We start from the raw sequence: 113,513 nt of genomic DNA on the forward strand, positions 1-113,513 counted from the left end.
AATGGTTAAAATGGTAAAATTTATGTTGCATCTATTTTACTAAATTTTTAAAAAGTCAAGGGACAGAGCTATCAGAGGCCTGGAGCCCCTGTCTGGTTGGAGAGATTGTTAACAAGCGTATGCAGTTCCCTCTGCTCAGAGCACCTCACCCCTGCATCTCCATCTCTAGAATTTCTACCTACCTTATCTCAGGTTGATGTGATGATAACAATGCTTACCCCACAGGGCTGTTGGGGGATAAGCTGAGCTGGTGTGGCGTGAAAGTGCTATGGATTGTGCTATGGAAGTGCTATTCGTACTATACTTGTGCAGATAGTAATACTGCTGCAATTTCCACAAACCCCTGCCTTCTGTTTCCAACAAATCACATTCCTCCCTCCTCAAAATATTGCTGAAGAGACTGCAGGCCTCTGAAAGCTTCACTAGCTACTCCGCCAATCTCTACTACCTCCAAACACACCAACCGTCTCCCACAGCTTTGTTCTGGGCTGAGACTTGCTCTGTTATCACTGCGTTCGCCCCACCTTGATTACACAGCATGAACAGTTCAAGGGCAGGCGCCAGTTCTCACTTTCTTTGGGTTTACAGGCGTGAGCCACTGCACCCGTCCTGTAGCTGTTTCTTAAAGTTTATCATCCCAAAAGGAGATTTGCCTGCTCAACATTTCCAAGTGTGTTGAACTTTGACAAATTTCCTACCCTCCCTCCGTGCCCAAGGGTGCTGCATGCTGGCAGCTAAGGCTGGGACATGGTACTGGGAACAGAGACTACCCAGCACAATGGGCCAGGGTGCGATCAGATTCTAGGGTGGCAGGTCACAGGAACACAGATTTGGAGCAGAGGCCCTGGGTGAGCGGCCCCTCCATTGCCCAGCCAAGGCCCTCCGTGTCTGATTGTGAGCTGCGGCCTCCTCAGTGAGCAGGTGGAGGTGGGCCACACGGTCCCTCTCACAGGAGTCCCCAGTGCAGAGTGGCTGACCCTGTGGCAGCCCCTGTCCAAGTTGCACCTTCCCCCTCAGTGGTATCCCTATGATTCCAGCCATGCCTGCCCCCCAGTCCATGGGCCTCTCTGTTTCCTTGTTTGAATTCTAGGCCAAGAATGGACAACACTCAGCCTCTGCTCCTCTGTTACTCTAAGAACAACTCAGGCCGGGCGCAGTGGCTCACGCCTGTAATCCCAACACTTTGGAAGGCTGAGGTGGGTGGATCACCTGAGATCAGGAGTTCGAGACCAGCCTGGCCAACATGGTGAAACCCCGTCTCTACTGAAAACACAAAAATTAGCTGAGTGTGATGGGTGCCTGTAATCCCAGCTACTCGGGAGGCTGAGGCAGGAGAATCGCTTGAACCTGGTAGGCGGAGGTTGCAGTAAGCCGAGATCACGCCACTGCACTCCAGCCTGGGTGACAGAATGAGACTTCGTCTCAAAACAAAACAAAAACAATTCAACTAAGATGACAGATGACGCAGCTGCGCCCCTTCCCTGTATGAGGTATTTCCACACCAAATTTCTAAATCTATCCCCTCCACAACAGTGAAGGCTGTTATGTGAAGCCTTCATCCCCTCGCAGATGAAGGCAAGGCTCAGCAGGTGGAGTGATTTGCTCAAGGAAGTGGGACGGTGGCCACAATTCTACCCAGGCCTTCAGTCTCCAAGTTCAGTGCTCTCTTTCCACAGCTGCCTCCCAGCTGCAACAGGCTGGCATTCTCACGAGGAAGGTTCCTATAGGCTAAGAGAACACAAGCACGAGGAACCAGAACTAGTCACACTTCCAGAGGTTCCGGCCTGGCCTCAGAGGCCTCCATGTGGCTCAGGCTGCCCCCAGGCCTGGCGTGTGCTTCCCGCCTGAGGCTGCCCCCAGGGCCTCAGAGCTGGTGTACTCTTTCTTCTCCTCCCTTGTCTGTCTGCAGACTCCATCCAGGGGAGAGCCCCTTCCATGGCCCTTGGAGAAACAGTGGCTAAGGAATGCTGGATTGACAGCTTTAGCCACGGGCCTGTGCCCAGGCAGGGGCCGTTTCCCATAGCAGACTGACCCTCACTGTAGATCCCGCAACACCCCCTCCTGTGGATACATCTCAGAACAAAAGGACACCCCTTTCCCCTTCTAGAGCGACCCGAACCCAGTACCCACTCCACGCTCAGTGCCTGGAAGTTGCTCCACCCCACACCGCCACTCCAGCAAGGTAGGCCCAACCCCCTACTTCTCCCTGACTAGGAAAGGGAGGAGATAAAAATAAGGAGCTACAGAGACCACTAGAGATGGAAGGAATGAGAACGAGGCAGAAGAGACCCCCACAGTTACCTCCATACACCTGAACACAGAAGGAGAATTCCATTTCTTGCGGTTGTGTTTAACTTGTCCAATGTGCCCCAGTGCCCATGGGAGTGAATGGGAACAAATACAGGGGGCCTGCCTGCCTCTAGACATTATGTGAAGTCCCCAAAGGACAGAAGCTATTTCTGGGGAGGGCTGGGAGACCCAGGAATCCTGTAACTGAAGGAGGGGCAGACTCAGGGACCACATCCAGGCAAGCCAGGGCATGGGCCAGTGCTAGAGGACATAGCCCTGCTTTGCGTATTTTATTATCAATAGTTCCTTCTTTCACTCTTGATGTGACTCTATGACCAGTGGTTCTGCACATCCCCAGGTTTCGTAGATGAAGAAAGGATGACGTGATGCCTGACAGCTTGCAATGAACTCAGCATCTAGAATTTTGCAGAGTGTTGCAGTGGAGTTCCCATGGGGAGCTGCTTTCCTTCAAGCCCAGCTTTGAGTAAGGGGAGCAGGGCAGTGGGACTCGCCACTGCCGTGCTGTGCTCCGGCCAGGATGATCTCAGGGCACAGGGAGAGGCTTCGTGTCCGAAGAGTGTGACAAAGGGCAGTCAACATCCTCCCCGTCCCTGCCCCCAACACACACACACCCACATCTGCACCCCATCAAGGGCAGTAGAATTAGCTATCCAACCAGAATGATGTCTTTATTGTTCCCAGGATATTAATCTTATCCGAGAATGATTCATGGCAGCTATTATTTAAAATATTAAAAATATTCAAGGCTGGGCACGGTGACTCATGCCTGTAATCCCAGCACTTTGGGAGGCTGAGGCAGGTGGATCACCTGAGGTCAGGAGTTCGAGATCAGCCTGGCCAACATGGCGAAATCCCATCTCTACTGAAAATACAGAAATTAGCCAGGCGTGGTGGCACACGCCTGTAATCCCAGCTACAAGGGAGGCTGAGGCAGAATTGCTTGAACCCAGGAGGCGGAGTTTGCAGTGAGCTGAGATCGTGCCACTGCACTCCAGCCTGGGTGACAGAGTGAGACTCCATTTCAATAAATAAATAAATAAGCAATATTCAAGACGGTCAAAAGGAAAGATCAAAATGTTATGAAGGATGAGGGAAACAAGCTGAGATAAACACACAGGGCCCTGAGCTTCCTGTTAGCTAAAATAAGAAGGAGGAAACAATGTGTTCCAGAATCCTCACCGAGAAGCAGAGAATTTTCCTGAGATCAGATTCTGGAAGGGATTTCTTGTGTGGACACAACTGCCAACAGAGAGTTGTTTTTTTTTTTTTTTTTTTTTTTTTTTTTTGAGACAGAGTTTCATTCTTGTTGCCCAGGCTGGAGTCAGTGGCGCAATCGGCTCACTGCAACCTCTATTTTCTGGTTTCAAGTGATTCTCCTGCCTCAGCCTCCCGAGTAGCTGGGATTACAGGCGCCTGCGACCACGCCTGGCTAATTTTTGTATTTTTAGTAGAGACAGGGTTTCACCATGTTGGCCAGGCTGGTCTCGAACTCCTGACCTCATGATCTGCCCGCCTTGGCTTCCCAAAGTGCTGGGTTACAGGTGTGAGCCACCGCGCCCGGCCTGCCAACAGAGATTTTATGGAAGATGAAGTAGCAGCTTTCTTCATGTGCCCATTTCCGAGAGTGACTCCAGGACTCGCCAAGGGTACTGAAGCTGAAGGAGTGGTAGGTAGTCTTTCTCCAGGTACAACATGGCTCGGCTGGGGATTGAAGGGTAGAACCTGATGATACATAGGCATGGCGGGATGGCATGTATGTTCCCAAGGTGTCACTTCTCTTAGTCAAACATTGTTTTGCTTATTATCTAAGTACGAATGCCAGCGATGACATCAAATGTTAGGTGGCTGGGATCCAGCCCCTGTATTTTTGATCAGCTGACAGGATCCCAGAGAAAATATACACAGAGGCTGCTCTAGCAAAACCCTTCTGTTGATGACTTCACGCCTTTGGTGCTGCGAGGCAGCGTGGTGGGCTAGTCCGGAGAGTCTGGTGCCTGAGGACTCCTGTGGCTGGAGGACTTGCCCAGGGCCCAGAAACCACCAGCCCCCGGCCCACATCCTTATTACAGTGGACCTTTAGATCTTACCACATCCTAGGTAAAGAAGGGAGATCGGAGGTAGGGACTACCAAGGACAAGAGAGAAAGGGTGTCTGAATGACCCAGGGCAGGACTGGCCAGGTGCCATCCCTGGACTCCTAGGTCACGACCGAGAAACTCAGAGGAGGAGAAAGGGTGAGAAAAAGTGAGCAAGTTACTTAAAGTTTCTCTTCTCCTTTGGACGATAATCTCCCTGTGTCTGTTTCTGGTCTCCTGTGCCCAGCAGAAGGTATGGGACCTAGTGAATGTTCAATAAATAGTTTTTGGGAAAAGAGCCCGAGGGAGCTGGAGTTCAGGTATTGGGAGGCTGAAGGAAGAGGCGGTTGGATCAGTAAGTCTGGAAGGAGAAGTGGGGAGCTAAAGTTCCCGGAGGGCAGGCCACTCTCAGAGGCCCATGGGAATGACATGAGGGGGAGACTCCTAGAGTGGGCCTCATGGCACCTTTTTTCTCCCAGTGGTCAGAATGGCCCCAGGACTGCAGCCCACCAGATTCTTTGTCAACGACACAAAAAAATGAGTCAGAGAAGTCTCCCTCAGCCCCTAGCCCGGTGAACCAACCATTCCAGGCAACGTCAGTGTCTCTGCCCCAACAGGTGTGTGCCCACGGTCCTAACTGCCTGGCGCTGGCCCGTCCTAGCTGGGTATGGAGCTCCCTTTTGGGAACAGGGCTGTGCCAGGTCTGCGGGAGACCAAGTGCTAGCTCTGATGGTTCTCACTTGGACAGCAGCCAGCTTAGTCCTCCTAAGCTGAGTCCACCTGAGCGGGTAGAAGGGAGCTTGCCTGAGCCAAGGAAGAATGCTGAATTCAGGCCACAGGCAGAAAGAAACAGGACACAGAAAAGATTCCAGGAAAAGAGGAAATCCGCTCCCAGTACACACCACCTCCCTAGTGGAAGCAAAGAGGAAGAGGCAGAGTTCTAGAGCCGTGTCCCAAATGAGGTGAGCGGGATCCAGGTTTTCCAGGTCCTAGTTACAGACTCACACTAGTCATGGAGTTAGAGCTGGAAGAAATCTTAGAGGCCATCTGATCTAGCACATGCATTTGATGAAATTGAATTTGCTGATGAAATTGAAGCTCAGGTCATGAGATGAGGAACAGCCTGAACTCTGGGAGCAGGCTGTCTGGGTTTGAATTTTGTGTGATTCACTTCATACTGGATATTGGCTTGAGACAAGTTAAATCTTCATGAGATTTCCTCATCAGCAAAATGTGCTTAATTATAGCTACCTTGTAAAGTGGTTGAGAAAATCAAGTAAGGCCATGCTAAAAGTACCTAGTACAGTGCTTAGCCTACAGGTGCCCCTGAGTTCTAGCCAAGAAAATGAGTACAGAAGAAATGTCTCCTGTTTTCAGGCCTGGTTCATAACACTTTCTGCTCAACATGGATCCAGCGGAGAAGCTCAAATCTAGAGGTTTGCAGGGTGACCAGGAGGGAGGGAGCCTGGGTTCCTGAACGCACGGGCAGAACCTTCCTTCCACCCCTCCACAGACCACACTGCTTTGCTACAGGAGTTTGGTTACTGTGGTAAACTGCTGAAAGTCTGGGCTTGTTTCTTATAGCTGTTAACCTACTCTACTTGGCAACAGAGAATTATGAGCTGGGAAAGCACAAAATGGCAATATGGAAATTGCTTTTAAAAATCCAATTTAGGCTGGGCACAGTGGCTCACGCCTGTAATCCCAGCAGTTTGAAGGGTCTCATTCTGCTGACTTTGTTACCTTCTTGGAAGATAAATCTAGTGCCTCAGTAAAAGTGGTTACCGTTTAGATTGGAGCTGCCCAACAGAACTTCCTGCAATGATAGACACGTCCTATATCTGCACTGTACATTACTACGTTGTACATTACTATGTTGTACAGGCCGCATACAGCTACTGAGCGCTTGAAATGTGACCCCCTAGGAACTAAATTTTTAACTTTAGAGTCAAGCCCCTGGGTTCTCATGACAGCACAGGTACTTTAGAAAAATTAGTATAATTTCTACTGATGGCCAGCGAACTAATACCAGTTTAAAAGCTTTCTTGGCTGCATTCAACACAATAGAGTCAGCAACTTTAGAATGAGTACCCTTTGCTCTTTTTTTTTTTTTTTTGAGACGGAGTCTCACTCTGTCACCCAGGCAGGTGTGCAATGGCGCGATCTCAGCTCACTGCAACCTCCACCTCCGAGTTCAAGTGATTCTCCTGCCTCAGCCTCCTGAGTAGCTGGGACTGTAGGTGCCCGCCACCACGCCAGGCTAATTTTTGTATTTTTAGTAGAGACGGGGTTACTAATTTTCAATGGGTGAATCTGAATGAATTGGCTGAAAGGGTAATTATATTGTTTGAATTGCTAAGAATCCTCGATAAACTATTCATTTTAAATACATCTCACCACGACCACCCACCTCACCACAACCACTCACCTTTCCACTCCCCACCCTCTTATGGGCAGCCAAGGAGCTTTATTTGGGGACCATGCCCAGGAACACAGGCAGCGGGACTGAGGCCCACAGAGATGATTCCAGGCGTTCAGGGCCCCATGGCCCTTGCAACCAACCAGCTTTGCTACCAGTCCTTCCCAGATGCAACTCCATTGCTGGAAATGCAGGTCCCAAAGCCATTCAAGAATATCTCACTCCCTTCCCAGAGAATTGTTTGATACACGAAGAGTTTTACAAAATCCAAAATAATTTTATTCACATTTTCAGATTTTTGCTTCCACAAGGTGTTCAGCAAACATGCTAAGGCGACAGAATGTCTAGTTGGTCACGACATGCAACGCTGACCATTCAACTGATGACAGCAGTGACCACGCCCACCTGAGCTACCAGCCCCACAGCACAAAGGGGGTTTGCGGGAACACACCAAACCACACAGCAACCAGCAACCTGAGGTAGGTCTCTTTACAGTACAAAAACTTCTACGCCAGTGTGAGACACTGATTAGCAAGAGCTGCTTAAAGTTGCAGACTTTGGGGGGAGAGAGAGAGAGAGAGAGAGAGACTGTGCGACAACTGCGGTGAGAAAGGAAAACAGACCCACGAAATCCTGAGCCCTGCCACTGAACTGTGGAGGTGTGGGAATAGGCAAATGAAAAAGTGCCACCTCAAAAAGCAGCAGTTGGCTCCAGGGCTTGGAACCAACAGGTCTTGGAGCTGGAGAGCTCTGTGCAGTGGCCAGCCATAGGAACCTGAGGCAGTGGGACTCTCTGTGGATAGACTGATTCTTGTTTAGAAACAACAGCAAAAAGAAGAAGGCAGGAAAGAAACTCCCCGGCTCGGAGGAATGTCTCTGTGATTCCCATTCCTGATGGAGGGAGTGAAAAGGGGCCTGGGCTTCGCCCCGCTGCTCTCCTGACAGAAACAGTAAGTGACACCAGGACAGAAGGCAGGAGCCCTGAGAACTCACGGCGCTCTGCATGGTCTCCAGCCGCCCACCCGTCTCCACCCACCCCTGGAGTGGCCGTGGGGAGGCAGCAGAGGGGGCTGTCGGAGGGCCCACTATTGCCACACGTCTTCCTTCGGACACCCAGAAAACCTGGCACCGTGAAACCACCAGCTAGAGAAGAATGAAATGCTACCCTTCCTACAGTCTAATAGCAAAACCAGATCTCTAGTACAGCAAACTGTACAAAAATGATAGAAAGGAATATGCACTGTTATTAGCACAGTGCTTATTTTAATATAAAATAAACAGCTTACATTTTCACTGTAAATATAGGCTATGTACAGAATTATATATAGATATAGCTACACGTATAAAGCTTCATTATAGGCCTCTGATACAATTATAATAACGGTTCCCTGAACCTTTTAGAGTGCAATTAAGAACAAAAACTAAATTTTGTTTACATGAATATGGAATAAATACAATAATCAAAATATGACTCTCCCTAAAAGTGAAACACACAAGCCAATCCAGAACTGCTGTGCGAAAGATAAAATCGAGAAAGGCAAGGTTTCGGTAGGAGGACGCGATGAGGGGCCCGCCCCAGGCAGGGAATGGCAATGCTCTAAAGAAAAGAGACTTCCTCAACAGGGAGGAGTCAGCCCTTGACAGCGACCTTGTTCTCTGCAGCAGCAAACATGGCATAGAATCGGGAACTGTCGTTGGACAGAAGGACCGATGGGGTGTCAAACTCCACCACCTGCAAAAGAAGGAGATGCCGTCAGGACGCAGCTCTGGGTCATGCAGGGTGATTCAGAGGATCCACTGCTCAGTAAGTGCCAGTGCCCCCTGAGGGTAGAACCTGGGGACAATTCAACTAGCCCTGCGTGCACCTCCCCCCTTATTTTTTTATTTTCAACTATCCAGGAAGTAAGGGAAAGGACAGAGAACATGACTTCCAGCATTTTTGTAGTATGCAGTTTTGCCTAATGAAGTATTCTCATAGCAAAAAAAAAAAAAAAACAAACAAAAAGCGACTTCCAGACCTCCTTCACATAAATCCAAATCCCTTCAGCCTTGGGAGTGAAGGAACCAACCAACCAGGTCTATAAACTGCAGGAGGATGGTGGCTCACGCCTGTAATCTCAACACTTTGGGAGGCTGAGGCGGGCAGACTGCCTGAGGTCAGGAGTTCAAGACTAGCCTGGCCAACATGGGTGAAACCCTGTCTCTACTAAATATACAAAAATTAGCTGGGCATGGTTGGCGAGTGCCTACTATCCCAGTGACTTGGGAGGCTGAGGCAGAAGAATCGCTCGAACCCAGGAGGTGGAGGTTGCAGTGAGCCAAGATTGCACCACTGCATGCCAGGCTGGGCGACAGAGCAAGACTCTGCCTCAAAATAAATAAATAAATAAATAAATAAATAAATAAATAAATAAATAAAAAACAACAGGCTGGGTGCGGTGGCTCATGCCTGTAATCCCAGCACTTTGGGAGGCCGAGGCAGGCGGATCACCTGAGGTCAGGAGTTCGAGACCAGCCTGACCAACATGGTGAAACCCTGTCTCTAGTAAAAATACAAAAATTAGCTGGGTGTGGTGGTGCATGCCTGTAATCCCAGCTACTGGGGAGTCTGAGGCAGGAGAATTGCTTGAACCTGGGAGGCAGAGGTTGCGGTGAGCAGAGATTGTGCCATTGCACTCCAGCCTGGGCAACAAGAGCGAAACTCAGTCTCAAAAAAATAAATAAATAAACAAAATAAAATAAATAAACTGCAGGGGAGAGAAGTTGCAGCTCAAGTCAAGGGCACACCAGACAAATGCCATTTTGTTATGCAAGCTGATCTAACCTTATAGAGGGAAATGGAAGAGCTCAGAATGTCTAGTTGTCAGGGAAAAAAAAGGAAGTCAGGGAGTGACTTAGTCAAGTGGCCATTCCTATGATGGACTTCTATGTAGCCACGGAAAATCATGTGGCAGCAGAACCCGGAATGATATGCTGGCAGAACCCACCTCCTGTGGCAGAGGCTCTTTCCTAAAATTACAAGGAAATTTTTTTTTTTTTTTTTTTGAGACGGAGTCTCGCTCTGTCGCCCAGGCTGGAGTGCAGTGGTGCAGTCTCGGCTCACTGCAAGCTCTGCCTCCCGGGTTCACGCCATTCTCCTGCCTCAGCCTCCTGAGTAGCTGGGACTACAGGCGCCCGCCACCGCGCCCGGCTAATTTTTTTTTTGTATTTTTAGTAGAGACGGGGTTTCACCGTGGTCTCGATCTCCTGACCTCGTGATCCGCCCGCCTCGGCCTCCCAAAGTGCTGGGATTACAGGCTTGAGCCACCGCGCCCGGCCGAATTACAAGGAAATTTTAATTAGCAAGAAAAAAATTAAGGGAAGAGAAGGATAGAGTCCCTCATAAAGAGTGAATGGGCTCCCCAATCCAAAACATCAAGCCACCCATCGAAAGAAAGGGGTCTCAATTTGTGTCCTTAAGAAAGAATTTCCAGCTGGGCACAGTAGCTTGTGCCTGTAATCCCAGCACTTTGGGAGGCTGAGGTGGGCGGATCATCTGAGGTCAGAAGTTCAAGACCAGCCTGGCCAACATGGTGAAACCCTGTCTCTACTAAAAACACAAAAATTAGCCAGGCGTGGTGGCACATGCCTGTACTCCCAGCTGCTCAGGAGACTGAGGCAGGAGAATCGCTTGAACCCCAGAGGGCAAGGTTGCAGTGAGCCAAGATTGTACTACTGTACTCTAGCCTGGGTGACAGAGCGAGACTCTGGCTCAAAAAAAGAAAAAAAGAATTTCCCAGAAGATGTTCTTGGTCCCATCTATTATACCTTACTAGGCTCTATTTTAACACCTACTTACAAAGTAGTAGCTCAACGTATCTTATGTATGACAGAATCTCAGTAAACACTTAGTTTAAGGCAAACAAAGATAGTCACAAAAAACACTAGCGTGAAAATAATTTCAAGATGAGGAGAAAAATCCTTAGCCCCCAAGTTCTCTCAATTCAGCTTTGAAGCCCAGGCTGAACCTGCCCTATTTAACACTTTTCTCAATATTTCTCCACAATTTAGACAGTGTGCTGGCAGTGGGGTTGCTGGCCTGAGTCCTGTCCCATCTCCTCCACTTCCTTTTTTTTTTTTTTAAATCCCACCAATTTTTATTGCTTTTTTTTTTTTTTTTGAGATGAGGTGTCACTCTGTCACCCAGGCTGGAGTGCAGTGGCATTATCTCGGCTCATGGCAACCTCCGCTGCCTCCCAGGGTTAAACGATCCTTCCACCTCAAATTCCTTAGTAGCTGGGATTACAGGTGTGTGCCACCACGCCTGGCTAATTTTTTGTATTTTTGGTAGAGACAGGGTTTCGCCATGTTGCCCAGGCTGCTCTCGAACGCCTGAGCTCAGGCAATCTGCCCGCCTCGGCCTCCCAAACTGCTGGGATTACAGGCATGAGCCACCGCGCCCGGCCTACTCCACTTCCTATGGACTTTGCCTGAGACTTTGTCTCCTCATCTGTAAAGCAGAATTCAGGCTATGTCTCTCTCTAGGTTGTTGTGATGACTGATTGTATGTTGAGCGATTATATGTAAAGCACTAAGCACAGTGCCTGACACATAGTAAACATTCAATAGAAGTAGCTATTATAGTAGCTGTTACTGTGGTAGCTTCTACAATAGAAGACATGTTACCCATTATAAATGGCTTGCTATTTCTTCCAAATTATTAATTTACTTGTATCCTAGGGGCATGCAAAGGAGGTATTTGTCTAACATAAATGTACTTAACATCACCTGTGCAAAGAACTGTAGTACTAAGCACTGCTGGGGCCCTAAAGATGAATGAGCAGTGACTCTGCCCTCAGAGAGTGTTCAGGGAGTTCTCTAGGGAGACAGGGCATTGCACAATTCCTATCAGCTCAGGCAGAACAGCTACAAGAGAGGTACAGATACAGTCTAGGGCGGCTGAGGCAGCCAGGGGGTTTCATGGAGGCTTTGGCATCTGGGCCATGTCATTCTTCAGGGACAGGCAGGTTGTGAGCAGGTGGATATCGGCGAGAGAAGGGCAAAGGGCCTTTTAGGTAGATGGAACTGTCTGAGTAAAGACAGATAAAAAGCTTGGAGAATGCAAGATGTCTATAGCCAACGGCACCTGCAAGGGAAGAGTGGAAATGAAGAAGGCAAAGCTAGGGCCAGGCTGTGGGAACGCCTGAAACAACAGGGTAAGAAGTTTGGTGCCGCTTCGTGATTGCAAAAAAAGCAAACATGTGCTGGCTGGTCTCAATAGGCCTCCGGGGGGGTGATCATTGTGTATGTGAATGAATCACTAAGTACATGTACCAGGGATGATAATTGTGTATGTGAATGAATCACTAAGTATCTATACTCTCTGGCCTAAGTATGCCGGGAGTGATCGTTGTGTATGTGAATGAATCACTAAGTACATGTACCAGAGATGATAATTGTGTATGTGAATGAATCACTAAGTACATGTACCAGAGATGATAGATAATTGTGTATGTGAATGAATCACTAAGTATCTATACTCTCTGGCCTAAGTATGCCGGGAGTGATCGTTGTGTATGTGAATGAATCACTAAGTACATCTACTCTCTGACTTAAGTCAGTGTCGCTACTCACAAGCAACAGAAGGACAAATTAGTAAAGTAAAAGGAGAACCCCATCAGAGTGTGCCTGAGTAATCTTGTGATTAGGAGGCTGTATCCCTCCCAATGGCAACTAAATAGCGTTGCTGCAAGTGCTTATCTGAATGTCCAGAACCCTACAAAGACGGCAATCAGTCCATCCCTGCCAGGGGCCAGTTTCCTTCCAGACATGCCAAGCCAAAGTCCCTGAAGGACTCAGTACCTGTCCCTGGGCCAGCACCATAATCCTATCGGAGCCTAGAACCGTGTGCAGGCGATGGGCAATGGTCAGCATGGTACAGTCTGCAAATGCTTCTCGGATGGTCTCTTGAATCAATAAGTCTGTCTCTGTGTCCATGGCAGCTGTGGCTTCATCTAAAATCAGAATCTGCCAGAGAAGCAGAGGAGAAAGAAACTCGATTAAATTCCTTTAGCACTCTGGTTAATCCAGATTTTACTAAAATGTATTTCATTATTTAAGTTTTACACCATATATTGTTTTTTTTCTTTTTTTTTTTTTTGAGATGGGGTCTTGCTCTGTTGCCCAGGCTGGAGTGCAGTGGTGCGATCTCGGCTCACTGCAAGCTCCGCCTCCTGGGTTCACGCCATTCTCCTGCCTCAGCCTCTTGAGTAGCTGGGACTACAGGCGCCCGCCACCACGCCCGGCTAATTTTTTGTATTTTTAGTAGAGACGGAGTTTCACCATGTTAGCCAGGATGGTCTCGATCTCCTGACCTTGTGATCCGCCTGCCTCGGCCTCCCAAAGTGCTGGGATTACAGGCTTGAGCCACCGCGCCTGACCTATTGTTTTTTTTTTCTAAGAAAGCACACATATATGTAAAAATATCCTTTTGCTTAGAAGTGATACAATTTCAAAACCATGTTTGCCTTGATTTCCATAACAGCATATTTGTAAAATACTGATCTAGGCTGGGCGCAGTGGCTCACGCCTGTAATCCCAGCACTTGAGAGGCTGAGGCAGGCAGATCACGAGGTCAAGAGATCGAGATCATCCTGGCCAATATGGTGAAACCCTGTCTCTACTAAAAATACAAAAATTAGCCAGGCGTGGTGCCGCGCACCTGTAGTCCCAGCTACTCGGGAGGCTGAGGCAGGAGAATCGCTCGAATCCAGGAGGTGGAGGTTGCAGTGAGCCGAGATCACACCACTGCACTCCAGCCTGGGTGACAGAGTGAGACTCTGTCTCAAAAACCAAACCAAACCAAACCAAACCACGGATCTAATCAAATACTTGCCCCTACATGCTCTGTGACAGTGAGCATCTACAATTAATTCTTTTTTTCTCTTGAATCCAATATGGCTGGTAACATTAATCTTTCTGGACATTCCTTTTCCTGTTCGTAAAATGAAGGGGCTGGATTGGATGACCTTAAAGGCTCTTGCAGTTTTAAAATCTATGTCGGCCAGGCACAGTGGCTCACGCCTGTAATCCCAGCACTTTGGGAGGCCAAGGCGGGCGGATCACGAGGTCAAGAGATCGAGACTATCCTGGCCAACATGGTAAAACCCTGTCTCTACTAAAAATACAAAAATTAGCTGGGCATGGTGGTGCACACCTGTAATCCCAGCTACTCGGGAGGCTGAGGCAGGAGAATCGCTTGAACTCGTGAGGTGGAGGTTGCAGTTAGGTGAGATTCGGCCACTGCACTCCAGCCTAGAGACAGAGCAAGGCTCCGTCTCAAAAAAAAAAAAAAAAAAAAAATCTTCTATGTCTATGGTTTGTAGTCGTACAACTACTCAATGGCCAGAAACAAAAGTCGGTCTTGGATGAAGGTAAAAACAAAGCAACCTCGTTCTCCCTCCCCAAAACCAATATACCCAAATTGTGTCAGGGTTAGAGTTATCTCTGGTCATGCTCTTAGAAAGTGCCAACAGGGATCAGAGCCAGGAATACCTTTGGACCCCAGTGTGTCAGGGAAAGGCTGCACTAAAACATTCCCATTCTCTGCTGCTGCCAACCCCGAACTGCCTTACCTTACAGTGGCGGAGCAGGGCTCTTGCTATGCACAAGAGCTGCCGTTCCCCCACTGAGAAGTTATCCCCATTCTCCATCACTTCAGATTCAAGTTTCAGAGGTAGCTGAGCAATCTAGGGAAAAGGAAACTAGAGATCAGAGGGGTAAGAAACGAAGCTGAATTTCCTGAAAATCCAAGGACAAAGAGAAATGATTCCGAAACTGATGAAAGAACTATTAGCCAAGCACCTGTCTCATCTGGAACAAAGGTGCAGGTGTACTGATCATGCATGCTAGGACCCACTTCCAAGGCAGCCCATGATTCCAATAGACTATTCTGTTAGCTTTATACCATTAAAACATCCCAGAAATTCCAATGCTTTCATGTCCCCAAAATCCAGTCACATAGTAGGCCTTAAGTTTTGGTTCTGAAAATATGGTCTTGCAATAGGAAATAGAGTGAGGAAAAGTACTCTCCTTCTGAAGTCCAAAGCCGTAGGCCCATCCTGTGAAACATTTTTTGTAAGCTGCAGAACTTATTCTTCAAATGAGAAGAATCCCGATAGAGCAGAGGAAAAAACAGAGCTCATCTATTAATAGTTGAATTCGGGCAGGGGATCCTGGATCCTGTCTCAACCCAGGCATAACAGAGACCTCACCCTAGGCCAGTGGTATCAATCTATAGACTGCAGCTGCTTGTGAGGGCCTACTGAGTTATCCCAAAACGTCTGTGGTCCATGGTCCATATGCACACTGTGTGCTTTCTGCAGACTCAATACATGATGTATCTTTTTTTTTTTTTTTTTTGAGACAGAGTTTCGCTCTTGTTGCCCAAGCTGGTGTGCAGTGGTGTGATCTCAGCTCACTGCAATCTCTGCCTCCTGGGTTCAAGCAATTCTCCTGTCTCAGCCTCCCGAGTAGCTGGGATTACAGGTGCCTGCCACCACACCCGGCTAATTTTTGTATTTTTAGTAGAAACGGAGTTTCATCATATTGGTCAGGCTGGTCTCGAATTCCTGACCTCAGGTGATCCACCCGCCTCGGCCTCCTGAAGTGCTGGGATTACAGGCGTGAGCCACTGCACCCAGCCATGTTATATATCTTTTGCATATATGTGGATGCTTCAAAGTATGTTACACTGTTATGACTAATAAAACAAATTAAAAGCATCACTTAATTCTAAGTAGGTGTCATTACTATCTTCAATCAATGGATAGTGCAAGGCCAATATGACCGTGGGCAGTGTGGGAGGTGGGGTTGAGAGAGATCAGCTTTTCCCAGGTATCTGAAAGACGTGGAGAGCTCTGCCTCGAAGCCTTCGTCCACAGGCATCCTGGAGGCGCAGCCAGAGCAGACAGGGCGTGGCAATGGCACTGCCGTGCTTCCACCCTCACCATCCCAGCACGGCTTCCCCTAAGCTCTTCACTTACACATTCTTTCATGTGTGTCCTCTCCAGGGCATCCCAAATCTGGTCTTCAGTGTACTGGTTGAAGGGGTCCAAATTTGATCTAGGGAGAAACACAGGAATTTCTCAGTGGTCCTGCCCTGAAGTGACCCATTGGCAAAGGCTGTCTGTGGAAGATGTTTAACACACACGCACAGGGAGAGAAGACTCCAAACCCTGATGGTCACAGATGGCTCATTCCCCAAACAGCCAGATGGGAGTTCTGACAGCACACTGGGCCACCTCATCTCCATAAAACTTGATTTATTTTTTTATTATTTTTACTATGTAAATAATACTAGTTATAGAACAATTTATAAATGCAAATATTGGCAAATATCCTTCTAGATTTTTTCCTGTGCGTGTATTTGTTAAAATACATCTTTCGGCTGGGTGCGATGGCTCATGCCTGTAATCCCAGCACTTTGGGAGGCTGAGGCAGGTGGATTACTTGAGGTCAGGAGTTTAAGACCAGCCTGGCCAACGTGGTGAATCCCCGTCTCTACTAAAAACACAAAAATTAGCCAGGTGTGGTGGTGGGCACCTGTAATCCCAGCTACTTAGGAGGCTGAGGCAGGAGAATTGCTTGAACCTGGGAGGCAGTGGTTGCAATGAGCTGAGATCACAACACTGCACTCTAGCCTGGGCGACAGAGTGAGACTCCATCTCAATTAAAATATACAATACAATACAATACAATACAATACAATACAATACAATACAATACAATACAATACAATACAATACAATACAATACAATACAATACAATACAATAAAATCTCTCCATACATACAAACTTAGAAATGCACCCTCTTTCTCTTGGTCTACCTGGTTCACAACCCTGTCATTGAGTATGGGGCTCCAGGACAGCTGGCCTGACCAGGGAAAGAAACTGATCCAGTAGAAGGGAAGAGGAAGAAGGAGAGAAAGAATAAAGGACAAGTCAAGAAAAAGGAATTTTCCTGGCACAGAAGACCAGTTTGGGGGCCGTTTTTGCTTACTGTGCCAACAGTATCTACCTCAAGGAAATCAGAGGTGATACCAAAAAACGAGACTAGAAATTAATTTTTACAGGCGCATGCCACGTAATTTTTGTGTTTTTTGTAGAGATGGGGTTTTGCCATGTTGCCCAGGCTGGTCTCAAATTCCAGTGCTCAAGCTCAAGTGATGAGCCTACCTTGGCCTCCCAAAATGCTGGGATTACAGGCATGAGCCACTGTGCCCGGCCAGGACTAGAAATGTTTAGCACAGGAGAAAATTATCTTTGCCACTGAGGATGAGGGTGGAGAATTGGTGGTGGAACAGGTATTTGGTGGAAAACTGGGACGTTACAGTAATTTTGGATGGCTTGTTTTGATCTACACATAACATTTGCAGGTCTAGTAATCTCAAAGGTATATTTGCTTTGCTCATGAAATTACGCCTGGCATGTGGGAAACACGAAAATCTCTGGGAGAAACACGGACTTTTGCTCTATGCCACACACCTGTCTCCATATCTGGGGTTACTAATTACAGGCATGCAAATACAATCATGTCATTATCATAGAACTCTAGTAAGAGGACAGCAGGCCAGCGCCGCCTCATTCCTGCTATTTGAGCATCTCTCAGTCTCCTGGGAGATTCTGACCCGCCCCGCTCTCCAGTGCCTCTTGCCCTTTGCACGGCATTTTTCCCGCTTGGAACATGCTCGCTTCTCACTACCCTTGACCCAGGAAGTGTTGTTTAATACTGTACAGTTTAATGGGTTGACCTGTGCCTCCCCAAAAGACACATAAGTACCTAAGAATGTGACCTTATTTGGAAATAGGGTAATTTGCAGATGTAATTAGTTAAGATGAGGTCATACCAGAGTAATAGTGAAGGGTGGGCCCTTAATCCCATATGACTGGTCCTTATGAGAGATGGCCATGTGAAGGCAGAGAAACACTGGGAGGGCATCATGTGACAACGGAGGCAGAGGCTAGAGGGATGCATCCACAAGCCAAGGAATGCCAAAGATGGCCACAACGACCAGAAGCTGGAAGAGGCAAGGAAGGGTCCTTCCCTATAGATTTCAGTGGCAGCACGGCCCAACTGACACTTTGATTTTAGACTTCCAGCTCCCAGAACTGTGAGACAGTACATTTCTGTTGTTTGAAGCCATCCAGTTTGTGGCTTAAACTGTTTATGACAGTCCCAGGAAACAAATACAGCAAGTAAGTCCATCAGATGCCTCTGGATCAAAGAGCAGGCATGGAGCCCCTCTTCATCCACAAGGATATACTCCAGGGAGCCCCGGTGGATGCCTCGAACCACAAATAGTACTGAACCCTATAAATGCTATGTTTTTTTTCCCTATATATACATACCTATGATAAAGTTTAATTTATAAATTAGGCACAGTAAGAGATTAACAATAATGAAATCAAACAATTATAACAATATGCTGTAATGAACATTATTTGACTGTGGTCTGTCTCTCGCAAAATATAGTATGTAATATTTTTGGACCCTGGTTGATGATGGGTAACTGAAACTGCAGAAAGTGAAACCATAGAGAAGCGAGAACTGCTGTACACAAAAGCGCAGTCTCCTGCCCACTGAGTAGCCAGCCCTATCAGATTTTCTATGAGTAAATACAACAACAGGCTTAACTTTTTTTTTTTTTTTTTTTTTGAGACAGAATCTTGCTCTGTCACCCAGGCTGGAGTGCAGTGGCATGATCTCAGGTCACTGCAACCCCTGCCCCGCCCGCCAGGTTCATGCAATTCTCATGCCTCAGCCTCCCAAGTAGCTAGGACTATAGGTGTGCTCTACCACACCTGGCTAACTTTTGTATTTTTTGATAGAGACAGGGTTTCGCCATGTTGGCCAGGCTGGTCTTGAACTCCAGGTCTCAGGTGATCCATCCGCCTTGGCTTCCCAAAGTGTTGGGATTACAGGCATGAGCCACTGTGCCCAGCCCAGGCTTAACATTCAATTCACCCAGGTCCATCACACCAGCTGAAGGAGCCTCAGACCACTAAACAATGGGTTCCAGATAGAAAAGGAATATTTGCATACACTCGTAGGTGGTACACAGTAAGGCAGACCAGACCAACCTCAACAGGGAGCTCAGTCAGGAATGGAAAAATATCTCCCCTCATTAGAGAAGCCAGACGGTCCTGGGTCTGACCCACAGACAGAAATGAAAGCAAAGTTATGCATCCACTTAATCAAAAGGATTCGGTTAAGTGATTGGATAGAAAAGTGTCTGAACATGAGGGCAGTTATTTTTAACAATCAGAACCCCTGGAGCCCTGATCTTGCCAAAAGTACATTTTCATCTTCGGTTCTTCATATTTTATTTTTAGCAATAGTCAACATTGACCACTGTAAATGAAGCCAAGAATATCTCCCAAAGTGTGAGACAACACAGCAATTCACCCTCGGTATAGTAAAAAACACTGCAGTAAACCATGCTGCCCTGTCATCTGTGCTGGGTGCTTCATAGCAGCCTCGGTCTTCAGAGCAGGAGATTTTGGGACTCACATACCTTCTTCTATCAGGAAGCTAAAGGAAATCTTATTTTGAGGTATGCAGAAATACGGACTGATTTTGGCTTTTAGTTGTTAAGAGTCAGATTAGGTGAAAAAAGTTAAGAGGAAAAAGTAGAGCAAATGAAAAAAGACTAGAGAGAACGGCATAGATTGTGTGACTTTCTTTCTTCGTTTTTGAGACGAGGAAGACAGATGAGACTTTGAAGATGCTGGGAAAAGAAATGTAACTAAAGGTCAAGATCCACAAAGAGGCACGTCTAACTGTTTTTTTGGAGAGATGGAATATCAAGGTCGTGGTTAACAGTGGGGTCGTGACACACGCTTCAGGAGGAAACGCAGTGAGTGTAGTGAGTAGAGCCAGCCGGCCAGCCTGGGTTCAAATCCTAGCTCTGCCACTTTTAGCTGTGTGTCTTTGGGCAAATTACTCTCACTCTCTGGATTTCAGTTTCATCATCTATATAAAACAGGCATAATGGCCAAGGGTGGTGTCTCACGCCTATAATTCCAGCACTTTGGGAGGCAGAGGTGGGAGAATCTCTTGAGCTCAGGAGTTTAAGACTAGCCTGGGCAACATAGTGAAACCTCACTATTTGGTAAAATAAAATGTGCATAACAATGGTGTCTGTCTCATGAAGTTTTGAGCATTTGTTAAATACAATTAAGATGGTTATGACAGGCGGGGCACGGTGGCTCATAGCTGTAATCCCAGCAATTTGAGAGGCCAAGGTGGGTAGATCACCTGAGGTCAGGAGTTCGCGACCAGCCTGGCCAACTATGTGAAACCCCATCTCTTTAAAAATACAGAAATTAGCCGGGCATGGTGGTGGATGCCTGTAATCCCAGCTACTGGGGAAGCTGAGGCAGGAGAACTGCTTGAACCTAGGAGGTGGAGGCTGCAGTGAACAGAGATCATGTCACTGCACTCCAACCTGGGTGACAAAGCGAGACTCTGTCTCAAAAAAAAAAAAAAGATTTAATGAGCAGATCAAAAGGAGAGGGCACCTGAAGAAGAAGAAATTAGAACACTGTTTCTTGCTAATGAATGGGCACCAGGCAGAAGTGCTCTGGGTAGACAAGGTACCCATCACTTATAGGGGACCAAGACTCAAGAGACAGACCAGAGTGACAGCTGGGGACAGCTCACCGTCAGCTTAGGCAGGCTCCAGACAGTCCTCAGGATGAAAAACACTCCAGCTGCGGGGGATAGGACAGAGGCCAGGGCTGGCCTTCCTGGGTCCAGGAAGCACAGGGAGCTCTGGGAGAAGGTGGGGAAAGCTAGGGCCATGAGCCAGAGGCCAGCAAAAGTGTTTTAAGGCTTGGATGAAAAGGGGCCTCTCTTCTTGGAGCCAATCATGAGGGCAAAACAATAGAGAGCTGCAAAAACACAGGCTGGAGAGCTCAAGCCCACACAGGCAGATAAGGGAGGGTGGAGATGTAGGTACTAGAATGCATCGACATTCTGGCTAATTTAGGAAGGGGTGTGGTCCCAAATTATCTGGCCTATGATTTAGATTATATTTGTACGCAGAACAACTCAGAAATTTATATCTTGTGACTTTCTGAGTTTTGGTGGTTTGATTTTGGTTTTACCTTGCTTTTCCTCTAAGAGTTCCTTTCAAGTTTTGTTTGCAGGTATCTCAGGAAGAGGTACCCACCCTCAATACTGGCTAATGGTGGTGGAGGCGCGGTTTCCAGATTCAGAGTCTCTAGAAGGCAGCTGAGGAAACAGCTCATCTATCCTGCCTTTGCCTTGGGAAACTCATCATAGGCTTTCTATCTTCTAAGAAAAGCAAAAGAATACCGGCTAGGCATGGTAGCTCACGCCTGTAATCCCAGCATTTTGGGAGGCCGAGGCGGGCGGATCACCTGAGGTCAGGAGTTCGAGACCAGCCTGGCCAACATGGTGAAACCCCGTCTCTACTAAAAATACAAAAATTAGCTGGGCATGGTGGCCCGCGCCTCTGTTCCCAGCGACTCATGAGGCTGAGGCACGCAAATCACTTGAACCCAGGAGGCAGAGGTTGCAGTCAGCTGAAACTCCAGCCTGGACGACAGAGGGAGACTCTGTCTTAAAAACAAAAGAACACCAAGAGCTGAACATTCTCTGGGATCCGTAAGAAACCTGAGAGGATAAAAGGAAACCTTAGGGGATAAAGGACAAGTCTGGCATTTAATTTTTCCTCAGTGTCTACTACAGACTAAAAAGCCAAAATTAGAGCTGGCAGAAAATTTAACTGAAATGATTTTCTCACTTTGCACAGCTGACTTCCTGAGCTGCACTCTAAGCTCAGCAGCTACAAACTCAGAACAGCAGTGCACCAACTACTGAGCTAGCCACAAAGCAGCCAACATTTCTTTCCCTGGAGACAAATGGTTCCAATTCCACTAAAGCTACAGGTCCATGATGTTCTACCCATACCAGCTGCACGCGCCCATGGTCAATTCTTTTTCTTTTAACATTTTACATAATTTAAAAAAGCAGAGAAGAGGTCTCACTATGTTGCCCAGGGTGGTCTTGAACTCCTGAGCTCAAGTGATCCTCCCGCCTCGGCCTCCCAAAGTACTGGGATTATAGGCATGAGCCACCACGCCTGGCCTCATGGTCAACTGTTAACCACTAACTCTAGAAGCCTCCAGTTCACAAACTCAAATGAAATGCTGTAAAATTATTAAATTAAAACTGAGGCTTCTTGGTGGCAGCAGTTTCAAAAGAAATCTCAAGTTTAACATGCTTTATTTCTTAATTCTCTTCCAAATGATGATTAAAAAAAATAGTTTTATGGCCAAAGCCAAATATTGTAAGGCCAATTTTTTTTTCAAGGTGTTCCTGTGGCATCTAAAAATAGGGAGATTTATGGGAAGAGCCAATTTGGCAACATTTTCCTTATTTATTTATTTATTTAGAGATGGAGTTTCACTCTTGTTACCCAGGCTAGAGGGCAATGGCACGATCTTGGCTTACCACAACCTCCGCCTCCTGGGTTCAAGTGATTCTCCTGTCTCAGCCTCCCAAGTAGCTGGGATTACAGGCATGCAACACCATGCCTGGCTAATTTTGTATTTTTAGTAGAGAGGGGGTTCTTCATGTTGGTCAGGCTGGTCTCAAACTCCTGACCTCAGGTGATCCTCCCTCCTCGGCCTCCCAAAGTGCTGGGATTACAGGCATGAGCCACCACGCCTGGCCAAGCAATGGCTTCTTTTTTTGAGATGGAGTCTCGCTCTGTTGTCCAGGCTGGAGTGCAGTGGCATGATCTTGGCTCACTGTAACCTCCGCCTCCCAGGTTCCAGCGATTCTCCTGCCTCAGCCTCCCGTGTAGCTGGGACTACAGGTGTGTGCCACCACGACTGGCTAATTTTTGTATTTTTAGTAGAGACGGGGTTTCAGCATATTGGCCAGGCTGGTCTGGTGCTCCTGACCTCGTGATCCACCCGCCTCAGCATCCCAAAGTGCTGGGATTACAGGTGTGAGCTACCGCACTCGGCCTATTTTTAGGCTTTCATCTTCAATAAATTCTAATTTTCTTTTGAGACAGAGTCTCGCTCTGTCACCTGGGCTGGAGTGCAGTGGGACGATCTCAGCTTACTGCCACCTCCGCCTCCCAGGTTCAAGTGATTCTCTTGCCTCAGCCTCTGGATTAGCTGGGACCACAGGCATGGGCCACCACACCTGGCTAATTTAGTAGAGACAGGGTTTCGCCATGTTGGCCAGGCTGGTCTTGAACTCCTTACCTCAGGTGATCTGCCCACCTAGCCCTCCCAAAGTGCTGGCTTTACAGGCATGAGCCACCACGCCCGGCCAATTCTAATTTTCTTCTGATATTGCTTGTCTGACCATATTACCTCAATACCCAAAGAGAATGGTTTATTATCAACCACAGATACAGTGCATGCTGTCCAGATTCAATTACAGAAATACCAAAATAAACATACTCTAGGGTGTTGACTCTACACAAACACAGGTGAGAATTCTGCTGATTTACTGGTATGGACTACAGGTTTGTGTGCCCCTAGAATTAAACTGCTGAAACACTGACCCCAGTGTGATGGTATTTGGAGGTGGGGCCGTAAGGAGGGGATTAGGTTTAGATGAGATCATGAGGTTGGGGCCTCAAGAAGAGGAGACACAAGAGCTCTCCTTTCCGCGGGCACACACCACAGGCACGCACCACAGGCACCCACTGAGGAAAGGCCACGTGAGGACAGAACAAAACAGCCATCTGCAAACCAGGAAGAGGGCCCTCAGCAGACACCCATCCCGGCCTTCTCAGCCTCCAGAACTGAGAGAAATACATTTCTGTTATTTAAGCCACCCAGTCTATGGTATGTTGTTATATACAGCAGACTGAGCAGACTAAGATATCTACCAAAGTTCCTTGAGTTCAAATGCCATTTCCAAAGGTGGAGGGGATAGTTTTAAAACAAGTCTCAACACTGCCTATGATTATTTGAAATTAGGTTGGTACCAATTTTTCTGAAAACTGCTAAAAATTACTTTTAGAATGATTTTTTTTTTTTTTTTTTTTTTTGAGATAGCGTCTCGCTCTGTCACCCTGGCTAGAGTGCAGTGGCGCAATCTCGGCTCACTGCAAGCTCTGCCTTCCGGGTTCACGCCATTCTCCTGCCTCAGCCTCCCAAGTAGCTGGGACTACAGGTGCCCGCCACCACGCCCAGCTAATTTTTTGTATTTTTTAGTACAGATGGGGTTTCACCATGTTAGCCAGGATGGTCTCGATCTCCTGACCTCGTGATCTGCCCGCCCTGGCCTCCCAAAGTGCTGGGATTACAGGCGTGAGCCACCGCGCCGGGCCAGAATGATTTTTTAATAGACAGGGACACAAATGATGGAAATCCACTGTTTTCAGGAGGCCGAAGCTTAAGGCTAAAGGTAGGATCAGGTAAGCTTAGGAAAGATAACGTGATGCTTTCTCCTTGGTCTGTTTTAATAGGTCAAGAAGAAGGATTTTATCTCTGGCATCCCGGCAGATTTCAAAAAGCAACATAATTCCAGAGTATCAAAGGTAGGGGAAGATACTAGAAAATGAAATAACATGAGTAGTAATAATGCCTGATAGCCACCATTGGAACTGGAAATTTTGGCCAGGTGCAGTGGCTCGCGCCTGTAATCCCAGCACCTTGGGAGGCCAAGGCGGGTGGATCACTTGAGGTCAGGCATTCAAGACCAGCCTGGCCAACATGGTGAAACCTCATCTCTACTAAAAATACAAAAATTAGCTGGGCCTGGGGGAGGGCACCTGTAATGCCCGCTATTCGGGAGGCTGTGGCAGGAGAATCACTTGAACCCAGGAGGCAGAGGTTGCCGTGAGCCAAGATCGTGCCACTGCACTTCAGCCTGGGTGACAGAGTGAGACTCCGTGTCAAACAAACAAAACAAAAAACTGCAACTTTCAGCGCACCTAGGAGAGATGACAGAATGGAGTGGGGGGCAGATGAGGATGATGTCGATGAGGCTGATGACAGCAGCCACCATTTGCCAAACGCTTCCCATTTGCCAGGCCCTGTGCTTATATAATTTACGTGAACTTATTCAACCTTCACAGCAACAGGTCTTTAAAGCATCCCCATCTTATGGGTGAGGAAACAGGCACAGGAGTGGTTAAATAACTTGTCCGAAGTCACAGAGCAGAGCTCTGGGCCCAGACCTCTCTGGCCTCTTCAGCGCTGTGCTGCAGGCCTCCCTGCACCCTTCAGTCAACCAAGTGGCGTTGTGAGTGGTGCTGCCTCTCCCTTCTGTACCAGCAAGCACATGGTGCAGTGGGAAAAGCACCAGACTAGAGATGGCGAGCTCATGGTCCCAGGGGGCGGTGCTAGCATCGTGTGGTCCCACATGCCCATCTGGCCTCTAAGTGAGGCATGAGGCATGCAGGTGCTCACCTGACAGTGCCACTGAACAGCACCGGCTCTTGAGGAATGATAGAGAGTTTGCTTCGGAGGTCGGCAAGGCCAATATCACTGATTCTCACTCCATCAATCTTGATGCAGCCTCCAGATAACTCCACCAGACGGAAGAGGGCCATCCCCAGGGAGGACTTCCCTGATGAGTCAGAAGACATGCGAGAGAGGAGCTGTTAGCAAAGTCTGTGAGGCCAATGCTGGTTTAGCCTCAGGGCAATGCCAACTATTTTTCTATTTCTATTCAGTTGTTATTTCAACTGATTAACTGAGATAATGTATAAAATGATAGAAAATGCAATTAACTTTCCTGAGATACCAGGCAGACACCTTCAAATTACACAGCTTCAGCCTGAGAAGGAAGGGAAGGGACCATTCCATTTTCATTTTTTTTGAAACGGAGTCTCACTCTGTTGCTTAGGCTGGAGTGCAGTGGTGTGATCTTGGCTCACTGCAACCTTCACCTCCCGGGTTCAAGTGATTCTTCTGCCTCAGCCTCTCAAGTAGCTGGGACTACAGGCGTGCGCCACCACGCCCAGATAATTTTTGTATTTTTAGTAGAGAGGGGGTTTCACCATATCAGCCAGGTTGGTCTCAAACTCCTGACCTCGTGATCTGCCTGCCTTGGCCTCCCAAAGTGCTGGGATTACAGGCATGAGCCACCGCGCCTGGCCGACCATTCCATTTTCATGAGAGTAAAATGGAAAAATGCCTCCTGGTCACCTAAGGAACAGGTGCACAGAGCCGAATGCTTCTTAGGCAAAGTTAGGAGAACAGAGATCTTATAGCAAGCAGTTGAGGGGCAAACCAGAGGACAAGATGTCTTTTTTCTCCCTACCCCCTTATTAGGGCTGAGAGAGAGACTAAGACAAGGCCTCCTGTTGCCATGGCAGCAGCTGGGGAATGGAAGAAGTTCCAGGGATAAATAAACACATATGGGAAGGAGGTTTTGCCTCAACTCAATAAGTAGTTGTCAATGTTCCTACTGTGATAGGAAACTATGGCAGAGAAGCAGGTTTGGGGGATCAGTATTATTACAGCAATCAGCAGGTTAACCAAATCTTCATTTGACAAGTTTACATAAGTAATACGAGTAACATCATCAATCTCCCATAATCTCACTTCTATCATTTTGGGCACACTTCCTTTCAGTCTTTCCTCAGAGTTGAGATCATATCAGAAATGCAATATTGTAATTGCTTTTTTCACTTAACACTGCATTGGCCAGGCACGGTGGTTCACGCCTGTGATCCCAGCACTTTGGGAGGCTGAGGCGGGCAGATCACCTGAGGTCAGGAGTTCGAGACCAACCTGGCCAACATGGTGAAACCCCATCTCTACTATAAATACAAAAATTAGCCGGGCAAGGTGGCACGTGCCTGTAATCCCAGGTACTCGGGAAGCTAAGGCAGAAGAATCACTTGAACCTGGGAGGCGGAGGTTGCAGTGAGCCAAGATCGCATCATTGCACTCCAGCCTGGGCGACAGAACGAGACTCTGTTTCAAACAAAACAAAACAAAAGCATTGTATAACAGTCAATCATCTTTTAAAAAAATTTTCAAGATAAAATTTTAGTGGTTGCATTCCATCATGTGCACGTATTCTTGTTCAGCCAGCCCTCTAAGGTCAACATTTAGTTTATGTAAAACTTATAATAACGTTATGTCCTATTATCTTAGTGCTGAAACTTTACTGCCACCTCAGACGATTTCCTTGGGAAAGAATCTTAGAACTGAAATTACTGTGTCAAAGGATATAAACATTTAAAAGGTCCTCTCTCTACAGAGCCAAAAAGAAAAGAAGTTTGCCATAGTCCTGTCTACCTTTCTGCAACTTGGTCCCATGGTTTAGATTTAGAACTACAGTGTTTTAGCTGTTGAATCACTTTTCCTTGGCTGAACGCCTGGTTCTTGACCCTCCTACCTTTCTCTTGCCACCATGTCATGAAACACCTCTTGTGAGGGCCTCATCAAGATCACCATGATGCTGTCTCTTTAGCACTCATGGAGGGCGCAAACAGCCTGCCTTGCCCCAGCGTCTACAGTCACAACCCCACTGTCAGGATCTACCCCCTGGGCATACCTCTGTCTACACAGCCTAATGGGAACCTGAAAAACACCCATAAAACTTGGAAGAAGTAACGCCCAGGAAACTTGGAAAAAGCTGTGTTAGGAGAGTGTATTAGGACCCATCTTCCTAATGCAACAATCCTCACATCCTTCGACCAGAAACGAGTTAGGAAACCTGGTCCATCTAGCAGGATAGTTCTCCTCCTAGAAATGAGTGACTCCAGGCTGGTGGGCGCAGCGGTTCACACCTGTAATCCTAGCACTTTGGGAGGCCAAGGTGGGTGGATTACTCGAGGCCAGGAGTTTGAGACCAGCCTGGCAAACATGGCAAAACCCTGTCTCTACTAAAAAATACAAAAAAAAAATTAGCTGGGCATGGTGGCATGCGCCTGTAATCCCAGCTACTCCAGAGCCGAGATCGCACCACTGTACTCTAGCCTGGGTGACAGAGCGAGACTCTGCCTCAAAAAAAAAAAAAAGAAATGAATGACTCTGTTCAGGGTTGGGGGACTCAGTTACTGGCCCCTTTCGCAGATAGGAGGGGAGGAGACATTCCCTCTGGGCTGGGGCAGGGCTTTAAGATCTAAGCTAAGGAAGGAATGGTGCCTGAAACAAGGGGTCAAGTTGTTCCACTTTAACAAAAGGTGCCTAGGTTTGGACCACCTGGACTGGAAGACTTTAGAGTCCTCTGAATCTGACTACCTTTGCACTGATGGAATGTGCTGGTAAGAAAGGCAGTGAAGTCCTCAAGATGGTGTCCTTGACTGACATGACCACAGGAGAGTTTCCAAGTTACCCGTGAAACTTGGAAGAAGCTCTATTAGAACCAGAGTGTAAATCAGGTTATTATTATTATTATTTTTGAGACAGAGTTTCGCTCTTGTTGCTCAGGCTGGAAGGCAATGGCGCAATCTCAGCTCACTGCAACCTCCGCCTCCCGGGTTCAAGAGATTCTCCTGCTTCAGCCTCCCGAGTAGCTGGAATTACAGGCATCCACCACCACGCCCGGCTAACTTTTTTATTTTTAGTAGAGATGGGGTTTCACCATGTTGGCCAGGCTGGTCTTGAACTCCTGACCTCAGGTGATCCACCCACTTCAGCCTCCCAGAGTGCTGGGATTACAGGCGTGAGCCACTGCGCCCACTATGTTCTTTTTCTTGTTTCTCTTCTGTCACTAACTATTGTTTAGTGAAGTTGTGGTGCCTGTTTTGGCCTATCTTACCTGTGTTAAAGGGAAATCATAACAAGGGACATCAGTCAGCTTTCAGAGGAGCCGTGTACCCCTGGGGACCAATGCAGCAGAGGGGCTCAAGGGAGAGAACAGTAAAAAGGCTTGAGGACAGTCACCCTGCTTGGCTAAAGATTCCCTTCCAGCATGAAAGACCTGGAGCAATGTCTTGTTTTGACATGAAGTAATTCCCTCAAACAGAAAGCAGGAAATGGCTTTTTCTTTTTCTTCCTTAGAAAGTTATTTAAAATAAATTGGCCAGAAAAGATAAAAGTTGTTTTTTTTTTTTATGGCAAGGAAAAAAGCTAGAAGAGTTTTGATGCCAAAGAAGCATGGAGCCTAGAAAGCTAATGAAAACTGAATCAAAGATACCTCTTATACAAGGATAAAAAGGACAGTAAAAGAAGACAAGCTCAGCCCTTGGAATGCTATTTAGGAACGAAAGTGAGAAAAAAGAGACCGGGTGCGATGGCTCACACCTGTAATCCCAGCACTTTCGGAGGCTGAGGCGGGTGGATCATGAGGTCAGGACATCGAGACCATCCTGGTCAACATGGTGAAACCCTGTCTCTACTAAAAATACAAAAAAATTAGCTGGCACCCCTGTAGTCCCAGCTACGTGAGAGGCTGAGGCAGGAGAATCGCCTGAACCTGGGAGGTGGAGGTTACAGTGAGCTGAGATCGCGCCACTGCACTACAGCCTGACGACAGAGCGAGACTTTGTCTCAAAAAAAAAGAAGTAAATTACTCAAGTCCTGACCTTTGAAATCTAAAGGATCTATAGTTACACATTTCTTTTCTTTTTTTTGAGACAGAGTCTTGCTCTGTCACCCAGGTTGGAGTGTAGTGGCGTGATCTCGGCTCACTGCAACCTCCGCCTCCCGGGTTCACGCCATTCTCCTGCCTCAGCCTCCCAAGTAGCTGGGATTACAGGCATGCGCCACCACACCTGGCTAATTTTGGACTTTTAGTAGAGATGGGGTTTCACCATGTTGTTCTGGCTGGTGTTGAACTCCTCAGGTGATCCACCCGCCTCGCCCTCCCAAAGTGCTGGGATTACAGGCATGAGCCACTGCGCCTAGCCTACTGATAGTTTTAAAAGAAGGCCATGAAACAGCATGTGTCAATGACCTCGTTTTTGTAAACCTACATATTACTAGAGGAAGCCTAACAAGATAGCTACCAAAACGTTAGCAGTGCTTCTCTCTGGGTAGCAGAGTTGTGGGTGCTGCTCCTCTTTCGTACTTGGCTGTGTGCCCCAGTATTCTGCATTGAGAATGTGCACATTTATGACTGGGAAAAGCACTCAATATCATCAAAGCAGGGTCAACAATAAACCTAGAAAATTGGTTTCAGTAGGGGGCTGAGACACTAATTGCTTATCAAACAAACAAGGATCTGGTTTAAAGGGATGAAAGTGATATTTCATAAACTGCTACGTTCCAATGGATTCAAAGAAGGCTTTGCACATCCTTACCTGATCCTGTCCGCCCCACAATGCCAATCTTCTCTTTGGGTTTGATCGTGAAGGATACTTTCTTTAGGACGAGAGGGAGGTTTTCTCGGTACCTCATCTCTGCATTCTCGAAGGTCACCTCTCCCTCCTGGGGCCAGTCAGGGGAGGGAGCCTTGTTCTTAATTCTGGCAGGTGCTTCCAAGGAGAGAGTCTGGGGAGACAAGGGTGGCCAGTTCAGACTGACCACAGATTCTTGGGGAGCTGCAGGCTTTGTCACGGAGAAATAAAACCAGGACAACCATAGTAGCCACACAGAGGTAGCTGCCACCCTGTCACCTTGCTAGGAAGCAAATGCTACCTGGAAGCAAATGCTTCCCTGCTACCTTGGAAGTAAATGCTTATCATCACTAAACTAGACAGAGACAGAGCACAATGGCTACTAAGTGTCATGGCTACTAGCAGCAGCCTGGGGAGGGAAGTGGTGTTCAGACTACCTTTTGTCTCAAGGAACTATTACACAAAGCTGCCTTGGGGGCCAAAGGAAAACCAACACGGGCAGACATGAGGCCTTCCACCCATCCACCACAGCAGTTTTTACTGAAATTCTTTGAGATAGGATTCTACCATTTGATAACCATTGGCTTAAATCCAAAGGAAGAAAACTAATATTTACTGAATATCTAATTAGATCCTGGCATTCTGGCATGTCTTGGTCAATCCAGGAGACACAGACTCTAATTTTGCCACTGTGTGACCTGGACAGATCACCACTTCTTCTGCATCTTAGTTTCTTATCTGCAAATTGTGCAGACTGGATTAGATGATCTTGAGAATCTGCTCCAGCTCAAAATGCTGTGATATAACTGCTTGGGTAATTTTTGTCATCAACAATCATATCTCGTGATCTTTTAAAAACTCTCTGGCAATTGGCCATGGAGTATATAGCCTTATGGGGGAAGTTAGGGCCAAAGACTGTAGCACTCTCGGGGGTTAAGCCTAAAGTCTAAAACTCCAAGCTGGAAGGACTCTGTGTTGGGACAGTGAGTGGGAGGGCAGGCCCTTGAAATGTGACCAGTTTCAGCAGGGTCCACTTTGTACCACCATTGACTGTAATCCTAACCTCTCCAGCATAAGGCTCTCACCAACCATAACATTAACTCAAACACTGCACATATGTACACACACGGGTCATCTACATACCAGGACAGTGTGCAAAGCGGCTAACTTCTAAACATTAAAGAAGAGCTATTATTAGATACACTGGGCAGCCATCTGCCATCCTTTCTGAGAATAAGAAAGTTATTCATTTGTAAGCTTAAGAAATATTCTACCACTAATGAGGCTCACTGTCAAAACAAATCAGTGAAGCACATCTCTATTAGAAAATCCAGTTTACATACACTCAGTTCCCAACTGAAAGAGTAATTTTTCAGGCCGGACACTATGGCTCCTGTCTATAATCCCAGCATTTTGGGAGGTGGAGGCAGAGGCAGATCGCTTGAGCCCAGGAGTTTGAGACCAGCCTGGGCAACATGGCGAAGCCCATCTCTACAAAAAATACAAAAATGAGCTGGGCCTAGTGGCGCATGCCTGTAGTCCCAGTTACTTGGGGGGCTGAGGTGGGAGGATCACTTGAGCCTGGGAGGTCGAGGCCAGACTGAGCCATATTCACGCCACTGCACTCAAGCCCGGGTGACAATAAGACCCTCTCTCTCAAAAATAAAAATAAAAAATAAAAAATATAGGAAAAAAAGAAAAAAGTTAACTTTTCAAAACTATGTTTCAAAGTCAAGTGTGGGGAACTCAGAATATACTCTTCACATACAAACAATGACACAGATGCTTGTAAAGTCTCACAGCAGTTCAATAAAATAGAGAATTCTTAAGAATTGAGTTCAATTTGAGAATCTAACTACTCACGATGCTGCTTCTTTATAAGCAAATTTGTCCAATCTGCGGCCCTTGGGCCACATGCAGCCCAGGACAGCTTTGAATGTGGCCCAACACAAATTCGTAAACTTTCTTAACACATTATGAGACTTTTTTTTGCAATCTTTTTTTTTTTTAAGCTCATCAGCTATCGTTGGCATTATTTTATGTGTGGCCCGAGACAATTCTTCTTCCAATGTGGCCCTGGGAAGCCAAATGATTGGACAACCCCTGATATGGTTTAGCTCTGTGTTCCCACCCAAATCTCATCTCAAATTGTATAATAATCCCCATGTGTCAGGGGAGAGGCCTGGTGGCAGATGACTGAATCAGGGGGGTGGACTTCCCCCTTGCTGTTCCTGTGACAGTGAGTTCTCAGGAGATCTGGTTGTTTGAAAGTGTGTGGCACTTCCCCCTTCTCTCTCTCTCCTGCTCTATCATGGGAAGATGTGCTTGCTTCCCCTTCACCTTTCGCTATGATTGTAAGTTTCCTGAGGCCTTCCAGCCATGCTTCCTGTTAAGCCTGCGGAACTGTGAGTGACTTAAACCTCTTTTCTTCATAAATTACCCAGTCTCAGGTAGTTCTTTACAGCAGTGTGAAATGGATTAAGACATCCCTGTAGGAAATTGCTTTAAGAGTTCCAGTTAGGACAGCAGCAAGATGCCTGCCACCCACGGCGAGATGGAAGGGGTTCCTGGGGAAAGGTGGGTAGAGCTGGATACTCTCAGTATCAATTAAATTTACTTGTTTGTAAGCTGGGAGAGCAGTTTAGAATTAGCTATGGAGCTTTTCAAACTATAGAAGCCTGGGTCCCACCCCAATCCACTGCAACAGAATCCAGAGATGAGGCCACGTTTGTCCTGCCAAAAGCTCAGTAGGGGGTCCTGATGGCCATCCCTGATTAAGAACAACTAGACTATAGTAAGAATTAAAACAATACATGGTTTTAAACAGTGTAAGGAAAATGCTCCATTAGTCAGTTAGGCTGAACTGACAAGATTCTGAACATTCTGGAAATTAGCCAATGAAGTTCTCAACTCGACATAATTTACAAATATACTTAGAAACTCTTAAGGTAATCTCTTTCCCATTCCAAGCATGGTGGAGAGATTGCTGGAGATTCTGTGGGATTAGATAGGCAGAGAACACAAGCCTCCTCCTTGTACACCCAGCTGAGGCAGCAAAGGGTAAACTGACTCCAAGAGGAGTCAGATCACGGTAAAAGGCCTACAGCAGTCTGACCTTAATGTAGTGATTGATCCTCTCCACTGAGGTGAATCGAGCTTCTGTCTCAGATGCCAGTCTGACCGTAAACTGGAACAGCCCCGTTAACTGATAATGGAAAACAGCAATCAAAGAGATAATTCATTATCAACACATGCCAGGCCAATGCTGGAGAACTTCCTTCATCTAGCGGACCACTAAGAACTGAGCACACGCAGCAGCTGGTCTTAGGGACCTAGTCATTCTCTTAGCTTTTAAGACATACCTGTTACCGCATCAACTGCAATGCTCAGTGAATGCGGGCAGTATTATGGCACTGCTGGAACCACTTTCTTGTACCCAAAGCCTTTCTATTCATCTTTACATTTCCAATAACACATATCTGCAACTGATTCACTTCTGGACTTCCTACTTGTATCTGAGCCTGTTTGTGGGAGTCACAACAAATGGAGATATCAACCTATGAGCAACTAGTAAGAATGCTTCCAGGAAAGTCAAATCAGATATATAATGCTGGGAAATGAGTGAGTCTGGAGCCCCTGTGCTCCACAGACTGGGGAGTCTAAAAACAGTCTGTATAATGCATTGTCTTCCCCAACCAATTGTCAACTAAATTGCAAAATGTGGCTGGACATCTTGGGGTATCTGTGAAGACATATATCTCTGGGGTTCCTTTTACTACTTATTTATTTTTATCTTTTCGATACAGAAAAATGTCAAACACACAAGAGTAGAAAGAGTAGTATAATGAACTCCCAGGTACCAAAACTCTACTGTAAAAATGATCAACTTACAGTCAATATTGTTTCATTTGTATTTCCTTCCATTCCTACCCCCACCCCCCATACTATTTGGAAGCAAATCACAGAGAGCTTATCTCATCCAAATTATTTCAGCTTGTACCTCTCTAAAATACAGCCTCCTTAAAAACATAATTCCAATACCATTATTTTAGAGGGTAATAATAATCACTCAACATCTTAAAATATCTAGTCAGTGCTCAAGTTCTCAACTATTCTCTGAGCTATTTGAAGACCCTCAATCATCCCTAGGGGCCAGAAGGGTTTATGTATATAACGGTATTGGGAAAATCAGGGCTCTGAAAAGAAAATGCACGTAAGAAGCATATTGAGTCTATAACATTTCTTAGAAGACTAAAAACAGGCCAGAGATGAAATGGTAGTGAACACAGAAACCCACAATTAAGAAACTATTTTCAAGATCATATTTCTTTTTGAAGAAAATAGCATCTACTTATTACACACATGCAACAGAGTTCAATTCCTTTATTCCTGGATTCCACACTTACCTCTCTCTTATCCCTACCTGCCCCAGTCAAATCCAGATTGTTACGGTCAAATCAGACCATGAGCAACTCTAGGGGTCCAGAAATAATGGCTCGGGGTGGAGCCCCCCACAATCATCCCTCTTTTACGTCCGCACAGGAAGGACTCAAACAAGCAAAGATGACGCTCCTATCCCAGAGACTGACCTGGACAGCATAAGAGATGGCGAGACCCGCATAGGCTGGGGGAATCTGCCCGTGCATGAGAACGATCATCAGCCCCGTGGTGGTGATGAGGGCGATGCTGATGAGGTCCAGCCGCACAGCCAGCCACCGCATCGCACACGTAAACAAGAAAAAAGGAGCTTGGTTGTCATCCAGCAGCTCCTGGTACCTGTGAGAAAGACAACACCTAATGGGCAAAGAAAGTACCACACAACCCTGCGCATGGTCAAAGCTTCAGTGAATCACATGATGGAGGGCACGTGTTTAAATACTTCCTGTTTCTAACTGAGAGAATGCCCTGGAAACTCCAGGAGGGTATTCTAGGAATTCTGGAGGTATTCTAGGCCGCATGCATAGGAGGACATTAAGTTTTTCTAATCTTAGTTACTCTTTAAAAACAAAAAAAAATCCTATTAAAGAAGTTAGGGAAAACATCTACCTCAGCACAGAGTAAGCATGGGAAAAGAGACTGAATAAAGAGGCTTGTGTTAAACTTCAGAAAAATATCTTAGCTCAGAGGGCATTTTCTGAAAAAAAGAAAGGTTACAAACGCCAACAGCAGAAATGGTTCAAGGCGAGGGAAAAGAAACTCAGAGTGAATATGGGAACACCGTAAGTGTGTGCACACACCGCCACCATGCAGAATGGCACTTGTTCCCCAGCTATGGAGCCAAGCACCAGGAGAAGCGAGCTAAACCACAGCAAAAGGGACTCAGGCAATGTTTACTGCTACTGAAGGAGCATGGCACGGCCATCAGTAGGGGTCCCAGGGAGCAGATCAGATCCCTCTGAAGGCTCAGTGCACCATGTACAACTAGAACTCCAGAGCAGGAAGTTTTGCTGCACAGATGTGCTTTGCTTTGAAAAATCACTTTTCCTCTTTCCAATAAAATATGTAATCTTTAGAGAAAATTTAGAAAATGCAATAAAAATAGGAAAATGTAAAATTCCAGTAATCTCATCACCCTGTTAAAACCAGAGTTGATATTCCGCTGCATTTCCTCCCAACAGTTTTTTTCAATGCACTGACATTTACTGTGTGTAGGTATATACACATGTACGTATTTAGTACATTTCACTCTCCTTTCCGCTTAAAGTTTAGGAATTATTTTTCTGAGTCATTTAACATTTTGAAAATAATTTTTTCTAAACTTTCTATTCTAAATTTTCTCTCTAAAAATAATTACCCAACTTTTGCAATAGGCAACATATATACAGAATAGAAAATTTAAAAGTTACAAAAGGTTTACCATGAAAGGTCAAGTCTGTCTCCTTCCCATCTTCCAGCTACCCAGTTCTCCCTTCCAGTGGCAACTAACAGGTTTTTTTTTTAATCCTTTCAGAGATATTTTAAATTTTTATTTTTATTTTTTTTTGAGAAGGAGTCTCGCTCTTGTCGCCCAGGTTGGAGTGCAACAGCGTGGTCTGGCCTCACTGAAACCTTTGTCTCCTGGGTTCAAGTGATTCTCCTGCCTCAGCCTCCCGAGTAGCTGGATTACAGGCGCCTGCCACCACGTCTGGTTAATTTTTTTGTATTTTTAGTAGAGACAAGGTTCCACCATGTTGGCCAGGCTGGTCTCGAACTCCCGACCTCAGGCGATCCGCCCACCTCGGCCTCCCAAAGTGCTGGGATTACAGGCGGGAGCCACTGTACCCAGCCTGATATTCTAAATGTTATACATAAAAACACATACTCAAAGGTAGCATACAATATATTAATATACACATCTGTACCCTGCTCTTTCACTGATATATGCTGGAGATCATTCCCTATCAGTACCTATAGAGCTACCTCATTCTTTTTAAGGGCCACATAGTACTACTCTATGGATATACCATAGCTTATTCAACCTGTCGTATATTGAAGAACATTTAAGTTAGTTCCAATCTCTTATTAATACAAAGCTCCACAATGATAATGTACATAAGTTTCACAAATAAACAATACTCGATGCTTAAATAAAATCTACTCAAATGTCATGACTACCTTTTACTACTTAAAGGAAAAAGCAAAACTCTATGAAATATAGCTTTTCAGGACCAAGGCCAATAGACTCCTAATCTGTGGTGTTTGTTCCTTGTATTTGGTTTTAAGATGGGGTCCACTATATCGCCCAGGCTGGACTTGAACACCTGGGCTCAAGCCATCCTCCAGCCTCAGCCTCCTGAGTAGCTGTGACTATAGGCACGTGACGCCGCATGTGGCCCAAATCTGTATTTTTGTTTTCTCACTTGCTCAGAAAGGAGTCCCGCCAAGCAATTGGATTTTAATCAGAGATTATTCCATTAAATCATGAATACCCTTGGTAATGAGCTTTATAATCCCCATCTCTGGCCTTGAAGAGCCTCCCAGAGAAGTATCAAATGCTGGGATGCTGACTCCCCTTTGAGGCCTCTAGCCCCCATCAGGACAAACCTGTGCAGGAACTCCTGCCCTTTATTGTAGGCGTGGATGGTGGCAAGGCCCTGTATGCTGGACGTGATGTGGGAGAGGAAAGGTGACTGCGTGATATTGTCCAGACGCTTCAGCTCCCGAATCAGGACCCTGGAGAGAGAATGAGCTCCGTGTCACAGCAGCTGCCTAGCAACTCAGGCTTCTCCACGGCCCCAGCAGACATGAACGCTTCCTATTTACCTGGAGACAATGTGCAGGACTGAAAAGAGGATGACGAGGGGCCCCACTGCCACAAGGAACCACGGGAAGACTCCTGCGATCATTCCCACGCAGAAGAACACCAGGATAACGTTCTGGATGAACATCTCGGCCTGGAACGGCAGCCGCACATCAACTGCGGAAACCAGTAAAGGAGCAAGTGTCAGACAGTTTGGAAAAATGGAACTGAAAATTGAAAAAAACAAAAAGAGGTTCCATAAAATCTCTATCTGAAGTTTGTGATGTTGTCTTTAAACAGTCTGATCAAAGAAAAATTTAGAAACCTGGAAGCTCTGATTTTTTTTTTTTGTCTCAAGAAAATCCTCTTACTCTACTCCCTTTTCTTGGTTCCCTTCCTGCCCCACTGCTTTAAACATTTTCCCCCTTTATAAAGTAACATATGCTTATTTTAAAATATTTGGAAAATAAATATGTGAAGAAGAAAACAAAAACTATATTCTTACCAATACCAACAAACTGCTGTTAACATTTAAGACATTTTTTGTCTTGCAAAATTTTTATACACAAAAGTTAAAGGAAGAGCACAGACCCTTCAACAGTTACCAACTTTCATCTCTTTTTGGCTGTCTCTCCACCCCACCCCCTTTTTTCTTTTGGCTAAAGTAGTTTCATGCAAAACCCAGACATGTTGCTACTATTTACTTTTTTTCTTTTTTCCATTCATGTGTGAGCACATGCGTGTGTGTTTAGCAGAAATGGGAACATGTCATGCGTCAGTTCGAGTATCAGGGATAGTTCTGATTTCTTGTTACCTCTGGCCATGGGTTTACAATGGCCTATCAATGCCTGAAACAAACTCCTTCTATGAAGGCAGCTACAGTGCAGCAATTAAAAACATTAGCTTTGGGGTCAAAAAGATCTGGATTCAATTTCCAGCTTGGTTACTCAGTAGCTGTAGATCTTGGGCCAGTTCCTTGACCTTTCCAGATAGCAGCTTTCTCATTATTCAAGGAGTGAAACAACACCCGCCTGACAGGGCCGCTGCGGGGATTCAGGTAACATGCATAAAACACTGAGCATGCTGCTTGCTACACAGGAAGCCCCCTGTCAATGTCAGGGGCTTTACTGTTACTCTGAACTGTGGGGGTACAGTATTTCAGTTCTGGTGCAGGCACAGCCCATACAACAGCCAGAAAACCTGCCAGGTTGTAGGCATCCAGAAACCAATGCATTGCTTTAAAATCTGTGTGTGTTTCAGAATCTCAGAGGCCTCTGTTCAAAGCCTTTCTGCTAACTCAATTCATTGAATTTGTTTCCAGGTCAAACAAGACAGAAAATGCAGTTGCAATGCTCCTGGTGAAAACACCAGCAGCCACTGTGCTCTCAGGATCTACAGACAGACAGATCTGCACATTTGGAGAATCATCTAGAAGGTTGGAAGCATAGTGAACTCCGGAGTATTAAAAAAAGGCTCAGTGAGAAATACCTTCATCCATGTCTTTGGAAAACCTGTTGAGAATCCTCCCTGTGGGGGTCGTGTCAAAAAACTTCATAGGGCTTCGAAGGATCCTTCGGAAAAGCTCGTCATGCAGCCGGGAGGAAGCTCGCAGTGTGCCCTGAGGAGCAGAGCACAGAGTGGTCAGGGCCCAGGGACAGCCCCGTTCCTACTTGTCCAGAGAACTGCTCCGCAGCACATCCACTCCCAAAGTGGGGAGGTGTGAGGGGTCAGGAGGGACGGGTGGCAAGTGAGAAAAGGTGGAGGCTAACGGAATATGAGTCATCTCAGCCAGGGCCATTCTGCTTAAGGGAGCTCCCCTACTCAGCATGAACTGAGAGACGCCACACCAAAGCCTGACCACAGGTCACCAGGGAGGAGGGCAGAGACCACCCACCACTGCATACCTTGACAAAGACAACTCCTCGAATGGCTTTCAGGATCAGCATGACTGCCATGGAGAGGGCGTAGATGCTGGCGTAGTACTGCATATGAGGATTGTCCTTCATGCTGTCACTCACCGAGGTCTCGTTCCCTCGAGTCACAGTGGTGTTCTGTTTGGAGCCAAAGTTCTATGAGGCAAGACTCCTAAAGACTGCCAAGAGCCCCTGCTCAGCGCCATTCTCAGCTCAAGGGCAGGGCAGGGTACAGGATAATGACCCTGGGACCTGATCATGGCTTTGTCCACCTCTTTTTTTTTTTGAGACAGTGTCTCACTCTGTCACCCAGGCTGGAGTGCAGTGGCGCAATCATGGCTCACTGCACCCTCTGCCTCCTGAGTTCAAGCAATTCTCATGCCTCAGCCTCCCAAGAACCTGGGATTACAGGTGTGCACCACCATGCCCAGCTAATTTTTGTATTTTTAGTACAGACGGGGTTTTGGCCATGCTGGTCTCGAACTCCTAGCCCCAAGTGATCCGCCTGCCTCAGCCTCCCAAAGTGCTGGGATTACAGGCATGAGCCACCACACCTAGCCCTCTTTTTCTCTGTTCTAATGTGATATGGTTTGGCTTTGTGCCCCCACCCAAAGCTCATCTTGAATTGTAATTCCCAGGTGGTGAGGAAGGGACCCGGTGGGAGGTGACTAGATCGTGGGGTGGATTCTCCCATGCTTTTCTCGTCGTGACAGTGAGTTCTCATGAGATCTGACGGTTTTAGAAGTGTTTGACATGTCTTCCCACACACGCTCTCTTCTCTCTCTTCTGCCACCTTGTGAAGAAGGTGCCTCCTTCTCCTTTGCCTTCCACCATGATTATAAGTTCCCTGGGGCCTCCCCAGTTATGTGGAACTGTGAGTCAATTAACCCTCTTTCCTTTATCAAGTACCCAGTCTTGGGTATTCCTTTATAGCAGTGCAAAAATGGACTAATATATAATGCATGAGAGCAGATAGCCTGCAGGTGTCCTACTGACATGCCCTATTGCCCTGAGGGTTGGTCAGGGTTTTTTTCTCTCTGGTGAGGCTACATTAGGGACTTATCTTTTCATCCTGGAAAAATCTCTCTTCACGGCTTCTTTTAAGAGAAAACTAGAACAGTTTCCCTAAGAAGAGCCAGGGAATAGGGAGAAACAGCCACATTCTTAGATACAGAACTTTCCCATTTATGAGTAACCTTACCCCGCTTCCTTGCTTGATCCAGTAACTCAACCACCAGGTGCTGAAGGCGGTGCTGCCTACATTCAGCATGAAAAGGGCCATAATAACCAGGAATGCCAAGGGGCCCCCAGCAGCCTGGATGTAGACACCATATACTGACCAGGGCACTGAACCCTGCCCTTTCTCTTCCAGCTGCACGAGCTGCCCTAGGTAAGGAAAAAAGAAACATGGACTCAGAAGGGAAGAACTATTTCCACAAAACTAAGTCACCTGCAGAGCAGCAGAATCGGAGAGCCTGCAGCTTCACAGGGCTCTAGATTAGATTTCCTCTTTGTCAGAAGCATTCATTCATCTATTTAACATTTACTGAGCACCTACCACGAACCAGGCCCAGGATGAAGCCCAGGAGCGGCAAAGAGGATGAAGACCAGGTCCCCACCCCTAGGGACCTGGCTGAGGAGCCTACCACAGACTGGTAGGACAGGCAGATCAATAATCACATAATTACAGTAAAATGTGCTCAATGTGATGATAGAGCTATACACAGGGCAGCATGGGAACCCCTGGGAGGTATACTTGACCTATTTGGCTTAGGTGTGTGGTGGTTGGCAGGCATGTTTCAGGTAAGACTTTCTGTATTGCTTCTCAAAAGGTAAGCCACAGATGACCGGGTAGGGAAAGGAGAGATAGCAGGCAGAGAAAACAACATAAGCACAGGCACAGGGGTAGCAAAACACACCACCACAGTGATTCGGCACAGCTGGAACAGATGTGCACTTAAAGAGTGGCAGGAGATGAGGCCGACTAAGCAGGCTGTGGTCACAGAAGGAAGGCTTTGAATTCTGGCCCCACAAAGAACTTCTCAACAGAAAGGGTGACAGGCGTGTCTGACTTCCACTGGGCTAGGACGGACCTGGGATGGCTGATATTGCCACACCAGCTCCCTCTAGGAGCGAGCAGCCTCTTTCATGCCTCCTGTGTTCCACACAAATAGCCTTTTCTATATGTGCCCTATCAGGAAAAAGATTTGAAAATGGAAGGTTACTGAAAGACTCCATGCAGGAAAGTTAGTTGTTCTCATGTTTTGTGTGTTTTTTTTTTTTTTTTGAGATACCCGAGTCTCACTCTGTCACCTAGGCTGGAGTGCAGTGACGTGACCTCGGCTCACTGCAACCTCTGCCTTCCCGGGTTCAAGCAATTCTCCTGCCTCAGCCGCCCAAGTAGCTGGAATTACAGGTGCCCGCCACCATGCCTGGTTAATTTTTGTATTTTTAGTAGAGATGAGATTTCACCATGTTGGCCAGGCTGGTCTCGAACTCCTGACCTCAGGTGATCCACCCGCCTCAGCCTCCCAAAGTGCTGGGATTACAGGCATGAGCCACCGCACCCAGCTGGTCTCATGTTTTTAACTAGATCTCGCAGCTGACCGTGTGGAAGACAGGTTTAAAACGAGGCAGCTGTAACACTGTAGGTAAGACATGATAAAGGCCTGAACTGAGGTTGTGATGGTGAGATGGAGTTTTTCGGGAGGTAAATTCAGTAGGACATAGTAACTGGCTGGCTGCTGGAGGAGAGAAAAGGTTCAAATATATTCCTGAGGATCTCCCTGGCGCACTCAGATTCTTGACACTAATATGAGAACACAGAATGTAAACCAGAAAGTACCTTGAGATGGGTCTCAATCAATTTAGGAGTTTATTTTGCCAAGGTTAAGGATCATGACCAGTGACACAGCCTCAGGAGGTCCTGAGAACAGGCCCAAGGCAGTTGGATTACAGCTTGGTTTTATGTTGTAGGGAGACATGAGACATCAATCAATATAAGTGGGGTAATCATTGGTTTGATCCGGAAAGGTGGGGCAACGTGGGGCAGCGAGGTGCAGCTTACAGGTCAAAGGTAAATTCAAAGATTTTCTGATTGGCAATTGGTTGAAAGGGTTAAGCTCTGCCTGAAGAGTTGAAATTAGCTTGAGTGGTGGGGGAGTGGTGGGGGACAGGGTGTGGACGCCAAGGTTCTTGCCATGTAGATGAAGCCTCCCAGTAGCAGACTTCAGAGAGAACAGATGTGAATGTCTCCTATCAAAGGTGTCGGACCCTCTGGAGAGACCTAGTAAAGGAAGGAGATTCTCTACGTAATGCAGAAATTCCCCTTCAACAGACGGCTTTGCAGAGACATTTCAAAATATGCATTTCTTCCAGAGCCCTGCTATCTGTCCCATGATGCTCTATTATTTTAATAGAGTGAGGTTGGAATTAGGTATCTTATAGCTACAAAGAGACTGTTCTGTCAGTCTTAGGATCTCTATATAAATGTTAATGCTGGTCAGTTGTGTGCCTGAACTCTAAAGGCAGGGGAGTATGATAAGGCGCATCCAACACTGTCTTCCCTTCATGGTCTGAATAGATTTTCAGGTTCCATTGGGTACCCTTGGCCTAGAGGAGAGTTTATTCAGTTAGTTGCAGGGCACAGAATTTAATTTTTCATTTGCAAGAGAAACAGCTATACAGGAAGCTTTTCCCTGTTTCGTTTTTGAACTTTTATTTTAGATTCAGGGAGTACATCTGCAGATCTGTTACATGCAGATCCATGTGTAAATCACATCGGTTACATGCAGATCTCTGTGTAAATCACATCAGTTACATGCAGATCCGTGTATATATCAAATCAGTTACATGCAGATCCGTGTGTAAATCACATGGGTTACATGCAGATCCGTGTATATATCACATCGGTTACATGCAGATCCGTGTGTAAATCTCATCGCTTACATGCAGATCCGTGTGTATATTACATCTGTTACATTCAGATCCATGTGTATATGACATCAGTTACATGCAGCTGTGTGTATATCACATCTGTTACATGCTTATCCGTGTGTATATTACATCTGTTACATGCAGATCTGTGTATATTACATCTGTTACATGTAGATCCATGGGTATATCACACCTGTTACATGCAGATCCGTGTGTATATTACATCTGTTACATGCAGATCCATGTGTATATCACGTCTGTTACATGCAGATCCGTGTGTATATCACATCAGTTACGTGCAGATCCGTGTATATATCACATCGGTTACATGCAGATCCGTGTGTAAATCACATCGGTTACATGCAGATCCGTGTGTATATCACATCTGTTACATGCAGACCCGTGTGTATATCACATCTGTTGCATGCAGACCCGTGTCATGCAGACCCGTGTGTATATCACATCTGTTGCATGCAGACCCGTGTGTATATCACATCGGTTACATGCAGATCCGCGTATCACATCAGTTACATGCAGATCCATGTGTAAATCACATCGGTTACATGCAGATCTGTGTGTATATCACACTGGTTACATGCAGATCCATGTGTATATCACATCTGTTACATGCAGATCCATGTATATATCACATCGGTTACATGCAGATCCGTGTGTACATCACATCTGTTACATGCTTATCTGTGTGTACATCACATCTATTACATGCTTATCTGTGTGTACATCACATCTGTTACATGCAGATCCGTGTGTATATTACATCTGTTACATGCAGATCTGTGTGTATATTACATCTGTTACATACAGATCCATGTGTATATTGCATGACGCTGAGGTCTGGGTTACTAATGATCCTCTCACCCAGGTACTAAGCATAGCATCTAGCTTTTCCCTCTTTACACAAATAATGTTTACAAATCTCAGAATAAGCCTCCCTCATGCCTTGAGCACTTTAAAAGTTGTGAGTAGCCAGGTTAGTGACTACTAACCTGGTAGAGAAGAACATGTGTTTGCTAATGATATTCTGATTTTTTACTGCCTGTGGTAAGAACTAACAAATGTCTCAGCCTTCTGTGCTGTTTGTTTTTTGGGGTGTGTCAATAAGGTATCATAAACCACACCTGAATTCAAAATCCTGTACCTTTTAAAAAAAGAAATAAAAGAGGCAGTAAGTCAGGATGATGAACTCCCAATATCAAATATCTCCTGCAGTTTATTTCTTTTTTCTTTTGTCAGGATCTCACTCGGTACCCCAGGCTGGAGGGCAGTGGCTCACCTCGGCCTCCCGAATAGCTGGGACTACAGGCGCCCACCACCACGCCGGGCTAATTTTTATATTTTTTTGGAGAGAAGCGGGGCTTGCCATGTTGCCCAGGCTGGTCCTGAACTCCTGGGCCCGAGCGATCTTCCCACCTCAGCCTCCCAATGTACTGGGACTACAGGTGTAAGCCACCTGTGCCTGACCTCCTGCAGTTTTAAGGATAAGGAAGTAGCACCAGGCTCCGTCTCCAAAGCAATGGCAAACCCAAGAAAGTCCCTGGATTCAAAAGGGTGACGTAAGGAGGTGAAGCAACAAAGAGATTAAAACAAGACCACACATGTCTACATCTATACAGCACACACACACACACACACACACACAGTGTTTGTGTGTATTTAAATTGACATGCAACTTAAAATTCAAAGGTGAAAATGCCCACATTATTGCAAATATCTTCCCTTAACTCTCAAGATTTGTTACTGTTGATAACATAAAGGGCTTAAGAAACAGGATCAAGGGCTCTGGACAGGAAAAGCCAAGTAGGAAAAACCCCTCTCTGTCACTCTTACTCATAGTCCTGGTGCTATATTGTCAGGACAAGGTGACGAGTCTACTGTTCTAACACGGGTGCTTCTGAGGACACAGGTATTCTTAGAGCCAGAACACCTCTGATGTGGTTGGGACTTTTCATGAGCAGAGGCGAATCACTGGATGGAAGGGTACACCTGTACCCACCATTCGATTTTTCCTTACTCAGGATGATTCAGTCCTAATTACCTAAACCTGACCCCACCCTGCACAGGAGAAGGCATGGGTCTGAAGGTGACTCTTACTGCCCTAGTCTGTTTAAGCAAACAGAAGGTGCCGCGTGGTCTCCCAGTATTATATAAGAACTTTGTTTTCCAGAAATGTAAGACCAAGTATTTATATTGTACACACACTGCTATCAAACATCATGAATTACTTGCTACACAAGTAATTTCTGATAAACTTTGATGACAAATCTAAAAATTTCAAAAAAGGCCATTACCTTCCTCTGGCTTTACTGCTTTCTCCTTCTTTACTGATCCTGTTTTAGGACCCTTGTCTTGTGACTTCTTCTGTGAACCACTAGTTTCCTTTTTTGAATTGATCTAATAATATTAAAAAAAAAAAAAAGTCTCCAGTCATGTTAGCCATCCAGATGAATGTCCACAGGATACACATTAGGGAATCATCAATCAAACTATTACTGAAAAAAGATACATCCAACTTCTTAAAAGGGTCATCTATACTCATTTCTTGTACTTCCTCATCTTCTTAAATTTTTAAGATTTAAAATTTAGTCCACTGACATTTGCTCTCCCCAGTCACTAAACTCCAAACACAGTAACCTTTATTCTGCTCTTGTCCATTCCAAGTTGTCCAAAGTATTAGGTGTGGGGTCATTTCCATTCTTCCTCTCTCTGAGCCCACCACATCACTAAATCAAACCCACTGCTACCACAGGATAAACATAAGCTTTTCCACCTGGTTCTGTGGAACCTCCATATTCTAGCTCTACCCTAATCCTGCAAGCTCCTCTCCCATCTCACTGGTGTCCACGGCCCCTACTCTCAAGCCACACTGGACTTCACACCATTCCTTACACCACACTGCAATTTTCCATTTCTCTACTTTTGTCCACACTCATTCCTCCACTTGGAATGCCCCTCCCCTTGTCCCAATCGCAGTCACAGTTGTCCCCATTCAGATAGATTCAAGTTTTCCATTCTTCATCAGGCAACATACACTCCCTGGAAAGCTCACCCTCCCATTCGCCCTTAGGACTCCATTAGTGCTATACATGTGATGTGGTGTTGTAAGCCACATTTGTAAGTGCTTGTAAGAGCATAAAAGCATCGGTCTTCCCTAGAACACTGTGAGTCCCTCAAGAACAGAGATGATGTCTCTCACATGGTTACAACCTGCACAGGCCCTACCCCTGAGAACTGCCTATAACAGGGCACACAGGGACTCAATAAGCAGCCATCAGGGTTCTACCTGAGACAACAGAAACTACTTAATGCTCTCCTTTCCAAGTTTCTCTTACGTCTTTTTTTTTTTTTTTCTTGAGATGGAATCACGCTCTGTCACCCAGGCTGGAGTGCAATGGTGCAATCTTAGCTCACTGCAACCTCTGCCTCCTGGGTTCAAGTGATTCTCCTGCCTCACCCTCCCAAGTAGCTGGGATTACAGGCGCCTGCCACCACACCCAGCTAATTTTTGTATTTTTTTGTAAAGACAGGGTTTCTCTCTATGTTGCCCAAGCTGGTGTCGAATTCCTGGGCGCAAGCAATCTGTCCACCTCAGCCTCCAAAAATGCTGGGATTACAGGCAAGAGCCACAGCACCCAACCTGAGTGCTTTCAAATGTACGCAATATTTAATTTCCCTACCTTGGCACTTTATTCACTTGTTTATTAAAAAAAGAGCTTCATAATGCTTCAATCAGGTGGATGGAGCTTAGGAAACTAAGCTGTGAATGAACAGCAGCACACAACTTCTCTGCCCTCACTGAGCCCATATCCTTTTCCCTGCCATTGTCATAGTAGTAAGTTCTCAGTGACAGAAGACCTCAGCTCACCAGCCCCACAATCCTGCTCTCCTAGAGCAGAATCAGTATGTGAACTAAGGCACAGCAGTCTGTTCACCAGAAAACAGGGCCCCTGCCAATAAGACACACACACTGGATTCAGCTGAGATCTCTCCATCACTCACTCCTGGCTGTGTTTCCCTTGCAGAGACAGAAGGGGACACACGCAAACACCATCAGATCTTACCTCAACTGGCGGTGTCTCTCCCAGCAACAGGTTATTAAAAATGGTAGCATAGTCACCATTTAAATTCATCAGTTCCTCATGGGTGCCTCTTTCCGTAATACAGCCCTCTTTCATGAAGATCACTTCATCACAGTCAACCAGGTACTGAAGGCAAAGGCAGAGACAACACAATATGCTATTTGTGCAAATACATTCAAACACCCATACATTAGTTCCATAGTTCTCTACAGGAGGCGAGTTAACCTCCCAGAAGACATTTGGCAGTATCTGGAGACATTTTTTTTTTTTTGAGGCAGAGTCTTGCTCCGTTGCTCAGGCTAGAGCGTGGTGGCGCAATCTCAGTTCACTGCAATCTCTGCCTCCTGGGTTCAAGCGATTCTCCTGCCTGTCTCCTAAATAGCTGGGACTATAGGCACGCACCACCGTGCCCGGCTAATTTTTTTGTATTTTTAGTAGAGACGGGGTTTTGCTGTGCAGGTAATCCGCCCATCTCGGCCTCCCAAAGTGCTGGGATTACAGGCCTCAGCCACCGCGCCCAGCTGGAGACATTTTTGGTTGTCACAACTCGGGGGAGAGGTACACAGATGCTCCTCAATTTACTATGGGCTTACATCCTGACAAACCCAACGTAAATTGAAAATATCAAAGCTTAGCCTAGCCTACCTTAAACATGCTCAGAACCCTTACATTACCCTACAGTTGGGCAAAATCATCTAACACAAAGCCTATTTTATAATTAAGTGTTCAATATCTCATGCAATTTTTTTCAATACTATGCTGAAAGTGAAAAACAGAATGGTTGTATGGGAACCATCATAAAGTCAAAAAACTGTAAGTTGAGTAAGCCAGCGACTGTCTATACTGGTATCTAGTGGCTAGAGGCCAGGGGTGCACAAAGCAGCCCCGCACAACAGTGGACTATCTGGCCCAAAACGTCAGTGGTGCCAACACTGAGAACCCCACTTTAGTGTACCGTGCCTCGTGACGTAATACAAGGAGCAGTTCCTCCAGTTTTTCTTTTCTTTTCTTTTTTTTTGTGACGGAGTCTTGCTCTTGTTGCCCAGGCCAGAGTGCAATGGTGCAATCTTGGCTCACGGTAACCTCCACCTCCTGGGTTCAAGGAATTATCCTGCCTCGGCCTCCTGAGTAGCTGGGATTGCAGGCACGTGCCACCACGCCCGGATAATTTTTGTATTTTTAGTAGAGATGGGGTTTCACCAGTTGGTCTCGAACTCCTGACCTCAGGTGATCCGCCAGCCTCGGCCTCCCAAAGTGCAGGGATTACAGGCATAAGCCACCGCGCCTGGCCGAGTTCCTCCAGTTTTTCACATGAATCTGCTGATGGAGCCACATGAGCCCTGCACTAAATTTACACCCTTTCATCGCACTCACAAATACACATAATTATGACTTTCTTTGGCAGAATGGAGGGTTTGCCCCCCAAACATGACAACATATGTGAGCCAGATGGCAACATCCTTGAGCTGCTCTCCAAAGTGGCTGCTTATGATGATGGAATGGCAGAGGGAGAAAAGCTTGTTTTCCCAAAACAGTTCCCACTTGCATAGAGATGTTAACACAATGCTTTCCAAACTATCTTATACCCAAACTCCATTTTTGGCCCGCTCCTCTCAGCCCTTTTACTTGCTGATCTATATGCAGAAGCTGATATGCTCCAAGGATCTCTGATTTAGATGGCCATCTGTTACACTGGTACAGTGAGCTTTATTGGTACAGGGGGCTAATTTGCTAAGAAAATGAAACCTTGATTCCAGGAATTTCTAGTTATAACACAAGGATACCTGGAGCAAACCTACCTCCCTGTTTCTGATTTCCCAAACTCAGGTAGGCAGCCAAGGGAAGAAAGAACCATACCTGTAACTGGTGGGTAACAAACAGAACCGTCTTGGACTTGAGATGTTTCCGGATAGCACTATTGAAGATGTGGTTGCCCACATGGGCATCTAAGGCACTGAGGGGGTCGTCCAGGATGTAGATGCTCCTGTCACTATACAAGGCCCGGGCAAGGCTGATCCTCTGGCGCTGCCCACCGCTCAGGTTGGCTCCTCGCTCTCCAATCTACAAGAGCCCAGAAGCATGGTGAAGCCTCCAGCGCAAGTCCAGAACAGCCCATAGGGGTCACCCAGTCACTTCTCTTCTTGCCCACCCAGACCAGCTCCTTCTGTCAATTCCCCGCAGATGAACTGCCATGTTGATCCTTCCACAAAGTGGGGGAGTTGGCCCAAATGCCTCTTCCTCTACCACTGCCATCTGGGTACTGATCAATCCTACATCTGGTCTTGCCAGTCCACCCGGATGCTCCCCCTCTAATCCATTCTCCACATGGCAGGAAGATCTTTCCAGAACACAAAGCTGACCATCTCCCACCCTTGCTTAAAATTCTTCAAGAGCCCCAAAGGATAAACCCTGGATATCCAAACATGGCATACAAACCAGACCCTTTGCTACCCAGTTCCCCAGCAGTTCTCAGCCTCCAGTGCACAATCCCCCTTCCACATCCTGGGACCTAAGCCATTTGAAATTATGTGTATATTACGAACATGACAATGTCATGTGCTTGCCTCTACTTTGTCTGCTCGGTTCTGGCATCATCTCCTCTGAAATCTCCCCCAACCTCTTTCCCGCTAGTACCCCAAAGAGATGGGGCTCTTTTCATCAGATTACTTTGTGCCTATTTGTTTGGGTATCTCATCCTCTTAACTGTACACTTCTTTACATGCAGATTATTGTCTTATTCCTTTATATTCTTAGTGCCAAACAGTGTCTGCACATGTCACTAGCACATAATAAGCACCTAATAAATGTTACTAAATGATCAAATGAACAAATCAGTTGTCAAATATTCAATTAATTCAGAAGTTTTCAAACTGAAAATTGCATCAGAATTACCTGCAGGGTTTGTTAAAACAGACCTTTGCGCCCCACCCCTAGAGTTTCTGATTCAGTAGGTCTGGAGAACAGCCTAAGAATTTGTGTTTCTAACAAGCTCCCAGATGCTGCTGATGCTGCTGATCTGGGGACATGGATTTAAGGACCTCTAAAGTAATGAAACCATTCACCAAATCTGGTTTGAGGGATTTAACTGAAATCAGCTAAATAAAGGTGCCAATCCCAGAGACCTTCAGGGCAATTCATGGGAGACAAGTTTTAACACTGAAGAGCAAAAATTAGTTCCAAAGACAAGCCTCTGGAAACTGCTGCAGGGCAGAGACCCAAAGAAATGCGGATTTGTTCTAAGGGCTCTTTCTAATAGAAAAGGGCTCTCTACAGACTGAGTTAAGGAGGTTGGCAAAATCAAGTTCAAGGAAGAAGCTCAACATGCACACGCTTACTTGTAGTTTTAAAAATATCTGGATAGAGTAAAAAACATCAACTCTGAGTCAACAGTGGGATTTTGTTTACAATCCCCAAGACACAGAAAATACTTACAACCTTAAAACAAGCAGTGTTAACATCCCTGCCCTAACCGACACATGCTTTCCTAACACAAAGGCCTACTGACAGCCTAACTCCCTGTGAGGCTCTTCTCCCAAGCATTTCAGATGCACTCCCAGGAGCAGCTCTGGCCCAGCTCCGCCACTCTGCTAAACGCCTGGTCAGGGACGGAAGCCCTGTACCTCTGTCAGGTCACTGCTGGGAAGAATGGCCAGGTCAGGCCTCAGGCAGCAGCTGTTCAGCACAGAGTTGTATCTGGAGGACACAAAGAGACAGCGTCAGGGCCATGGCAGGAGCAGAGCCTGCTGACTAGGGCTGCCTTGCATCTCACATGGCCAAGATGGAAAGCATGATAGAAGCCAAACATTCCTTGCCTTTCTTCATCATATTCCTTCCCAAACAGGATGTTGTCTCTCAGAGTAGCATTGAGGATCCAGGCCTGCTGGGCCACATAAGCGAAGGTTCCACTGATTGCAATGCTGCCCTCTAGAAGTGTCATCTAGGGAGACAGACACCATCCAATGGCATCATAACTCAAAACCATCACCCTATGCCAACAGAACCCCCACCTTTCACAATGGAATCTAGCTCTGGTAATTTCCCTGGATGCTTTCTGGACCCAAATCCAGATTCCACCTTTATTCCAAAGAGAGCTAAGCAGCAAAGAAAATCAAAATTCTCCTTGCTTATGTGTGACGGGAGCTCAGCATAACCCTTAACTTGAAGGAGCAAACACTTCCCTCTGCAGACCATTTGCTGTGTGCAAACTGTTTAAATTAGGAGAAGCACAAGCAAGAGGTTCTTGCAGAATTCTCCTGGTGAGTATGCTGTGGGGGTTTCCAGCTAATCCCTGCCTCAACATGGGGGCAGGCCAGCTCATCCACGGCAATTACCTAGGATTCTGGCTAGACCAGTTGCTTCTATGAAATGAGGACCAAGGGAAAAAAAAAAGTCCAGGTCAGACATCACCTAGTATTTATAATATTTACATAGTGTCCATTTACCAATGATGGACCTTCCCCGCCCACAAGCAGTGATGAACCATGTGCTTTGAAGTTTGTGTTCAGTTGCAATGGTTGATATGAATTGACTTCTCCATTTTACGCTCTTCCATGATTTCCTTTGTTTGGGACTGATAGTAGACATTTGTCTTGGTTTAGGGATGCTACAGCTTTGAAGCAAAGCTTCACTAACCAGCCTGTGCAGTACTTGTTCATATAAACTGGTCTTCTCAAACACCCTCACACAGCGTGTACACACACAGGTGTACCTATGTACACCACAAACTGGTAGCACTCTGATGTGCACTTCAAAGGGTTCAGAAGCCCCCAGGGAGTCTACTGTGGGAAGTCGGCACTTCTGGCTGCTGCACAAACACCCCGCACTGCAGCGCTATCAACAGAGGTAAACTACAGTTAAAGCAGGGCTGACCAGCCCAACCCGTTTCCCTGCCAGAGACAGGGCTGCCAGGATTTGTCCGGAAGCAAAGCCTGACTTGGTTTTCAACCTAACCACTGCCCTGGCTAGTCAACCCTGGAAAAAGGAGCACACTGCTAGATGGCAGAGCAGCACTTACGAATTGACCTTTTCTTTCCTTCTCCCCCTCCCTCCATCTCTGTCTCTCCTCACTGGCCCTCCAAATCTGGTTGGTCATCAGAAATCACCTAGGAAGTTTGGTGCTTTTTGCAAGACTAATGGCTGGGCCCAACCACTGGAGAGTGTCATAAAGCAGAAGGTGGGGCTGCTGCCTGCCATGATCCGAACTCAGACAGCCCCAGGCACCACCACCCTCAAGGAGGACCACAACTCACCAACTGTGACAGCTGATGCCAAACAAGACAAGAAAGTATTCCATAATCTGGGGGCTACAAAATCACCCCTGCTCCCCATCTGTTTCATTTCAATTCAGTGGACCTTATCCATCAGGATGTAGAGATAATCCTAAGTTTATGCTCATCTCAACCATCTAAGTCAAGTTAATTTAATTCTAATTTAAAAGCATGTGGGCACGTTTTTTTTTTTTTTTTTTCCTGGATTATTTGGTTCTAAAACACAGCAATGATAGTGTGTCTCAGTGGGATGACTCCGGTCCCATCCTGTCCCTCACTCGCAGCAATGATTGTGTGTCTCAGTGGGATGACTCCGGTCCCATCCTGTCCCTCACTCGCAGCACTGGCCACCGCGTGCTGGGCCCCGAGCACTGTTCACTCCCTGCCTGGAGATGTGCTTGCTGTGTTCTCAAGGCCTTGCTCCCCACTGACCATGAACTCCCCAAGGGCATGACTCTTTCAGGGATTAGGCAGAAAACAGAGGGGCTTTGCTTCTAGATCAAACCCTGACAGTCCTGTCTGACAGAGAGGCTGGGAGTGAAGGCCGCCCTGCTTCTTTACAGGTTAACTGTTGGCAGCGCTGCAGTGTAGGGTGTCTGTTCATCTCTTATCTCTGCCATTTTCAATACACGGGCATACCTGTGGCACTCAATAGACACATGCTGAATGAAAGAAGGCATGAGACCAAATGGCTCCAGCTGGGGCAACCATCAGTCATCCATCAGGCGTCCACCAGGCCTCCTTCCAGGCAGAAGGCTATGAAGGGGTAGAACTGGGGGGAACTGGGGGCATACAATGCAGGCTGAGGGTTCATTTATTTCCACCTTTCCTGACTCTCTCCAGGAAATTTGTTCTTGCGAACCAGAGAAATCTTACCTGGCCTAAAATGGCTGAAATGAGAGAGGTTTTTCCACTTCCCACACTGCCGCAGATTCCAACCAGTTTACCCTGGACAAGGCACACAGAGAGGAGGGTCATTTAGAGACTACTAACCACTCATCGCTAAGGACTTGAGGAAAAACACATTAACTGTAGTCTGCCCATACAGAACTGTCACCCTGATGACTCAGCAGGCCGCTTACCTGTTTTCTCACTCATTAGCTGCCTATCTCATGGGTTTCTGTGGAGACACCTGAGATAACAGGAATGGAAGCCCTTTGGGGAAAGTAAACATGCCGCACACATTCCAGTATCCCACCATCATTCTTAGGCCCAGCCCCTTTCCTATTCTGCTGCTAACCCATGTTCTTCATTTACTTGTTTTTGTTGTTTTTTAGAAGAGAGGGCAGGGCTTTTAAAAATCATTTTATTATTATTATGAGATGGAGTCTTGCTCTGTCACCCAGGCTGGAGTGCAGTGGTGCGATCTTGGCTCACTGCAACTTCTGCTTCCGAGTTCAAGCAATTCTCCTGCCTCAGCCTCCCGAGTAGTTGGGATTACAGGCATGCACCACTATACCCAGCTAATTTTTATATTTTTAGTAGAGACAGGGTTTCGCCATGTTGGTCAGGCTGGTCTCAAACTCCTGGCCTCAAGTGATCCACCCGCCTCGGCCTCCCAAAGTGCTGGGATTACAGGCATGAGCCACCGTGCCTGGCCACCCATATTCTTTATTTACTTGTTTTTGTTGTTTTCCAGAAGAGAGGGTAGGTCTCTTAAAAATCATTTTATTATGATTTTTCTCTAGGATGTATACATCATTTATTTTCAATAAAAACCATGGACACTGTTGCATGCAAAACATTTCCAAAAATCTGAAGAATATTTGTACCATCAATCCCACAAAAAAGTAGAAAACCAAGTCTATGATTAACTGAGTATCCTTAGGCAAGATAAAGAGTTCTCAAAGTGGTGTTGAAGTATTCAAGGGACAGACAGGTGACTGCAAAAGGGTCACTTGTTTACAACCCCGTGCTTGTTCAAGTGTCCCCAGGAAGGAAGGGGGAGTGGTAGTGTGGACAGAGCATGGATTCTAGAGGCAGATGGCTCTTTATCTAAATCCCAACTTCACTAGCACTTGCTAACTGTGTGATCCAGGCCCCATGACTTAACCTAATACTGTGTCTGTCTCCTTCTTTGGACTCTGAGCACCTTGAGGAAAGGCAGTATCCTTGTAAAATTAAGTACAGTGTCTGATAGTTGAACAAATAGTTTTTGACATGGTCCAGGAGTAGTGAATGGTTTACTGCCTCGTGGCAACAAGGAGGTCAAGTCACAGGTTCAACCTCTGCTCAGGCCAGTTAGGTTTACATGAGAGAAATGCTATTCTGATGATTAAATGATGACTAAATGAGACATCAAAAATGAGAAAAATGCCTGGTGCACAGAAGACACTTGGCAAGCATCACCTCCCTTTCTCTTCCCTAAAGAGAAGGCCCAGGGAGAATTAAGGCATCTCTTCAAATGGCTAAAGGTCTCCCATGTGTCTGTGGGCTCTGAAGGGCAGAATGAGGGTCAACATACAAAGCAAAAGAATACATTTTAGCTGCACGTATGGAATCATTTTCTAACAGAGCTGATTAGCAATGTATTAGAGCTGCCTCAATAATCAAGCTAATAGTTACTAAATAAAAAGCCTGTTAGGCGTTAACTGAAGTAAGGCCAGATGCAGTGGCTCACGCCTATAATCCCCGCACTTTGAAAGGCCAGGCGGACCACCTGAGGTGAGGAGTTCGAGACCAGCCTGGCCAACATGGTGAAACCCCGTCTCTACTAAAAATACAAAAATTAGCCAGGCACAGTGGCACGTGCCTATAATCCCAGCTACTCGGGAGGCTGAGGCAGGAGAATCACTTGAACCTGGCAGGTGGAGGTGGCAGTGAGCCGAGATCGTGCTACTGCACTCTAGCCTGGGCGACAGAGCCAGACTCCGTCTCGAAAAAAAAAAAAAAAAAAAAAAAGAGTTAGCTGAACTAAAAAAACTGACTTGCATGCCCTTCAGTGCCTCTGGTCAGTTGCTGATTTTGATATACACTGCATTCAAACCTCCTCCTCCCCACTTCCAGTTACATGGACAAACATTTCTTACTACCTCCCACCAGCAACCTTGATCTAAGACATCCTCATCTTTCTCCCGGTTACTGTGGTAACAGAGCCTTGACTGTTCTCCTTGCTTCCTTGTCTCCCCCTGCAGCAACCAGAATGATCCTCTTCATACATAAGTCCAATCATGTCATTCTGCTGTGAATCCTCCAAAGTCTCCTCTTCCCACTTGGAGTAAAGCCAAAGTCTCACCAGAGGCTCTGGCAGGCACCACCTCTGCCCTTGGCATCCACTACTCTCTCCCACGCTCATTCCACTCCAATAACAGGCACACTCACCACTTGCGGCCTCTGTGTTTCTGTTCCTTTGGCCCGGAATGTTCTTCCCCACCCACCCCATACCTAGGTAGCTCTCTCCCTCATCTCCTTTGATCTTTGCCCAAATACTACTTTTTAAATGAGGCCTTCCCTCAGGCAGCCTATTCAAGTTGTAACCACATCTGCTCCCTGCCCCAGCACACTCTCTCCCCGCCCACCTTTTTTTTTTTTTTTTTTTGAGACTCACTCTGAGTCTCACAGAGTCTCTCACTCTGCCACCCAGGCTGGAGTGCAGTGGTGTGATCTCACCTCACTGTAACCTACACCTCCTGGGCTCAAGCAATTCTCCTGCCTCAGCCTCCCAAGTAGCCGGGACTACAGGTATACAGCCGGCTAATTTTTCTAGTTTTTGTAGAGACAGGGTTTCAACATGTTGGCCAGGCTGGTCTTGAACTCCTGGGCTCAAGCGATCTGCCCACCTTGGCCTCCCAAAGTGCTGGGATTACAGGCATGAGCCACCATGCCCAGCCTCTGTCCCCTTCTGTCATGGCCCTTATCACCACCTGATATGCAATATATTGTATTTGCTCATGACCTGTCTGTGCCTGCTAGAATGTAAACCCCAAGGAGGACGGGATTTTTGTCTGTTTGGGTTTTTGTGGCTCTATGCCCAGCCCTATCACAGCATCTGGCATGGAGTTTGATACTCATAAAATGGCTGTTGGATGAATGAGTATATACACATCTGGGGCCCTCTAATGACAGAGACCTGTGAACATGGTGCTAGTTCCGAAATACGTAGTCTGTATTTTAAAAGCCTTGAACCTGGCATCTCTGTTCCACCATTCCCTATAGGAGGCCTTCTGAGACTAATCTTATGCTACCTGGGCTGTGGCATCATCTACCATAATGATCCTTAACTTATATTAAGAATAAATAATTACAACACAACTGTTGTCACAGTAGCACTGAGAATACCTATTATGTGCCAGGTATGATGCATAGCCTAGTGCACAAGGGCCCTCACACAGTTGTAACAATCAGAAATAATTGTCACAGCTCACATACAACTAAAATAGAATCCTCTTTAGGGGAAAATGCTGGAAAATCCTCTTGAATGTTTCATTTCCTTGCTTATAAAACGATCACCTCATAAGATCAGTTGTTATTCATTTCTGTTGCTAAATGCTTAGTTGGTTTTTTTTTAGAGTTAGAGCTGGTCTAATTTGCTCTTTAGTTCAAAAATCACTCCTAGCCACAAAGCACTTTGTGAAAAGGAACAGCAGCCGCCTATTGGTGACAGATCAGCATGGGGTGGTGGGGTGCGGGCGGGGAGGCAGGAGGCGGACCGCTTACCTCTTGGATCTCCAGGTCGATGCTGTGCAGCGTCCTCTGTAAGCGCAGGTGGCCCAGGTGGATGTGCTTGCCTTCTTCCTCTTCGGGACTGGGCCGCTCGTCACTGTCCAGGAGGAGGTGGCCTTTCTGCTCTGCCAGCACCGCCTGATGCTCAGTGCGCTGCAGCTGCCTCACCTTCTCTTTCTTGCCCCTGGAAGCCCTCTTGTCTTTTTTCATTTTGGGGGTCAGCTTGGGCGAGTTCTGGATACTGGAGTGGGAGGAGTCCCATGCCAAGGTGGCATTTTTCATCTCTATCTTGATGTGAGGACTGGCTGGTTTGTTCTTTATCATGTGAACCTCTTCCATTAGAAACAAACTCTGATAGGAGTTGTGAGAGAGGTGCAAAGATGAGACACTGCATCAAGACCAGGGAGACAAGCCTAGGGCGTACACTCACGTAGCAAAACACATCAGGCTATACAGTGGAAGGAAGCTGAAGGGCAAAAGGTAGCTCATTAGTGCAGCCCAGTCTCAGGCCCATCAAGGGTCACGGGAGTGTGGGGCAACCTCAAGAGGTCCAGGGGCCTTGTCAATGACCCAATATTCCACATGACAAATTACATGCTAAACTGCCTTTCCCCCTCAGCCAGCCTAAAGTGGACCTAATGACATTTAACTGACTGGCATGTAGCCCCTTGTTCTAAGGAGTAGTAAAAAGCAGGTAGGAAAAGCAAAGGGCATGCTGACCTCCAGTACAGATGCTCACTACGTGTTTTCCTTCCAGACCCTTCCTGCAGAATGCCAAAGCCCGCCCACTTCCCACACTCACAGCGCCGCACGTATCTAGGAGTAGAGACTGTCACAGGCTTACATTGCTACCGTCAGAGAAGAGTATCTAAAGTTTCATCTACCGCAGAGAACATCTTCTTGCCAAGAAACTCTCATGTCTTCAAAGCCTTGCCTTGGAACTTGAGAGTTCAAACAACCAAAGGAACAGGCTTGCATGGAAGTGAAGGGTATCTCCCTGAGAAACATCCCTTGGGAAGAGAACAAGACACTTTCCTCCCACTCATTCCCAGAGACCCCTGAGTTATGTTAAAAGAAAAATAATTTTTTTTTTGAGATGGAGTCTCGCTCTGTTGCCCAGACAGGAGTGCAGTGGCATGATCTCAACTCACTACAACCTCCACGTCCCAGGTTCAAGAGATTCTGATGCCTCAGCCTCCCAAGTAGCTGAAATTACAGGCACATGCCACCACGCCTGGCTAATTTTTGTATTTTTTTTGTAGAGATGGAGTTTCGCCATGTTGGCCAGGCTGGTCTTGAGCTCCTGGGCTCAAATGATCTGGCTGCCTCAGCCTCCCAAAGTGCTGGGATTACAGGCGTGAGCCACTGCACCCAGCTGAAGAATGAATTCTTGAAGAGGGAAATGTTTCTGAAATTAAGATGTAAAACACTGATCATAAGAAATCACAGCCCAGGATTTTCCCGTTAAGACTTTGAATCCACTTTTTTTTAGCGAGACGGAGTCTCGCTCTGTCACCCAGGCTGGAGTGCAGTGGCACAATCTCGGCTCACTGCAAGCTCCACCTCCTGGGTTCACGCCATTCTCCTGCCTCAGCCTCCCGAGCAGCTGGCACTACAGGTGCCCGCCACCACACCCGGCTAATTTTTTGTATTTTTAGTAGAGACAGCGTTTCACCATGTTAGCCAGGATGGTCTAGATCTCCTGACCTTGTGATCCGCCTGCCTCAGCCTCCCAAAGTGCTGGGATTACAGGCGTGAGCCACCTTCTAACAATCCTCTTAAGCCAGTGATCTTCTCTACAGAATGCTATACCAGTTGGATTCACAGTATGATTTAAAATATATTTATCTTAACTTTAAAAAATTTTAAACATCACAAAATCTTTAGAGAAAAGATAGCTTTTAGGGTCAGGACCCTCCTTAGTTACTGAGAACCCCCCAGCTATCTTAAAGTTTGCAGGTGCTATTAAATATCATACATAATCTCTCTCCCCAAGAATAAACCCTTTCTCTCTTGGATTCTAAACTTCTAAGCTCTCCCTTAAGCCCCCGTCTCCCATTCATCCCTGATCCTATCTTCCCCGCAGTGTCATGATTCTAAACTTCTGAGATAACCTTCACTCTCGAGTAACCTTAGGTGTGGCCCCCGCTTGCTGAAATGGCTGCTGGTTTCATTTGTTCAAAGCCTTCCTGAGAGACTGAGCTAAGAGTAACATGCCAAACATTTTGATCACCTTCACAGAGTAAAACCACATGCCGACAGAATTTCCATCATTTCTCTCCCCTAAAAATTTATTCAAAGGATGAAGGTCTTTTAGGCCTCAATGAACTATTAAGAAACATGCCAGTACCTACTGGTTTTCACAGCTCCAGCCCCATGTTTCCTTCCTACTCCCCGCAGCCTTACCCTCCCTTCTACCAGGAGAGTTTCGGCTTCAGATCACTCTGCCCTGACGTGCTAAGAGGCAGACAAGGGCCTCCCCATACTTGAACTTGTATCTACTTGAATTTGCACCTGTCAGAACAGAATCTTGATATAACATAAACCTATAGCCATATAAACCTAGAAACCATAAGCCTCAACTTTATCACAGGACACTGACCATGAAAACACTACTCAATCACTAGAAGAATCAAACCAGAATGAACCTGTTGAGAGCAGAAGAAGGGACTACTCACAGGGTTGCCAGATAAATATAAGATGCCCAGTTAAATTAATTAATTAATTAATTTGTTTTTTGAGACACGGTCTCACTCTGTCACCCAGGGTGGAGTACAGTGGCGCAATCTCGGCTCACTGCAACCTCTGCCTCCCAGGTTCATGCCATTCTCCTGTCTCAGCCCTCCCGAGTAGCTGGGATTACAGGTGCCCACCACCACGCCCAGCTAATTTTTGTATTTTTAGTAGAGACGGGGTTTCATCATGTTGGCCAGGCTGGTCTCGAACTCCTGGCCTCAAGAGATCCACCTGCTCAGCCTCCCAAAGTGCTTAGGATTACAGGCGTGAGCCACCATGCCCGGCCCCAGTTAAATTTAGATTCCAGAAAAACAATAATAATTTTTCAGTATAAGTATATTCCATGCAGTATTTCACTGGGTGTCTTGTGTCTGTATCCACTGGTGACAATCAGTGCAGCTTCACACTGCCTTTCTACAGGTTATCAAATCAATAAATTACAGGTTACATAAATAAATTTTATATCTCTTTTCCTATTCTTTATGCATACTACCCAACAGGAAGCAACAAGTTCTCCTGCAAGATGCACTTGCAGGGTACGTGAAATAGAGAAAAGACTATGCTTGCAAATCTGTCAGATCTCCAACTCCAATTTAAAAAGGAAAGAAAGAAAATGACGTAAAACAAGACACAGGGTGAAAAGCAGGGCTCTGCAACATCGTCAATGAGTTTCAAGGTCTGTAAAATGAATCAAAGAAGCAAGTCCCATCCTTGTTATTCTATATTCCATCTTCTAAAAATGATGGGAGGGCAGATGCTTTTGGGGAGATACAATCCCAGGAACAGTTCTGTTGTTTTCAAAAGGCTGCCTTAGATGGTCCCCCAAGACTGAGCCAAACTTCCTTTAATGTACTCAGAAACATAATAAACAGTTGCCTTACACCTAAAAAACAGCCCCCCAGCCCTCATAAAGTCAATGTAATTCTAATTCATAGACATCTGAAGATAAGAAGAAAGAACCGGCTTAGAGTTGAGGAGGAATTAAGTAATAAATACTTGTTATCTTTTTTTTTCTGAGACAGAGTCTCGCTGTGTTGCCCAGGCTGGAGTGCAGTGGCACGATCTCGGCTCATGGAAACCCCTACCTCCCAGGTTCAAGTGATTCTCCTGCCTCAGCCTCCCGAGTAGCTGGGACTACAGGCGCACACCACCACACCCGGCTAATTTTTTGGATTTTTAGTAGAGACGGGGTTTTACCATGTTGGCCAGCCTGGCCTTGAACTCCTGACCTCAAGTGATCCAACCACCTCAGCCTCCCAAAGTGTTGGGATTACAGGCGTGAGCCACCAAGGCTGGCCATAAATACTTGTTATCTTGTGCCAAGCATCTAATTAAAAAAAGAATAACAAGGAAAAAAAGAGACCGAGACCACCAAGAGGAGTAAGATAGAAGGGGTCTAAAGTCTCATGGGGCATCAAATAGAGCTGTGGGTGGTGCTGCTTCTACTATTAACTCAGAGGCTCCCTGGAGACAGGAGGGACCTATGATGTGAAAGCCACCTGCTAATCCAAGTCCTCACTAATAAGCAGGAGATGAGAGCCCTCGAAAAACAAAGGGAGGACCAACCTACACTACATGCCCTTACTTTATCCAAAATGCTACCAAATCCATTCACTAGCAAGAATATAGAAATGAACAGCAGGGAGAACTATGGTCAAACATTTGCTTTCATCCACAACTGGTTATTGCGGATTCAGCAAAATAAAGCTCTGAGTCCCATTAGGCCATTTTTTTTCATATGACTCTGGCTCTTGGTTTTCTAAGAAGTGGCCACTTTGGGGTGGGGGAGGGGCACTTTCGGAGACCAGCTTTCTTCCTTTCTCTCTTCTCTCCTTCCTTCCTTCCTTCTCTCTTCCCTCCCTCCCTTCCTTTTTCTTTCTTCTCTTTTTGCAACAGCAACAACAACAACAAAAACCAGATAAGAGTCTCACTCTGTTGCCCAGGCTGGAGTGCAGTGCCATGATCATAACTCACTGCAGGCTCAACCTCCTGGGCTCAAGCCATCTTCCCACCTCAGCCTCCCGGGTAGCTAGGACTATGGGTGCACACCACTGCACCTGGCTATCTTTTTATTTTTTTGTAGAGACGGGGTCTTGCTGTGCTGCCCAGGCTGGTCTTGAACTCCTGGGCTCAAGTGAGCCACCTGCCTCAGCCTCCCAAAGAGCTGGGACTACAGGCGTGAGCCACCACACCCAGCCAGGACTAGCTTTCTTGACCAAATAAAAGTCACCTGGTCAACTGTAAACAAGTAGAATACAAACAAATCCCAGGAACCGAGTTTCCATGTTTCTTAAGAAGAAAATCCAATTTGTTTTCTCCTGAACCTCCAAGATGATTATATTCATCCCTCAAACATGTGAGCTTCAAGCCTTCACATCACCAAAATTGCTTTCATATTCCTCTCACTGGCCAATAAAGACAAGCAGGGACATAGGAGCTAATCTATGTGGTGGCAACGTCAAGGAATTCCAGACCACATGGCATCCCTTTTTTTTTGTTAAGTATTAACCACTATCAAATATCTATTTCTCTCCACCCTCCCAAATATACTCCCTTTTGTATCATGTATGTGTATTATCCTGAAGGAACAAAGAACACAGCCAAGGTATGATCAACTAACCACCTGCAAGAAAAGAAGCTGATACTTACTTAACTGCACTTCTCAACATGATCTAGTTTTATGACTATTTCCATGTAACTGCTTTCCCTGCATCGTGAGTAGCAACCACAGGGCAGGAAAAAGAAAGTATCAAAAAGGATTCAGCATGTCAACCAATCAAAGTGACAGTAGCAAAGATCAAGGGGAAGATGCCCCACAGTGCTGGTCTTCTAGGTTTAAGCCACTTCAAGGCCCAATGAGTTGCGACACATCCATGTCAGGCCCAGGTGGAAAGGGCTAGCTCTAAAGGGGAACTCTGCAATCCTGGGAGCCCAGATCATGGCCGTCCACAAAAGGTAAAAATTCACATTAATTTAAAAAGGTGACAAGTCTCGTCCCTCAATTCGGTCTCCTCTACTGCCCCCTTTTTCTTACCAACTTGCCAAAATGCCAAAGCCAAGCTTAAGCCCAGTGAGGCCAGCCTGTGTGGCCCCTTGAACAGAGCCAGCAGTTAGTTGTGCAGGGAGGGCTCCTGACACGGGGGCAGGGGAAGGAGCCACTTACCTTAAATCTGTCAACAGCCACCGAGGCTTCTGAGAGGGACTTTACTGAAAACGGTGTTACTTTCAAAGCAAAAGTCATGGAATTGAAGACTGTCACCACTGTGAAAGCCTGAAAATAGGAGAAGAGAAGAAACTGTGCCTAATGATGCTATGCAACTAAAGTGACCTGACACCATCCATTTCCTCTCAGGTGCTAGGAACGCTGCAACTTGACTGTCAGCTGTTATTACAATTACTTTTTTTTTTTTTTTTTTTGAGACGGAGTCTCACTCTGTCACCCAGGCTGGAGTGCAGTGACACGATCTCGGCTCACTGCGACTTCCACCTCCCAGATTCAAGCTATTCTCCTGCCTCAGCCTCCCGAGTAGCTGGGATTACAGGCATGCACCACTATGCCCCGCTAATTTTTGTATTTTTAGTAGAGACAGGGTTTCACCATGTTGGCCAGGCTGGTCTCAAACTCCTGACCTCAAGTGATCCGCCCGCCTCGGCCTCCAAAAGTGCTGGGATTACAGGCGTGAGCCACCATGCCTGGCCACATTTTTTTTTAAGTAGAGTTTTTGAGACCTTCAATTAAAATTGTCAGTAAATATGAACCACAGGATGATCTGTATTTTCAGAATTAAACTCAAACTTATGTTGACTAAAAACAGTTCATACACTATTTGTGCATAAAGCCTGGCTCCCCACTCTTCTGCTTCTCAGCTTAATCCCATGAATGAAAAAATACCTGCTAATTCTTGGGGGAACCTCCAGGTCCAGTAAGGAGAAGACCAGAGCATCATCTCCATGTGTGGTTTTTTTTTTTTTTTTTGAGATGGAGTCTTGCTCTGTTACCCAGGCTGGAGTGCAGTAGTGCGATCTCGGCTCACTGTAACCACCGCCTCCTGGGTTCAAGTGATTCTCCTGCCTCAGCCTCCAGCAAATGTGGTATTTCTAAAATGTTCCCCATCCCTGAGGGTTCCCTGACCTGTGCTGCTGTCAGATCGAAGCCCAGGGTCATATGAACAGAGAAGGTCACCACGCTGGCGATCACCACCACAATGGGAGCCACACCCACAGTGATGCTCTGGAAGTACCCGGCTTTTTCCAATATCCGACGCTCCTCCTCACGGATTTCTATGAATAAAAAGCAAGCCAATTTCAAAGCAAGTTAAAAAAAGCCTAGGGATGTTGTTCCTCCACCTCCAAACAAGACTCTGTAGGTCTCCAGCCACCCTTTGACACCTGTGACTATCAACTCTACCACTAAAGCTGGTATAAAAGGCTGAGGTTTGAAATGGATCAAGTGACAGGAATGAATCTAACAGAAAGCAGTCACTATATATGAACTCAATGATCATCTTCTATGATACCTTTTTCTGATTCTTCTTGTACGTTTCTTAGGTTGAGAAGGAATGAACACATTAATTGTATCTATAATTGGCAGTTGCGTTTGCTTACCCGGTTGTTGTTTACTTTTTGCCTAAGGAATTAACAGGAAAGACAATACAATGGCACTGGAGAATTAAAAAGGGAGGGACTAAAAGGCCAGGCGCCATGGCTCACGCCTATAATCCCAGCACTTTGGGAGGCCAAAGCAGGGGGAATCACCTGAGATCAGGAGTTCGAGACCAGCCTGGCCAACATGGCGAAACCCCGTCCCTGCTAAAAATACAAAAATTAGCCGGGTGTGGTAGTACACGCCTATGATCCCAGCTACTTGGGAGGCTGAGGCTGGAGAATCGCCTGAACCTGGGAGGTGGAGGTTGCAGTGTACCGAGATTGCACCACTGTATTCCAGTCTGGGTGACAAAGCCAGACCTTGTCTCAAAAAAAAAAAAAAAAAGGGCGGTGGGGAGGGAACTAACATTTCCTAGAGTGCCTGCTGTATGTTGGCAGTGGGATAGAAGCTTCCATACAAAAATGCAGTAACGACAACTGGAAGAAGATAGGTGAAATACAATTTCTATAGGCAGAATGATTTTTCTTAAATATTTGCAAAATCAATCCCTGTATTAGCAAAGCAACCATAGAGTACTGAAGACCATGGAGCAGGAAGCAGAACAGTAAGACACTTTTTTTTTCAGATGAGGTCTCACTCTGTTGCTCAGGCTGGAGTGCAGTGGCACAATCACGGCTCACTGCAGCCTCAACCTCCATGGCTCAAGTGATCCTCCCATCTTAGCCTCCCAAGTAGCTGGGACCACAGATGTGCACTACCATGCCAAGTTTTATTTTTTGTAGAGATGAGGTCTCAATACGTTACCCAGGCTGGTCTTGAACTCCTGGGCTCTAGTGATCCTGTCTCTCCTTCCAAAGCGTGGAGACTAAAGGCATGAGCCACCTGACCTGGCCAATACTTTTTTTTTTAAGACGGAGTCTCACTCTGTTGCCAAGGCTGGAGTGCAGTGGTGTGATCTCAGCTCACTGCAACCTCTGCCTCCCGAGTTCAAGTGATCCTTCTGCCTCGGCCTCTTGAGTAGCTGGGATTACAGGCTATGCCACCACGCCTGGCTAATTTTTGTATTTTTAGTAGAGATGGGGTTTTGCCATTTTGGCCAGGCTGCTCTTGAACTCCTGACCTCAGGTGATCCACTCGCCTCAGCCTCCCAAAGTGCTGGGATTACAGGCATGTACCACCGCACCTGGCAAATACTTAATTCTTCTAAGAGGCTATGCACTGACCTTAAAGGTATTACCACTGCCTAAGGCATTGGGAACTATCTTCACAGCTAGTTTCTAAGTCACATAAAAACACTGAACTCCTTACTTTAACATGTATTATACACCTTGGCCATGTCTATAGTGAGTAAGAACACTCTTTTCAAATTAATACATACAGGTAAAGATACCAGTCAGGGGCTGATGGATGAGGGAAATTTCAGAAAAAAGATCATAAAACTATAGAATCAGAGAGCCAGAAAGGACCAGTGGCAGCCATCCTGCCGTCAACCTGCTGGCAGATGTCCATTCAGAATCCATTTATTCCACTCTAGTAGAAACAAACTCACTGCTTAACAAGGCAGCCCCGTCCACTGCTGGGCACCTCTTGAGTAGTCATCTCCTCTGGATGCTTCTTAGCTTAACAGCCTTCATAAATCAAATGTAGATTCCAGAATTGGATATCATGTTCCTGAAGGTTACTCAGTGAAAGGAAAACAACAGCTGCCTTGCTCTGAACACTGTTTTTTTTTTCTTTTTTGAGACAGAGTCTCACTGCGACACCCAGACTGGAGTGCAATGGCGTGATCTCAGCTCACTGCAATCTCCGCCTCCTGGGTTCAAGCGATTCTCCTGTCTCTGCCTCCCGGGTAGCTGGGATTACAGGCATGCATCACCACACCCAGCTAATTTTTGTATTTTTAGTACAGACGGGGTTTCACTATATTGGCCAGGCTGGTCTTGAACTCCTGAACTCAGGTGATCCACCTCCCTCAGCCTCTCAAAGTGCTGGGATTACAGGCGTGAGCCACTGGTGCCCGGCCTGAACACTGTATTTCTACTCCACCTATAATGCACTGACTGTTTTACAGCACTGGACTCAGCTCCCGATGAGGTTATGGTCTACCAACAGCCCCATCTCTTTTATTTAAATTAAGTATCTATCTGTTTGTTTTTAAGTATCTCCTGCTTAAATTTCACCTGTTTTAAGGCACACTGGTTCAACTTGTGTTGATATCTTTCTGAATGCCCCATCTGTGCTATTTCTCCTAGCTTTGTTGGCACTTACATATTTGACAGAGCTAGGACCAGCATCCAGCCATCCTGACTCCCAGCTTACCTCAAGGACCACAAACTATTTCTTGTGAAATCACAGAGTAGAGTGGGCAAAGGTGGAGCTCTCAGTAGTAATTTGATATTGTCTTCTGTGAAAGCCTCATGACCAGGCTGGAAAATCATGGGCAGGATGAGAATATACACAGGGGGCTTTGAAACTGAATTATTCCTAACTAGCTGTGTTTTGACTGGGAAAAATCACCATTTTCCCAGGTCTCAATTTCCTCATCAGTGAGATGAGGTTATGGGTTCAAATCTCTAAGATCCCTTTTGAACACAAAGATTCTATATTATGTCCTATGATACTAGACACTAGTCCTAGTATGTAATGTGTTCAGAAAGCAAAGTGTGTGAATGATAAGACCCAAAGAATCCAAAGTCCTTCTACTACATGCACATATGAAATCTTTAAACTCACTTTGAACACTTTGAGAAAATGCTTTGACCCAAGCATACATTTTAATAAATTTAATGTAGGTAAGAACTTCATTCATCTTCTGGACACGTTCATCCGTGGCGGCCACGCATTTTCTCCTGAAATATGCTGTGAGCCGTGATGCAAACATCTGAAAGGAAAAGCGATGCCACGCCAAATTAAAGCTCATTCAAACCTGAGAACTACCTAATCTGCTTAAGGTCATTCTCAATAAAATGAGCATATAATCCTGTTTGCTAGGATGGGCCAAATGTTATGTAGTTGTACTGTCTTTAATAAAAGTGACCTATTGAATTGTAATAAAACATTACTGAATTCTTATCTCTTTGTAAGGCAATGAAGACAAGTAAGTATTTATTCTCAATAGCGACCACAGATACTGAGTGCTTCCAAAGGGGAGGCAGGAGGGCCCTATCACTTAGCACCAACTCCAGTGCAGTGACTCAAACACTCCTATGTCAAGTGGGACAGGGCTCACCAGCTGGCCTTCTCATTCAGACTCTTTTTCATGCAAGTGACACGTTACCTCCTCTCAAGTCAAAATTCTGTCCCTATGGAGCAAGCACTATCTAGCTCTAGATTGAACTTGCTTTGAGGAAATTTCCAATCAGAGCTGCGAGACTTCAGCAATGCCTATTATAACCCAATGGAAGTAACTCGTCTCCTAAGGAGAAGCTGCCAAGATTCAGCTGGGAGGCTTACTCACCATTGCTGGGTAAAAGAGGATAAAAACAGCTGATCCCAGGAAGCCTGTTGGTCCCAGAATAATTACATTATAAATCATGCCTAAGATGGCAACAACGGGTCCTCCAGCCAGCAGGCTGCCAACGGCTGCTGCCTCAAACATCCTCTGCCCGTCGTTGGAGCAAATGTTGATGAGCTATAAGATACAAAGAGTAGTGAGGGCACCCTGCAAGGACACGGTTCATTTGTCTCAGGAGGAAGATAAAGGACAAGGCAGGGCCCTAGAGGAACGAACCTCAAGCTAGGAAGTTGCTCTCTGCTGTGAAGCAAACACCCCTCACTCACCTCACCCAGGGATTTCTCTTTAATGTTCTTTAACTTAAGGATCTTCTTAAATGCCATGGTTAGGATGGCCCCCCGCAAGCGGACACCGGTTCGGTAATTCAATGCCCAAGTCAGTGCAAGCGACCAAGACCGCACGATTTCCGTCAGAAGGAGGCCCAGGACTAACAACAAGCTGTACTGCAGGTTAGACTCTGTTGCCTGGGTATACTCCAAGAGGTGTTTCACCATGAAGGCCTACAGGGAGAAACACACACCACTGTCAACATCTCCACGGCACTCACACACAATGTCATAGTTTTATGTTAAGTTAGAAAGAGTAGGCAGCTCCACTCAGGGACCAGTGTGCAAGCAAAGCAAAACTTTAGAGGACCCAATTATTACAAGCTGCCTGCAGTAATTTACTCAGGGCACTCTGCAGGAGCCAGGTCTAATTGCAAACTTTCTTCCTTACAGGACACCATCAAAACCACTACTCTTTCTAATGTAACATAAACCTATGAATGAGCTGAAATTAACTCTAAACACATGGTCATTCAAAAGTATAGCTTTGACCTTATTCCAGTATCTCCACACATGGATACATTTCTTTACATGAAATTAAGACCTTTTTTTTGGATCGTTTCAAACGTGCTTATTTGATAAAAAGGAACAGTGTACCTACAGTTGTACTGGGGAAGAGTGAGAAGTGCATTTGCAAAACATTCCTGAAAATAAACATCGGCAGTTTAATAGTACAGAAGAGAGCAAATAAAGCAGGCTATCAAAAATCCAGAGACCCTCCCATGGGCCCGCCCCACTCCCGACTCCCTCCCAAAAATGAAAACATGTTACCTCAGGTAGCATATGTCTAACACCACCTGCAGAGGGAAGGCGGCCAGCCCCCAAGAACCACCGAGGGCCACCTCCAGCTGAGGTCCTGCAACGCCGGAGCACACACTCACACAAGGCACATTCAGCAACAGTATTAAATACCAGGAAGTGGGAAGGAATGTACTTTTATTGAAAATGAAAAAATATAAAAGTACCATCTTCAAAGAGCATCTCACAAACACTGTACAGCAGGTGAAGCATTGCAGTAACATACATTGAAACATACAGAGTCGAGTTATACAGGACTAGCCATCTAACAGGTCATCTGGCCTCCGACGGTTGTTTAACGACACACAGTAGAAATAGAGAATAGAACCCATATCTGTTTCCAGAGTCCAAAGTAGTAGATCAGGCTGACAGCACTCAATCAGTGAGGGCTCCTGAGGTTGCAATGATTCTGCAATGGAGTAGATTCTCTAGGAAAAAAGACCTTGCTGCTAAGGAAAGAGAATTAAAAACAAAACAAAACGAAAAGCTCCCCAAAGAGGTACTCTGCTCAAAATGGCTGGTGCTACTGGTGCACTAAGCTGTGAGGAATTACCTCTGCTTGGGACAGAATAAAAAATCCTAGGCCTCAAGGAAAAACTGGTGGCATCCTTCTGGGTCTTTTCAAGTCCTTGCATCTAAAAATCAATCTTGACAAAAATAAAACAAAAAACCACAACAAAAGAAAGCCAAACCAATCCCCCACCCTAAAGGAAGAAAAAAATTAATGTGAAGCCCATCCACCCTTCTACCCAGGTGCCTTATAGCAAAGGTGACTGCAGCTGTAAGTCAGAGCTGAATGACAGACAAAAATGGAGGCCAGACACCAAGGTCTGGAGGTAGCTATGCTGAATTCCAGAACCCAGACTCTCTCTGGGTTAATTTCTTGTTTTTCCTGAGATTAAATTAATACCAGATGTCCACTAGGTCCTAGGAGATCCCCACCAATCAGATTTTTGCCAAGTCCCAGGAAATAACCTGATCAAATAGGAGACTTCACGTTCCAAGAACTACTGTATTCCACCTCTCCCCTCCCTCAGATTTTTAGGTTTATATCCATTGCTTGGGTCAGCACTGTATACAGCCGGGTTGCTGGTTTACTAGCAAGAAGATTGGCTTCTTTTCCAGTATGCAATCCAAAATGTGGAACTGAGTCACAGGGCCAAAGCCCCCTTTTCCTCACGTGAAGCAACTCAGTAAGATGGCGGTGCAGTGAAGCCTGTTCCCACACACCTCGGCACTGATGGAGCAGTCTCCAAAGGAAGGCTGAAAGGACAGCAGGTGGTTGCCTTGGGCTCCTTCCTTCCCATACCTTTAGAGTGCCATTTTTCAGCACTGGGTAATAGCATCAGCGCCTCCCAGAGGGGAGGAGCAGGGAAGGTAAAAGACATAGTGAATGCTTATACTATGCGAAACTTTCAAAGGGGGGGGAAAAAGAGGAAACAGCAGATTAAAGAAGTTCCAACACATCGGGTTTTTAAATAACAATGACATTTCAAACCATTTTTTAGGGGATAAAGAAAAAAGAGGTTTTCATGAAAAATCCAACCAAAATTTAGTTTTTAAAAAGTTACAAATGTATCATTTAAATCTAAACAAACTGGAAGAAAACTTGAGACTGTTAGCATAGCTGTCTGGCTGTGGAAAGCATTCCCAGTGAATAAACATTACCTTACCTGAACTCTTGGCGAGAGATTCTGCCCAGCTTGACTCTCTCATTCTGACCGCAGAATACAGCCATCCTGAAAATTCTAAAGAACAGCTTCTGTCACTGGTTCCACTACAGAGAGACTCCCCCCAAATCCAGATCCTGACAGCACCAAGCAAGCTGCAGGTGGAGAGAGGTTGGAAGGGTGGGAAACTTACCTCTCTAAGGGTTTTACACTGTCCTTTCCCCAAAAGGCCCTCGAGCAGAGTTAGCATTCACCAAGAGAGAGCACTGCAGGAGGCGGCCTTCTCTTGCAGATCTACGGTGCGATGCTAATTCTTTATACACAGATCATAGGTGAGGCCTGGTCTTTTAGAACTGTCTTAATCCAAAAAGGCCCCAAAGCATCTCGGTAAGTGTAGCAATGTGGCTACACAGGACCACACGGTTAGAGATTCTGGTATTCCATTAACATTATTATGACTCCCGGGCACCCTGCACATATAGCGGTAGTCCACTGGTGTCACCAAAACCTTGGATCATCTTGGTGTATAAATGTCAGCATCAGCTGGCTGGCAGGTAAAAACAAACAGAACACAACAACTTGATTGTGTTTCATTTGTTCTGTGTATGGCTACCAAGGTTCGGTGAAACCCGAGCGGGGACAAGAAATAAAAATGCCGTTTTATTTGGGGAGCCCGTATGTGGGCAGTCTGTCCTTACACAGGTTTCTGTAAGAACAGACTAAGCTAGTTTGAAAGTCGTGCCAGATTAGAAAACTTGTAAAAATCTAAAACGAATGTTCCTCAAAAGGATTTAAGTCCACAGACAGGAGGTTTACTCACTGCTAGTACTAATCTCAAAACCAGACTGGTTTTTCAATTTCCAGTGAAAAAGAAACATATTAGAATTAGAGTTCCAAAAAAGGAAATGTGTATTGTTTATACTTTTAAATCTACACAAGAGACTATGGATGAGTCCATTGCTTTCTCAGCTCTAGGACAGAATCCCATGAAATAACACTGGCCTTAAGGTGCTCTTCTCTGAAAGGGCAGAGAGAAGAAAAAGCATGCTGCTGCTTTCCTATTAAAGGAGGGCTCTTAGCTTTCCCTGGCAGCTAGAACAGTTTCCTAGAGGTTAGTATCCCAGTGTTCTGCACCATAAATGAGAGATTAAGGAATACAGGGATGTTCAGGGGAGGGACTGTGAAGCCACCAAGCTGAATATGGATAGGTAGCTTTTTATTCAAAAAATAAAAAATAAAAATCCCAACAATCCACGGAATTTTTTTAGAGGGGAGCCAATGAAGTTCTTGCATTGGCCAACGGAATCAAGAAAGCCCATGATCACTTTATTCGCAAAGCCTGCATATGGTGCTACCCAGAGGAAAGAATTCTATGAGATCAGAGCAGCCACCAGCCCTGTAGTGAAACAATGACAGAAGCTCTTCTTGGGGGAAGCTGGCTCTATGAAAATGTTTGCCATTTTGGTAAATTACATAACACAACATTTCAGTTACATGGTCCTTCTTACTTAAAACTTTTATATAAAGTATGTTAGTTGGTCAATTATTAATAATATAGAAACCCAATACCAGAAAAGTAGTGTTCTCTGCTTCAGAAAAGAGATCAAAACTTTAACAAGAGGCATCAAACGTTAAAAAAATAAAAACAAAAACAAAACTGCAAATTAGTTTTACCTAATCGCCATGCATCTTAGGCACATACTTACCAAAACCATGAACCTCCAGCTTACCCACACACGGAAAACGCACAGTACAAGCAGTACTACTGCTCCGATGCCTCAAGGCAAATGTGTAGAGAATAGATTTAATCAAGGTCTCAAGTGTAAGGCAGCACAGCAGGTGTAAGAAACAGGTGCCCAGGAAACAGAGTGAACGTCAAAGGCTCTCTTGTCTACTCTGCATCAGTACAGACTGGGGAAAACCACGGCTGCCACCCCAACGCTTGCCACACAGTCACACTATAAGCCAAACTTAAACGGACTCCAGGTCACACTCTAAAATCCTCGACAGTCCTCTAGTTTTCTCAGGGCTTATTTGCCACGGACCTGCCAAACGTGATAACTCTGCCTCCAGGCACTCAGTATGTCCCTGGCGCTGGCTCACCAGCCCGGGCCACACAACGTGCTCTCACCCACTCATAGCACTGCAAGACACATCTGCCTGCACCGACTGTCATTTCATGTCAACATATAACCGAGAGGCACAGTCCTGTGCAGAACTGGAGTCAGTTCCATTTCACCCCCGCCCAGAAGTCAAGCCAGTTCCATTTCTTCTCTGGCAACACTGCCCTTTCATCCTTCCAGCTGTTGCCAAAATCCATCGGCCCCTTTCAACAGACATCTCTAAGGCATCTCTAAGACTGCTACCTAGCCCAAAGCTGAGCACAACCCCTGCAACAGAATAAGAGTGTTAGAGCTGGCCGTGGCCGGGCCCCTGGAGACTGTCGGAAAGGATGGTTAGAACTTACTGGTCCACTGAAGCCAGCCAGCTGCGTGATCATCAGGCACACGATGGACAGGATGAGCCTGGTGCGGCAGAAGATCCACACAACCCTTCGCAGGGAAGCAGCGTCTGGCCCAACTTCATTCAGCTCTTCTTGCCACAGTCTCTCTAGTCTTAACAAGGGCACACGTCCTCGTTACACGTCTCCCCGGGGGAAAGGCACACCTAGCTCCCCGCCTGCCACCACTTTTTGTCTCCAGGTTTTGCCACCACTCATACAAGTCTCTCCTTTAAAATTATGTACATAGTCTTCACCTTCTGGGAAAAAATACCCTTCCTGGGGAACGACGCATTTACCCTGTATAGGGAGCCTCCCAGGATACAGAAAATGATGAGAGCAAAAGCCTTTCTTTCCACCCAGAAAATGATCCCTGAATGCAATTTGTGAATAAGAACTTCCTTTTTCAGGGGCCCCCAACCCTTTCTGAAGGTTCCTGTGGTAAAATGTAAAGTTGTAAACTAGATTTTAATCATGACAATCAGCTACCACAAAAATGTATTCTGTCACAAGGCAGCAACATAATCTCCCTGCAGACTCAGGAAGAGAAGCGGGGCTGAGAGAGAGAGAGAAAGCCCGTGGTTAAAACAGGATCAAAGGTGAAATAGGAGATAAAGCAAAAGAGCAAAGAGAAAGTCATCCCCAGGCCACCCGCCCTCCACTGGACAGCTCGGCTCTTTAAAGACACAGAGCTGTGGACTTCACACTCCTAGCTCAGGCCCTGCCCACCCGGCACGGGGGAGATGAGGGTGGACCAGAGGCGCCTACCTTCTGCAGTTCACGTCAGAAGACTCGTGCTTGGACAGAGACCACACGTCTTCCATTGACAGCTCCCCCTTCTTGTGGGCCACACGGGCCAGAGAAGAAAGCCACGAAAAAGTCATACAGGAAAAAAGCCCAGCATTGTCCACTGGGTGCTGGTGTCTAAGGAGAGAAAACCGAAATCACAAAACTATCAACACGCGCGGAGAGGGCAGCCCATGTTTAAAAGACACTGTTTAGTGAACACAGCTCTTGACTAAAGACCGGTCTCCCCAGCTGATCTAATCTTGGCCTGAATGTTCTAAAATAGCTTTGATGGGCTGGGTGCAGTGGCTCACGCCTGTAATCCCAGCACTTTGGGAGGCCGAGGTGGGCAGATCATAAGGTCAGGAGATTGAGACCATCCTGGCCAATATGGTGAAACCCCGTCTCTACTAAAAATACAAAAAAATTAGCTGGGCTTGGTGGTGGTGCACGCCTGTAGTCCCAGCTACTCAGGAGGCTGAGGCAAGAGAATCGCTTGAACCCAGGAGGTGGAGGTTGCAGTGAGCCGAGATCGTGCCACTGGCGACAGAGCAAGACTCCATCTCAAAAGAAAAAAAAGAAAAAAGGCCTTTGATGCTTCACTGTCATCACCCAGCAGGGCGTCTTACTTGGAAGTAGTCCGGATGGGCTTCAGAGCACTCAAGCCATGATGGTACTTTCCCTTGGGATGCTCCTCATCCAGGATTCTGAGCTGAGAATGCATGGAGACATCCAGAGAGAGGCCCTCGGCTCGGGCTGCTGTTTCCAAGGCATCTTGGCATTCCAACTGTTCCAGCAGATAGGGAGAAAGGCAAGAGCACAGTTAATACACAGGCGAAAGGCAAATGGAACTGATGAAACAGCTCAAACTGCAACCTGGACTCATCTTAACTGAGAAATTCCAAGCAAGGATCAGGAGGTTAAACACTAACTTTGTATGATTTGAACCCATTGGGGAACATTAAGCTAGATATTTAAAATTTTTAAACGGTTTTCTTTTTTTTAGCATCTTTAGGTTTTACAGAAAAACTGATCAGATAGTACAGAGTGTTCCCATATACCTCTGTACCTCCCCTGTCCTCCTCATCTGTTTTTCCTATTATTAACATCTTCCATTAGTGTGGTACCTTTGTTACAATTGATGAGCCAATACAGATTCATTATTAACTGAAGTCCATAGGTTACATTAGGGTCCGCTCTTTGTTTTTTTGGGTTTTTTTGAGATAGAGTCTCGCTCTGTCACCCAGGCTGGAGTGCAGTGGCACAATCTCGGCTCACTGCAACCTCCATCTCCCGGGTTCAAGTGATTCTCCTGCCTCAGCCTCCGGAGTAGCTGGGATTACAGGGATGTGCCACCATGCCTGGCTAATTTTTGTATTTTTAGTAGAGGTGGGGTTTCACCATGTTGGTCAGGCTGGTTTCGAACTCCTGACCTCATGATCCACCTGCCTCGGCCTCCCAAAGTGCTGGGATTACAGGCATGAGCCACCGTGCCCGGCCCTGATTTTATTTTATTTTATTTTTGAGATGGAGTCTTGCTCTGTTGCCCAGGCCGGAGTGCAGTGGCATGATCTTGGGTCACTGCAATCTCAGCCTCCCCGGTTCAAGCAATTCTTGTGTCTCAGCCTCCGAGTAGGGGGGTTACAGGCGTGCACCACCATGCCCAGCTAATTTTTATATCTTTAGTAGAGATGGGGTTTCACCATGTTGGCCAGGATGGTCTTGATCTCTTCACCTCGTGATCCGCCCACCTCAGCCTCCCAAAGTGTTGGGATTATAGGTGTGAGCCGCTGCACCCGGCTTATGGACCACTCTTTGTGTTCTATGTTCTAAAATTTACATTTTTATTACCAAATGTTTTATCTTCTGTTTCCCAATATGGATTGAGAGTCAATTATTTCACTACTAACTGCAAATCTGATTGCCCATTTTCTATGACAAAAATTTCCATCAGCCCCAATTAAACAGCCCTGCCATGCAGAAAGAGCCCGGATGTACACGTGCCTTCCCTGTCGCATCAGCAGCAGGGAGAACAGAACGTGAGTTCTCATCCTGGCTGCACAGCTGAAGAGCTCTACACTTCCCTGCAGCATGCGACAAAGGATCTCATGAGCTGAAATATAAAGTTACATGTATTTACTAACTAGAAAGCGTATAAATGTTCGTTAATTAGATTAACAAAACTGCATGCAAAAGTGCATTCTAAGTCTCACTGTAGCAGAAGAGCGTGGGTCAAGAATCTAGACACACTTATCCCCCGTTTACTCTAAAAGCAACTCAAACGTTTATGCTTTCCTTTTGTAGAAGCAGAAGCTTCATTTTCCTCAATTTCCTTATCTTCCTTTTCTCTCTTAGCAGTGAAAGTCACCTTATTACAAATATTTCCAGCAATTATTGTGAAATAGTAAAAAACAGATCTCAGCTGGGCATGGTGGCTCACACCTGTAATCCTGACACTTTGCAAGGATCAGTTGAGCTCAGGAGTTCAAGACCACCCTGGGCAACACAGCAACACACCATCTCTACAAAAAGTAAAAAAATCAGCCAGGCATGGTGATGCATGCCTGCAGTACCAGCTACTTGGGAGGTGGAGGCAGGAGGATCACTTCAGCCCAGGAGTTGGAGGCTACAATGAGCTATGATCGCACCACTGCACTCCAGCCTGGGTGACAGAGCAAGACTCTGTCTCTAAAAGAAGGAAAAAACAACAACAACAACAACAACAACAAAAAACAAGGAGAATACATCCCCAAATCAAGAAAAAGTTAAGTGGTTTAGCACCTAACACACCAAGCCTTATACGAAGCAGTTGATTTTTATACATCACCTCTTTTCCCACCAAAGAACAGAGGGAGCTTAAACTAACAGAACTGAACAGGTAGAATTTTGTATACAGGGGTCAGCTGGATGCCTGGGCAGATCAAACACAATAGCTTTAGTTCACAGCACAGTTAAGTATCTTTAGATAACTTCCTGGTATTAGGAAAGCACATAGCCCTGCAAAGCACACTCCTTTCCTTTTGTCAAAGGCAAGTCAGACCAGTTTCAAGAGAATAATGGTACAACATGACAGGAGTCAACAAGAAACAAACTCGCTCTTATCTGAAGTCCTTATGTATAAGGTCAACACTTAATTTAGTGGTTAGGGACTACGGCACTTGATAATGAACTGAGGACTGCTGAGATTTAAGTATATTACAAAGGTTTTTCTTACCTATAAGCTGCATATAACCACAAGGGGAAGGAAAAAAACTCCTGGATTGAGAAAGGAGAAAGATACACTAAAAATACAAGCACACCTACTTTAAGTGAGTAGAAACTGGGAATCTGTACAGAGTAGGTACAGAATGTTACAGGGACCAACCTTATTTGGATATCCAAAGCTTCAGAAGATGACAAAAGATCTGAAAAATGTCACTTCAAATACATTGCCAAAATGGACTATACATTGGGCTATAAAGCAAACCTCAACAAATCTCAAGATTGACATCATGTATACATGCACTCTGACCACTTTAGGATTTAATTAGAGCTCAGTAACAAAGATTTTTAAAATATCTGAATGTTCAGAAATTATGCAATATACTTCTAAGTAATGTAAGTGAAAGAAGACATCAAACAGGCGTGACAATTTGTACCTCTATAATCGCAACTTCTCAGGAGGCTGAGGTGGGAGGATTGCTTGACCTCAGGAGTTTGAGGCTGCAGTGAACTATGATCTCGCCACTACACTCCAGACTGGGCAACAGAACAAGACTCTATCTCTTTAAATTAATAAATAAAAAGAAGGCATTAAATGGAAACCAGAACATATTCTGTGCTAAACAGTATGAAACTGCAATACATCAACATCTCTGGGATGCAGCTAAAACAGAGAATAAGGAGAGATTTTCATCGCTTTCAAAGCATATACGCCTGTAATCCCAGCACTTTGGGAGGCCGAGGCAGGTGGATCATGAGGTCAGGAGATCGAGACCATCCTGGCTAACATGGTGAAACCCCATCTCTACTAAAAAAAAAATACAAAAAATTAGCCAGGCGCCATGGCAGGCGCCTATAGTCCCAGCTACTCGGGAGGCTGAGGCAGGAGAACAGCATGAACCCGGGAGGCGGAGCTTGCAGTGAGCCAAGATAGCGCCACTGCACTCCAGCCTGGGTGAAAGAGCAAGACTCTGTCTCAAAAAAAAAAAAAAAAAAAAGAAGAAGAAAAAGAGAAAAATCAATGCTTTAAGCTAGGGATTGACAAACATTTTCTGTAAAAGGCCAGAGGTAAATATTTTAAGTTTTGTGGGCTAAGAGGCAAAATCAAAGATATTAAGTAGGTACTCCTACTACAAGAGAAAACAAATCTCCACAAAATGTTGACACAATTCAGATTATAATAATTGAGTACAATTTTTTGTAATACAGGTCTCCTGATGAGAAGAATGAAATTCTTTTATGGGGGAATAACATTTCACTTAACTGGGGTTTAAAATAGTTTTCCCTTTCATCAAAATTGATTGCAAATCTTCATCTATGAATGCTGATTTGCAATGAGATTCTACAATTCCACTTTTGCAAATGTCTTCACGAAGGTACTGCCGGACTGGGTGCAGTGGCTCACACCTGTAAGCCCAGCACTTTGGGAGGCCAAGGCAGGCACACTCCTTAGGTCAGGAGTCTGAGACCAGCCTGGTCAACATGGTGAATCCCCATCTCTACTAAAAATACAAAAATTGGCAGGGTGTGGTGGCACACACCTGTAGTCCCAGATACTTGGGAGGCTGAGGTAGGGGGATCTCTTGAACCAGGGAGGCAGAGATTGCAGTGAGTTAAGATTGTGCCACTGCACTCCAGCCTGGGAGACAGAGCAAGACCCTGTCTCAAAAAAAAAAAACCAAAAAACAAACAAACAAAAAATCAAAGACAGGAACTTCCAAATACTGAGCTAAATCCAGGAATATACACTTTTAATTGAGCCTTTTATCTCATGGAAGACATTATAGAATTCTATTAGATTCCTCTCTTGACATTTACCTTTATCATGTCATTACACTGCAGATTAATCACTTTCAATGGAAAGTTATGTGGAAGCGACTAAATGCCACAGTTAAATGGATTATTTCTATGTGGCAAAATATATATAACATAAAATTTGCCATTTTAAGTGTATAGAATTCAGAGGCATTAATTATATTCACAACACTATACAACCATTGCCACTATTTCCAAAATACATGGATCTTGAAATATGGAAATTTGCTTCATACATCATCGAGGTCTAAAAAAGGCTGCTAGAACTGTAATTTCGGTTTGAAAAATATATCCACTACAAATTTGTACTGGAATGGAGATCTCACTTTTTTTTTTTTTTTTTTTTTTGAGACAGCATCTCGCTCTGTCACCCAGGCTGGAGTGCAGTGGCGCAATCTTGGCTCACTGCCATCTCCGCTTCCCGGGTTCCAGCAATTCTCTTGCCTCAGCCTCCCAAGTAGCTAGGATTACAAATGCCCACCACCACACCCGTCTAATTTTTGTATTTTTAGTAGAGATGCCATTTTGCCCAGGCTAGTCTCAAACTCCTGACTTCAAGTGGAGATCTCACTTCTTGTTTAACTTTTGACAGCACAACAAGTATATAAAGCAGCTTGACATTATTTATGATTCAAATATTAGTTGTCATTGAAATTACTTGACCACAGTACCATTTTACATTCCCACTAGCAATGGATGAGAAATCTAGTTTCCCCACATCCTCACCAGTGCTTGGTATTGGCATTTTCCCCCCACAAGACAGAGTCTTGCTCTGTCGCCCAGACTGGCGTGCAGTGGTGCAATCTCGGGTCACTGCAACCTCCGCCTCCCAGGTTCAAGCAATTCTCCTGCCTCAGCCTCCTGAGTTGCTGGGATTACAGATGCCCGCCACCATGCCTGGCTAATTTTTCTATTTTTAGTAGAGACGGGGTTTCACCATGTTGGTCAGGCTGGTCTCGAACTCCTGACCTAGTGATCCGCCTGCCTTGGCCTCCCAAAGTGCTGGGATTACAGGCATGAGCCACCGCGTCTGGCCAGTATTGGCATTATATTTTATTTTAGCCATTCTAATAGGTGTGGTATGGTATCTTATTGTGGTTTTAATTTGTACTACCCTACTGGTGAACGAATAATGTTTAACATCTGTACTTATATGTCACCCCTACATTCTTTTTGCTGAAGTGTCTGTTCAAGTCTTTTGCCCATTTTCTATGTTTTTTTTTTTTTTTTAAGACAAGGTCTTGCTCTGTTGCCCAGGCTGGGAGTGCAACGGCGTGATCATGGCTCATTGCAGCCTTGAACTCCCAGGCTCAAGTGATCCTCCCACCTCCCAAGTAGCTGGGACTACAGGCACGTGCCACCACACCCAGCTAATTATTTTTATTTTGTGGAGACAGCACTATGTTGCCCAGGCCGGTCTTGAACTCCTGGGCTCAAGCGATCCTCCCACCTTGACCTCCCAAAGTGCTGAAATTACAGCTTATTTTCTAAGTGAAATTTTTTTATTATTATTGAGTTTAGCAAGTTCCTTATATATTCTGGATTAAAGTTCTTTGTCATATGATTTGCAAATATTTTCTCCCATTTTATGGCCATGTTTCATCCTCCTAATTAGGGCCATTTATGAAGCAAAAGTTTGTAATTTTGAAGTCTAATTTACCAATTTTTTCTTTTACAATTGTGCTTTTAGTGCCATGCCTAAGAACTCTTCTTTCAACCCCCAAGTCATGAAGATTTTCTCCTATGTGCTCTCTTAAAAGTTTTATAGTTTTACATTTTATATTTAAATCTATGGTTCATTTTCAGTTAATTTTTGTATAAAGTGTAAGGTTTCCATAAAGGTTCACTTTTTTGCCTACAGGTGTCCAATTGTTCTAATACCATGTGTTGAAAAGATTACCATTTCTCCAGCAAGGTGCTCTGCACTTACGTCGAAAAGTTGGCCATGCCCGTGTGAGTCTATTTCTAGACTCTATTTCATTGATCTATTTGTCTGTCCCTACACTGATACTACTGACTTGATTACTGTAGCTATAAACTAAGTCTTAAAATTGGATAGTGTGATGCCTTCAACTTTATCCTTCCTTTTCAAAATTGTTTGAGCTATTCTAGTACTTTTGCTTTTCCAGGTGAACCAAGTTCAAGAGTTAGAAGGGTTTTATAAACATCTTTTGATGTCTGAGAAGCATCAGAAGAGGAAAACTTGGCATGCAATCCATCAGTATGTTTACATGAGCATGGCATATTAGCATTAATAGGAAACCAGAATCTTCACAGATTTCAGCCATTCTTTCCACAAATAACTTACCAAGTGCCTCCTATCTGTAAGACTATTCCAGATGGGGGGAACCAAAAAAATGCCAATTCCTATGTGTATAACACACTAATTTCATTTTCTTCATTTCTAAAATGCCTAGTGACAGTTTTCACTAAAACCTATTCATAGAAAAGTAAATGGACTTAATAATATTTTTAAAATCCTCTGATTGCAAGGTTTTTGTTCCTTTTACTATATATAACTATGTCATGTTACACCACCTCCTAGGTAGTAAGTTACTTTCTGTATTGGAAAACATCAAATTCAAAGGCTCTTTTTAAAAAGATTCAAATGAAAGCTGCCAGGCAAGCCTTCATTCCCCAGGTTTCTCATGAGTACTGCAGTGGCACTACTGATGGCAGAGACTTGGGGCTCTCCTGCTGCCTTTGGTTTTAGAAAAAGGCACTCGGTGCAATTTTATCCTGACAAACCCCCATAAAAGTGGTTGAAATAGCACTAATCTCAGAATTCTCAGGTAACAAAGCATGGAGTAGAAATTCTCACAGTAAGAGGATGGAAAAGTCTATACTGTTGATCGAAAAGAATCAAACCTTGCTACTCTAAGCAATGAACTTTCCAAGTCACATCCTGTCCCTGCTATTCTTTCCTAAACGTTTTCCCAAATTGTCAATCTTGTTGTCATATCTTTACACATTGCCCAAGTCAGGAAAATGAAATATCTGACAGAAATACAGGATATGATATAGGATCTTCTCTTTTGAAGAACCACTGTCCCACTCCATATCTGCACCTACCTCCTTCAGAGACAGGTCTCTCAAAACAATAAGCAACAGATATTCAGCTGTTGGCAAGAACTCTCAAATGTTAACATGAAAAATAAATAAAAAATAAAAACAAGAGAAAATAATTCTCTTACTCCAACAAAACTATTTTTTCTTATGGCCTTAAAGTATGAAGATCTCCATAGGCAGAATTTTCCCACAGCTGGAAGCCATAGCAAATACAGTGATTTCAAACATGAATTTTAGAAGACAGATACAGATTTAAGCTTCAGTTGACTCATTTTTACAACGGTACATGCACCTATCACATAGGGATGAGAGGAATTAATGGGATAATTAAAAGTGCTTAGCAAAATATTGGGTATATAATAAACATTCAATACATGTTAGCTATATTATCCCAATTTACCTAGCCAATAAATTTAGGGTCTGTCTCAACTATTTCTTCTTTCCTTTAGTTTTCCCTGGCTCTTTCAAGGTCGGGGAACTTATTTCCTTCCTCCTATGTCTTCCCTGTACCTACACCACCACAGCAGGATGCTTCTGGTAAGAGCTCCTAGAGGGCAAGCTGTCTTCCTCTTGTTTGTATCCCTGGCCTCTGGCATAGTGGAGAGTTTGGCACCCAGTATTCAAATGTCAACGAAAACACCTGCAAAATACCTTTACCTTACATTCTACATATCATCAATTAATGCTACATGATGTACCACTGAGGTGATCTTACCCATTCCACTTCTGTTTAGATTCTCTAGCTGTTTTGCTTATTATTATTTTTGTCTGGGACAGGATTTTGCTCTGTCACCCAGGCTGGAATGCAGTGGCACAATCATAGCTCACTGCGGCTTTGACCTCCCTGGCTCAAGCAATCTCCCACCTCAGCCTCCATAGTAGCTGGGACTGCAGGCATGCACTACCACCATGTCTGGCTAATTTTTTTATTTTTTTGTAGAGATGGGTTCTATGTTGCCAAGGCTGGTCTTGAGCTGGGCTCAAGCAATCAATCCTCCATTCTTGGCCTCCGAAAGTGCTGGGATTACAGGTGTGAGTCACCACACCCAGCTTTCGCTTATTATTAATAGTATAATATACAATTATAGTTTTATTTTTCTCCTTCTGGATTACTTAGGATAAATTCTATCACTGGGGTTACAGGATTAAAAAAATGTAGCTTCTAGCAATTAGACTTCTACCCAGTTTGCCCTAATTAACTTTATTACAGGATGTGCTCCAGTATTATTGCAAAAGAGAATTGCTATTAACTTTGGTACTTTCACTTCTATTTTGTGGACCTCAGGTTGTCTTGACATTAGCAAGAAATAAAGTAAGCTATAGCAATCTTCCTTGTGTACAGCCAAATCTCACGACTAGTATGCATTTATAAAGGCAAGCTTTTCACTTAAAGGTAATTAAGAAAATTTATACAAATTTATAACAAACCAACATAGCATGTACTATGTGCCAGACACTGTTTTAAATGGTTTACAGATATTAACTAATTTAATCCTCATAACAACCCTCTGAGGTAGGTATTAGTATCCCCGTTTTACAGCTAAGGAAACTGAGGCACACTGATGTTAGGTCACAGCAGGGATTTCAATCCAGCCTTGAGCTAAGGCTTTTAATCACTATGCTATGGGCCTGTCAAAAAAAACAAAAAAACAAAACCAAGCAAATAAACCGTAACTGTACAAAATGATCCCAGGTATACCTCACAAACGGCTCTTCTTTCTTCCCCAGGGTGAATACCAGATTAAGATAAACAATGACTCAGGGCCAGGCGTAGTGGCTCACGCCTGTAATCCCAGCATTTTGGAAGGCTGAGGTGGGCGGATCACCTGAGGTCAGGAGTTTGAGACCAGCCTGGCCAATATGGTGAAACCTCATCTCTACTAAAAATACAAAAATTAGCCGGGCATGGTGGCACATGCCTGTAGTCCCAGCTACTCGGGAGGGTGAGACAGAAGAATTGCTTGAACCTGGGAGGTGCAGGTTGCAGTGAGCAGAGATCACGCCACTGAACCCCAGCCTGGGTGACAGAGGGAGACTCTGTCTCAAAAAAAAAAAAAAAAAAAAAAGAAACATAAAATAACAGCATCTTTATACTAACCTGCCAGTAACTGCACAGATGTCTCCCACTTGTAACTAACTATATGCTTGGATGGCTAACTTCTCTTCCTCTCTAGGCTTCCTAAAAAAGCTCACATGGCCGAGCATGCCAGGAAAAAAAAGTATGTCTATTTAAAGGTAAAAATAAATATTTTCTACCACAGTTAACATTCCATAAAGTGAGTTATCAACATTCTAAGGTTGAATGGATTAAAAATGGCAATGAACCAAGAGAAAAGACTTAATATATTCAAGCTATAAGGGCTTACTATACAAAAGCATAAATAATATAACAAGGTAGGGAATCATGAATCAGTGAATATTGTTGGGACAAATAAATACCAGATTGGGCCAGGTGCAGTGGCTCACACCTGTAATCTCAGCACTGGGAGGCCAAAGTGGGAGGATCGCTTGAGCCCAGGAGTTCGAGACCAGCCTGGGCAACAAAGTGAGAACCCATCTATATACAACATTTTTTAAAACTAGCTGGGCACGGTGGTGCACACCTGTGGTCCAGCTACATGAGAGGCTAAGGCGGGAGGATCCCTTGATCCTGGTAGGTCGAGGGTACAGTGAGCCATGATTGCACCTCTGCACCCCAGCCTGGGTGACAGAGACAGTCACCCACATCTTACGTACTACCTACCTTCCTACCAACTAACCAGATTGGAGATGAATTAATTGAGATTCAGGTTTCACATCATACATTAATCTATCTGGAATTAACCTCCCAAAAATTACATTAAAAATGATGACATAAATTATACAGCATACTTAGTCCAGCTATGATGGGGGACAGCCTCCATTTACCCCCAACAAGCAGAAATGTATCAAAGGGAAGAGAGGTTCAAACATGAAAAGGAAACTTTTTTGCGTAAGGAAATTAGCATTAAGAGAAGGGAAGATAAAGCTAAAGAAGTGACCAAGTGGCTGGGCGCGGTGGCTCACACCTACAATCCTAGCACTTTAGGAGGCTCACACCTATAATCCCAGCACTTTGGGAGGCTGAGGCGGGCAGATCGCTTGAGCCCAGGAGCTTGAGACCAGCCTGGGCAACATGATGAAACCCCGCCTGTACAAAAAAATACCAAAAAGGTACACCGTTAGCCCCAGCTACTAAGGAAGCTGAGGTGGGAGGATCGCTTGAGCCAGGACCATCGGGCTGCAGTGAGCCAAGATCATGCCACTGCACTCCAGCCTGGGTGACAGACTGAGACCCTGTCTCTAAATAAATAAATAAATAAATAAATAAATAAAAATAAGTAACCAAGTAACTAACATAATAATATATTTCAAGTAGTGGACTTATACTGAAAAAGTAAAATACAGTATTTTTTTCATCCATTCATTCAACTAGTCCTTACTGAGGGCCTACTATGTGCCAGGCACTGTTCTAGATACAGGAGAGAACACACAGACCCAACATCACCAATCGAGAAATACAAATTAAAGATACAACCATATATGCCTTAAAAGAGATAAAATCTAATATGGAAAAGAAAATGCAATATGGAAAGGAGGGAAATATAGACAAACATACACGGTCTGAACATTAAACTGATTTTTAATATGCTACCAGCAGGGATGCAGGAGAGCAAACTGGTAATATGTAATACTACATACTCTGTGTCTCCATAATTTTACTGCATAAAGGAAAATCTTCCAAAGGAAAAAACCATTAAACCCAACAGCTTACAGGGATCTAAATGCTTAATACAAAATCAATGGCTAAACTACAGTAGATCAACACTCTAGCTCAGCACTGTCCAACAGAAATATAATGCAAGCTGCAAACGTAAGCCATATAATGTAATTTAAATTTTTCTAGTAGCCACACTTAAAAAGCAAAAAGTAGGCAGGGTGCAGTGGCTTATGCCTGTAATCACAACACTTTGGGAGGCTGAGGTGGGAGGATGGCCTCAGGCCAGGAGTTTGAGACTAGTCTGTGTAACCCTCCAAGACCCCATCACTACAAAAAATTTAAAAGTTAGCCAGGCATGGTGGCATGAGATTGTAGTCCTAGCTACTCAGGAGGCTGAGGCAGGAGGATCACAGGAGCCCAGGTGTTTGACGCTGCAGTGAGCCATGATCATGCCACCGCACTACAGTCTGGGTGACAGAGTGAAACCCTGACTCTAAAAATAAAAAGTAAAAGGTAAATTAATTTAAATAATATATTTCATTTAACCCAATAAAAAGTATTATCTTTTTTTAACATATAATCAGTGTGAAAAATTATTAGGTATTTTACAAACGAGGTATTTCTTTTTTTGTACTAAGTCTCTGAAATCAGGTATTTTATGCTTACAGCACATCTCAGTTCAGACTGGCCACAGGTCAAATGCTTAATAGCCACAATAGTACTGTGTCACACGGTGCAGCCCAGGAGTTCACAAGTGAGGTGTTTTGCTTGCCCAGAGGACATGTGGCAATATCTGGAGATGTTTGAGGGGTGCTACCAGCTGTAGCAGGTAAAGGCCAGGGATGCTGCTGAACATCCTACAATGCACAGGATAGCCCTCACAACAAAGAATTATGTGGCCCAAAATGTCAATAGTACTAAGGTAACCCTAGATAGCTGTAAGAACTAACACAGTTAGTACTGATATAGGCTGACCTAGAGGAATGTATTTTATGAGGCCATTTGTTTTTTGTTATGATGCTTTCAATTCCTTTTACAAGTAACTTTTTAAAGCTTCCCCTGAAACAAGATGAGGGGACCCATTTCTCTTAAGGAGCACAGCACACTGAAAGGCTGTCAGTGGCCAGACAGCCCGGCCACACAGAAAGGCATCCACAGCAGCTGCTTTGTCTCAAAGGGAAAAATACTGGCAGATCTAGGAGCTGAGAAAAATATTAAACGAGGAAGTATGACTGCCATTTATATCTTCCCCATGACTATGTGACTAGGAGACTCAGCATTTTTCCTACCAAGGTAATAGCAATGGGGCAGGAGTAAGGTCACAGGGAAGCTAAAAAGGGACAATGAAGTTCAGATTCTGCCAGGTGGGGTGGCTCATGCTTGTAATCCCAGCATTTTGGGAGGCCAAGGCGGGAGGATCACCTGAGGTTGGGAGTTCGAGACCAGCCTGGCCAACATGGTGAAATCCCGGTCTCTACTAAAAATACAAAAATAAGCCGGGCGTGGTGGTGCATGCCTGTAATCCCAGCTACTCGGGAGGCTAAGGCAGGAGAATTGCTTGAACCAAGGAGGCAGAGGGTGCAGTGAGCCAAGATCATGCCACTGCACTCCAGCCTGGGCAACAGAGCCAGACTCCATCTCAAAAAAAAAAAAAAAAAAAAAGAAAAACAAAAACAACAATAACAAAAAGCAATTCAGATTCTATCAAGGTTCAAACAAAGATCAGGGAAACACATATTCATAGACACCTCTGGTATGAAAAACAGGTAACGTTCGATGCATAAGCAGACAGATCTGCTCTTGCAAAAGACGCCTCTGCGGCCCTAACACCATTCTCAGGCCTCAGACAATCAGCGCACCTATCACACCCCACGGCCACCACTTCTCCAGCTGTCCCATCTCATTTTAACAGGCTGCCAGAGCAAATGCCTGCTGACAGGGCAACCAAGGGCTTTTCCCCTGCACGGAGCCTCTGGGACAGATACCAGGGGCCAGAAATCATTCTCCGTCTCAACAATCCAATCCCTTCCTGACGGCCGAACAACAGCAGGGTAGCCTTCCTAATAAGCCTCGGGCTGAGGATTCAACCAAGTTGTTCCTGAAGGCAGAGACTGCAGGTGTCAACTGGCAACAGAGAGGTACCTCGGTTTCCAAGGGGGTTAAAGGCTGCCTGCTCCTGGCTGGCACACCCCTCAAAGAAAGCGGTACCTGGGGCACAATCGGAATCAACAGGCCTCAGATCTCACAACACTGTCTTCCTCTCCTCTCCTCATTCACAAGACCTTAAGACAAACAAAGAGAATGGGCGCCTCTTCGAATACATCCTTCTGGCCAAGAAAACCATTTCTACAGATGTCCCAGGCCCACACAGCCTTTATGACAAACATCTAGAAAGACAAACTTTTAAGGGGAACTGTTGTGCCACCAGATACACTTCTTAAGGGACTCAGAATATTAGAAATTAAATTTAAAAGTGAATTAAAATTCACTTTTAAATTTTAAAAGATCAAAAACTGACATACTCCCAAGACCGGCTGACTTCAGGCCTTCTCGCTCTTCCTAATCTCCAACAAGTTAAAGAAACCTACCAAGCACGTTTCCTCTCCAATTCCCACCACATCCTTACTCCCCAGTGGGTTGTTATCACAGCCCTGACCATCTTAAGCTCTTCCCTTAAGAACTTCCAAATAGTACATTTCAGTCAAGAGGATCAGCAAAATTCTAGAACCCAACCTATATGGGGAAGAAGCAGAATACAAAAGAAAGAGCTGTTATTCCAAGTCAGGGAAGCTGCTAAACTCAGTCCTATCACTCAGCAGCTATGCTACACTGAGAAAAGAATTAACTCCAGCATCAGCTCACTTATCTGTAGCTGTGCTATGTTACTCTCAAGCCGACGATCAGCTAGCAATATAATTCACAAACATACCTTCACCACCACGGTAAAACAGGTATTTGTCTGCAGTTGATAATCTAGCATTACTCCATAATCACCAGGAATTTGAGGGCTTTCAGTTGTTTCATAAGCTAAATTCCAAGGAACTTATTCAAAGTTCCTATTACATTGGGTCTAAGATTAACTTTGTTAATACCATGGTAAAGTTTCAAAGGATTAAACTGAAAATGAATCACGGGGGTAAAAGGGGATTTACAGGAAACACTTGGAGCCATTGGGTGAGGGGAGAGAAAAGACTTTATTCCATGAGATCTAGAGATTCCCAGCACTGCCTACCTACTAGAATCACCAGGGGAGTTTTAAAACAATACCGATGTCTGGGTTCTACCCCAGAGACTGATTTAATCGGTCTGGAATAGGACCCCAACATTCGTATTTGTTGAACGTTCTTCAAGTGATGTTAACATTCAGCCTGGCCTGAAAACCACTGATTTAGAGTTGTGAATATTGGTCTTTTGCATTTGACAAAATCCCTTCAACAAGATTTTCAGGCTTTAGCTAAAAACAAAAAAACAAAAAAGCAAAAACAACAAAAAAAAGGCCAGGTGTGGTGGCTCACACCTGTAATCCCAGCACTTTGGGAGGCTGAGGCAGGTGGATCACTTGAGGTCAGGACTCGAGACCAGCCTGGCCAACATGGTGAAATCCTATCTCTATTAAAAATGCAAAAATTAGCCAGGCATGGTGGTGCACACCTGTAATCCCAGGTACTTGGGAGACTGAGGGCAGGAGAATTGTTTGAACCTAGAAGGCAGAGGTTGCAGTGAGCCGAGATCATGTCACTGCACTCCAGCCTGGGTGACAGAGAGAGACTCCGTCTCAAAAAAAAAAAGGCCAAAACATAATTTGTAAATAAAACTTCCTCCAGTGCCTAACACAATGGGTGTTAAATGCTTAGTACAAGGCTTTCTGACTTCCATCATGTGACCACCGTACTGCAGAGCAGGCCAGAACTGCTGATCACCGTGAGAAGCAAACACAAAGGTTAGGGGCTGAGCAGTTTGGCTATTTTTCTACTGTGAGACACAACATTTAAGAAAACTAAGTGACTGCTCAATATCATACCTGCATAATACCAAATAAAAGTAAACAGAAGGTTGTCAAGTTCACAGGATTCGTTAAAAAGCCAAACAACTATAACCATTTATTGTAACCCATTCTGTGTAGTTTATCTCTAAAAGCCTGAGTGTGTCTATTTCCACCACATAAATATAGATTTCATAATAACATACAAATCCTTTTTAGCGAGATTTGCTTTTGAAAACATACCCTGAACCCTAAGGTCAGGTACAGCTGTCAGTGTCGTGGCGTCTCCTGGGTGGTTCCATGCTCTTTTCAGCAGCCCCGCACACTGGGCCAGAGACAAGCAACAGAGCCATCGTGCTTCAAAGAGGAGCCAAGTGCTGTATTCTGAGCCACCGAATTCCAAAAAGAACATCCCTGGGAAGCTCACCCAGCCCCAGCATAGTCTGCCTAGTAAGTGTCTCTCCTGGGCCTCACCTACAGACAGGTGAGGCTAAATGGGGACCGGGCAAGATGGCCTTTGAGGTTTCATCCATCTTTTAAAGTACACATCAGTCTTGCTTTCTGCCTCCATGAGCAGGCTTTGGTAAGTGGAAGTTCTCATCTGATATCTAATAACAATTGATTCTTTGAACAGCTAATTCATAAAATAATCTTAAATAGTTAAAACATATATAACATCTAATTATCTAAATAGGCTAACTCCTTAAAAGGGGGGCAGGGAGGAAAAGGATAAATTTAATTCTGCTCATTAGTGGACTTCAGTGCACCAAATTAACTTCACATTAGTCTGTAAGTTTAATAATGACAGGTTTAACCATTGCAAAGCCTTCTGGAGGCCCTGTTTCTTTGCGTTGACCTTTTTATTTTTTACTAAGAGAGAGGGAAAAACGGTAAGACATTGAAAAAAGCATTAACAGGGAAGGGGGAGGGATAGCATTAGGAGATATACCTAATGTAAATAACGAGTTAATGGATGCAGCACACCAACATGGCACATGTATACATATGTAACAAACCTGCATGTTGTGCACATGTACCCTAGAACTTAGAGTATAATAATAATTAAAAAAAAGAAAGCATTAACAGAAACCCACCTAACAGTGGAAACAAGATTTCATTGAAAAAGTTTTCATTAACCATTTGTAACTTCCAAGTTGTCTTAACAAAAGAAAGATTTAGGTACTTAAAAAAAAAAAACAGGAAGCTAATTCCAACACTTTTCTTCCCTTTTGACAGAAAGCTCCTTTAACTCATGCCAACGGGCTATATTTATTTCCCTTAAGCAGCACTTCCTAGGAAAGCCGCGGCAGTCTTGCAGCAGACGGCATAAGAGAGCTGATGATCCCCGCAGCAGCCCAACCTCAAGAGCCCCAGCGAGCTGTCAATGCAGCTACCAAGCATGAGAGCCACCTGGGCTCCGCACCAATCGCAGCACTGTTGTTATCTCAGCCGGAGAGCTCTGGGCTGCTATTGGAGACCAACACCTGGCACCAGACCAGATACGGTGTCACACCCAGCAGTGCCTAAGAGACTATTGAGCCTCATAAAGCTTTATGGATGCCTACAGGGAGAGGAAAAAAAAAAAAAAAAAAAAAGGCAGGTATTCTTACTTATCTTAACCCTGTCCAGAAAATCTGCTGAGTCACTGAGTATCAATCAAGAGAAAAATAATGCAGAGCTGCAAAATGCTAATCTCCTTCCTCCTGCTCTCCTTCCTAACAGCAAGCCGACTCACAGGTAATACTCTTGACTCGGAAAACACAAGGGCATAGACAAATTCACACGTCCTTAGTCTGTAAACAAAAGCTTTCAGGGACAAACTCTAAAACTACAATGTACTAGACAAAACTATTTTATGAAAACAATGGCTGTCTCTGGGTAGAGGAATTAAGGGTAGTTACTTTTTTTCTATAACTTTACACACTTTGTACATTTTCTATAATGAGCCCATATTTCTTTCCTAACAATACATCTTCGAATCATTTCTGGTAAGAGATTAGACCCACATCTTTGATCCCTAAGATACAACTTGAGCTCACCAAAATATTTCAAATCACTAATTATGAAAACTCCAACCAAGATTAAAGGGTCAGCCTACCACAGAACTAAGGAAATACTAAGTAAGAGCCCTGGATTTTATGAATACTTGCTTTGTTACCTTTCCTAGACACAGAATATTCTGATTTGGTAGGAAGAAAATCCCACCAATGACACACTTTTGAGAGAAGGGGAAAAAATAACTGAAGTTCATGTGCCAGTAATAATGGTACATGAACTTTAGTTTACTTCTGCTTTTTTTTTTTTTTTTTTTTTTTTTTTGAGACAGAGTCTTGCTGTCGCCCAGGCTGGAGTGCAGTAGCGCGATCTTGGCTCACTGCAAACTCCGGCTCCCGGGTTCAAGCGATTCTCCTGTCTCAGTCTCCCGAGTAGCTGGGACTACAGGTGCGTGCCACCATGCCCAGCTAATTTTTTGTATTTTTAGTAGAGACAGGGTTTCCCCATGTTAGCCAGGATGGTCTGAATCTCCTGACCTCATGATCTGCCCGCCTCGGCCTCCCAAAGTGCTGGGATTACAGGCGTGAGCCACCACGCCCGGCCCACTTCTGCTTATTTTTCCATTCTTCCTCCTTTCCCAGATTAGACATGCTAATGAAAAACAAGGCACTCTTAGCTTTGCCTGAGAGCACTAAGAAAACAAACCACCAACACAATAAAATAAAGCTCATAAAAGCATCTGACAAGCTTTGTCTTGCTTTTCCTTAAATATTAATTTAAAGCAATTAAAATCCAAACTCCTTGGCTTATTATTCAAGAACAAACATGCCCAGGGGCAGTGGCTCACATCTGTAATCCCGGCACTTTGAGAGGCCGAGGCGGAAGGATCACCTGAGGTCAGGAGTTCGAGACCAGCCTGGCTAATATGGTGAAACCCCATCTCTACTAAAAATACAAAAAATTAGCTGGGTGTGGTTGCACATGCCTGTAATCCCAGCTACTCGGGAGGCTGAGAGAGGAGAATCACTTGAACTTGGGAGGCGGAGGTTGCAGTGAGCCAAGATTGCACCACTGCCCTCTAGAGTGGGCTACAGAGTGAGACTGTACCTCAAAAAAAAACAAAAAACAAACAAACAAAACCCCACACATAATGTGAAATTCACTGAGGTATTGCACTATAGCTAAGACTTCACACATTTTATGCTCAATACCAACATGGAATAGGTATCCCTATCCCACAACTCTTTCTTTTGCCTGGCAAGTTCTTCATTTCTCCAAATTCTACCCATTCCTCAAGTTTCCAGCCAAATGATACCTCTTCCTAAAGTGTTCCCTGAGAGAGAAGCACTTTCTCCTTTTACTAATTCCCACAGCATCTAAATTACAGTCATCTATGTAGAGTACGTGTTTGTGAGTTTAAGCTTCTACTGGTGGACAAGCAGGCCCAGCAACAATTTATCTTTATCTGCACCAGACCACTTGGTTCAGTGCTGTGCATGCATCTTGAAGAGTGTTCAAATATTTGCTAAATTTTAAAAAATGAATAAACACTGACTGCATCTTCAAAAAAAAATCAGGGCTCGTGGAGTCATATGATCTACATGTACATATACAAATAGGATAAAAAAAGGAACCATGCCTGAATAATCATGCCTCAGGCACAGAAACAGTGTTGAGGGGTAGCCTAGGTATAAAACTTCATGTTAGCCGAAATAATGCCAGCCTAATGCCAGCCAAAGTTAGTACTCAGGCTCAAAGAACTAACAGCAACAGAAGCCGCCACTTTATTAACACTTCAGGATTAAAGGATGCCTGCTAAGCCTCAAATTGTGTGTGGCCACAAGCATTAACATTATAGTCCTGAAGAAAGTGGGTAGGTGTGCGAATGCTTTATTTCAACCCTAATTATTTCTAAGCATATGTGAGAAATCACAAATATTTGAAGATGTGACTAATAGAGCAATTTTTCCAAGTCATATTCCAAAAGAATGATTTGGTCACAATACTAAGAAATGGGCAAACCATGTAATCTGCATCTTCACTTACACCTTGAAGAAAAAAAGCACTGGCGTGCCTAAAGTCAGCACTTATTCTTTGGTGCTTTGCTTCTGACTGCTGTTTGACACCATTTCTTTTCTTTCTTTATTTTTTTTGGTGAGACAGGGTCTCGCTCTGTCACGCAGGATGGAGTGCAGTGGCACAATCACAGCTTACTGTAGCCTGGACCTCCTGGGCTCAAGTGATCCTCCCACCTCAGCCTCCCAAGTAGCTGGGACTACAGGCACAAACCCCCATGCCCAGCTAATTTATTTTTATTTTTTTGTAGAGACAGGTCTCACTATGATGCCCAGGTTGGTCTTGCATTCCCAGGCTCAAGCGAGCCTCCTCCGTCGGCCTCCCACAGTGCTGGGACTATAGGCGCGAGGCACCAGCAGCACAGGTCTCCTGCTTCTCGGTTAATTGGACGTATCAAAGGCTAATAGTGGTAAATGAAACCTTACTTTTCACATAAGAGCCACAGATGTATCCTTATCTTTTGTTACTTAGAGGCTTTTTGTTTGTTTGTTTTAAATTTCTGACGAGTAGTAGGCATGCCTGGCATCCTGGGAGATCCTGTCCCAGATTTCCTCTCTAGCAACTAATATAAAAATGATGGTTATGATGATGTGACATGAAATTGCAATCTCTGCCCAATTAACTGCTTACTTTAAAGAACGAAACAAAACTATATGCTTATATAGGAATTCTGCTTCCCAACTACTTACATTATCCATTTTATACCATCTCAGACCACAAAATTTTTTGTCATCTTGCTGGTTCCCTCTGTCAGCAAACTTGTAACATGAGACAAGTTAAATATATCTGAGAAATTTTGTTTTTTGACAGGTAACGGTCAAGCAGATTCCAGATGGTGTCTGAACTTACAAAAATATTTAGTAGCAATGCATTCACTTTAATGTATATACAAAATTAGCTTGAATAAACCTATGGGCTTATTGTTGTTTTGCTAGGTCTAGACTAAGTAACAGAAAGAGAGTAGAGAAATCTTTAAAAAAAGTTCAGATTACAAGGATACAGTAAAAAATCAGGAAAATAGTACTCAAATTTCAAAGTTTAGGGGCAGGGTGTGGTGCCACATGCCTGTAATCCCAGCACTTTGGGAGGCTGAGGCGGGAGGATTGCTTGAAGCTGGGAGTTCAAGAACAGCCTGGCCAACAGTGAGACTGTCTCTACAAAAAAACAAACAAAAAAAATTTAATAAAAAAATAAAAGTTCACGGCCAGGTGTGGTAGCTGACACCTATAATCCCAGCACTTTGGGAGGCCAAGGCAGGCAGATCACTTGAGCTCAGGAGTTCAAGACCAGCCTGGCCAGTGTGGTAACAGAGAACAGCAGGTAGCTAAGGCAGGAGAATTGCTTGAGCCCGGGAGGTGGAGGTTGCAGTGAGCTGAGATTACACCACTGCACTCCAGCCTGGGCGACAGAGGGAGACTCTGTCTCAAAAAAAAAAAAAAAAAAAAAAAAAAAAAAAAAAAAAAACCAGTTTAGGAAACCTGAAAGAGTAATAAAAATAAAATTCATGTGGATTCCTGGAATTTTATAGAAGTGGTATTAGCCTTCGTATTTCTCTGAGATAAGGCTTCAGTGACATGTTAAAAACCTGCTAGAGTGGTGGCTGACTACATATCCTTTAGGGTACTCAAGGCCCAGCGGTGCCTACCTGCTGTTCTTCTCCACTTTGTAGAGGAAGAGCTCGCTGCTGCCACTGCAAACCCTGATGTCAACTCTACTCTCACAAGCTGGGGACCCCATCCCCAGAAATTTCACAGGACCACACACCAGCTCCACAGCCTCCGCCTTCTCCTGTTCTGCAAGCCATCCTTGGGTAAGCCTACTCACTCTCACAGCTTCACCTACGTGGACACACTAAAGGCTCTAAATGTTTTTTCCTACTCTCCTTCTTGTCTATGCTCTACCTACTGATAATTTTACCCATATGCACTTCAAATTCAACATCTTCAAAATCAAAATCATTCTTCTTTTTTTTTTTGAGATGGAGTATCACTCTGTTTCCCAGGCTGGAGTGCAATGGCGCGATCTTGGTTCACTGCAACCTCCGCCTCTTGGGTCCAAGCGATTCTCCTGCCTCAGCCTCCCAAGTAGATGGGGTTTCACTGTGTTGCCCAGGCTAGTCTCAAACTCCTGAGCTCAGGCAATCCATCAGCCTTGCCCTCCCAAAGTGCTAGGATTATGGGCGTGAGCCACCGTGCCCGGCCCAAACTCATTCTTAATTATCTCCCCAGTCTCCTTTTCTTATGTCCACGAATAGGTTTAAATCCTTACCATCAATCCCAGACACCCCAGTGCCTCCCTATCTTCTAGAAATGCCTTTCCTCCATCCTCACTTCTATGCTTTACAACAGAACCCTGGCCTCTCTGACATGGATTGGCAGAGCTGCTTCCTGACTGCTCCTTACATTTGATCTCTTTCTCCTGTACAGGTTTTTTTCTGCATTGCTTCAAGACTAATCTAAGATAAAAATCTACTCTCAAACATTGTAGCCATTAGCGAACTGCAAATAAAAACCACAATCAGATACCAGGCACATCTATAGGAATGGCTAAAATAAACATTATAACATTGAGTACTGGCAACAATGTGGAAAAACTGGATCATTGCTGGTGGGAATGTAAAATGGCACAGATACTCTGGGAAAGAGTACTGCAGTTTCTTACAAAACTAAATATGCACTTACCATACGACCCAGCAATTGCAGTCCTGGGCATTAATCCAGAGAAATAAAAGCTTATGTTCACACAAAATCCTGTAACTGAAGGTTCAGAGCACCTTTATTTATAATTGCCATTAACTGGAAATGACCTGTATGTCCTTTAACAAATGAATGGTTAAAGAAGCTACGATACATCTATAACATGGAATGCTACTCAGCAATACAAAGGAAAGAACTATTGATGCACACAACAAAATTAGGTGGCTATCAAGGGAATTCAGCTGAGTGAAAAAAGCAATCTTGAAAGGTTATATACTATATGATTCAATGTATATAGCATTCTTAAAATGACAAAATTACAGAAATGGAGAAAAGATTAGCAATTGCCAGAGACTGGGGTTGAGGGGACATGGCTGTGTCTATAAAAGGGTAACGAGAGATCCTTGTGATGGAACCTTTGCATCCTGACTGTGGAAGCAGTCACACAAATTTACACCTTTAAAAAATGCATAGAACACAACACATACACACACACACACACACACACACAAATGAGTGCATATAAAACTGGTGAAATCCTAAAGTCAATGGATTGTATCAATGTCAATCATTACCCTGTTGTGATACTGGACTATAGTTATGCAAGATGTTACCACTGGGGGAAACTGGATGAAGGATATACAGGATCTCTATATTATTTTTTTTATAATTGCATGTAAATCTACAGTTAGCTCAAAATAAAAAGGTTTTTTTTTAAATCTCATTAACTTCCAATAGTTCCCTGATGCCCACGGTGAAATATTTCTTAGCATGGCATGCAGAATTTCCTCCAACCTATAATCCCTTTACACATCCTATGCCCTAAACAACTAGTTCTAAGAGCTAACATTTATTGAGCACTGGCCATGTGCCAGGTACCATTTTAAATATTTTATATGTATTATCTCATTTACTTCTCAGTGATCCCATGAGTCAGGTACTATTGTCAACCCCATTTTATATACAAATGACGTAAGTAGCTTATCCAAAGTTCCAACATGCCACACGCTCTTTCCATACCTTTAGGTCTATACTTGTACCGCCTAAAAAGCCTCCCCACCTAATCACCCTTTAAGGCCCTGCCCCAATGTTACCTTCTGACTTTTTCCAGACTTAACTGTTACACTAACTGTGTCTAGCACTCAGACGTAATGGATAGATGTTTAATCAACATAAGGTCTAGACAAAATGACATGAGGAAGTTATAAAACTGTCGCCACGAGAAGTATTTGACACTGATTACATTAAGCCTGTTTCTCTGAAGTTAAACCTGAATGGAAAAGCATTCTATAATACACAGTAGGGTACACAGAAGACTCATTAGCAAGAAAATGTTAATTAATAAAGCAATGGCTTTAACACAACCAAAGAGGGAAAGGTAGTATCAGGCTAAGGAAAGGCCAGTGTCAGCTGCAAAGTCCATTATCTTTCTCAAATTTTCACATAACAAATACATCAACATAAATCTCAACTTCCTAAACCTAGTCCATTCTGCCTTATTAGGTACTTTTGTAAGAAGAGGTATAATGCTTTCTTTCCTCAGGAAAAAGAATATTTTCTCCAGGTGAAAATGCATCTTCATTATTTCCCTTGGAGGAAATTAGATTATTATCTAAAGACTGCTTAACTTATGAATTCGCTTGAAAAACATACTGATTATCCCACAACTATCTAGAATTGTTCTGAAATCTGAGTCTCTCCAAAGGATTTACATTTTATTTTATTTTTTATTTTTTTGGAGACGGAGTCTCACTCTGTTGCCCAGGCTGCAGTGCAGTGGCGTCATCTTGGCTCACTGCAACCTCTGCCTCCTGGGTTCAAGCAATTTTCCTGCCTCCCTCCTGAGTAGCTGGGAGTACAGGTGCCTGCCACCACACCTCACTAACTTTTGTATTTTTAGCAGAGACAGGGTTTCACCATGTTGGCCAGGCTGGTCTCGAACTCCTGACCTCAAGTGACCCATCCACCTCAACCTCCCAAAGTGCTGGGATTACAAGCATGAGCCACCGCAGGTGGCCAGATTCACATTTTAAACACAGATGACAGAAAGTAGAAGAAAACACCAATTTTGTTTAGGTACGTGAATGAAGCTTAATTGGCTTTATATTCTCTGTCAACGACCCCACGACCCCCTCCTCCTCAATGAGTTGTCTTCTCTTAAGCACAGCCTTTTCAGAAGGCACCAACATAGAATAAAAGTGAAAAAGAGGAGCATGCTCAGGATGGACCAGTGAGAGGGTGACAGCCAGCCGCTCTTCCACTTATTGAGTGCTTCCTATGGACCAGAGACTTATCAATAACCATAAATTCTTAACAGTAACCTAAAGCCAATAAAGAAAAATACATTTTTTTTTTTTTTGAGACTGAGTCTCGCTCTATCGCCCAGGCTGGAGTGCAGTGGCATGATCCCAGCTCACTGCAACCTCCGCCTCTCAGATTCAAGCAATTCTCATGCCTCAGCCTCGCAAGTATCTGGGATTATAGGTGCCCCCCACCACGCCTGGCTAATTTTTGTACTTTTAGTAGAGACAGGTTTTCACCATGTTGGTCAGGCTGGTCTCAAACTCCTGACCTCAGATGATCCACCCACCTCAGCCTCCCAAAGTGCTGAGTTTATAGGCATGAGACACCACGCCTGGCCAAAAAATAAGTTTCTAAATTACCCATTATATGAAAAAAGATGTGTTTTAGTACAACAAGCAGGTAAGAGACTCTCAGGAAAGGAAACTGACCGGTCGAGTTCTCCTGAACTTGGAATCTTCACGGTCTCTGTGCGTCCCAGAAGTGCTGGTTCTCTCCCTCACACTTCTATACCCAGGACTGGGGATGATATACTCTTTTCCTATGTCAATATCCTTCATCTTCTCTGAGTGGAGGTTCCAGGGCTCACAGACTGTTAGTTTCACATCAGAATTCCTGAAATTAAAAATCATCAAGAAATAGATTATTTCCTAAACAGTACTTAACCATATGCTCAAGTGCCTTAAAATAGGAAAAAAAAAAAAAAGGCAAAAGTACTAAAGCTTTCTACTGTTATAGCTACAAAAATTGATTTTCAAAAAAAGTTCAAAGATTTTGATTTCATTTTTTTAAAGAAAAAGATTCAGTATAAGACAATCAAGAAAAATTACCTTCTCCCACCTCTAAAGGAAAAAAAATTAGAAAAAGTAAACACAGTAGTAAAGTGACACCCACTCTCTTCAACGAAGCTCAAACCCAGTGTATACAATAGATAGGCTGGTTTTGTTTTTCAAAGACTTCCTGGAAACAATTTCAGTTTGTCCCAAGTATTAAAAACTCCACAATTTTAAAGTGGACATTATTTCTCCTACTAAATTTTACTAAATAAAAACTTACCAAACACTTATTCTACCAATGATATATTCCATCTCTGCCTTTTTATAATTAACTAATGGGTTAGCTGGTGTTATTTTAAAGCTCCATAAAGTTATCCAGTTAAAACAATGTTATAACTTAACTTCAAACACAAATTCCCTGGGTACTGAAAATGTTCTAAAACTAGATAGTGGTAATGGTTGCACAATGCAGTGAATACATTGAAAAAAAAAAAAAACACTGAATTTATACTTTAAAAGAGTGAATTTCATGGCATATAAATCCTATGGCAATAAAGCTGTTAGTAAAAAATAACAAAAACAAATTCTCCACCCTGTGTTACTAAGTCTTACCTAGTTTTTACCTGAAACTCTGTTCTAAACCACTGCTTGCCTGGCTAAGTCTAATCAATATGCTGTATCAACTCAGGTCACTTAAAAACAAAAAACATATACATACTTCTCTAAAATGTTTCCCCCCTCTAAGAAGGGTCACAGCCTCCCAGAGCCAAGCTGAGAAAACACCTTTCATACTAGCCTCCAGCGGAAATTAAAGACGTGTAGCCGTGTTGCCTTCTGGATTCCATAAATCCCTGGCTATCGCTGTGACTTAAAAGTACTACTTCTGCAGCACAAAATTCTAACCATTATAATGCAATTTTTAAGGTGTTAGATAAAAAGAGAACACTTACTAATCCTCTGAATAAAAAGGACTAAATCTCCTACACAAAGACAGGTTTCCAGTCCGAAGAAAGCTTGATTTCTTGCCTTTCAGAATTCTGGTTCAAGTACCCTAAGTTGATGTAGCTGTTACTTATCTTTAAAAAAAAAAAAAAAAAAGTCACCTTGTCCAATGACAAACTACACCATAAAGAACAGCGGCTCACCAAGCCAGAGCGCAGCAATCACGTCATTGAGACCTCATTAAGGCTAAACTATAAACAGACCTGGCATCTGCCAGTGTCCCCAGTGTTGAGCTGTAGCTGTAGACCAGAGTAACCTTCTTGTTACGGGAATCACGAAAGTCTAACCTTCCCCTTCAAGGGTTCCCTAGCTTAGCTGATTATCTGGAGGAGGAAAAGATTAGTACTACCTTTTTAAAAGGTGGGGGTGGGGGCGGTGAGCAGTTTGAAAGGGAGGAGGTCACTGGAACTCATCCACAATATGAAATGCCACGTCAAAAAGAACACGAACATAATCTTAATTATCTAAGCACCCATGATAACCAAAGATTCTTCCAACCACTTTTATTTCAAAGGATAAAGTAGAATCAGTGGAGCACAGGAGCAGAGAGAGGCAGAGACAAAACGACTTCCCTGTTATGACACAAATAATGACTGTTTTGTGCCTACAGTGACTGCTGTGGTAGACACTGCTAAACCATCCTATGGGACTAAGTTATTCTATGTATGAAGGGTGTGGGAAACAGTGTTCCATTATCTCTAACACACTCATCTCTACTTTCCTGGAAAAAGAGGCACCATCAGGAGAGCAGGCAGGCCCAAAGTAGGCACAAAGTTACTGTCTGTGGCCTTGAACATAAGGACACCATCGTCTGTGTATCTGGAACATAAAAGAGGGCACCCCACGTGGAGGCCGGCGAAGAGCTGGGAATCCTGACAGGTTTGGAAAGAAACAAAGCCCCAGTCTGAAGCAAGCAAGCAAGCAAGCAAGGATGGATCCCCAGGCCAGCCTTTTTACTGATACTATTTATATTTCCCTATCTTCTCGTGTCCTCCTTTAAAGTGGTTGGAAAATCTTTTTTAAATGCTCACTTGCCTCAGCTATCAAGAGAGGAAGAAAGAGAAGGGATTTTTGTTTGTAAAAAAAAAAAAACAAACCTGTTGTCCAGACCTGTACAAGGGTAGAAGCAGAATAATCAAAGTGGGAGAACCCCAAAGAAGTGCCCAACAGGGTTGAGGCCACTTAGTCAGCTGCCCTTTTTTACCATGACTCTCTTTCCACTGATAAAAGTGTAGACACTCTCCCTGCACAATGATACTGATTCAACTGCATGGCAGGAGGAGAGTTGCACGGGATTACCAGGCTGGTGTGTGCAAGCTGCAGTCATCCCAACACTCATGAGTAGGTTTGCATCACCTCCAGGCCCTCAAGCTGCATGAGGAAGACACCACGCTAAAGGGATATGTATTTACCACACCCACTGTAATCCACTTGTTGCGTCTCCAAGCAGCCTCACCTTTCATGCACGCTGCAGACCCCAGCAAAACCTAGCCATCTCCTCCTCCAAGACCTCCTGAAACTTTCCCCGTCGTTCCTGTGCCCACCTGCCTCCAGCCTCTCCGTGTGTGCAGAAACCAAATGACCCCTGTGTGATAAACACAAAGCCACCCGCGGCTCTGTGTGGCAGAAGCGAAAAGAGCAGTGGATGACCGTGGAGAGATCTGGGCTGCGTTCCCGGCACAGCCACGGGTTTGCTGCGCGTGCTTATGTCACGTACCTCCATTTACCCGCTTGCAAAAACGAAGGGGATGACTTACTTCGAAGGTCGCTGGCGACTCCTCTGCGGGTTGAGCAGGGTGCCCCGAGCCACCCGCTGCACAGCGTCCCAGGTGGGCGTTTCTCTCAGACCCGCTTCGCCTGGGATGCCCGGGCCCTAGGGCGTTCCCACAGCCCGCTCCGGCCTGGCCAGGCGAGCGCGACCCACACCCACGGCCCGCGGGCGCAGCGCCCCCTGGCGGCCGCGGCCAGGGACAGAGCCCGCTTCCCTGCCCGCTCATCCCGACCCTACCTGCCTGTCTTCCAGCACACGACCCCGTCACCAGACCTCGGGCTCACAGGCCTAGGCGGCGGCGGCAGGAGACCAGGGGGAGGCCATACCCCGTTCCTCAAGTCTCCAGTGTCCCCCGAACTGCTCGTAGCCCTGGCCACATCCCGCCACGCCCCGAGGAAATGCAAAGGGGTGATCCCCGTGACAACCGAGCTGGAGGGCAGGGGTGAGGCAGCAGCCATCACCTACCTGCGCCCCTGCTCCTGGACAACCGCGCCAGCCGCTCAACCACGCTCCCGAGCATGAGCCCCGCAGCAAAACAAGCCTTTATAGCGGCATCAGCTGCCGCACCGCGCAAGCGCGCTGCACAAAGCATTCCCAAGGCTGAAGGGAACTGTAGTCCTCCTTCCGAGTGCCCAGGGCTGCGGACGCGGCGAAGGACTACATTTCCCAGAAGCGCCGGTGACATCCCGGGGGCGGTGCGGGCTGCCCCTCTTCCCACCGAGCTCCCGGCTCCGTTCCATCCTTGCCCGTGCATCTGCGAGCCTGTCTGGAATCTTCTCCGGGGTCGTATTCTCGGGGGGAGGCAGCCGGGAGGCTTAACCGTGGCCCTGTGTTCGCACACAGTGCCGTTCGTAGGCAGGGCAGTCCCGACCCTGCGTGGCCGTGCAGCTGCCAGAAAAGATCGTGAAGGTCATCGTAGCCCGCGTCTAACCCGTTGAGAGTAGTCAGGCCGGCCAGCCCCAGTTCTTATCTGTTGTGGCAGATACGATTGCTTGCTCATGGTTCGACCCTGCAGTCTGCGCAGATACCGCCTTTCTCACTTTAACACCAACTGCCCATCAATGTCGCGCTGCCTGGTCTCTAGATAATAAAATGCCAGGATCCCAGTCTTAGAAGTGGCAAGAGCCTTAGAAATGCTGTGCTAACTCATCCTCTTCTTTTTATAAATGAAACTGAGGCTCCCAGAAAGATTGATCCCTTTATTTCTCTGTTTCATCGGTAGCTTCAGCATCATTAAATAAAAGCCACTGTTGAGTTCTTCCCTACGCTGTATCCGATGCTTTACATACCATTCTTGTTTCCTTTAATCTCCATTACAGCCCTATGAGTAGGTATTATGATTTTTTTTTTTTTTTTTTTTTTTTAAGTTATCTGGCTCTGTTGCCCAGGCTGGAGTGCAATGGCACGATCTCGGCTCACTGCAGCGTCCGCCTCCCGGGTTCAAGCAGTTCTCCTTGCCTCAGCCTCCCGAGTAGCTGGGATGACAGGCGTCCGCCACCACGCCCGGCTAATTTTCGTATTTTTTTAGTAGAGACAGGGTTTGGCCATATTGGCCAGGCTGGTCTCGAACTCCCGACCTCAGGTAATCTGCCCGCCTCGGCTTCCCAAAGTGCTGGGATTACAGGCGCGAGCCACCGCACCTGGCCGTATTTTTTTTTTTTTAAGTCAAAGATTAAAAAAGAAGAAGAAGGAGAAGGAGAAGAAAAAGAAGAGGAAGAAGGAGAAGGTAAAGTGACTTGTCCATCTTTATAATAACTAGCTAGTTAGCTAGTGTGAAGACTCTACTGTATCATAAAGCAGCGTATTCTTGCACACGGATTGATAGACCAATGCAATAGAATAAAGAGCCCCCAAACAGACTGGTGCATACATGTAACTTGATCTGTGACAGAAAACCTTACGAATCCATGGGGAAAGCAAGAAGAGTCAGTAAATAGTACTGGAAAAATTGGTTATACATATGAAAAAACAATCAGGGATTACCGCTTCGTACCACACAGAAAAAAACCCATTTCAGGTAGATCAAACGCTTAAATGTGAAAGGGAAAACTTAAAAACTTTTAGAAGAAGACAGGAAATATCTTTATGAACTTGGGAGTAGGAAAGAACTTTTTAAACAAGAAACAGAAAATGAAGAAAGATTGATAATTTTTGCCATATTAAAAGATGGCATAAATTGAAAAGATAAACCACAAGTTATAACTGACAAAGTTTTTGAATCAAAAATATTCAAAATAATTTCTAAGTTCAGTAAGAAATGGCAGATAACCCAATAGGAAAATAGGTAAATGACATGAACAGACAGCTCACAGAATAGGAAACTTGAGCAGCCACTCAAATATGAAAAGACACCCAATCTCATTAATAATCAGGGAAATTGAATTTTTTTTTTTTTTTTTTGAGACAGAGTCTTTCTCTGTCCCTCAGGTTGTAGTGCAGTGGTGCCACCTCAGCTCACTGCAACCTCCGCCTCCAGAGTTCAAGTAATTCTCCTGCCTCAGCCTCTGGAGTAGCTGGGACTACAGACACCCGCCACCACACCCAGCTAATTTTTGTATTTTTCGTAGAGACAGAGTTTCACCATATTGGCCGGGCTGGTCTTGAACTCCTGACCTTGTGACCCACCCACCTCGGCCCTCCAAAGTGCTGGGATTACAGGCGTGAGCCAATGCACCTGGCCCCGAAATGTAAATTAAAATAGTAATGAGATACCACCTCACCAAAGATTCTAGTACCTTCCAACAATGCCTCAAACACTGTAACACCGAAAACTGCAGATCTGATATCATCATATTTTTTAAAAAGCTTCTAAATCCCCCTGAAATACTTCATATATGTTGATTATAGTTTGTTTTTTATTAAAAAAGAATAGATGAACACCAGACAGCCCTGGTGGCAGGCTTCAATACACTGTAGTACTGTCTTGGTCTGTCCAAGTATAGTCTGAGTGAAAGAATTATACTTACAAAATTACCCCCTCAAAATGTGTTTGTGTTGTGAACTGTTTAGAGGGGTGATACTTCCCAACCCTCAGGCAAGGGGGCTAGAGAATCTATGTTGCAGTGTAGAATTGTGTGTCCTTTCCTTTTCTTTTCTTTTCTGTTCTTTTCTTTCTTTTCTTTTTTTTAGATCTCGGCTCACTGTAACCTCCATCTCCAGGGTTCAAGTGATTCTGATTCTCCTGCCTTAGCCTCCAGAGCAGCTGGGATCACAGGTGTGTTCCACCACACCTGGCTAATTTTTGTATTTTTAGTAGAGACAGGGTTTCACCATATTGTCCAGGCTGGTCTTGAACTCCTGAGCTCAAGTGATCGGCCTGCCTCAGCCTCCCAAAGTGCTGGGATTACAGGCGTGAGCCACCGCGCCCGGCCAGAATTGTGGGTATTTCTAAATAATATTTATGTTGTGTAATGTACTAAACATATTCATTAAATATTTGGTAGAGATGCAATGGAGCTAAAACAAGCATGTTTCCAGCCCTCATGGGGCTTAGACTCCCAAATAAACACTAATCAAAATTTAAATGATAATTGTAGTAAGTGCAAGGAAAGGAGGTGTGTGTTTCATCTGAAGAAAGTAGGAGTGTGTGAAGTGAAGACAGTGGAAGTGGGCAGCAGAGACAGCAGTTGAAGCAGAGGAAACAATGAAGACCAGGTGGTGGTAGAAGGAAGGGAGCATCTCCAAACATGTAGATCTTGTTACAGGTCTTCAGGAGCAAAAAGGCAACCACTGAAAAGTTTTAAAAGGGTGAATATGTCAGGAGTTGAGAAATTAAATTTACATTTTGGGGCCGGGCGTGACAGCCCACAGCCTGTAATCCCAGCACTTTGGGAGGCTGAGGTGGGTGGATCACCTGAGGTCAGGAGTTCGAGATCAACCTGGCCAACATAGTGAAACCCCATCTCTACTAAAAATACAAAAATTAGCTGGGCGTGGTGGCACACACCTGTCATCCCAGCTGCTCGGGAAGCTGAGGCACAAGAATCCCTTGAACCCAGGAGGCAGAGGTTGCAGTGAACTGAGATCTGGCCACTGCACTCCAGCCTGGGTGACAGAGCAAGACTCAGTCTCGAAAAACAAATAAACAAACAAAAAAACAGAAAAAAAATGTATCTTTTGGAAACTGCACTGTGGCTGGCAGATTGGAGAAAGAATTTGAGACCACTAGAATGAGAGAGAAGAGGCCACCTAGGAGTGACTGTTGTTATGTAGGAAAGAGATCATGGTGGCTTGGATTAGGGTTGTGATGGAAAAGATGGAGAGAAAAAGATGAACTCGAGAATTTTTTTTTTTTTTTTTTTTTTTTTGAGACAGAGTTTCACTCTTGTTGCCCAGGCTGGAGTGCAATGGCACAATCTTGGCTCACTGTAACCTCTGCCTCCCAGGTTCCAGCGATTCTCCTGCCTCGGCCTCCCGAGTAGCTGGGATTACAGGCATGCACCACCACGCCCGGCCAATTTTGTATTTTTAGTAGAGACAGGGTTTCTCCATGTTGGTCAGGCTGGTCTCGAACTCCCGACCTCAGGTGATCCGCCCACTTCGGCCTCCCAAAGTGCTGGGATTACAGGCATGAGCCACCATGCCCGGCCGAACTCGAGAAATTTAAGAGGTAAAATCAACAGAACATGTGGATGGATTAGATACAGGGCAATGAGAAAGAAATGTCAAGGGTAACACGTAGGTGGTTGTGGAACTGGATAGATGGTGGTCCATTCATTGGCAGAAGTGCTCTACTGCAATGGCCTGACACCCTCCTCTACCTAGCTTGTCTAGAGCTAATGTCACGTGCTAACAGTCACCCCATATCTGCTATGGTACTCATGTTGAATTCTTCTAACAGTTATCAAGACAGAAGCTCCCTTTGCAGTTCAATTTTTCAATGAAAGGCATTTTCATGGAATAAGACCTTTTTTAAAGTTAGTTAATACATCAAGTTTTAGATTTGTTTTTTATTTTGTTTGTTTGTTTGTTTGTTGAGACGTTGTTTTGTTCTTGTTACCCAGGCTGGAGTGCAATGGCGCAGTCTCGGCTCACTGCAACCTCCGCCTGCCGGGTTCAAATGATTCTCCTGCCTCAGCCTCCTGAGTAGCTGGGATTACAGGCGCCCACCACCATGCCCGGCTAATTTTTGTAGTTTAGTAGAGACGGGGTTTCACCATGTTGGTCAGGCTGGTTTCAAACTCGTAACCTCAGGCGATCCGCCTGCCTCGGCCGCCCAAAGTGCTGGGATTTACAGACATGAACCACTGTGCCCAACCTAAGTTTTATATTTGACATCATGGAAACCATGTAGTGTGAAAGAATAATGCACTCTTTAATGGCCTCAGGCAAATTAGAAGACAAGAGAATTTAAGTTTTAAATAATGCCAGATGAAAGCCAGATGACATGACAGCATGTTATACAGCCAAAGGGTTCACATATTTTCATAGAGAAGCCAAGTCTGCCTAAAGTTCACAGAAGCATAGGCATGTTACGATCAGTCATAATTGCACATTCATCATTATAAAGGAAAGCATTGCACATTTCCTTTGCGGTAACAACTTCCCTTGTTATTTCATTGTTACATTACTTCATTAGCAATATGGGTAGTAGTTAGTATGAAAAGTTGCTTTTTAAATTTTTTTTTTTGAGACAGAGTTTCACTCTTGTTGCCCAGGCTGGAGTGCAATGGGGTAATCTTGGCTCACTGCAACCTCCACCTCCCAGGTTCAAGCGATTCTCCTACCTCGGTTTCCCTGCTGGCTGGGATTACAGGCGGATGCCACGATGCCCAGCTAATTTTTGTATTTTTAGTAGAGATGATGTTTCACCATGTTGGCCAGGCTGGTTTCGAACTCCTGACCTCAGGAGATCTGCCTGCCTCGGCCTCCCAAAGTGCTAGGATTACAGACGTGAGCCACCGTGCCTGGCCTGTTTTAAACATTTTTTAAAGTACTGTTACATTGAGATGCATTATCAGATTCATTGGCCCAACAATAACAGATAGGTGTTCAAAAACTAGCTCCTTGTTAAAAACAGGAAAGAAATTGACAGCAATTATCTAATTTTAGCAAAACAATATTTGTAAATTAATTTTAACTTTATAGTGCTATAAGAACTATAAGCATAATGACTTTGCACACAGCTTTATGAACGGATTTATTTAAGTAATATTATAATGTAAATAAGAAGTCAACATCGGGGTTTGAGAGAATTGTTTCTCTTAAAAGGGGTCTGAGCCTTATTTGAGTTAGGGAAACACTGGGCTATAAAATAAAACCAAACCTTGGCTGGGTATGCAAGGTCTTCCATGATCTGGCCCTCAAAATACCACTGCCTCATCTCCTGCCACTCTCCTAGTCAAACCTGAGGTCCTGCCAACACTGTATTTTTCATGTTCTTACTCTAGCTGTTCCCTCTCCCCAGAACACCCTTCTAAATCTACTCAGCTAAAATAATACATCACAGCCCATAGGCAGGTCTTGGGATTTTAATCCTCCCAGATGACAATTAGATACTTACTTACTCAACGGAATAAAATGGTACAATATGTCTAACATCTCATGAGGAGATGTATATGGAGAATTCTCCCACATTGTATTGTGAAGAATGGACTGAGCACCTGTCAGGTCACTACCTGGGAATCAAGAGGATCCCTCTTGATTCCTCTAAGCCGGAGAAGCAGGACCAATAGTCCAGGAAAAACGGAGCCTTCTCCAAAAAACAGGACTTGTCAGACAGAATGGTCAATCCCAGTCATTCCCCAATACTTCTCTTAAGCGTTTTGCTTGATAAATATGGACTTTTGACCAGAAGAAGAGATAAACAACTTTGGTGTAAAGGTTGTTATCGCTGGTGATCCCTCCCTCCTTCCCTCTCTCCCTCTGTTTCTTTCTCTCTTTCTTTCTTGAGGCAGAGTCTCACCCTATCACCTAGGCTGGAGTGCAGTGACATGATCTTGGCTCACGGCAACCTCTGCCTCCTGGGTTCAAGTGATTCTCCTGCCTCAGCCTCTGGAGTAGCTGGGATTACATGCATGCACCACCACGCCTGACTAATTTTTGTATTTTTAGTAGAGACAGGGGTTTTGCCATATTGGCCAAGCTGGTCTCGAACTCCTGAGCTCAAGTGATCCACTCACTTCAGCCTCCCAAAGTGCTGGGATTACAGGCAAGAGCCACCACACCTGGCAGGCTGCAGTTTCTTTCAATCAAAACAATTCAATTGTTGAGACCCTGAGGAAAAAATGTGTATACTTAAAACAGAAATTGTATACTTTATGGATTACAGGACACCACCAGTGAGAAAAAATCAGCATTGCTTTTCAGCAACTAAAGTTGCCATATAGGTGTATTTGATAAGTCGTGATACCAAAGCATCTTTTTAAACTTTCATCCTAATATTAGATCTAGGTAGATGGCATGTGGCCTGCAGCTGTCAGGTCATTGATCTAAAGGAAAAGGGAAAAAAAGATTCCTCCTTGAGTCAGTCTAAGTTTAAATTGCTCAAGGATTCAGGGATTAAAATTTATGTCTACTTTACTTTCTACTTGCTTGCAGCTTGTAGTTCTTAATAATCTTTAGGTTTTAAAATACTTATCAAGTTTTTAAAAATTTCATTTATTTGTATATATGCTATTTGCATTTTATATTCTATCTGTAGCACATTTGAGACAATTTTTTCAAGTATTTTTCTAGATTCCTGTTTACTTAAAACAGTATTTCCACAAAATAATCCATGAAATACTAGCCCTGCAAGATACTCTGAAAAAAAAGAGAGAATTTCCAAAATCAACTAAGTTTGGAAAATTGTGTATATCATAGTCAAAAGTGACATTAATATATTAGCTAGGCCAAGTGCAGTGGCTCATGCCTGTAATTTCAGCATTTGGGGAGGCTGAGGCAAGAGGATTTCTAGGAGCCCAGGAGTTTAAGACCAGACTGGGCAATGTAGTGAGACTCCATGTCTAAATATATATATATATCATATATATAAAATAAATATATATCATATAATATATTAAATATATTTTAAATATATACATCTATATATTTAAAATATATTTAATATATCATAATATATTAAATATATTTTAAATATATACATCTAAATATATATTATGTATAATATATAAAATATATTTATAATATAAGCTAAATACTCTGAGAAATCCTGCAACAATGAAAGCTGGTTAGTCTTGTTTAGTTCAGCATTTCTCAGACTTATTTAAACATTTTATCAGTCCATTTTCATACTGCTATGAAGAAATACCTGAGACTGGGTAACTTATAAAGAAAAAAGAGGTTTAATGGACTCAGTTCCACACGGCTGGGGAGGCCTCACAATCATGGTGGAAGGCAAAGGAAGGACAAAGGCACGTCTTACATGGTGGCAGGCAAGAGAGCATGTGCAGGGGACCTGCCCTTTTTTAAGCCATCAGATCTCGTGAGACTTCTTCACTATCAGGAGAACAGCATGGGAAAAACCCGCCCCCATGATTCAATTATCTCCCACCAGGTCCCTCGCATGACATGTGGGGATTATGGGAGCTATAATTCAAGATGAGATTTGGTTGGGGACACAGCCAAACCATATCAAACATGAAATAACAAAAATAATATTTTAGAAAGAGCATTTAACACCCTCTGGAATTAGTGTTTTACAGAAAATGCTTTGGCAAATGCTTATCTAAAGTCACTTTTTAGACCGGGTGCGGTGGCTCACACCTGTAATCCCAGCACTTTGGAGGCCAAGGTGGGTGGATCACCTGAGGTCAGGAGTTTGAGACCAGCCTGACCAATATGGTGAAACCCCGTTGCTACTAAAAATACAAAAAATGAGCCAGGCATGGTGGTGGGTGCCTGTAATCCCAGCTACTCGGGAGGCTGAGACAGACTTGAAACCAACCTGGAGGTGGAGGTTGCAGTGAGCCGAGACCATGCCGCTGCACTCCAGCCTGGGCGACGAGCGAAACTCCATCTCAAAAAATAAAATAAAATAGCCACTTTTTTTTTCTCATTAAACTTTGTTTTAATGGGTCTCAAAATTCTGTGACAGATTTTTGGTCAAGTGTTTCCATTAAAAAGTACTAGTTTTTAAAACTAATAATTTAAAACTGCCACACACACTAAAATAAAACCAAAGTGGTCCACAAAACATTCTTCTTTCCTTCTGAAGATTTTACGATGCATTGTTATCATTAACCAGTCTTTTACTATTAAACTTAAATGGCCAATCGAAACGAACAGTTCTGAGACTGTTCTTCCATGACTGATTAAGAAGACCACGGTGGCAGGTATTACGGATAACATTCGTTTAGCCTTCTGAGCTTTCTGGGCAGGCTTGGTGACCTTGCCAGCTTCAGCAGCCTTTTTGTCCACTGCTTTGATGACACCCATGGCAACTGTCTATCTCATATCATGAACAGCAAAGCGACCCACAGGTGGATAGTCTGGGAAGCTCTCAACACACATGGGCTTGCCAGGAACTATATCAACGATGGCAGCATCACCAGACTTCAAAAATTTAGGGCCATCTTCCAGTTTCTTACCAGAATGGCGATCAATTTTTTCCTTCTGCACAGGAAACTTGCATGCAATGTGAGCCATGTGGCAATCCAGTACAGGGGCATGGCCAGTGCTGATTTGGCCTGAATGGTTCCGGATAATCACCGGAGCAGTCAAGCCAGCTGCTTCCATTGGTGGGTCGTTTTTTGCTGTCAGCAGCAACACTGTCATGACGAACATCCTTGACAAACATTCTTGACACTGAAGCCCACATTGTCCCCAGGAAGAGCTTCACTCAAAGCTTCATAGTGCGTTTTGACAGACTTTACTTCAGTCGTAATGTTGACTGGAGCAAAGGTGACCACCATACCAGGTTTGAGAACGCCAGTCTCCACTTAGCCAACAGGAACAGTACCAATACCACCAATTTTGTAGACATCCTGGAGGAGCAGGCACAAGGGCTTGTCAGTTGGACCAGTTGGTGGTAGGACACAGTCCAGAGCCTCAAGCAGTGTGGTTCCACTGGCATTGCCATCATTACCGGTGACTTTCCATCCCTTGAACCAAGGCGTGTTAGCACTTGGCTCCAGCATATTGTCATCATTCCAACCAGAAATTGGCACAAATGCTACTATGTCGGGGTTGTAGCCAATTTTCTTAATGTAGTGCTGACTTCCTTAACGATTTCCTTGTATCTCTTCTGGCTGTAGGGTGGTTCAGTGTAATCATTTTGTTAACACCAACAATTAGTTGTTTTACACCCAGTGTGTAAGCCAGAAGGGCATGCTCTCCGGTCTGCCCATTCTTGGAGATATCAGCTTCAAATTAACCAACACCAGCAGCAACAATCAGGAAAGCATAGTCAGCCTGAGATGTCCCTGTAATCATGTTTTCGATGAAGTCTCTGTGTCCTGGGGCATCAATGATAGTCATGTAGTACTTGCTAGTCTCAAATTTCCATAAAAGAGATATCAATGGTGATACCACATTCATGCTCAGCTTTCAGTTTATCCAAGACCCAGGCATACTTGAAGGAGCCCTTTCCCAACTCAGCAGTGTCCTTCTTAAATTTTTCAATGGTTCTTTTGTCGATGACACCGCATTTGTAGATCAGATGGCCAGTAGTGGTGGACTTGCCTGAATCTACATGTCCAATGACAATAATGTTGATATGCGTCTTTTCCTTTCCCATTTGACTTGGTAGTTTTCATGACGCCTGTGTTCTAGCGGCAAACCTGTTGCAAAAAAGAGTCATGTCACTTTTTAAAAAAAGAAAAAACAACAACAAACTTCCCAAAGGGGCAGGGATTCTCCAGTGATAAAGAGTGAGGACAGCAGAAGGGTGAATCCTATCAGTATCCAGCTGAGTGAGGCTAAGAGAAAAGGGCCGTATGCTTACAGAAACTTGGGTCGCTGCAGTCAACCCAGACATTTTAAGTTCAGAATATTCCATTTAGGCTGAAGCAACCTGGGCAATCTTAGGCTAGACAG

The 113,513-nt window shown here is 44.9% G+C and overlaps 1 protein-coding gene, 1 long non-coding RNA gene and 1 pseudogene across 9 annotated transcripts; 1 reads left to right on the forward strand and 2 right to left on the reverse strand.

Moving 5' to 3' along the window:
* Positions 1–7,059: 7,059 nt before the first annotated feature.
* On the reverse strand, positions 7,060–103,123 carry ABCC5 (ATP binding cassette subfamily C member 5). Of its 8 annotated transcripts, none has more exons than XM_032171742.2 (30): positions 103,002–103,123; positions 99,419–99,602; positions 74,743–74,900; positions 74,096–74,251; positions 73,295–73,442; positions 68,300–68,533; positions 67,977–68,150; positions 67,253–67,400; positions 64,046–64,194; positions 63,077–63,184; positions 57,172–57,528; positions 53,392–53,463; positions 51,061–51,185; positions 50,869–50,941; positions 49,106–49,309; positions 47,231–47,374; positions 45,461–45,563; positions 40,417–40,601; positions 39,207–39,353; positions 38,791–38,920; positions 37,326–37,479; positions 37,107–37,235; positions 34,673–34,859; positions 33,199–33,288; positions 30,048–30,237; positions 25,255–25,414; positions 15,827–15,905; positions 14,417–14,530; positions 12,645–12,809; positions 7,060–8,535 (listed from the first exon to the last, which is right to left on the reverse strand). In XM_032171742.2, exons 2-30 carry the CDS (start codon positions 99,545–99,547, stop codon positions 8,434–8,436), a joined length of 4,314 nt encoding a protein of 1,437 aa, XP_032027633.1. In that variant the 5' UTR covers positions 99,548–99,602; positions 103,002–103,123; the 3' UTR covers positions 7,060–8,433. The 8 variants fall into 8 exon arrangements, 7 of the variants coding, with proteins under 7 accessions (XP_032027633.1, XP_058282470.1, XP_058282471.1 ...); XM_058426487.1 differs by lacking the exon at positions 103,002–103,123 and adding an exon at positions 102,523–102,645; XM_058426488.1 differs by lacking the exon at positions 103,002–103,123 and adding an exon at positions 100,482–100,755.
* On the forward strand, positions 91,533–96,570 carry LOC116479885 (uncharacterized). The gene is made up of 3 exons (XR_004251149.1): positions 91,533–91,656; positions 95,610–95,800; positions 96,417–96,570. It is a non-coding gene; the product is annotated as an uncharacterized LOC116479885 (long non-coding RNA).
* An 8,241-nt stretch (positions 103,124–111,364) lies between the features above and the next one.
* The window catches only part of LOC116479888 (putative elongation factor 1-alpha-like 3), a 77,430-nt pseudogene continuing 75,281 nt past the window's right edge, over positions 111,365–113,513 (reverse strand).

Source organism: Hylobates moloch, unplaced genomic scaffold, assembly GCF_009828535.3.
Source record: "Hylobates moloch isolate HMO894 unplaced genomic scaffold, HMol_V3 SCAFFOLD_13, whole genome shotgun sequence".
In the NCBI taxonomy this organism is placed as follows: Eukaryota; Metazoa; Chordata; class Mammalia; order Primates; family Hylobatidae; genus Hylobates; species Hylobates moloch.

Excerpts from the sequence above, each read along its gene's own strand:
- ABCC5 (XM_032171742.2), bottom strand. The coding sequence starts at position 99,547 with ATGAAGGATATTGACATAGGAAAAGAGTATATCATCCCCAGTCCTGGG. Across the intron at positions 68,534-73,294 it reads TGGCTGGCTTCAGTGGACCA|GCCTTCATGGTGAAACACCT; the intron begins GTAAGTTCTAAC and ends TTCTCCCTGTAG. Across the intron at positions 37,480-38,790 it reads TTCCAAAGACATGGATGAAG|TTGATGTGCGGCTGCCGTTC; the intron begins GTATTTCTCACT and ends TGGTTTCCGCAG.